This window comes from Semicossyphus pulcher, unplaced genomic scaffold (genome assembly GCF_022749685.1).
Source record: "Semicossyphus pulcher isolate SPU_LCO1_2020_fin unplaced genomic scaffold, fSemPul1.0.p SCAF_7, whole genome shotgun sequence".
NCBI lineage: Eukaryota > Metazoa > Chordata > Actinopteri > Labriformes > Labridae > Semicossyphus > Semicossyphus pulcher.
Genome location: NW_027211748.1, coordinates 13,845,249 through 13,979,136, shown reverse-complemented (window position 1 = coordinate 13,979,136; position 133,888 = coordinate 13,845,249). Strand labels below are relative to the sequence as shown.

Genomic DNA, 133,888 nt, shown 5'->3' with positions numbered 1-133,888 from the left:
AGAAATCAGCATGGTGATTGGAAAACACAAATTACAGCTGTTAAAGAGAAACTCATCCACTTTTCTTCTGTTGATGCCAGTGCCTGCTGCGAGGATTTAAAATTAGCATGGCATTCCTTTAATGGATGTTGGGGGAATGTGCTCCTCTATAATTAAAAAACCTGTTAATATCCTCGCAGGCTAAAATAAGAGGAGGTTAGTATGATTACATGACAACTCTTCAAATGGACATATTGGCCAGCTTACTGTTGAACCAAAAAAAATGCGCATGCATTTATTTTTCTGTGTTTTAACATGAGACTAATTTTGTTTTTATTGCTAAAATAGACACCTAAATAACCTAATAGTGCGTACTTAGAGTATAAGCTATTCATATCATATATTAGTAATCCTGTTTATGAGTATTATAAGAAAATGAAGTAACACTACATAATGATGTGTGACCACATGAACGAGGTGGTCAGCACTGCTGCTTCAGTGAGATCATGTGGCATATTAATGAACTTCCCTGATATACACAGGACCGTCTTTGCTGTTACAGGCTGTGTATATCTCTATGGTCAGGGCTACATTCATATTAGTCTTGACATATTCCTTGCACCTTACATTCATGGAGTAATGATGTGAGTAATAACCTGGCGATGTTAACAGCACCCTACAATAAGACCTTTATCTATGCTTCTATATGACCCGGCTGCTTGTGGTCACAACGTGTATGACCTCGCTGTGGATGTAATTTTCCCTCAAGAGCTCTTGGAAAGGGAGAGCTTATGTTGTTGAGCTCATGTCGTCGGGGCTGCTAACAGCAGCTTGCCATTGTATTAATTATTGTCAGGGAATCCAAGGGGTGTAGATAATACAGAATGCACTGGTTGGTCCCATTTGTTTCACTTGTCAGTGGAGTGAATAATTGGGAGTGCTGACCATATTAGACACAGAGAATTTCTAAAACATACGACTCAAACAGTTGCAACACAAAAGTATGGCTGGCAAATTAAAAAGCTTAATGTCTGAGAATTTCAAATCAGTATGGAATAATTTTCCGGCTTACCATTGCCAAAAGAATTCACTGGAGTTTAACTCTGACAATAGTAATTCTGATTCACACTGAAACACACAGTTTAGAATATAAAGCTAAATGAGACAAACCTTGTATATAATTGTCTCTTGCAGATTAAATAATTCAACATTATATTCCTTCTGTTCAACATAAACCTTTAAAGTTGTATTTTCCTCTCAGACAAGTGTCAGATATTTGCACCCCAACTTCTTTTTTAAGGCTTGAGAACATTGATACAGTTTTAGTAGAAGGGGTTTGCTAATACAATGGGGCTCATCTTGCAATTCTCTCAAGGAATAACTATCAGTCCTGCTACAGCAGCTTCAGCGTCCCTAGGTGACCGCGCCACTGAGCCCGTGCTCGCTCCATCGCACCCCACTCCACGCCTGCTGCCACCCTGAAGGTAGATGCATCACGCTGGGGAGACTGCGCAACAGCAGCCCCCTCTCCCTCCAGCCCCCAAACCTCCTCCCCGGCACCGTGGCCTCCTGCGGCCCCTACACATCTCCGGGTAGCCACTACAGCCCTGGTCCCCTCTGCCCAGACTCTCCCTCAGGTGAGTCTCCACAACACCTTCATGTCTCCTCCCACCTGAACTGCACAACTGGTATCCTTCTGTCATTTGAGAAATGCCACACACACACATACTGTACACACACACACGCTCCTGTGCTCACTCTAAAGGGGACACCGCCTGTTCCTTTCTGCTCACCTCCCGGCTGCCGGCTGACTCTCTGAGCCGTGTCTGTGGTGGCTACGCCATGTGTGGGGATCTAGGGGTTTAAAACAGCAGGCCTCCCATACTCCCTGAATGGCAAATATAAGTGCTTCCAATTTATTACACAGCGGACGTTTTATGAATCATCTCTGACTAACTTTCATTTAAAATGACAAGCACGCGCTAATCAGTCCCAGAATCAAAATCTATCGAACATAAATAAACAATCAAGTAAACAAGTGAGTACATCTGTTCAAATGTCCAAATTTCATTCGATAAAACGAAAGCTGCACTTTGACTGACCCTTTCTCCTCCTCTTTTTTATTGTACTGCTTCAGGTGAACTCATTTGTTCTTTTTATGAGGGAGCTCCTCTCCAGAGATGACAAACTGGTACATCCACTGCCACTAACAGTTAAAGTTACAGTTTGCTGGGACTCTGGAAGACATGCCCCCAATCAAAAGCCCTAAAATATCATTTAATACAACTGTGCACTCTTCTAACGTCATATAAAACAAATGTGAAATAAAAGCCCTGCCTGTGTATAGACATATAGTTAACAGGAATTTAGAGGGTTCTTTAATTATAATCTAACAGCTAAAAGCTTTATAATTTAGTATGTACTGTAACCTGCCTTTAAATGTGCCTCCCTTAATTCTTTATTTAGCAGCTGCCTGCAGCATTTAATGTTCCCCCTTTAATATTTTTATCAGACAAAAACCTTTAAACTACAACAGTTTCAGTAACACATAAATTACAACTTTCACTTTATAGGATAGCATAGCACAGCACACTTAGTTAACAAAATATTTTACAAACAAGATGATATCACCCTCTCCATGATATTAATATGATATGTTCTCTGATCTGTAAACAGCTGGTTATCTTGCTTTTCCACGATAAGAGAAAGTGCTGAGGATTTACGCTTGGTGAGCACATTTGGGCTGAATCTTTCACACGTCACAAATTGCAGATGGGAAGCAGTGATCTTGAACAGCCGATCACATTTCCGTGACCATCTGACACCTTCCATTTAGGAAAATAATACTTTCTATCTTAGCATACCCCTCTGCAGCAGCCAGCAAAAGGAATTATGCCTGGTAGACTTTTGCTATTCACAAGTTTGGAGCTTCTCATTCTGTTTTGTTCCATTGCACTGATTAGATTAAACGTTCACTCTTTAATCAGTCATTCAAGGCGACGAAAATGTCTACAGTTTGTGTTGTTTAGTTATATTTTATGTATTTAAACAGTGGTACATCATGCTATAATGTTAGCGTTACATGGAAAATACAGGAGGGTAAATAAGGAGCGTTAAATGTATTATAAAGAAGATTAGCTGCTCGATCTATGTGCACCATTTCTAGCAGCTGTCTCTTTTCAAACTCATCACTGAAGTATTTAATTCTTGTGTAACTGTTTTTATTTACTCAAATATGCTCAATAACATTGCAGACAAAACAAGTTTTTACCCACAGAGGTAGATATAGTATCTGAGTAATATGACAGATAAATATGAGTTGAGTTAACTGGTACAGAGAGTTGTAAATCACTGTGGTGTGATTCTTTGTCTCAAAGGGTTTAATTAGTCTAGAAATTCTTCTCTTATCTGATGACCCCCCCCCCCCCCCCCCTCCTCCGTTCTCTGCACACTGCAACAACTTACAACCATAAACGCCCTGCAATCTGAAGACCAGTGGCCTCAGGAGACTGAGTTGCTACAAAGAGCTGAAAGAGTTGGAAATGGTCATTTTATTGCGTTAGAATAGCACGCTCGAGACCTGGGTAATGTAGTGCTAACTGAGCGCTAGTACAGATAACAGTATGTTGACTCCGAAGTGAAATACAGTACTTTAGCTTTGCGGTGTCAAGAGCTTTGGGAATGAGGCAACACAAGACGAGTGGTAAACAACAAAACAAACTGCTTTCTTAGCGCTTTCAAACCACTAATTTATACGACAGTGTTTTTTTTCCAGGTGATATTTGAGATGCAAACTCTAATCAGTCATCTCACAGAGTTCATATAAAATAAGTGTGCTCACGTTAACTACAAGTGGCGGACATGCAGCCTGCGCGCTTGTCAAACACTCAAAAATCAAACTATGTTGTGGTTCCATCTATTATTAAAGCTACTTATATGTGGCCTGTTATTGCTTGACGGTAGCATGGTGTTGCTCTATTTCATAGTACATGAACAAACCCATTTATCCCTATCTGTCATTTCACAACTTGTGAGGTATCTGTCACTTCTGCTCCCCTGGGAATCCTGTATGTAAGTTTTTTTTTTCAACTCTAATTGAGCTCTTTATTTAATTGACAGTTTATTCTGTCCTAATAAGTCATTTCTAAAAGCTTTTGATTGGATTTGCAAGAATGTTGTTTTACTTATTTTTAACCTGCAGCTATTCGGTGTCGACCTGCTAATGATTAGGATTACACTTGCTGATTACTCCTGTACAGGGTCATAGGAAGGATGCACTCCTGATTCAGATAATAAGATTAGATGGCTTGTTTACACGTTTTTTAAAATGTTGGTGTAAGACCTCTGGTGTCTGGTCTGAGCTGGGGAGAATGAGGGGAGTTTGTATAATGTGGGTGAAGGTTCCTTTAAGTGTAATGATGGTAAGTAGTTTTATACAACACAACAAGGAGTCTTACTTTCCTTGTGTGATGCATCAGTCACCTTGTTTTTACGGATAAAGCCCGGACTGGTTGGCTTTGTGGGTCTGCGGAGGTGAAAATGTGTGTGGAATCTGCTTCAGGTTTTGGACATACAACACACTACTGTGCACTGATGGATGTTGTATTAGGTTTCAACCCTTTGTGTTTTCAGGCCTGCAGCTAGACCCCAGGTTGTGACACAATGCACTCATCAGATAATAGTACACGTTATGTTTGACTTTATTTTCCTGCTTGTTCTTGTATAACTTTACATCACTTTTGTGCTCACGTTGTGTTTCATTGTGTAGGATGCTTTTGTCACATGATTTTTTGAATGCTTTAATTAAACATAATAAACAATGTGGGGACACTATAGTGCATATTATATTCATGATACAGATGCAAAAACTTGTGTGTGTTGTGTAAAGCACCTTCTTTTGAAGGACTAGCAGGAGCAGAATGAGATGAGGGGTTATTTTGGCGATGGAGATTAAGGCAGGGGCTTTTTGTCATTTGTGCGAGACAAGCCATTCATCCATCCAGTTCACAGCCAAAAAAAGGCTGGTCCCAGAAATTAGCAGTTTCAGCTCAGCAGCAAAGTCGTCGGGCTGTGAAGGCAGAGAGAAATTGACTAATTAGCAATGCGCACTAAAACTTGACGGTTCTCTCTATAACAGCGAGGGAAAGACTCGGTTTTTCTCCCCCTTTCTCTTTTCTTTCTTCCATAGATGTTTGAAATCGCAGTCATTTACGCTCGACAGTTTTTACAATAGCCTTGAGCCATAATTTTGCGAGTCTCTCCAGCATCCATACCCCTGCATGGTCTCTCTCCACCGGCCATGCACGACCGTTTCTCTCCCCAACCGTGGATTTCCTATTACTCTCGTTACGACTCACTGAGCCCCAGGCCCAAGGATAATGATGTGTTGTTTCTTGGTAGCATAATTTGTCACACGTATATTTCTTCTTCTTCTTCTCTTGCAGAAAGCACAGCTCCCTCTCACACACTCACACACTTCTTGTTAATTCAGAAGAACAAATGATCAACGTCAACAAATAACCTGAAATAGTGACTTTCTGAGTTGGAATCAATGGTTATTTTGAGACACCACCGACCATAGACTTTAAAGGAAAAGGACGTTTCTTTAAAAAAGGAAGAACAAAGGAAAATTCAAGTGAGATTATTGGGAACCTGAAGCTTTACTTTCTTTTTTTGTCAAGAGCTGAAGTCAGGTAAGTTTGGCTCCTTCTCAGGCGAGCTGCTCACATCATTTAGTTGTGACAGGCGCTTTTAGTGAATCTGGCGACAACGTTACTGCACGCTTGTGTCAAGTTTACACACATTACGCACGTTGAAATCGCTTTTGTACTGCTTAGTAAAACAATAGATATGCATATTACATTTAACTTTACCGAAAGCTGTATTTCAGTGAATATTTTCCGATACTCACGTCCGCTTAACTCAGGTAGGCTGAAAAAGCGAAACGCATCCGTAGTGCTGCTGACGGCTCGGAGACAAACTAATTGCTTTTGTATGAGTCCGTAAATCTGTGCGATGTGTAATGTCCTCGTTGTGGGGGAGTGCAGCAAGATAGGAGAGGGGAGAAGTGTTGTCTGAATGCTGCATGTTCTCCGTCCATCGCAGCGGCTGTTTGCTTTTTCCTCATCCGACAACTTCAGCCGCGTTACCGAGGGGGGAAAGCGCTGCAGCACCTCCGTGTCCGCGTTTTATTCTGACAGCGCCCTTCAAAAACCTCAGCCTCCATTTAAATCATCTCGCTCTTGAGTTAAGAATGAATAAGAGTGGCACGCTGTGGGAACTACTGCGTTTTTGTTTGTTGCTTTACGACCAGAGCTCAAAGTTGAAAGCGACTGAAGCCGTGTCGGACGTAGATTCTCGCCGGCAGGCATGGCATGATGCTTATTCCCCGCTGGACGGACGGGAGATCTGCTCAATAACTTACTCGACAAATCGTTTTCTTTTGTAAAAGCTGACTGAAAGCAGCTATAGGCTGCGTGTGTTGTGCAAATAAATGACCTGAGGTAAATGGCTTGCATGCTTTATTTGTTGCCTAGGTGGCGTTCACAGTCAGGAAGTCATGTCCAGATCGGGTGATAGAACATCCACCTTTGACCCAACACACAGTGACACCCTGCTGCACGGGCTCAATCTCTTATGGAGGAAACAGCTTTTCTGTGATGTGACTCTCACTGCCCAGGGACAGCAGTTCCACTGCCACAAAGCTGTGCTGGCGTCCTGCTCCCAGTATTTCAGATCTCTCTTCTCTTCCCACAATGTGATAAACAATGAGGGGAGCAAAGGGGACCAGGGCAGCAGTGGGACCCCCTCATCCTCTCCCGATGACAAGCTGGTGACCCCCAGCGCCAGGCCCATCAATAACCTGGTTCTCCAGGGGTGCTCCTCCATTGGACTACGATTAGTGCTGGAGTACCTGTACACTGCCAACGTGACTCTTTCTCTGGACACAGTGGAAGAGGTGCTGTCAGTCAGCAAGATCCTCAACATCCCCCAGATCACCAAGCTCAGCGTGCAGTTCCTCAACGACCAGATCTCTGTTCAGAACTACAAGCAGATCTGCAAGATTGCTGCACTCCATGGACTGGATGAGACCAAGAAGCTGGCCAACAAGTACCTGGTGGAGGATGTGCTGCTGCTGAACTTTGAGGAGATGTGTGCCATGCTGGATGCTCTGCCACCTCCAGTGGAGTCAGAGCTGGCTCTGTTCCAGATGTCAGTCCTGTGGCTGGAGCATGACCGGGAGACTCGCATGCACTATGCCCCGGACCTTATGAAGAGGCTGCGTTTCGCCCTCATACCTGCTCCAGAGCTGGTGGAGAGGGTGCAGTCTGTTGACTTCATGAGGAGTGACCCCGTGTGCCAGAAGCTGCTCCTGGATGCCATGAACTACCACCTCATGCCCTTCAGGCAGCACTGCAGGCAGACCGTGGCCAGCAGGTGAGGAAAAGAGACAAACATACACAGATACAAAAAGAGAGAGTTCTCACACACTCACACACGCAGTAATGAGCTGTTTGAGAGTGGACGGAAGGCGATTAAATGCCTCCCACTTGTTAAATTTAAACAAATTGCCGACTCAAGTATTGCCCACTTGCTGAAGTATATTGGTCCCACCGCCTGCGTAGTCTAGACCATGTAGGTGGTCAATCAGAGGTGTGAGGTGTGAGGCCCACTTAATCAGGATTGTGGTGTTTTTTCCTGTACAAGAATGCCAGCTGTCAGGGGGCTTGATCTACTCAATGCTACACTGTATCCATAATAACAAGGTTACCTTGTGTTTTAGTGGAGAAAAAACAACTCCTTATTTCCTCACACATCTGTGTAATTGCTCTCTAATCTGTGTAGACAAGATGCAGCAAACTAGATAAAAGGGTTATGTTTGATGTGGAGTAACTCTCATGAATACAATTTTAAATGCTGTAATTGAATTGTTCCCACAATTACATGGTTCTTACGTAACAATCCTAGGTTAGGTTTGAGGATGCTCCACGACTGAGGTTACAAATATAATCAGAAGGGATTAAATATACCTGGGTGTGTGTTTTAATTTGAGATAATGCAGCATTGATCAAATAAGGCACAATGTGGCAATGCTCCCAACAGTCAGGTTAGATAGACGAGTCTTCCTCACACAAAAAATAGGCCAAGCTGCGTGTCTTACCTCCATGTTTGTCCTGATCAGCACTTTAAGGAGCTGGTGAGTAGACAGGCGTTGTCAGTGAGTTGATTGATTGACGGGGCTGTTGTCAGGTTTTGTTTACAGGGCTGACTGTACAGTCAAGCCTGAAATTTCTTTTGAGTAGTGATGGCATCACTACTCAGAATTTAAATTTAACGCATAAATCTTTAAAGAGCAGAAAATTAGAGCTATGGCAGATAGAATCTCTAAAATGTTGCTCTAAAATAGAATCATTTCACGTGTATCTTTACCCACATTATCCCAATTACATATCTATTCCCACATACGGACCCAAATGAGCAAAGAATAAGGAATCCTCATAATTAGTTTCACATGCCACTGTTTCTCTCCTCTCTCAATTAATCACCATTATCTATGTCCAGGGGCTCATTTGCATATGAATAACCCCAAAACACTTCATAGTGGGCCAGTAGCAGGGAGAATGTACCGAGACGACGGGGATTTTCTCAAGCATAAAAAAGTGAAAAGGGATAAAAGGTGGATGTGGCTGAATATAAAGGCCAGCTACTCTTAATATTTTCTCCTGCATATTGTGATTAATTGGTAGATTTGTTATGAAATCCATTAGGAGCCAGATAATGGTCATTAATGTACAGTAAAGAGCTCGGCTTTTGGGGTTATATATCATATACAAACAGTTGGAAATATCTTACAACTGGCACAGAGATGTCACATGAATCACCGCAGCCAATGAAATGGAGACGCTGCATAGGCAGGTTTATGTACTCAATTGCGCTTTTGGCCTCCAGCATGGCACCCTGCACGACCCTTGTCGCTTCACAGCTAATTGAAAAGATATCTTTGGAGTGCAATAACCACTCAATAACGCATCAAAAGAACAAGTATGCAGTTTAGTATTCTTTGGTTAATCATGATAAATGCAGCCACATATTGCCCGATAAGTAGAGTGATGAAGTTAGATGTATACCCAGACAAGGAGCAGGTATTTGTATATCCCATTCACTGCTTATTTCATTCATAAAGTGAGAATTTTCACAGTGGAAAACTAAAACATGCAGAGGAATTGCAGTTTATAATATCAAAGCTATTATGTAAATTAAGAAATTAAAGGTGTCCAGGTTAAGGCTGTACTTATTTTGCCTTATGGATGTTTTTTTCCTCAAGTCTTAATACCTGTTTTGTTCTCTGTTTCCTAACACTTGTCCACACACCCACACTTTTGACATTACAGAATCCGTTCCAATAAGAGAATGCTGTTACTGGTGGGTGGTTTGCCTCCTGGACCTGATCGTCTCCCAAGCAATTTGGTCCAGTACTATGACGACGAGAAAAAGACATGGAAGATCCTCACAAGTGAGTAGCAAAAGCTCTGCTGCTGTTTTTTTTTTTTCACCTGAGGCATCTTGTGTTAGTGGCTTTTTATGATGAGAGAAAGTTGTTCCTATGGATGACTTTAACACAGGTTAATTTCCACAGAAAATGAGGGGAAGGAGTTCCCTAAATCCTTTAGGTAATAATGTATCACTATCACTTTTAATATAAGTTTTTAATCAGAGCGTGACTTCACAGCACTGTGGAGCTTCATGCCCGGTTTCCCTTGTTTTTGCTGAAATATGCTGGCAGGATGCATGATGAGATTTACTTGAATCTAATGATCTATTGTGGCAGAGATGGAACAATAATGAATGCCTTCTTTCCTCAATAGCGTTTAAATGCAGCTTGATTATTCACTCACGTTGATCACTACATTACCCCATACATACTAAAAGATACATACTAAAAATCAGTATGGAATAAGCTTGCTGACCCAAGAGTTAACAAAGAGATGGAACAAAGCAGCTGCAATAATGATGATTTTAATTGACTAAATAGAAAAAATAAAGGATATAAGGCTATATCTTATAACCTGCAGGGATTTATACCAGGGTACAGTTTCATCATATTGAAAGCGTCGTCGTCATAATTCCTATTGGAAAAGAAGATAGCGTGCCTATAGACAACATATCTGAAGCACTAAGACATCACAGCTCTCACCTCTGTAAAGTGCACTATGCTCTCTTTCCTCTCTGTCTTCCTTGACCTTTCCATGCTCACCACTATATTGTTGCCATATTGCAAAGGTCAAACAAGAGCTAATGGGAGACCTTTTTTGTGCTTTGCATCATCATCGCCGGACATATTGAGTTTTTTGTCCTTTTGTTTTGGTTGGAGCCATATCTCAGCTCAGGTCTCTTCATTCGTACATATTAGCCATAGGTCTGTTTCATGTCAGCTCGGCACTGTGCAGTTTATGCTCTCTCTTTACGGTGTGACTTTTTGTTTTTTGTGTATGGCGTCTTATAGTCAGAGAAAGTTTTAGACCTTTTTTTCCTTCCTCTGCTCAAGTTATATAATTCCTAAGTGGTTGTTTTTGATTTTCTAGCTCATATTTGTTCACATTTTACCAAAGCAGTCCTGCATGCACAGCAGCCCGAGACTCTGGAGTCTATATTGTCATTTTCTAATTTAACTCACACTCCTGGGTATAAACTGCAACAAGCAAAAGGTCAACAGGGAATTCCATCACTCAAAACTAAAAAGTTAACACTCAAATGGTCCGTGTCCAAGTGGAAGGACAAAACTGCAAAATCATCCCCTTAACACATCAGTGACCATCTGATGTAGCCTCCACACAATGGATGTGGAATGAAGATTATTAACATTCAATCATAACTTTTCAATGAGGCGAAACCTGAGAGGGACAGCCTTTGATTAAGACATTCATCAACACAATTTGGGAAGAATCTGATCCCTCTCTCGCTGTGTCAGATATATCTGCTGCTGCCCGGTGATTCCAGTGTAAAGTTTGCCATCTAGTGTACCCACAGCAGCGTGGACAAACACAAGACAAAGGCGGGCACAGGCTCAGCCACAAAGCTCCACTGTACTCTTCCTGTTCTTCTGTAAACCAACCTGATATTACAATCTCCCTCTCGGAAATGGACCTCATCTGCGCAGCATGGCATAGAACAAAGGAATTCAGCTCAGTGGGATGCAATTGTAATGGTGTTAAAGGCACGTCACAGCTCCAGCAGCAGTGGTGCATTAGCTGTGGAGTCATTCAACCAACCCCGACTGTGCCTCTATGCAGAGGTTTCTGACTCCCTCTAGTGAGCCCTAGAGCTCACTGTAGACTGGAGTGATGGCGTCCATCTCGCAGAGGACGTGCTCATCCTGCCCTCCTCAGGCCGTTCACCTCCGGGGTTAGTAGGAGATTAAAGCAGGGGAGGAGTGGATAGGTAGATTAATTTAGCGTCCTTTCCAGGTGATAATTCCTGTAAAGTCTTACATATAGCAAAAATAATTTTCAGTGGTTAAATCATTATAACCTGCCACTTATCCCACAGTTCACTGTAACACCTGTAGAGGTGAAATGTCCCGCAAATGTCTTAAATCCTCCCACAGCACTCCTCACGCTGTATTCTGTGACTTACTGTAAAGCAATAATCTCCTTTCAAACGGGTACAAGATGATTTTTAGTACGAGTACAAGTCGCTAGACATCAAATATAAAGCCGCCCATCCATGTCCTATATACTGCTGACTGAATGATAATGTAAATAGCATGTAAGGGAATTTGGCAGTCATATGGCACTCGTCTTTGAGGTGCACTGGAGGCAGGCAGCCTAATCCCCTCGTTCGAGATAAAGCTGTGTTTAGTGTATGTAGTATTAGTTCCTATCTGAGACTCCCCTCCCATAGAGGACCGGCACATGTCAGCCAGCCAGAGTGAGATTGCAGGGAGAGGCCAATTGGAAAGAAATGAGATTCAAGGCTGTCTAATTTTGCAGCAACTGTGATCCATCAGGCGTTGGGGAGGTGACAGTGGAAATGACTGATGGAGACAGACAGGTGGGCTTTAACATTCCACTGATTTGTGCTCAAAAAGCACCGGGCCTGAGATTTATTGAGTGAACACGATCATGTTCATTATGACTGTCACCTAAGACCATTTCTCTACATCTCAATGGGGTCACTTCAGCAAGAAGAGGTGGAGGAGAGGAGGGGAGCACGACAACATACACAAGGGGAAATCCTTCACAATGGGCCCTGCTGCAGCGGAGGGCTTGTAGCCGTTATGCTAACTTATGCTAACACATAATGAGGAGTATTATACAGTAAAGATGATATTTATTGGATGTAAAGGTAGATGAAAAGTTGCTGTGGAATATTTTAATGCTAGCTATATACTGTATATCGAGAGATAGATAGATAGATAGATAGATAGATAGATAGTATTGTGGTAACAAACAGCAGCGTGTTTACTCTGCCTTGTATTTTTCATTTGTTCCAGTTTGAGAGTCAACAGGCTTGATTCCCCTCAAGAAATCACTTCCTGTCGATGGATGAATGGAAGGTTGCAAAACAAAAGCAATAAGAAGGAGAATTAAATCCTACCACATTGCCTCACACTGATTGTTGTAAAATAGACGTTTGTCGGTGTCACTGTAACAAGGATGTTGTCCTGTTGTGAGGAGGACAACACATGGTACAATTGAATCAATCTTGACATTGTCTTGTTGAACAATAGATCACTTAGCACTACAGAATGAAAATACTCACTGAATGAGAAACACTGCCAGTATTGCTTATAACGTACATTTTATTTGATTAACAGTGGCCCTGTTCAGTGGGTTGCAAGTGAGGATCAACCAGGACCTTTATTTGTTAAAAAATCTCTTTGGTGATGGTCAATGTAGTTTTAAAGGTGCAGTTGAGACTCAGGATTCATGTTTGTAATCGTACAACGTAAGAGTATTATTTATGTAATTTGCTAGTGCGAAGGGCTTACAGAGTTATTAGCCTTACACTGCCGGACCAAATGTGAATTAGTCCGGAGCTTCTCATTTCATTCTTGATTTTCAATGGGCGTTAAAACATACACAGACAGAATGTCTCTGAATGCTACAACCAATCACAGCTACAGCTTGTGAGTTATAGCAGTAAGAATAAGAAAACCTTTACTGATCCCACCATGGGGACATTTCAGGTGTTAGACAGCAGCAAAGAAACAGCAAAGAACACAGTGCACAATCATCATAATCAAACAGCTAAACTTGTTTCATTTGTTGTATTGTCTGAGAAGTCATTGCATATGTTGTATTTTACATTTAACAGAAAAGTACAGTGCATTGCAAGTGTTTATATTTTCTAACGGGAGCAGGCTTCATTGAACAAAAGGAAAAAGACAGTAGACTGCTAGGCTAGGTATCTTATCCCAACCTCCAATTCATATGCCTTCTAGCTGACATGATAGAAGTTATTGTAGGTTACTTGGCCGGGATACAGAGTTGCAACATTTTAGGTTCCTGAAACAGTGTCTTTATTATTATTTAATTATTTGTTCTTTGTCATTCATGGGTGAAAATGAATGCCCTCGCAGACAATGTTATCAGCACGCCATTTATTATGTTTGGGAGAGCCACCAAGTATGGCCTAAATACCTATAAACCCCGGTTTACATGACACACAATGTTTAATGAGGATTACATTAGCCTTGTATTTATAAAAGTATGTACATTTATGAGAAATCATATTATTGAAGTTTTAAGTCAAACTTTAAAAGTAAGGGATACATCTGATTATCATGTTTTGTTTTTGATGTCCTTTGATTTTTGTGTCTCGTGCAGTAATGCCTTACAACAGCGCCCATCACTGCGTGGTGGAGGTGGAGAACTTCCTGCTGCTGCTGGGCGGAGAGGACCAGTGGAACCCTAACGGTACAGTGACAACTTCAGGGACTGGACGTCTTTCTTTTCAATGATTTTAAAACAGCACATTTGTCACATTTACATGGTAGTGAGAGCGCTTTGAGCCACAGTTGATGCAAGTTCAAACCCATCAGAGTTAATGTAACACTTTCAGATAGTTTCAAACACTCACGCTAGAGCCAGATCAGCTCTGAGTGGACAAACAACACTCCAATCAACACTTGTCCATAATTGGCCCAGAAAAATAACTGTTATTAACACTGAAACATTTGTGGAAGTGTTAAGAGTGCTTTTTGTGAAATAGTGGCATCTCACCGCTGTAATTACAAACAAAGACTGTAAATGACCTAAAAGTCGGATGCTGTCCTTTTGTTTGTAATCAACCGACCATAATAACAATACAGTGCTGCACTTAGCGAAACCAGTCGTGTTTATTTACCTCTGAGAGTAAAAATCATTATGAGAGATCATGCAAACAAGTCTTTATTCAACACCTATTAACTTTTTTTGGCGGTTAAAAGCAGAATACTGTGTGTGTATTGTGCATTTCATTTGTAGTGTATGCTAACAAAACTTAGCGTTCGATCTGAGTGCTGTATGCTCTGCCTTAATTGTATCGTCCTATAAAGAATCCATCCACTCAACTAAGTCATTTGAGTAATCCGTGTCATTTGTCTTGATCTGTTTGCAGGAAAGCACAGCACTCATTTTGTCAGCCGTTATGATCCCAGATTCAACAGTTGGATACAGTTGCCTCCTATGCAGGAGAGGTAAGTCAGTTTGTGGTCCAACGGATAATTGTTCCTTTATGGTTGTGAAAGGAAAACACAGACACAGTACATCTGATGAGGCACAAGTAGACTGAGAGATTTTTCAGGGGTCTCTACCCCTCAAGGACAGCATTCATGGCTGGCTCTGAGTCATCTATAAAGATAACAAACATTGAAATAAAAGCATGCATACAAACATTGTATCATGTCCTCTATTACTCTAAATGTGTTTTCTTCACGTATTTTTTTTTTACTGTCATATTAAATTTTTAAAAATGGTATGAGTATGAGTAAGTGCACAACATTGGCATAAAGCAGCTGCTCACAGTATAAGCTAGACATAAGCAGCTAACATATTTCAAATCCATCCTTTCAACCTTTCACACAAACTGAGTAAAATCCTCCAATAAATCCTGTCATCGCTGGTTTAATGATGTTGTCTGGTTGACACCTCCTTACCTCAGGAGAGCCAGTTTCTTTGCCTGCCGCCTGGATAAGCACCTGTACGTGATTGGTGGTAGGAACGAGAGCGGCTACCTCTCCAGCGTGGAGTCCTACAACCTGGAGACTAACGAGTGGAACTATTTGTCGTCTCTGCCTCAGCCCCTGGCCGCCCATGCAGGAGCGGTGCACAACGGCAAGATCTACATATCAGGTCAGGAGAGAACCTGTCACTCTCATGATCCTGTCCTCTTTTGTCATCTATCTGCAAATAATGAATCATCACTATGGTACTCTGTACATAAAATATACAGAATGTTTCTGTCTTTCTTTTTAAATGTACCGACCACTCAAAGCGCTTTTACACTACCTGTCACAAATACATTCATGCACTGATGGCAGAGGCTGCTATGCAGTCTGCCCATCAGGATCTTACTAACCGTTCACCCTGCATTCTGGAGCAATTTGGGGTTGCAGGAGCTGGGAATCAAACTGCCAACCATCCGAGTGAGAAGTGACCCACTCTACCAATGCGCCACATAGCCCCAAAAAATAAAAAAAAATCTTTAAAACATTACTAAATAAATTTGCACAAAAAAACAATGTTAATCAGTCATATTCGTTATCACAGCTGGAACATCTGTCATTTTAAAACATGGATTACTTAATCCTTAAGCTAATCCATTACACGTTAGCTATAACAGAGAGCAAAACAAAAGAGACCATGCCAAAAACTGTGAAGATAGCAAAAATATCACAAGCTGCGTTCAGATACAGTCCAAAAGCTTCAAAGACAATTAAGCGATATCACACTTGAGGTCGTGATGTTGTACTGAATATTATCACGGCTGTGGCTCGGTCGTAGGCACGAGGCCGCAGATAATCACAGCTGTGATGGTATTAACCAGTAAAATAAGAGTCTGTTGTGTGATTCAGAGGTACCAGCTTGATCAATGTAGGCATACACCGTCTGCTGTATTGTTAATTAACAGTACTCAGAACTACTGGCTGAGGCAGAGATATATCAGCACTCATGGAATGCCTCTTATCCAATCAGATTACTTGGTCAGAACTAACTGCTGTATAATACATTAATATTCTGCACTCCACATATGAACTGTTGTACTTTTATAACATGTTCAGATTCATGATTAAACAAGAAAAGATCAAAATCGATGCAGAGGAACTAGAGTTTTGTTCCACACATACTTATTAATTGTCAAAACCTTGCGCATGCATTACCCACAATGCAACTTGAAATCACACTGTACACTTGGGGAATTAAGTGTATTAAGCAGCTAATGTAGCCTTGAGTGGCTAACCTCGAGCAAAAATGAGGAGCAGGCCACAGAGGTGTGATAAAATGAACCGTTTTTAACTTCATGCTTCACTCTCATAGAACATAATTTAAACATGTAAATTCAGAATAGAATAATTTTATTTATTTAATTACTTAAACATAATCATACATGTAAACACCTTGTGCCTTTTTTAAACTTGTTTTTGGGGGGAATTTAAACATCTACAATAAGTTAGAAAGTGTGATATATATTATCGTCTGCATCTAAACACTTTAAGACTCGGCATCTGGGAAACATTGAACATCTCAGAACACCGAGCATCATCTATGTTCACACAGATACTGTCTCCCACTGATCTCGAACACAGTTTACCTGTCCAGTTTGATCCAGGATGTCATGACCTGTAAACAGACTCTGATGTGTAGAGTTAGTCGAGTTTAACGTTGCATCCCTTCAGCCTGTGACCAGCCACCCTGAAGCCTGAGACCCTTTATCTATGTTTTAATAATACAGCACTTCGTCCTTAAACATAATAAAATCTTTTGTGTTTTTCACATTTAAATCAAAGACTCATCACACCAACACATAATAAAACAGATTTCTCCTCCTCCAATAGCTGACTGAATCACTGAATCATCAGTGAACTTTGTGACGTGACTATTGTACTGTGCCAGCCATTACAATTTAAAACCAAGAGAAAGGAACAAAGGCACCAGCCTTGAGTAGAACCTATCTTTGAATAAAGCCGGTTGGAGAAGCTGCCATTAACTTTGACGCACTACATTTTATTGATTAAAGCCATCAGTGATAGAAAGAAAGAGTCAACAAGGTTTTCTATAAGAACAGGCAGCTGGATTATATTCAAGGTGAAGCCATTAAATCAGTGATGTAGAATATTTAATCACATGTTGAGTGATCTATATTATTGCAATATAGTGTGTGGCTACAGAAATATGAACTTCTACACAGCATTAAAGGCATAGTTCTGTGTTTACCTGTTGCAGGAGGAGTGCACAATGGAGAGTATGTGTCCTGGCTCTACTGTTATGACCCGATAATGGATGTGTGGGCGAGGAAACAGGATATGAACACAAAGCGTGCCATTCATGCCCTGGCTGGGATGAACGACCGCCTATATGCCATTGGTGGAAACCATTTGAAAGGTAAGTACTTGAGCATTTCAGGAAATAAGCAGAGAAAGGTCAAGATTTTCCTTTTTCCTCCCCCGAACTGTGTGTGAAAGAGACGCTGCCATTAGGCGACAATGACCTTTTTTTACCTGAGCATGTCTGCCTCTTTCACACTTCATCATTCAAGGTAGAAAATTAAAAAAAAACTAACAAGCAACTGATTTGCTGTTATGTGTGGCGTTTTTGTGTTTGATCAGCAAAAGGGAGTAGTGCCATTTAAAGGGGAAGCATGAAAACAAGAACTTGTATGTGACTAATTTCAAAGACTGACAGTACATTGACTGTATATGGTTTATGATTTGCTAACTGCTAACTGGCCTTTCACTGCCACATCGAGATGGGAGGTTCGACTCTTTTTACTTACTCAAGTTAGTGTGAGTCACTCACTAAAGAGAGTGCTGTTTTCGAGTCACTTGAGTCAGGCCCAAGCGCCCATAGAGCATGTGTACTAGAGACTTCTGTCACCTGGTCAGGCTAACTTCCAGTTTAGCACTCCGCTAACATTAATGGAGATTAAATGTAATTGTGCAGCTCTTCTAGACCTTCTGAATGCTTATGGACCTAATTAATCAATTTCTGATAGTAATATTAAATTTGCGGGGTTTGTGGTGCCCGTTTTCCAATGATTGTGTGCGAAAATAATGCTTTTCATGCCCTGCCATGTTGGGAGAGCGGGAACTGAGTGAGTGATTGCTGTAACTCGAGTCAGACATGCAGCTCAGGTCAGGGAGCGAGTACTGAGTTGCAAGAGGCAAAGTGGTTGTTTTTCTCACAGGGCGAGGCTTATACGGTGGTCCCGCCCCAAAATTTGCAGTTTGCAGTGGCTAGTAGCAGGTAGGAGGGGTGAGTCAGTGAACGAGTTAGTGACGATGAGGAATCGTCACTCCCGAGTCAGTAAAAAGAGTCATTCGTTTTGAACGATTGACTCATGACTCGCACATCGCTACTGCCACAGTTTCAGACTCATCTCATGAAAACATTCAGTATAGATTTCCTCAACTGTAAATCTACCTTCAAAAGCAACATTTTTCTGTTTTCTCAGGCATATTATTTGTTATTACATGTGTGTGTTTGTATCCCTTTGTCTGTGGTTTATTTTTGAGGGTTCTTTACTGTCTCTACTGGGTAGGTGGGTGTTTGTACATTCATTTTAAAGTAAAACACAGTGTGTTTACTTGTACTGAAATCTGTTACATTTACTAAAACACCAAGCCTTCAGGTTCTAGCAATGTGCATGTACTTGGAAAAGGAAGGCGCTTATAGATATAATGAAACGGGATCTAAGGTCCTGGGAGGAATGAGGAAAGAAAAACATATACTCCTGACTGATCCAGATATCAACATTTCATCTGTTACTCCCCTCCTTTATTTACCTACATATATAGTGGCTATTAAGTCACTATCAATATACTGACTGATTATGCCAATACCTCTCTTTATCTGTGTAGCTTTTACTCACTGAATAGTGCTGAAAGAAGAGAAGGGGTAAACACATAGCCAGTGTCTGTGTTTGTAATTACTGTCATTGCCATTGAAGGCAGATTTAGATATTCATGACTACAATCAAACGGGTCAAGAACACAAAACATTATAGGAGAAATACATCCTTGGGTTTATTTCAAGTTAAACCCTTGAAATTTCAGCATATTTCCATCAGGACTGTGGGTGCAGTTTGATCAGATTGTACTTTCAGTGGCCTAGCAACATAAGCAAACAACCCAACAACGGTCCTCAGATTTGGATAAACACGTCCCACCCACTCAAAAAACAAGTAAAAAGAGCACAGAGAAACTGCACACGCAGAAATAACAAAAACCGGTGCAAGTTTGGGAGAAAATGTTGTGTTCACGTAGGAACAAAGTAACACACTGATTGCAAAAAACTTTAAATTGGATGTTTAATTACGGTCCATAATAATTGCATGTGATGCATCAAAGTTCTGTAGTTATTTTAAGATACTTTTCTCTCTCTCCCACAAAGGCTTCTCCCATCTAGACGTAATGTTGGTGGAGTGTTACGACCCGAAAGCCGACCAGTGGAACATCCTGCAGACGCCCATCCTGGAGGGCCGCAGCGGCCCGGGCTGTGCTGTTTTGGATGACAGCATCTTCCTGGTGGGGGGCTACAGCTGGAGCATGGTATGTTCTTACTCATCAGATTATTCTATAACACAGGAATAGGCTGGCAAAATTCTATATTTTTATTAACCAAAAACAAAACAAATCAACAATTAAATTATGACCTAACCTTCTACTGTTAGTGCAGAGTAAAGCTTTGGTGAGCAGACATATGAGTAACAGAGATGCAGGGTGTCAGAGACGGCAAACTTTACACAAAGGATTTAAAATCGCCGTTACTTGTGCGTATTAATGAGCCTAAGCGGGCAGACATCCGGCTCTGGAGATTATTTTCCTGACATTCTAGTTCTTATTGTAAGTGAGCTGAAATCAGCTTGGAAAAATAACAATCGTAGATCATCCCTTCAGTCATTGAAACGCGATCCTGATCGCCAGTCATCATAATCCTACTGGGCACTTTAGTTTTTGGCAAATGTCACTCAAACAGGAAAAAAATAGTGGATTTGTCTAGGACTATTTTCAGCTGCAGATTTATACACATTTGGCGCAGCAGCTCGTATTTCTGGCAGCCGGATACACGTACGCGTGGGACGGCCTCAAAATAAACTATAGTTGATGGTAATAAGTGTCAGCCAGTGTGATATCGGGGCTCATTGACGTGTTTCTGAGGAACGCTGGAGCTGCATTGCACAGACGAATAATCTGTACCCGCCTTGGCTACACAGGCAGTGCTTATTAGTTAATCAGTTTATTGCAGGTTTCTGGCTTTTCATGGAATTCTTTGACAAAGGAAAACATTTAGAAAATCACCAAAATGTTGTGACTACGTACATACTTTTCTCTTCCACAGTAATAATCCAAACAGCAGTGAGAGGAACGAGGAGAGTGACTTGATTTTCTCTTTTCCTCAGGGGGCCTATAAGTCTTCTACCATCTGCTACAGCCCTGAGAAAGGAACATGGACAGAGTTGGAGGGTGAGGTGGCAGAGCCTTTAGCAGGCCCAGCCTGTTCCACCGTCATACTGCCTGTCTGCCTCCCCTTTAACAAATGACAACTAATCCTACCGACGGGCGGTGATGGAGGCAAGGAGAAGCGCAGTGAATGGCAGGAGGACCATCAATAAGCAAAACAGTTGTCAACAATTTTGTGACTAACCCCTCAGTCAGACGACGGGGGTGTGTATAAATTATTTTTTTACAGGATTGACCAGAGCACTTTCGTTATTCCTTCCTGAAGGTTTGAAAAAAAAAGAATTGTGTAAGTCATGTATTTAAACTCATCTGTGTTCTGAGAAATGGTCAGTTTCATACTTGATTTAATTTAAACTGATAGTAAGTGTTTTTGGCTTCTCTTATAGCACGCATAGTGTTGAACTGAATTATAGCTTTCAAATCCATTGTATCTTGTATCAGTAGAGGCATTATTCCAGCAAAATGCAGAGATGTTTAACTGACACTGGGAGAAGAGGAGATCATTCTCACATGGTCATGGAGTTTAACTAGGGCTGGGTGAGTAACAGAAACAGTGATGATCAAAGTGTATAAATATTCCATCACCCATGTTTTAACCCTGCTGCATCACTTGGTCGGATCATTATGAAACTTGTTTTCTTGCTTCATATTTATGTGTCTAAAACAGGTGAATTTCCGGAAACTTTCCCTAAGTGCAGGTGTCATTATGTAACCGACATGGTATGAACAGAACGACACTGTAATGACTACACCTGAAAGCAGGTATACTGGGCCAAACTCAGTAAAAAAAAACAAAGTAACACAGTGATCTTAAAGTGATAATCTCGAAGATTTTCATTTAAATAAATGTCTGTGAAGTCACTATCCATCGCCGGATGAGGTAACACAATGATGAAAGCCTTTGCATTTGCAGTATTACGTACTGGCTGTTGGTGGAGACTGTCGCAGACAAAATCACAAGTGACGCCCAGTTAGTGACACGTTTTCCATCACCCAGCAGTGGTTGGTCTGCCAGAGAGGGTAGGAGGAGCTTTTCCGCTCTCTGCAAATGTTGCGAGTAAACAGTAATCTCCTATGTCTGAACAAACAAAGAAAAGATCGATGACTCGAGATACAACAAATTTGACGCTCAGATGAAGACAAACAGTCTAAAAAGGAAAGCGACCATCAGTGAGGAAAATCGAGAGTTACAACCGGAGCCAACCGTGGACGTCACACATGCAACACTGTTTGGATATCTGGGAAGTGTGCTCCCGCAATTGCCATTTATCGCCATAGGTGCCGCCAAAGAGAACTAAACTGAGATCTTCGAGATTACCACTTTAATGAGGATGTGTTCATAACACCCATCCCTAATTTGTCACAAATTATCTTAACAATTCAGCCAGACTGAAGTTGTGTTTCTGTGTAACTTGTTAAACACAGAATTCCTTACAGGTTTTCTGCTTGAGGAAAAAAATCTCGCCAAATGTTTGTGGCCACTTTTCTTCCTGCTGCAAGCAAAATAATGTAAAGTCGACCACTGATTCCGGATATTCACAGAAGCACTGATGTTCACATTAATTATACGATGAAAGTACAATCAAATTGTAACTGCTGGCCCTTGTATTTATGGTTAGCTTGTTTTGGAGACAGAGAGGACTTTAGTCTATGCTAACAGGCCTGTTTGTGAGGTCACATAGCATCACATAAATGGGACTTTAATCTTTAATGTATAAAAAACAAACACACATACAGTGGTCCTTAATGCACTAATAGTGAACTTTTAATTCAGCACTTTTAATTCTCTAAAATGTAAATGAGTTCACGTGCTGTGTTTAAAAAAAGATCTCCTGTACAAATGAATCTAAGTCCAGTTTAGTCTTCATCATTAGGCTCAAGAAGTTGACTCTAAATATCGATGCAGTACCTGTTGAATTCTGTAAAGATTTGTTGATTTCATTCTTGTACATAATCGCTTGCAGTGAAACATTTTTGTGCACTCAACATTGGATTTATTCTCAAATCCTGTTATGTCCTTTGCATTTTAGAAAATGAAAATAAATTGACTCTTGATGATTAAAATAGCTTTTGCAGATTTTTGACATTTTAGAGAGAGCAAGCATGATAATACAGCAAATTTAAATATAAGTTGTACTTTATTATACACATGCATATATTGCGCTAAAACTGGCTTACAGTACATTCAGTAAGTCTACCACCATAATTATGACATTACTTCCATTCAAATTGTACTACAGGAAATGACCCAGAAAGATATTTTCACTTCACACATTAACAGAATGAAGCCCAGACACACAATAAACGCCAAATGTTCACAACTAATAAGCACATAAAATACTTTACTCTCCCTTTCTGCGAGCATAGTACTTATCCTGTAGTCTTGTGTCAGGGTAAAGCTAGCTCTCAACACTTATCCTGAGACTCCACTGTAGTTGCCTTGGCTGGTCTGCAGATTAATTAATGTCAATATGAGTTAAAGAGAGATTAATTTAATTCACACTTCACCTTTGCAGCCCTTAATACCTCTCATAGATGGATAAAGACTCGTCTCTGTAGTCTTGAATCTACTGATTATTAATAAACCTGACCTTGAAACACCTTTAGATTAAAAAAGAAACCACAGCATTACATCATGCAGGAGCCTGTAAAATGTGAACCAGCAAGCATACAAAGCGAGCCTGATGTTTACCCTCAGGGCAGCCTCTCATGCCAGACCGCATTTGATTTTCCAACCATTTACTACCAACTGTCTCATGCACCAAACAGCATGCTCGTCCTGCTACACACACACACACACACACACACACACCTGATGGTTTAATGTCTCCTTGGTTTGTTTCTTTCTTCTTTCCATGGCAGCAGTTTCTCTGCTTTGCAGCTCCACTTCATGCATCCACTTGGCCATGCGCCTAGAGGATAAGATGGCAATTATTTCCGCACAGAGATGATTCCGCTAGATTACATAGATCCATATCTAATTCACACAATATGGCATCAGGGCGTTAGAAAACACTGTGTTCTTCTTCTTACAAAATGCTCAGAGACAACAATAACACTGAGATACAGCAAACGCTTCCTCTGGTCAGCAGTAACTATCACTATACACACACTTTATTTGATGACATTATGTAGATTAAGAGATTTTTAATTCCGTCCCAGGAAATCAGAGGTTTAGACAGAAAAACGGAGCTTGTAGCGTTTGTGGATTTGAAGTCTTCATTTACCCTTCAGTGTAGGTGGCGGCAGATGGTTTCTGCACTGCTCTCAGTCCCACTCGTCCTCAGCTGAGGGAATAACAGGATTGCTTAAAATGAACACGCCTGACCTTTTAATTAAGTACATGGACCATCGTGGCTCTGTTTTAATCACAGACAAAACTATTCTCTGTCCTTGGCTTTTTGTAAAGCAGCCTAAGTATATATTTACAGTAGTTTGTTACTGTTATAGTGAGCCATCATTTTGCACTAGTAGCCTAATATTGAGCTGTCCAAATTATTTTGAACCGTCTACGGACCACATGCTCTTTCTGTAGAGAGAAAGTAACTAAGTTTCTTTTTATCTATTCAGTGCTGGGATAAATAGTTTGCGACTTGCAGTATCCTCAAACATTTGACTGTTGGATCTATTGCTGTAAGGAATACAAAAAAAGGTGTTGCAGTCAGTTTCTTTATGTCTACTAGCACCAGATGTCCTCTCTTGTTTCAACTGCAAGTGCAAATGAGCAACTTACAAAGTTATAAGCGTTCTTTTTTGATGCTTGGGTTCTTTACCTGCTCCAAGATCTTATTTTTAGCATTAATTTGTACGTTTTCTGCTCTATATCCATAGCACCGCTCCCCCTCTGTGTCAGTGTATTCATACTGTGGGCGTGGGAATCCCTCCCTCACTCTCCTGGCTCCTGGGTCCCTGCTAATCATGCACACCTGCAGAACCTGCTCACCTGCTGTCTATCTACTCATCAACCCAGCAGCAGTTCTACCCCCTCTCTTCGCCCACACTATAGTGTTAGAGACGTTCCTCAGGCTTCTGAAGTTTATTGATTTCTTCAAGTTTAGTTCCTGTATTGTTCTGTCTTTCTTTGTGCTGAGGACCATTTCTCGTCTGTCTGTTCACCCGCCCGTTGAGCTGCTTTCCTGCTCATCCTCAAGCAATTCCAGCCTGCCATTCCCACCTGTTATGCTTTCACTATCATTACTCTACCCCCAGCCATCCTGCGTCAGATATTACCCGCTGACAACCCGCCTGAACCCCAGTGGTGGTACCGCCTTCTCTGCAAGCCCCAGAGATGTCTCTGACCTCATGTTTGACCTCCAGAGCGCTAACACATGTCTGGTTCACCTTCTGCCTGTATGGTTCCAGCTTTGCCTCTGTCCTGCCACTTCTGACTGCCCACAGCCTGTCCACTTGAGGGCACCTGGTTCCGCCACTGCACTGCCCTAGACCGTCCTTCTAAAGTCTCCTGTGTTGTTGGTGCACTGCCCCAGGCCGTCCGGCTGAGGTTTTATGTTCCGCCCCTGTCCAGTCCTTCAGCTCTCATGCTGCTTTCCCCTGAAGCTTGCCTGCTAATCTTCCTGCTAATCTCTATTTACAGATTCTGCATGAAAATGCATAATTTCTAGGCGTGGAACCAGATTAAAAAACAGTTCACCTGGAGAGCAAAATCTGCTGTGATGCCATGCCAGCTCCATCTGACGACGATTTAGCTTTTCATTTATCTCTATAAACAGACACCTGCATTCAGGTGAAGCTAACAATCTGTTCTTAGATGTGTCTCAACTCCAACTCCAGTCTCGCTTCTAAAGTTACTAGTCGGACTGTAAACAATGCAGCACACGAAAAAGAAAGTCTTGGCTGGAAGTCCTTTATCACTAACCCCAGGCTACACTGGAAGCCCCGAAATGTTGCCTGTCGCTCCCAGAGGTTTTATTGTCGGCAGACGATAGCTGATTAGTTCCAAGATTGACCCTCCTGCTCACCCTCTTGCCTGCTCATCCACTCCTCTACTCCCAGCCATCCTCAGATAATAAACTTTAATCCTTTGCATGTGTGTCTGCATCTTGTGTTACAAAAGTTTAACAAAAAATATGACATCTATGCTCATTAACAAATTCACTTAAAAAAAAAAAAAATTTTAACCTTCATATCTTTTGCATTCTTTAAAGAAAGAAAAGGCTGAATATATGTAAACATGCACTCCACTTAACGTAAAAAGATATAAAACAGAACTCATGTTATCATCTGTTCTAGATTACACGACCCAACAGTATGAACAGCTAATGCATTAGAAATAAAAGTACCCATTTTGCTGCACTTAACTGAAGTAATGCTTTGTTTAAATTACTTTGTAACTCTCACTTTACTCATTTAGTCTATTCTGTGTTATTACTTATTTTAAATTAGTAAATAACCTGAATAGTTCCTCTATCACTGCTACTTATTCAGGGGGTTTTGAGGGTAAACTCCCTCTTTCTATGGGAGCCTATGTCTGCCAGTAAAAGAAAAGAAACTAGATGAAAAGTTAACCTTGAAAACGGAAAACACTCTTATGGTACGTCATGATAATAAGATTAAAAGTGATAGTTTTTAGATAGAAAGTCGAAATTATGAAATAAAAAGTCATAATTATCGGATAAAAAGTTTAAATATGAGCTTACGCATACATCATTTTCTTATCTCATAATTTGATTTTGTCTCATGTTGTTTTTATGTCATAAGTGCTACTTTTACTTCTTAAAATAATGACTTTTTATCACGTAGGTTTGACTCTTTATCTCCAACCTACTCTTTTTAATCTCATAATTCAGGTTTTTCCCACATTATTCTGACTAATAATCTCATAAATATGACTTTTATCTCATTATCCTGACTAACCATATGGCAATATCAAGGCAAAGTTTTAATTTGATTTATTTCTTTTAGTGGCAGAAATGGGCTTCCATATTTCAGATGTTGATGAACCTTTAAACAAAGAGTAATAGTGGGAGTAAAATGTTCTCTGATGTCAGCACAATGGCTGATCCACTGAGCCTGCCGTGTGTCAGGTATGTGGCTTTAGTCCACCATCTAGTGGTAAACACACTGGACTCCATTATTAGTGCTCACAGCAGACCACCGTTTCAAATGAACAGACCTGTTGCATTTATATCTGCTATCCGGGCAGGTAAATAACTCGCAGTCGTTGAGGATTCAATTAACTCTATAAATGAAGTTTGAGGGACACAGCCATTCATGGTGACCTACTTAAAGTGACTCATTTCATCGCAGCCAGCCATGGAATATGATTGGGATTATTTCCATGCCTGCTCGCTCCTGTCCCCATGCCTGTTTACGTTCATGTGAGCCACACTCCCCTGGCTGCCAGCCACCCCGCGGTATTTATAGACAAACAGCGGCAATCAGCACTCAAGGAATCCTCGCGAAATCCTCCTCAAACCTCTAAACTTGGACTCTGTGAGAGGGAGAGAGTGGCTGGGTTTGGAATCTACACCTGAACGAGGCTCTCTCGAGGACGATGAAGGAGCGCGCGGCACCTCAAGGTAAAGCTGTCAAATTCACTAATCATTTCATCAGTTAATTGAGATTTTTTCCTTGTTTCTTGTCGCGCGCGCTGCTTAAGCCCCTTCCCCCTGTGAACAATTTTAGCATCATATTCATATATTTCTACTTATTATGGCTGTTCAAGCTGCTCCGTGTGCTTTTCCCCCCTTTACTAACCTGTTTGTGCTTCAAACCCCTAACTCTAAAAAAACAGAAGCATGCTAATTAGCAATACCTGTTAAAAGGCTAGTTGATGTATTTCCTGAACGATGTCAGACCCAAAGCTAATACTGTTGTTCCTGTAGGCTTTACAGTCGTTGCACTAATTAAAGCCATGAGCTTAAAATTGAATTTAAAATTAAAGAGCATCTCCACAAGTGTTTAACTTTAATGACTCAACAGATGATGTGCATGCAGTCATTTTTCTCTGTAGTATCTTCTCTATAATGCATTTCACGCCTTCTATGATTTATTGTGAACCCAAGTGTCGTAAATCCACCCTGTATATCCGCCCAGACTCTTGCCCTTGTTACTCTTTTATACAGGCACCTTGACATGTAATTTCCCCAGCAGCTCTGACTGAAAAACTGGCCATTAATACACTCTATCGCATATCTTTTTGAACTTGCAAGGCTGTGGTAAAATCAGAAGCATCCCAGCCATCAGCTGCACAAAGCTGCGATCGAGCCGCCTGTGTAGATGGTTGCGCTGACCTTGTAGCCTCTCCAGGCTTTCAGACGAGCGCTGTGCTGGGTTTGAGGCCAGAGCTCAACTCAAAGCGTGTCCAGTTCATGTCTGAGGAGCCCTGCTGCTGATGAGTGAGTCACTGTGCCTTTTGCTTCAGCTCTCCCACACTCAGTCATCTTCCTTTTAGCTCTGGCTCAGTGGAAACAGCCTTGTTTCGTCTGTCTCTGACTGCCTCACCTCAAACTTGCTGTTTTTCAGCCTTGACACCTCATCTCATCACATATTTCTCTGTGTCAGCGTACACATGCACGCTTTACTGGACAGTGGAGGCAACAACAACAGGATAATGGTATAATGTGTTGTGTTCAGGATAGTGGAAACGAAACATGAGACAAGACTGAAGCAAGAAAGTCCAGACTGTGGTCAGTGGTTTTTAGAAACAGAAAAATCTCACCTCTCTGAATGTGTCATCACTGCTTTTACTAGAGCCACTTTCTGTGCAGTCTTATACTGCTCACCAGTACAATTACAGCTTCTATTTTTGAATGGCTGCTGGTTCAAAGCTTTTGTTCACGCTGTCATATGCTCTGCTAGCATTGAAGATCCCACTGAGGATGTGGTGATCATTTAGTACGGTAATATGGTGGCTTTCATTCCTGATTTAAGCTCTATTGTTTTATTGCAAAATGCAGCTTTTGTTCCACAAAATACACCTACTGCTTGTTTTTCATCCGTGTACTACATCCTTATAATGGTTGAGATAACAAGACAAAGAGTTTAGAGCCGTGCAAGGGTTTTTGTGAAGCTCTGCTTTGGCATGGGGCTGCATGGTGGTGCAGCGGTTAGCTAGCCTCACAGCTAGAGGGTTCCTAGTTTGAATCCCGGTTCTGACGGAGCGGGCCTTTCTGTGTGGAGTTTGCATGTTCTCCTTATGCATGCGTGGGTTCTCTCTGTGTACTCCAGCTTCCTCCCACAGTCCAAAGACATGCTCGTTAAACTAATTGGTGACTCTGGCTGTCAACCCTGTGATTGACTGGTGATCAGTCCAGGGTGTACCCCGCCTCTCGCCCAATGACTCCAGCCCCCCCTGCGACCCTTATAAGCGTTACAGATAATGGCTGGATGGATGGATCTTAGTTTAGCTCATTGGCATGCCAATGTTTAACGATTAGCAGTAATAACAAAGTACAGCTGAGGCAGATAGGATTGTCATTTGTTTGGGTATTTGGTCTTAACCACAATATTTAACAAAGAGACATTTTGGCTTCATGATGAAACTGGATAAAAAGGATGTAAAATGTAGCAATAAAGTTTTTACAATTCATGCAAACGGTTTTTAAGATATTTCACCCAAAGACAAAAGCGTCACCACCTTGTGGCACTAGTGAAATAGTCTTTAAATCAAGTTGTAAGGATATAACATCTTGGAACAATGAATGTCTGCACCAAATTCTGTGACAATCCATCCAGTAGATGTTAAGATTTTTCAGTGGATGTGTAATTTTTGTGTCGTAGGATTCATCCCCCAGGGACCATGAATATCCATGCAAAATCGTTTAAAGTCCATCCAATAGTTGTTGAGATTTTTCAGTCTGGATCAAAGTGGCAGACGAACAAACATTGTGCTCCCTTGAGCCGTGCTGCTATTGTTGCTAAAAATAGACAATCAGAGCGACAGACAAGATGTGAAAGATGTACGATTTCTCCGAGCTGTGTTTGATGAATGTGTGTAACCACCTTTCATAGTTTTCTGCCTCTCTCTTGTTTTTTTTTGTAGCATTATGGTGAAACAAACAACCACCGTCTTCTGTAGAGATGCACACCAGTTCAGACCAGTCCCTCACCCGCTCCCTCACACCCAACCTCTACTCTCCATCCAGCTGTGGACCAGGAGGACAGACGCACGTCCATTCCTCCCTGTCCCTCCCCGAGCCTGAGGCCTGGAGGAAGCCGAGCCCAGCTGCCCGTCACGGTTTGGCACAAGGGGCCCGCTCCTGCTCCCTGCAGGTCCCTCATGCCGCCCCGGAGTACCTGGGCCTGCCCCCTCGAGCCGCCAGCTTTGACGTGCCTTGCAGTCAGGATGAGGCCTCATCTGATCAGGGTTCAGGGTCTTTGAGCCCACATGGCATGCTGCGGCGGCGAGGAGGGCTCGTCGAGCAGAAGGACATCATCATGGCTCACCAGGCTCACAAAATCCAGAGCACACCGCAGGCCCGCAGGAAGGAGTGGGAGTAAGTATAAAGGAGAGATTCAGAGGCAAAGGGTTCTTTAATTATATGTGTAAAGATGATAAGGCTCCATGGAGGAGGATAAAAGTGTCAGAGTAAAAGAAAAACCATCTGTAAGTGCGTTCTAACTTCTCAACCTGTTGAACCTCTTTGGTGGGTCATCACGGCAAATATACTGTGAAGCCAATGTACTTTATTTTAAATGTTACAGTTCTCAAGGCTGGTAAAGATTTTACATATGTTCAGCTGACTTTGAAGTTTGAGGATAATGATGCAAAAAGGATGTCCGATCTTTATTTGGAGGTGGTGATGGAGAAGTTAGATCTTTGATTTAAATATGTCAGGCAATAAACCCTTTAATGGTGCTCATCAATGATTGGTCCGTTACATCCAGCCTTCGTTCGGTCAGATAACTACTGCATGTTTAAGAGAAAAGTTATAACTTGTATCGCTGAAGCCAAAAGAAAATGAACACCCACCGACTCTGCAGCACCTCTCAGCTCGCTGAAACCTTTTAACATCTTTCTGCTAATTGTTTTGGTTCATGGCCAAAAACGTTACTGATTTGATTCCCTCTTTAAGTCCTATCCAACATCCAGCAGACAGACAAGTCAGTGACTACCTGGTGAAAAAAGCTGAGCATTTAGTTGCTAAATAGGAAATATTTCCCTCATGAATTGGTGGAGAACAAAACAGCTCGAAGGACTGTTACATTTTTAACTCCATTCTTTTAGTGGCCAGAAAATGACTCAAAAGGATGTATGAATGGTGTCCCATGTCGGCTGAGAAGTAAGCCACCGTTGGCGAAGATGTTCGCCAAATCAACTTTATGGGTGATAATATGTCAATGTTGGTTTTTTCAGCTTTTTAAACCTCCCCCAAGTGGCCAAAAATGAATACATTGATTAATGTTTAAAGGGAGGCTATTATGCTAATTTCAAGGTTCATATTTCACTGTGTGATTCACCTGTGGAGTAGCTTAGCATAATTTACAGTTAAAAAACATATTTTTCTCACACTGGTGCTCTGTGGAGGCATACACAAACCACTCAATCTGTGCTGTCCCTTTAAGAAACCCCGCCCATACAAGCCCACTTTCTTCTGATTGGCCGGCTCTCCGAAGCCTGCTGAGCTGCACTTTGTGTAGAAAAACTGTGTGAAACCTGGCGTTCACAGCAGCCTGCAGACTGAGCTGAGAAGCCTGGGGATTACTCCAACAAACTTTATACCTACAGATTTGAAACTTCACCCACGTTTAGTCTGGACATCCAACATTGTAACATTATATATATGTCTTAAAATGTGAAACAGCATAATACCCCCTCTTTAAAACTTTGCTGTCAAATTCGAATCCATATCTTTTCACGGTCTGCTAGCAGTTTATTCTACATCTATGCTAAAAAAAAGAATCAGGTGTTTGTATTCAGCCCTGGTTCTTTAAATGAGAACAAACAAGTAAGCTTGGAACAAGCCACCTAATGCTACCTCCTCAATGAGCAACAGGTAGCATTAATGAATTGCACGACTCTCCCTCTTTGTGTCTCATTCAGGTTTAACAGAGCTTCACCATGTTTGCGATACAAACTGTTTATTAAAGCTAACTTGCCCTTGGGAAGGAGACCATCTTGATTCCTCCGTGTTGCTTATTGTCTGATAGTTGTTTAGAGTCCTTTTACTGGAAATACACGTCCATGAAATTGGGGAGTGTAGCGGTGAAGGGAAGGGCAGATCTGTTTGGTTATGTTCCATTAAAGTAATAGTATATCAGGCTTGGTCTTTAATCCCCCTAGTGGTCCAAACATGCATCGCATCTTAAGGTGGAGTTTGAAGTTTTTTGTTCAGTTTGTTTACATCTCACCTAAAAACACTTTTCTCATCCTTTGGGGCTCCATGAGGTTCTGATTGTGTTTACCTTCCTCATAAAACATCTGCAGTTTTAAAAGTCTGTAGAATCATAAGCCTGTGTTGTTTATATGTACGGATGCTTGCCAGCAGCCGTGTTTTTCCCTTGCATTTGTTCCCATTATTCCACTGCTATCAGCGCTCAATTGTTGGAAAAATGTGAAGCTATTGGCAGGACTGTGTACCACAATATGCATCCTTGTGCACGTAGCCCACTCTAACCCACTCTTTGTTCCATAGTGCTGCAAGTGGTCAAAGAACTCCAGGGGGTTCAAGGGTTTAAATGATCAGCCATTGTTGTATCAAGTATAACACTTATTATTGTTGTGTTGTTGCTTAGCTACAGTGTGCGTATTGCAAAGTGTGCGCCATAGTGAAACACATATGCTGAATCCGTCGTTTCCAGCATTGTTATAGTTACAATCCCAAAATCAGCGCTTTGATCAGCTGATGTTTTTTTAATGCCTGAGTCACCCTGTTGGCCGTGGTTTAATGTAATCAGATCCTGGATAGCGTTATTAATGGCGGAGCTGAGGGTGCTTGCTGGTGAACTTTTGCACTCTGGAGCCATATCGCTCTGATTATCTGCTTCCCACCACTCGAACGTGGAGTGGTACTCCATCAGCGTAACCCCAACCCACGAACAAGCTCCGTCCCTCCTCCTCGTCCTCTTCCTCCTCCTTCTCCATCCTCTGATTTCTCTTTACTTTACCTCCACCACCCACTCCCCATCCACTTCACTGGTGTGCTGTCATTCTCTCTCCATCTCCACCATTGCTGTCTATCATTTTCTCTCAATTAGAACATGGGACTTAAATCAGTTTTTATTCATATTTTTTATATTTTCAACCTGGAAGTGTTCACAGATCGCACATAAAGTAGAAAATATTAAATGAGGAACTGAAGAATAAGAGTTTAACACTGAGGGCTACGTGTGTATTGTGGTTATTTGTCCATTAGGGGATGCTAGGGAATCAAAGTAGAGGAGCAGCAGGGAGGAGGTACATGATGTGATGCGAGCTGAGCAGTAGAGTTTGGACTTTTACAGCACATCTATATAACTAAGACTGATAATATTCTGTCAAATTGTAGGTTTAAATGTGGAAAAAGGTCAAAATTAACAACTGATATTTTAATCCCTGCTTAATATGACTTTAGAGACAGAGCAAAGCTTTTTCCAGCATCAAAGTTTTCAAGCTCCTCTGAAGAATTTGCAACATTTAGAGCTTGTATTGTCTTAACCTGCAGGATTGTGAGCCTGCTCTAAAACCACAACCGTAATATAAACGTGCTCCAAGGTAAACTTGCAACGTGTCAGACCAATCTGCGATGATATACACTAAGCGGCAGTTATTGGTCGAATCAAACTGACATAACTCAGTACTCGAGGATGTCTGTTGCTAGGGAACAGAGAGAAAAATAAAATGCTAAAGCCACTCCAGTCAATGTTGGATGAAAGCCTGTCTGCAATTATATAAATGCTCTTCAGAGTTCTGCCACAAAGTAAGTCCATTAGCGTTTAAACGCGCAGTGCATGTCACCTGCAGAGCTTCATCTGTCTCCCCCAGTCGGGTTTTTCTTATGATGTTTCTTTGCTGGATTATAGCGTAAAAATGCATCACAATTGATCTGTTTGTCCTAAAATATCTATATCCCTGTATTAAGGTGCTAATTTAACCCCTAATTGGCTAAATTTCCTCCTTTCTTACAACTTCCTATTATCCAAAGTTTAGTAAGGCCCGAGCAAATAGATACAAGCTTTTCTGCAGTTTACAGCTATTTTTAGCCGCCTTTGAGTAGGCAGTGCTGGAGAGCAGAACAACAGCAGACTACATGTGGTCAATCTAAACAGCACAGGAGGATCATCAGAGTAGAGACGGGGGCCGTGCTGTAATTCTGTCCGCTTCCTGAAGACGCCCAGTGACCCTGATCTGAGTGTGTCTAAGTGTGCGCGTTGGGTGAAGCAGATTTCTGTAGGAAGAGGTTGCTCTATTGTGCATCGTGGCTTTTGTTGGCAGAAATGAAAAGACCGAAGCAGGAATTCAAGAGAGCTATGTCGCTATGGAAACAACAGCAAAGCGAGCGATAGAGACACAGAGATAGAAAGAGGGAGATGTTTGCTGTTTGCAGAGATGGACAAATATTTTTGTTGGGCGGCTTACAAGTAGATTAAGTTTTTTTTAATTCTAATGAGCGCTTATGTAAGACAGTAGAAAGTGGAGAGATATGCAGATATTTGTGGTGCGTTTACAGTCATCAGATTGTATGTGCTGATTATTCTGCTATTTTTACACTCTGCGCTCAATAGGTCAGCGTCGCCTTTGTTTCACATGATGTGGCATGCTCGCCTGCTCCATGCAGATGAGGAAGAGGTGGTAAAAAAGTCATGAGACTTATTCATAGATCCTGTTAAATCAATGTTTTTTTATCCTCCTCTCCCCCAGATCTCGACATGTTTTCCCCAGCATACATTTGCCACTCTCTCTTGGCTCCCTTTCAGGACCCCGACCCCCCCCCCCCCCCCCCCCCACCTTCTGCCTGAGCCCTGCCTGTCTGCACCCTGACATACCTGCTTTGTCATATGTTATGTCAGGATCTTTGTGGGGCTGATACTGTGGTTGACTTTATTCAAACAGCATCAAACGAACCCCCATTTGAATAATCTGATGACTGTGGGGGCTGAAGTGGTCATCTTGAGGAAACAGTGGGGAAGGGAGCAGAGCAGCAGATGGAGCGAGAGAGCCCAGTTGCCTAATGAGGTCTCACTTGTGGCACCGAGTGTGAAAAAGACCCTGCTTCTCTTCTCCTCACCCTCAAAAAGGGAGCAGCCCTAAGATCTATTTCATGCTCTATTTTTACTCCTCACTTTTACTCCAATATTAGCACAATGGCCTACTTTTTAAATGTTTTAATAGTGCGAGTCTGTCTCCATTAATGAAAATATGACAATGCTGCCTGATTATCAAATGGAGAAAGCGTTTACATAGGGGGAAATGAGTCACACACCTGTTCTATAAATCAGCTTTAAGGTTGTTTTTCTTTTACTTGCCCACTTGTTGACTTTTTTCTGTGCATTGTTTCTCCTTGTTTTAGTGTTAAATGTATTTTCACACCAATTTCTCTTGCTGCTGCACCCACTAACATCTTTACATAATTGTTTTTGAGCCACATACCCACACAGCCTGCTGTATATAGGCTACTTCTTTGGTTTTTTTAGGGAAATGTTTTGTCCACCCTCAGCAAACTCTAATTTCTATGGTAACAAAATAGATGTACCTCCTCTCCAGCTTTCATTCAGATGGATTTGGAAATCGCCATCATGAGATGTTGCTGTGGGAGGAGGAGGGCTCATGCGCTCCTGGCTGCGTGATAATTTTCCAGCAGGTGATAACATTGTAAGATACGTCTGATCCGGCGAGTCCAGCAGCTCTGTTGCAACATTTTTGACTGATTTAGACAATAACTTCACGTGCAGTTTAGTGAATCTGGTTCAGACGCGTACACGGGCTTCCTTCCGCAGGAGATCTTCCTTTTTTGTTAAGTTTACCGGGTCGAGAAGATGCGTAAAGTTTGCGAAGACTTGCCTCGGATCTCTCCTTCCAGTGAGCGCAGAGAGGTTTTTGGTTTTTCCGATCAAAACGAGCCTGGATGTTGATAGAAATCTGCGAGGTTCAGACTCGGTGGATCTTTTTTCCCTCAGCTGCTTGACTTTAGAGACGCGCGCGTATTAAAAGTTGTTCAGAGCTGATTGTAACGCGCTGTTAAACAGATGGGATAACAGGGATGCTGAGGGTTTACAGTCCGCATTAAGTTTTTAAGGATTTTTTGCCCTAAAATTGAAGCCAGCTGAATAATATAACCCATTTTTTCTCGTGGATATGGAGTGAAAAGAATCTGCAACTTTTGGGGGGATTTTTGGCGCTTGAAAAGCTGTCATTGGATTGAAGGTGCATCCTTTTTTCTTTTAGCTCCACTTCACATTTTTCTTTACTAGAAGTCGTCCTGTAGTGAAACGCTTTAAGCCGGCGGTCTCCTCATCTCTTTGTAGAATGGCTCGCTTTGGAGACGAGTCGGCTCCCACCACGGTGGACTCCGGGGATGGGGACGAGGAGCGCGCCGGGGACGCACAGGACGCGGCGGCGACACTGACTGCCTCCATGAAACAAGCCAAGGCGCAGCGGGCCCGGACCATGGCTCTGTACAACCCCGTCCCCCACCGGCAGAACTGTCTCACCGTCAACAGGTCGCTCTTCATATTCGCAGAGAACAACATCATAAGGAAATACGCGCGAAAAATAATTGAGTGGCCATATCCTTCCATACAAAACCCTGAAAGTTAAGTTGTTTTTGCTGTTGTTGGAGTTTGTTATAGAGAGAATACATGGTAGGTTGGTGTCCGTTCAGTACCTTGGAGAGCTACAGGCAGCATGGTAACAGCTGCAGCATAAAAATACAACTCCAGTCCTCTGCTTGTGTCTAAAAAGTACCATTTAGAGTGCTGTCTCTAAGGTATAATGTCATTATTTGCATATTTGTTATGGTTTCTAACATACAGAATAATCTGCAGAACAAACTCCATCAAACCAGCTGTGAGTTGAATCAGATTGCAGCCATCTCTTGTATTATTCCTCTGCTACAGCTGAATTTAACCTTCACATCATTCTGCTTACTGTAACCTGCCCTGATTAGATTCATCTGTGGGCTCCATGTGCTGGCAGCAAACACAAAGTTAGCATGTGGTGATCATTAGAAGCGGCTCTGCTCACTGTGGGGGTGGCATGTAGGCACATCTCTTGCTTGCCTTAGTGCTCATTGGAATATGAACCTGGCCATGAGTAGGTGTCAGTTCAAATCCAACAGGCAGCGCTTTTCTGCTTCCTGCTGCAGCATCGGCCAACACTTTCTTTCTCCTGAACTTCTGCAGATCTAACAAAGATTATCAGACACGTTATTTTTCCTGTAACTGCAGCAAAGTCGTGTAAAGTGAACAGACAGTGCAGGCAATATGTATACACAATCATATTCAGTATTTAGAGGCCAGAGATAAGAGTCCATTACATGTCATTTTCACTTAAATGTATTTATTTTTATTTACGTTAATCATGTTTGAAGTCATGAATAATGTACATATCAAGACAATCCCTTAAACAACATTACTCAGTTGCCATATCTACCCACTGCTCCTCCTGTCTTACACCCCCTACAGTGCAGCGTGCCAGTCTCCCACTGTTATCTAACCACAGGCTCTGTGTTGCTGTGTGGGAGTGGGGCTAGTGGTCAAGACTAGCTGGCCACTGGCAGCTCGGTAATGTGACTGTCGGTATCACAGAGGCAGAGGTATGTGGGAGAGAGCTGGCCAGTAGTACTGTGGTGGATCGTGGGCTGTAAAAGCAGCACATGTCAGAGTATTGACTGGATGAGACCCAGATATTTGCGCATGGTGTCCAAGTTTTTAGCGAAAACAGATATGAATTCCCAGCAGTGGCGTTTCTTTGATGGTATGTTGCTGCATGAAAACATTGGAGTGCTACAGTGAAACAGCTCTTATAAGTTTCCTGGGACTTTTACGTCCCTATGAATGTTAAATTCCCAGCAGCATAGAGTTAGGAACAATGTTGCTGCAAGTTATGTACATGGTAGGCCGAGGTCAGTTCAGCACCATGGAGAGCGACAGTCAGCTTGTGAACAGCTGCAGCATAAATATACAAAGTCCCATCCACTTCTGTGAACAGCTGCAGTACTTGTGTGATGGAAATTATGAATCCCTTTGTTGGCTGACGGAAAATTAATTAAATTAATAGCCTTTCTGTCATATTGAAATAGAAAAAACAAAATTATTTTGTTGATATTTCTCTAAATTGAGGAGTTGCTGCATTTCTCGTTTGATATCCTGGTCAATTTAATATCTTTTTGAGTTTTAGACTGTATGTCAGGCAAAAAAAATTTTTTTAAATGAATCTGTGAAGTCTGGCAAACTAAAACAGATGCTTTTTAACAGATTTAAAGTAGATTCATTGACAGATAAAGGATTACATCAGTGCTGATTTGTAAATGTAAACTGGTCAGATTCTAATTTCCCGAGAGCCGATGGTTTTCAGTCATTTGCATACAAAGTGAAGACCACCTAAAGCTTTATGTAGTTATGTAATCCATCACACTCCAATAATAAGAGTTACATGAAGAATACAACTTTGATAAAATACATGTTGACGTCATGTGTTGGATCGCACATCTCAGGAGCGTTTTAAACATTAAATCTGCATGTATTTTTTATCAAGCAGAAGCTTACTTCACACACAGATTCAATTAGTATCGATCCGTTAATAGAAAGATAATTCATCTGCAATCGTTTCAAGTTGTTGTCTTATCTTATCTTCAGAGATTGCAGCTGAATCTCTCTGTGTTTTGGACTGTTTTTAAGATGTCACGATTGGCTGTAGGACATTGAGTTCGCTATTTTAAACACATTATATAGACCAGTCAATTAATGTGTCGAGAGCTCAAATGGCAGATTAATTAGTTAGGACATTAATTGTCAGCTGCAGCCTGCTTTGATTCAGTTGGTGCTCAGTTTTACATCATATAAAAGGATGTGTTACAAATGTATTCACTGTCCTTCAATAAGCAATTGAAAGACATAGAAACAATAGAAATGAACCCGCCCTTTTCCAGGGTTAAATAGCGAATCAATATAATTTTATACTGTATTTGAGACATGCAGCAAGGGACAGAAAATGGTTAACTGTGTGCGATTAGTCCTAAACGGTCTTAACATGAGCAGTCCTTGGTTTGCATTGTAACAGGTAACAGGTAGTGAGTGACAGAGTGGGCGAGATTTATTAAGTGTTTCCCACTTTAGCTATTTTCGACTGCTTTCAGTGGCAACAATGTGGACTTGTCAATGTGAGTCAGTGTGGCTCCCCGAGGCCCCCCATCACAGCTCTCCTCTGTGAGTCAGTGACCCCATTTCTCTCAAGGCAGGAAAATTAATAACAAGAAGCAGCTGCCTCATGGGAACTCCGAGCCACGGAAAGTCACAGGCACATACAAGTGTCGGGGCACATATAGTCAGTCCCAATGCATGCTGGGTCACGCATTTGCACATATGGTATCCATGCAGAGGGCCGAGGTAGATTTAGAGAAATTATAAAAAAATATGCAAGAGAAAATGTCAGGTTTGAAGCTTATGTTTTACTTTTTGTTGTTGTTGATAATTGTGAACAATCCCCATCACAACAAGCCCAAGGTGATGTCATCAGGTTGCCGGTTTTGTCTGACTAACAGTCCAAAGATAATCAGTTTATTAGAACCAGAGACAAAGACAACTAGCAAAGCCGAACCTGTGAGAAGCTTTGACTTTTAATTTTTGATCTTTTTGCTCCCTCTAATGATTAATCAACTACTCAAATACTATTTTATTGAAAGATTGCGACTTTTATTGCAATCTTTTATGAGATATCGATGAGATTGCAAATCCATACTTTCTTAATGAAGTGTCATATTTAGAGCACATATAAGAATGTGTCAACCTCCAATTCTCTGCAGATTGTGTTTGATACAAAGGCTGCTACTAGTTGAGTCTATAAAATGTTAGAAAACTGTGCAAAATGGTCACAGTTTCCCAAATCCAAAGGTGTCATCTGCTCATTACTAAAAGCTTTGTCTGACCAGAAGTCCCAAACTGACTTAACAGCAATCTTAAGCAACAAAGAAGCAGGAAAAATAATGTGTTACCAAACTTTTTAGCATTACATCATACATACAGCCTTGTATCTGTCGTTTATATTCTAACTCCTGTTTTAATATAAGTATACACAACTGTCTGGTTTATGAAAACCTCACTATCTAAAACTATTTGAGATCAAACAGTTCAAGATGAAACCTTGGCTTCTTTTCTTCATCAGAAAGAGACTTAAATGTGTGAGTTTGTGGTGCGCTTATGTTGTGTCAGCTGTGTGCGGGGAGAGGAGTTATAAGGATTGTTTGCTGTACTTTGTGTAGTTAATCCAGTCAGGCCAAGGTGACTTCACAGCGCTCTCTCTCTCTCTCTCTCTCTCTCTCCCTGACTTGCTCTTTTTCTCTTCATGAAAAGCACTTTTAAAAGCAGGTTGCCATGGATACTGCAATCTCTCTAACAGATTGCTTCCAATACCAGAGAATATGAAGCATGCCATAATTCATCTGTCATTTAATCATCCACCCATCAATGCTTTTTTCCCCCCTGTTTCCACTGAACCACGGTCACATGTGTTTTTAAGTATTTCAGGAATTTACAGAAACAATGTTTATATAGACAAAGAATGAGGCTAATAGTTTCTGTTGTTACTACTCTGATTTTTGACCTGCTTGTGTAATGATGCACAGTTTATTGTCATATACCTGTAGTGCTGTTCCAGTATATGTTCCAGATGATCATTCTCCTGCTCAGCATCATTCAATTGTGTTTTATGTGTTAGTTTGTCCTCATGTTGTGTTAAAAGTACCTTCCTTAACTTTGCGGCCTTTACACCATTTGAGTACATGATCCTGGCCACCATCACCGCCAACTGTGTTGTCCTGGCCTTGGAGCAGCACCTCCCTGGAGAGGATAAGACCCCCATGGCAAAGAGACTGGTGAGGACAAACTCTGTTTATATCCTCAACACATACACAGAGGTTGTGAGTGGGGTACAGAATGACTGAGAGTTTACATCAACATAAAGTTGATTTTGTTCCTTAAACTGCAGTAATTCACATACAGAAGCTCTAAATCCCTAAAGACAAACCTTAATTTCAGTTGAGGGTGTATCCTTTGCTATTAGCATGTTCTGATGGGCTCAGAGCCCTGGGTTTTAAGAAGGTGGAGGATAGTTTTGCACAGAAATGACAGACCTGACAAGACCTGTGTTAGAATAACATAAGCTCATACTGCTACTATGCTACTACGTTTTTGAAATATGAGGATACATAAAAATTAACCTCCACTGTTGGAAAGAAACTGCTACTCCAGTGCTATAGTTAAAGGACCAGTGTGTAAGATTAGGTGGGCCTATTGGCAAAAACCACCATGTTTGTACAGTAGCCTAGAAAGGACAAACCCAACACTGGATCTAGAGGTTTGTAGGCATTGTAGGTTGTCCTCCCCCTCCCCCTTTTTTAAAGCACGATGGTCCTTTAAGTATACCTTTGAGGTGGAGAGGTCAGTGGCGGTATCGTTCCAGCGCTTGATATGTAATAGCAGGGTCACCAGTTCGACTACTGTCGGTGACCTATGTTGCATGTCATGCCTGTCTCTCCCCCAAATTTCCTGTCTGTCTCTTCTCTCTCACTCTGTTGAATTAACGTGAATAACATTGTGGTAGCAGAGCATTTGATTTAATGATACAGGTTCTACTCTACTGTATTTATTTCACTCTTAGAGTTAATAGCTTCTACTGTCCAGACCATTTATGAGGTATTATGGAAATATAGCAGTGTCTCAATTTTGGGATAAAAAAATATTAAATTGCTTCACAAAAAAAGCCTTGCAGGTTATAATTTGGACATTCGTTCATTTCGTTTTCACTTAGCTGACCTGTTTCTTGTGTATTATCTCCACAGGAAAAGACAGAGCCATACTTCATTGGGATCTTCTGCTTCGAGGCGGGGATCAAGCTGGTGGCGCTCGGCTTTGTTTTCCATAAAGGCTCGTACCTGAGGAACGGCTGGAACGTCATGGACTTCATAGTCGTGCTCAGCGGGTGAGTTACATCCCTCGGCCTCCATTAGAACCTGATTTCTTTTTGCAGAGAGGGAGGTATTATCTTCTCAATGTTCGTTTTTAACATTGTGAACAGATTCCTAAACTACTATTTGCCAAGCATACTGGTAAAATCTGCTGCTTTTGGAGGAAGAACAAATATCAGTTCAAAGAAAGTGCTCTCAGACTTTGACTTGGAAGTAGAGTGTAAACTTCTTGTAAAGCGTTCCTCCTGTTCCTCTTCTATCTGGATGCTTCATAGATCCTCCTCCGAGTAGTCGTCGCTGAAAAAAAAGCACAGGTGTGACTAATCACATTAACGATGGCTCTGTTCCATCAAGCATTCGTTACAGTGTGCCAGTATGCACAATACCAGGACCCCAGAGCTGGCTCACCTAAATGGAACACAGCCATTGTTAGGATTATTAATTACATCTGTACTTTTCTTATTATAGCTCGCGATAATGTCTGCTGTGTGAAAGGGTCTATTGGGCTTCTGTTAAACGTGGATTCAAGTGTTATGTTGCTATTATTGAGAATGTTACAAATTATGGACGTCTTTGATTTATAGACCCCAATAGTAACAGAGGCTCAATGCACTGCATATTGCCTGCCTTATTACATGTTCAGCTATAGTGAGATTGCAAAGCATGACTAGCATGGTGTTACTTTGTAGTTGTCTGAACTTGAGCAAACTCATGCACGTATTGCTATAGTGAGACAAAGTGGTGCTGGTACAGTTAATGTACAACAGAAAAGTCATGGTTTGAAGTGGATTAGCTTACAGCAGCTCAACAAGCTAACGTTAGCTATTGTACCTTTAGCTACATAACAGTTGCTATCATACCCGAAAAAACTGCAAATTACACTTTTGGTTTCAGTGTTGGTTTTGAGAAAAAAATGTCCATTAGACCCAGTAGTCTTTTAATATGAAAAAACCTATAATAGAAAATCAGTACTGAAGCTAGAGACACCAACAGTTCCCTTGGAGATGCAACCTAATAGGTCTACTTAGCTAGTTTTATACTTGACTCTGAAAAGAACATACAAAACATAATTCTTGGCATTTTCCTTCATACTCTAAGTTACACAGCAGCGCTGATAACACAGCCCCTCATTATTTTGATAATTACTATCATTTGATTAGCCTATTTTTCTCCTGTCAAACAACAAGCCCCATTAGACAAAAGCTTTAAGTGGAACAGATGCTAACTTTAGCACTGAAGTGGAGTTTGGCTTTCGGTACTAGAGCAGATGACTACTGAGTAAGTGTCTCGCTAATGTATTACTGTGTTTGCATATGACCAGTAATGTATTGCCACATGGTGTGGTTAGCTAGCATGTGTCATATATGTGTGGCTAATGTATGTCTGGCTGAAGACAGCAGGTGGTTAGCAGTGCAACAAATTATGTAGAGGTCCTTTACTGTGACTGCGTCTTCCACTTTTCCCAAGGAGTGTTTATTGCTGAATTTGATTTCAACAGTAGCTTTACAGTACATCATTAAAGTCATGTTTTGTGCTTCAGTCTTTAGGGAATATATTTTTATAGCTCTGACTGCTTAACAAGCTAACAAGAAAACAAGTTTGTCACCTAACATCAACACTCCCTGTTAGCTAACAAGCTAACAAGAGAAGGTTGAGTTCCTCTGAAGCATATTACAATGAAATATGTAGTTTCTGTTCCTAAAAATATGTCGTATCTAACTTTATACATTACTGTCGTCATTTTTATCAAGAGGGATACATAGTGTGTTTCATTGGCAGTGTTCGCAGTCGTGTATTAATAGATTTGGTGCTCTAGTGAGTGTTGCCAGCAGATGGATGGTGTTTGTGGGGTCGACACTAAATAAACTAAAGTGCCCGTGTCCCTCATTCATAATGCAGAACATGTTACCCAATGCAACAATGTGGGTTCATTATCTGATACTGGACAACAATGGAGCCCGGTAGCACAAAGGAAAAAGATAAGGCTTTGGCTTCACAGAAAACACTTAAAATATAGTATAATTTGTTATTCATGTTGGTCCTTTTACAGGGTAATTTATAAGAAAACTATAGAATATTTCTGGCCTTGTCCAAACTACCCCACACTGCCCACATTTGAAATGCAGAGTTTGTTTGTGTATCTGTATCTGTGTGTTTGGATATGCCTCCAACTCCATGATGAATTACAAACTTCACTGATTGTACGAGACGGTTAAAAAAGGTTTCAAATTAATGCGCAGCAACTGATTGTGCAATTAATTTTCACGCGATTCATTTTTACTTTACTAAGCTGTGGTTGGTGAACCAAAAGATTAATTTCAAGACACTGATTGTCAAGTTATGTAGATGCATTCATGCTTGTTAATGCTGCTTGTTATCAATATTGTTGCTTTGCATGCTTGTGCTGCATTTTAAAGCCTTTCTAATGCCCTGCCTCATGTCTGACACATGGTTTTTTACGGTTGACCCTAAAGGCAGGTCTTTAATTATTGTTGATCTGTTGATGTAAGCATATACATTTACTCACCACATACAGGAAACACAACACAGAAATGCATGAAAATGTGTGTTTCCATGGTACACTCCGGCTCTGCAGCCAGCAATAGGTGGGTGGATAAGTGGATTGGCAGTTGTGTCTAAAACCTGCTTCGGTTCGCCCCCAGGACCTCTGTGAATTAAATGTGAATGCAGCGCTGGATATATTATGCAAAAATGTAGAAAGAATGGACGCGTGGTAGAAAGAAAGAAAGAAAGAAAGAAAGAGAGAAGAAAAGAGAAGGAAAACAAGGGGGAGGAAGGAAGATGGAGAGTTAGACCCAAGAAAAACAAAATGAACAAATGTTCCCATTAAGGCTGGGAGTCAGCAAATTAATTTGCGCAGGAGTTTAACATTGTTACCACTCTTGTTCTGCTGTTTATGGCCAAGTGTACAGTATTCAGCATTCAGGGAAGATTGCTGCTGGCGAGTTGACATCTCATTCCAACCTGACACCCACATCCTCCTTTTTTTCAGTATTTCTTATTTCTCTGTCTGTCTTTCCATCTCGCAGTCTCTCTGCCTCTTACATAAAAGGCACATATCAGCATCACGTTTGCACACCATCTGAATGCCGAGCAGCTGTGTCGTTGACAGATTTCCGCAGAATATTCTGGTGTAAAGTGTTCAGACAGTTTCAATGATTTGTTCAGAAGCTTTACAGTGCTGGTTGCTTTTGTTGGATGCTTTGAAATTCTCTCATTAGACATTCGGCAAAGTTTGCAACAAAATATTTTGCTTTCAGCTTCTCAATAAATGTCTCGTTAGCCAAAAGAAACAGACAGGAAATGAAAAGAAGCAGTGTTTGGTACAAGAAACGGCTCATTATTCACAAGCTTTGGACTATTTGTGGAAATAAAACCATTTTTTTGTAGGAATATGCAACACTGTTGGCCATGCATGTCTGGAGAAAAAGGAAGGTGGTATTTTAAGTTTTGACAGGTATTCAGGACAACCTTGGACTACTAAACTCCTTCAATGAAATGAAATAAAAAACACACACAGGATTGATTATGAATTGTTTAAAAGAAAATGGCATCAGAGGTCACCTTGAATCAATTTAAGTTACGATTAATTTCAGGTTTTCATGATGGAAAAAAAAAAAAAAATCATCTACCAGAAACAAACCTCACCTTCAGCATAATCCACTTCTACTTTTCTGCCCGTATTCTGATCCAGTAATTGTTTCAACAAGGTATGCTGCCTGTATGTTAATAATACAGTAACATTAGTCTTTCACCAGCAAACCATCAAGCCTACAAACAGTGAGTGCTGCCAAAAAAAGAGATTTGGCGTAGGATGTCACTTGAAGGCCAGTGGTGGAAGTTGTGTAACCGTTTAATGGTGTTATGAGCGAGCGGTGGTGTTGACTGATCCATTTCGATTTTTAAAGATTATCCTCTCAATAAATGATTAATCGTTTGGTCTATAAAAACAGTGAAATGTGGCAAAAGAAATTCCCAAAGCCCGTGTTGACATATTTTTGTAACTCAGTGTCTATTGATTTTGTTAAAGAACGTCCAATCCTTACTTACACACCGTCCCTACAAGTACAGGATCTGCCCAAGTTATTGGAAGTTTTCTGTTTTGGTTTGCTCTCACCGCCTTCACAGTTGTGTTTTTGGCCGCAGGAGGCAGGCACTAAAACCTACTGTACTCTCCCTGCTCAGCACCAAACAGCAGGAAGACACAGTAAGCGACTAGCTGGGCGTACAGGAGCATTTAGATATTCTTACGTTGGTGTTAAGATCTATTCATGAACTGGAATGTAACTTACAGTATAAAATGGTCTATAAAAAGTCGTCATGTACGCTCTGCAGCTCACAGACCATCTTACCCAATTCCAGCCACAGCTGGTTGGTAACTGGCGACCTGGTTTCCTGCCACCTATCTGACACATTTTCTGGTAGCACATATGCTTCCCTCCGCTCTCTCTCTCCCTCTCAAAGACACACACACACAACCACACACACCCTGGGACTGTCTCACACACTTGTGGCACAGCACAAGTAAGTCAGACTTAAAAGAAAACACACATGTGTCATGGAGGCCGGTTGGGAATAAAAACGAGGCCACTGGGCCAGCGCCGGCGGCATTCATTCCATTTCGTATTAATGAATTGCCAGAAGCGAATCTGCTGGGACATTGAGCTCAATTAAAATCCCTAATCTGAGTGAGGAGTGTGTAGCAAAAACGACCGCCGCAAGAACAACTTACCCACAAACCAATTTAATTCAATGGGATTCCTAAAATGGTCAATTATATCCTGCGGCAGACGGATAGACGCAGGTGGATTTGATGCTTTGATTAGCAATAAAATGTCTCCCAAATGACTCGCGAACCTGTTGCCCTCATCTTGTTATATCAGTTAAATCAGTTCTAAAGACTCCCTCCTCTCACCTAAATGATATTTATCCCCATCTGTGCCTGCACACACACCCCTGTATGCCTGTGTGTGTGTGTGTGTCACTGTCAGCATCCCATCATGCTGCATGAAGGATATCAGCTTTCCTTGCCCCAGTGCGCTGTCCCTCTTGCTGTGTGACACTTTGCTAAAATTGATGCTCTTTAGACAGGATGAATAATACAACTGGGTGGGAGTTGGGAGTGATTCATTAGCCATCTGGCTCAAAGACAGACACACAGGAGCAGTGAGAAAAGTCTTTCTCTTGTGAGTCTGTCCTTTTATTGCGGTTTGCATCTGTATCCTTTAATGTGGATGTGCAAAAAATGGACTGATAAACCGACGAGGGGACCCTGGCTAACATTTGCTGACCCCGCCATAGCACCCATCCTCTGTGCATTGTGCATGTATTCTGTCGCCTCCAAGATTACATCAAGTAAAGTGCACATCTGAGTACAATAAAAAACACAAGACTGATTAAATTCTGCATTGAATCAAAGCTTCAAACACAGTGTCCTCTGTGGTTTTAGTGTGATGCTATTAAGAGGACCAACAGCTGTCGTTGCGGCATGTTGTTACATTTCTATGGAGGTGCATTTCAGGCCACGTCAAAGGCTTCAGCATAAGCTTGGGTGTAGAGAGCCACCTACACATCATCCTCTGATTTCATATGATTGATTTGAGCACAAATTACTTGGTGATTATTTTCTAATAAATATTTACACCCAGTACAGCAGCTGATATCGTAACCAGGCTCAGTTGCGCTTCACTGTAACTGTAACTTGCAGGTTCATGAAATGTGTTTGATAGATTGGTGGGTTGTTTTTGTGTTTTCGTGCCACCATTTGTTCTCTGAATGGGAACAGGAATGTGCACAAGAAACTCTGTTACACCAGCTGCAACAGCATAACTAGCTAAATTAAACAACAAAGCTAATGTTAGCTTTCTAATATAGCCTGTGGTAAACACTGCAGGCTATCAGTAAGGTTAGCATTACCACACTGAAACACCTATTTCTCCATGTATGCTGGTAGGTTTTCTTGATATATTGTTTGACCTGTTTTACACATGACTAAAATCCCAACTAGCTAAGATATTAATGTAGTTTTAATGGTGCAACTCGGTTTAGTGAATGGCTAGTTTTCTGCCTTGTGTCTTCCTGTAAACGTTAATATATTAGTGTGACTAACTGTATCTGGCCCATGCTTCCACTGCACATCAGTAACCTCAAATCTTTGAGTCAAATTGCAGCCAAAATGGTTTCCAACCACGTCAGTGACTACTGAAATTAATTCAGGCTAGACTTTAAGATCTCGTCAACAATATGCATGTTATGCCAGGCGTTTAAAAGGACAGCCGCAGTGGTCTCAGCTCTAATTTTGCTCTCATAATTGAACTGAACAAACAATAGCTTACAGTCCCAGGTGGGTTTTCTTTGGGAAAACATACACCCAGACATTTATTCTATGACTAATAGTGAATAAATGTCTCTTTTTAATGCAATCCCAATTCAACACAGCAGTATTAATGTTGCCATTAGCTGGTTTATGTTTCTCACAGATTTAATTCGAAGGTATTAATTTGTTTGTGCATTATGTTGATTTTGACTCAACTGCACATTACATATGCAGAGCTGTGCTTAAATGGTGAACAACGTGATGCTGCTGATTACTGTAGTTTTTTTGTGCTGTTCTTAGTGTAGGTGGAGGTGTGTGGGAGAGGCTGCATTTTGTGCATGTAATGAATTCATCCTCTCCAGAGCCAGTTTGGTACAATACTGTGCTACAGTGCTTCACTTAAAGAGCAAATGAGGAAGAGATTAGCCTCTTGGTATGAACATTAACTCGCTGCTGGGTTTTGACAGCGTTGAATTGAGAGGCACGTGTGTTTGTTGCTCTCCAATGTGTTTTAGTTCGTTTTTTCTCTCCTGAAAGCCCTGATAAAGTGATGATGTTTGAGTGTTTGAACTGTAAGTTTTGACATTTTTGCTACAAATTCTTTATGACAAGCTGGACTGTCCTGAAGATACCTGTACACATCTCTCAAGATGAAATTCAAGATGTTGACCAAAACAAATGTGAAATTCCTTCCTAAAAGTAAACAAAGGGACAGCTACATGAATGCATTTGAGTGACCCCCGTACACATCTATGTGTGAGCCCAGAGAAGTGCAATTCCAGTATTACAGACACTGGTGCGTTGAGCTAAATGCTAACATCATCAAGCTAACAGGCCAACAATGGAGACAATGCCAAAATACTGATATTTAGCAGATATAATATTTACTGTGCTCTCCATCTAAATAAGAATGTTTGAGTACCAAAAACTATTTTTTCCCCTCTTTTTAGTTAGAGAGAATTATTGGATATTCAGTCATTAATCAGGTCAGTGCATTTAATCTTGATAAAGTCATCAGTGGAAGCTGAGATGTTACCTTGAATATCTTCTAAGTATGCTAGGAAACAACTTATGTAGCCATGTACAGATAAAACAAAACAGGACCTATAATTGAACCCTGTGGAACTCCAAATGAAGTCATTTAAACCAGGTTAGGACTGCTTTATCCAACAATATTTTGTGCTTCACGAGGAGTTATGTGTAAATCGGTAGTTTCTAAAATAAGCTGACTAAATATACGTATGATATTGTAAGCCGAAAGGCTACAAAAATGTTGGTTTGGACGACTATTGATTGTGTCCGTGAATTTTGTTCCTGCAGTAAAACAATTTCAAAACTCAACAAAAGAAAATGGCCTCTGTGTGTGTGTAGGGATGATTCATAAGCTACCACAAGCAGACAGAATATTTGCTTTAATTTTGAGGGAGCCTCCACTGAATTGTTGTGCTCAAAGTGCATCCTTGAAGGAGCTGTGCTGCTGCCTTCCTTTGTTCAGGGTGTTTGGTTTGAAGGCTATTTCTACAGACTCCTACTCCTCTGCTCCCGCTCCCTGTCTCAGTGTCTCTCGCTGTGTCATCTCTTTGTCTGACTCACTCACTCATTTGCTCATTCGTTCACTCACTCAGTACATTTACCTGCACACTAGCACAGTATTACTGCTAATAACCAAGGTGAAGTTATACTGATTGTTCGGTGTCCTAGAAGAAGTGCCAAAAATAAGAGAAAGGCAAAAGGAAAGACTTTCTTTGTGTTGTTGTGTTTAATCATAGCTAGCTGTGTGGTTAATTGTCGTTACAACACTTTGTACACATGCACTGAATTCAAACATATAAAACTAATCCTCAGGTCTAAGTTTTTTTTAATAGGATTCATTAAACTTTAATACAATTAATACAAATCTGCATAAAAGTTTTTGAGGCATTATCTTAATTCTGACTAATGCTTATGTCTTACTTAAATTTGCTTGAATAGTGTGCCAGTAAACACTGAATCTTATTTTGATGCTTTATATCACAGGACATTAAAGGCATCTTTGTATGTAAATCTACATTAGACGCCACATTTTACATGCCAAGTTCAGCTTTCTTTCCATGAGGAGAACACTCAGCCTGTGAAAACAGTTGTAATGTTGTGTTATGTCCTCTGTGGATCTGGAGGAGCTTTGTCAAGTCTAAGACAACACTTAGAGTCTGTGTTAGAGCTGTGCCACAAAGCTACATTCTAACATTGGCATGCTAACATTCTCACAACAGCAATGCTAACATGCTAATGTTTAGCAGGTGCAATGTAGGCGTGATTATATCAATTTTCCCAGCTTTCTTTTTTCAATATCTTCTTAAAATAACACATAAATGAAACATTTTGAAAGGTTTTATGTTCTCAGGAGTGTTTTTTTCCTGCTTTTTTCTGGGTCAGTGTTGATATGACTCACTTACAGCTCACAGATTTTTTCCTTGAACCTAAGCCCTCAAATTTGTGGGCAAGAAAGTTTTGCTGTCTTTGTACATTGAAATCACGACAGTGGCTGAACAGATTTTTTATCATTCAATCTGCATCGGAAACATAATTCTCATTTAATTATTTTGGAATTTGAACTATAGAGATCAGACACAGGGACCATAGAGATGATACCATGTTAGCCAACTGGGTTTAGCATGTTAGCATGCTAATGTAAGCACAAAACAGGAACATGCAAAAAGTAACATTGTCTGCCCTCATATTTGGTGTGTTTTTATTTTTGTGAAATCATTCTCAAATGTTATTTGCTAATATTTTAACAGCTAGCTAGTGTGGAAGAATAATATACTCATTTAAATCATGGCAATCTTTTATTAGGCTGCATTTTCTCACTGTGTAACCACAGCATCGACACAGCTGCTCTCTCAGTTGTGATCTTTTAGCAGAAGGTCCAGAACCGGGTGGCATGGACATCGAGCTCACACCACTTTAAACATCAATTTCATGTTTAGTGTGAACACGGCATCACTCATTCACTTGCTCATTCGGCCTCTCTCCCCTCCCACTGCTTTCAGGAGAGATTCTGCGTGGGCTTACACTTGAGTTTCTGCCATGTGCTTTCTACCCCCTGCACACACACACACACACACACACACATATACCCTCCCCCACACTTCCTCTCACTGGCCAAAGATTTTATGAGTTTGTATATTTGTATCAGTGTGAAACATGCAGAGACAGAAATCTAGAAAATTGTTATCATTTGTAGGATCATTTCCACAATTTAATTAGAAATTTTACTGTGCAAATTAGCGGTGAATATTGACCCTTTCATATGGGAAAGCGTCAATGGTTACCAGCCACCGAATTGGGTTGGTTCCAAAATGCAGCCTTAAGGACAATGATACATTTCCTGGCAGGGATTTTGCAGCACTTCTCTATTGTTTGTCATAACAGTATATTTTCCTAATTAAATAAATAACACAAATGCTGCTTTCAGATGCGATTTCTGGTGCACGTTGGTGAGCGATTGCCTCTCAGTTGCTCCTGATGCTGTTTTTCAGTGTTTGTGTGTAGGTGGAGGGACATCAATGTGTGCGTGGGCAGATGTGAGTAGAGATGCCTGCCAGGTGTATGTGGCTGTGCATTCTTAGTCTCTCACCATACAAGTCTGGTACACTAAGTGGATTTACTGTACTCCTGTGTGACATCAAATCGGTTTATTATTTGCAAATTTCCCTTTGAAATGACTCATCTTGAAAACTGTCCTTGAGTTACATCCATTCGTTGCCTTTTACCTATTTTTGTATCTGAATTTGTCAGACACCGCAGACAAAAACATTCATCTCATGATAGGAAAGAGACACTTTGTACCACATTTAGCTGCTAATATGTCCCTGTTGCATTTTCTCTATCTTAACCCAGATGTATTTTTCATTTTCAGGCCATCAGAAGTAATAGCTATTAATTCAAATAACAAAAGTTATATACCAATGTAGCCTACTTTATGCCTAACAGTACTACCATCACATATATTTCAAGGATAGTCACTGCATTAAGTATGTGTATGTGTGTTGTCCACAGCATCCTGGCCACCGCTGGTGCTCACATGAACATCCCGGTCGACCTTCGGACCCTGAGGGCCGTGCGAGTGCTGAGACCTCTCAAACTCGTCTCTGGGATCCCCAGTGAGTAAAATACTGACCTCTGGTCCTGCACTGTTACGTCAAACTAACTAATGATTATTCTTTGCCCTTTCAGTAAACAAATCCAGTTGTTTCAAAACATGAATGTTAGTATATAACCCATCGGCTATAATCTGGTGATGATATAGGCTCTGGGAGCAACGGTGAACATGTTGGGTATAAGCCAAGACTTTCTTTTCCGTGCCCTGCATTGTTTACAGTCCAGTTAGCAACTTGAGAAGTGACCATGTGTTCATATCAAATGTGAAGCAAATTTCTCCCCTCTAGATATGTCAGCAAAATGAAGCAGCCTTTTTTGGTTCATTAAATCCCCTGGAGAACTCGTTTATCTGTTTCTGGTGAGTCTCAGCTTCACTGTAAATACGTAAGTTACACAGGCGGTATGAACCCGAAAAACAGCGAAGCGAAATGAAGCGAAATTACAACTGAATGATGCAGATTATAAAAAGTAAAAATGTAAGCTTTGTCAGGTCTGTCCTCGAGAGGAGATAAAAACAACTTTTTAAATGCTCGTTTGTTGAATGGAGGTCGAATCGACCATTGATGCATTCGAGGAAGTCAGGAAATCTAAACACTGAATGAATTTCAAGACACAGCGTCACGCAATTTGTAATCTAGAACGGATGGTTAGCTGTTAGTATGCAGGTGTCTGTTCATAGAGATTAAGTAGAAGCTAAATCATCGTCATATGATCTATGATGAGCGCATTACCTTCTGCCTGCTTTTGCTCTCCACACGAACAGTTTTTCCTGCACACGTCGCAGCCTGCTGATACGTGATTGGTTGATAATACTCGGACTACAAGGGTCGTGCACGGGGAAAACAGAACACTTCCTGTACTGAAATCTGGTCGCGAGAGAGAAACGTATTTTATAAAATCCCTGTATTCTTTGAAGCAACGTCCGTGAAACATTCAGATAAATAAATAATAATTTACTTTTTTCTGTTCAAGGTAGAGGATCCACACAGTTATGCTTGTACTTATTAGTCCACATATTTTAATTTTGAGTCCCTTTTGAGCTTAAAGCCTATAAATGAATACCAGAGTGATTTTCCTCACCATCGTATTCTCCACATTGAGAATCTACTGTGTGCTGCAAATCATTGTCACCTTTGTTTAATGAGAAACTGTGAAAAACACCTTAAAGATGAAAACAAATGTTAAATGACAGATTGAAAGTACGTGTATTGCACTATTGTTGCAATTGACACCTAATTTCTGCAGTTTATAGTAGCTAGTATGGAAATCTGTTTTGTTCATTCTGAGGCAGTGAAGTGGAAATGTATTTGCTTTTCTTTAATCTTTTATATTGATCTTAGTTTTACAAAAAGTTGATCATAATATTTCTGACAAACACTGATACATTTTGTGAATTCTCTAAGGCCTGCAGATTGTGCTGAAGTCCATCATGAAGGCCATGATCCCGCTGCTCCAGATCGGCCTTCTCTTGTTCTTCGCCATCCTCATGTTCGCCATCATCGGCCTGGAGTTCTACAGCGGGAAGCTCCACCAAACCTGCCTGCCATCCTTCGACATCCTCGGTACAAAAACACACACACTGCTTAGTCCCTCTCTGTTGTAAAGCTAAGAGGGCAGTCCACACACCTCATGTTTTTGTGTTTTAGAATATTTTTTGTTTAAAACGTGTGAAGCAAACAGTCCGACACGAGAGAGCAAATTTGGATTCGTTCCTCAGTCAGTGTGGAAACAGAAACCGCACGTGACTTAAAACACCTCCTGAAATACTTTTACACTTCGTTGTTTTGGTCCTTACATTTCTGCAGCATTATAACAGCTCTCACCCTCTTGTTTTATCTAAGTGAAGGCATTATGATACTTAACAGTTTGAGTGTATAAGTATGGATTCTGGCTTGACCACTTCACCATCTGTGGCTTTATCATAACACCAGTGCCTTTAGGAGATGATTGTCATGTTTCGTTTTCGGCTGGTTTATGACTGGTTTGGACCGGCTCACGAGCAGGAACGTGCAGTTTAATCATTGTTCTCACACAGAGGCTGGTCTGTGTGAATACAGTAGCAGCAATAAGAATAATCGGAGATGCTGCTGGCTGGTTTAGCTACTGCTTAATTAGGCAACTACTACTCTGTAATCAGACGCCACACCATAGCACTTACTGTCATCCCTGCTAAACAACTCAACAATGGATTGAGAAAACGGAGATAAGTTCACAGTTTTTAAAATATGTACAGTATAAATATCCCTTATTCCTCCCTTAAATATCCGCCATACCACCTCTGTTCTAGATATAAGAAAATATGCTCCATCCACTCTTTGTTCCTCACTGACAAATAGGCAATTATTGTTTATCCATCCATCCATTATCTTCCGCTTATCCGAGGCTGGGTCGTGATGGCAGCAGGCTAAGCAAGGCGTCCCTCTCCCCAGCAACGTTTTCCAGCTCCTCCTGGGGGATGTTAAAGTGTTCCCCAGCCAGACGCCATATATAATCTCTACAGTGAGTCCAGGGTCTGCCCTGGGGTCTCCTCCCAGCTGGACGTGCCCTGAAAACCCCCGAGGTGATGCACCCAGGAGGCATCCCAATCAGATGCCCGAACCACCCCAACTGGCTCCCTTCGATGTGAAGGAGCAGCGGCTCCACTCCGAGCTCCGTCCGGATGTCTGAGCCCATCATTCTATCTCTAAGGTCCAGACACCCTTCGGAGGAAACTCATCTCAGCCGCCTGTGTCTGCGATCTCATTCTTTTGGGATCTCATTCTTTATACCCAAAGCTCATGACCATAGGTGACGGTTGGAACTAGTATATTGAAAGCTTTGCCTTCAGGCTCAGCTCCCTCTTCACCATGTACAACGCCCCCACCGATCCGTCAATCTCACGATCCATTTTACCCCGAGATACTTAAACCCCTTCACTTGAGGCTGACTCACTCACCCACAATTATTGTTTATTTCAAATCAATTTCTACCGTATAAAAGACAAGTTTCTGCATCACACTTGTTTAAGATGCATACTGGACCAATGACTGGCTGTGGTGCTGCAAATCCTGCTCGTAAATTGGTGCTTTTATCTCTGATTTAAGGTAAGCACAGAACAACAAGTCAAACCAGTCTTCTAGTTTTAAACAATTAGAAAACGACATGAATGGAAGCTGTAAAATGTGGTTGCCCTCTTCACAGAAAGCATAATGTGAAGTTAAGTGCTCATTAACTTGTTTAGCTAAAAGCATGAACAACATATTCAAGGGTAAGAGATGCAGTGTGGTGCAGAATGCGATTAACACGCTTTATGTAGTTTACTTGATATGATCAAACGTGTAATAGGATAGTTGTGGTTTTACATAGAGGAAATATTACAGATGGTTTAAATAAGGAGCACATTAATGTGTGAGTGTTTTATTCACATGTAATCCAAATGCATCCTGACAGCTTGTTGTACAGATTTTGTGTAGGGAATCAAGTGAATTAAGGTTTCTTTTTCCCTGCTGCACAGACGAAACAATATCTATTAGTGTGGACCATAATGGTCACAGTATGCTTCTTTTTTTTGCAGACAATGAGACTGTTGACTCGTCAGAGTTGGCGTTTGCCTGCGGGGTGAGGAAGTGTCCGGAGAGTTACGACTGCAACGACACCTGGATCGGACCCAACGATGGCATCACGCAGTTCGACAACATCCTGTTTGCTGTTCTCACCGTCTTCCAGTGTATTACCATGGAGGGATGGACAGCTGTTCTGTATAATGTGAGCTCAGTTGAATCACAAAACATCACGCTGTTGTTGTATTTGTGTTATAATTAATGAATCTTCTGGATTTCAGACCAACGATGCCTTGGGCTCCATGTGGAACTGGATATACTTCATTCCTCTCATCATTATCGGCTCCTTCTTCGTGCTGAACCTGGTTTTGGGTGTCCTGTCTGGGTGAGTTTGACTCCTCCTGTGTGTTTAGCATTGGTATTTCTCAGTCAGTGTTTTGCATCATGACAGCAATTTTTAATGCTTCCCTCTTCAGAGAATTTGCCAAGGAGAGGGAGCGGGTGGAGAACAGGCGGGCCTTCATGAAGCTCCGCCGGCAGCAGCAGGTGGAACGAGAACTGAACGGATACAGAGCCTGGATAGACAGGGCAGGTACTGGGCAGCCGAACAACCTCACATCTGCAGACAAACACTTTGATTTAGATACGTGGAGGAATGCAGCTATGAGTTTAATATTTCCCACCTTTTGAAGGACAGTGAATCAGCATGCGGCTGATTGACACACACATTTACTGATGATTCATTCTGTTATCTTTTGGTTATTGGAGGGTTGCTCTAATCACTCACCTAAACTTCCTCTAAATTATACTAATTCATTTGGATCCAGGTGTTTTTCTGTTAATATCTTTAAGGGCCTGTGTCCACTAACGGCATTTCTTGCCTCAATTTCAGAGCGCTTCTCACCGTTGCATACTGTTGCTAGGCTACAAATGTTGTCTGCCGGCACTTCTGCTTCCATCGGTAGTGACCGATAAGTTACTCTGATAAGTTAATCTGTTTTAAATTGCACTGTATGCTTAATATTTGCTTTTATACACGGAAATTTAATAAAGTAAATGTAAACAAATGTAAAGGAGTTGTGTTCTGGCATTAGCAGAAGCATTAGACATGGAAATTGTACCCTCGAAAAAACAGAAGGTTTAGCTTCTCCTCCGTGATTGTTGTTGACAAAGATGATGTTGTAAGTCCCGCCCCTTCTTGATTTAGGTTGATTGATGAGGGAGCAGTGACACTGACGAACGTGGCGGTGTTCCAAAAGTTGAGCTATTTTCAACCGAGAGCGTTGGCGTTTTTGCACTCAGGAAGCTGAGTCCTGAAAACACTGAATTGCTTTGGTTTAGGGGCTGTCATCGCAAAAAAACGCTGTTAATGGACACAGGCCCTAAAGGGTTTTATTGACAGATAAACAGATAAAACCTAGTATGTAAAAGCCATCTGATCAGCAGAGCAAGTTTAGATGATGCAGAAGTAATCAAAAATGTATATTTTTTTGTTTCACTTTTCCCACCTTTCCTTTCGACAACAGATTGTCCATTGCATTGACAAAAGGTGTAAAAATCTTTCACAAAATAATTTAATTGAATAGTTGTTTTATTTTGAATAAAATGCTTTTTTGTAGAGAGTTAGACTGGAAGCAAAGGTGTCAGTTACTGCATCCTGTCAACAAGTAGTCTGGCACATAACCCCCTCTTTAAAGCTAAAACATTAAGTTGTTTTTGTACAGATAAAAAAACAAGATTTATCAGTGAGCTTTTAAATTGGTGGTCGGCAGATTAGGTTACTTTTTGGACAGAGCCAGGTAGCAATTTACACCTGTTTTCATGCTATGCTAAGCTAACCAGCACCTTCATGCTAAACTAGGTTAAGTAGCAGCCTGCTGTAGCTTCATGTTTGACAAGGCGACGAGAAAGAGTGTAATTCCAAACATGTCAAACTGTCCCTTTAAAGTCTAAATGTTTTAATGTTTTATTGCTGCATGATTACGATCATTTAACAGCTAAATGGGCAGCCTTTTTTCTAACCCATTTTGTAAAGCGATCGCTCTGCTGCAGACACTTTCAGAGTTTTTTGGACATACAGTAGAGTGGCTCTCACACACACACACACACACACACACACACACACACTGCTGTAATGGCAATCTACATCGCTAGTCTCCCACGCAAGTAGAGGGTGAGGAAAAGGTGATCCTGACTCACTGACTTAAATTTGTGTGCATGTACATATCTGCGCACACGCATTTTCGCGTGTGTGTGTGTGTACATACTTGTGGATGTGAGAGCGCTGCAGTGTGTTTATGTGTGCACGGATGTGGGAGAGTGTGGGAAGAGGAAGAGAGGAAAGGGAGAGATATTGGGAGAGTAAGAGAGAATAAGAGCTCTTCTCTGAGGAAGGTCACGCTGGCCTCTCAAAGCACTCGTTTACATCAGTTTGGCCTCAGTTCCTACAAATGTTTGCAGACATCCTAAAGAATTCAAGCCTGCAATGTGTAATATTTCCATGTCGGATGATTTAAATTGAAACGCAAATGAGTCTGTGTATAACCTCCCGTTTCATTGTATTACAGAGGAGGTGATGCTGGCGGAGGAGAATAAAAACTCAGGGAGATCGCCGTTAGACGGTGAGTTCACGGAACATGTTGGAATAACTGGTGTCTATTTCTGTGTGTGGAAACATGTCCAACATTGTTCCGGTCAACAGTTTAACCACCTCTGTACTGTAAGTGATTGTGCAAGCAGCAGGTAACCATGGCAACAATACTAATGCTTGATTTAATATTACCAATTCAGTCTCACAGGGGAAACTGAAGCCCCCTATCAGACAAGCACCTCGTTACATAAACATGTTTGCAATTTAACATGTTGGTCTCATGAGTCACTTTTACATAAAAATCACATCACCACTCTGACGAGGTCGGATGCACGTCGTGCTCGGCTTTATTAATAGCGCTGTTATACATTTTTTTGTTCGATTCATTAGTTTGATGGTAATTTCAATGAGTTCATTTTAAATGGATGAGGAGTTTCCTTTTTAAGTAAAATCTGTCTGTAACAACTGTTTTAATCCTCCTGCAGTCGAGAGTAAGAACCAAACACAACATGAACAAGCACAATTATCACCAAACCAGCCATCTCTCTCTTTATACTTCCAAATTTAAGTTATGTTAACTGGGGGTGGGACAAAATATCGATACAGCAATATATCATCATCCTGACTTGTGCGATACAAATATATCGATATTTTAATTTTATAACAAGACTAGGTCAAAACCTAGTATGTGTCTGACCGCATCAGGTCAATGTGCGCTTTTGTGGGCAATGTTTTACAAGGACCGTCCTTATGAGGCCGATGACAACGTGTTTAGGTGCGCGCTGCAGGCGTAGGTGAGGACAGCAGACGAGCAGCGGAGGAGCAGCCCCGCCTACTCCCCGAACAAAGTATCCAGAGCCGTATAGACAGAGAGTCGCGTCAGTGGATGTCCAATATGCTCCATGATCCCCCATTGCGATGTCGCAACTCTCTCTCTCTACAGCTGTGAAAGTACTCACTTAGTCAGTCAGTCAGTCTCATACAGACCCATGTGTAGGGCCGACCAAAATACATTGCTCTAAACAGATTTTCATGCCAATTTGACTCACCGCATCATTGTTTCATTGCAATTTATGTCAAAGTTTGTGAAACTGACACCAAATTGCAGTGAATAAATACATTAATCCTGAAATGAACCTTTTTACGGGGCATTTTGTAGTCTTTAGTTAATCAGGTATCTTTATGTATAATTATATGATTCTCTTGCAATTTATCAATTATCGCAGAATCGCTGTATCGTGATATTATCATTATAGTGGGCCACGTATCGTATTGTATCTTAGTGAATGTATCGTATTTTGAGTTAGCCTGCGATTCACACCCCTAATGTTAACTGCATCCTGCTTCACATTCAGCATGTGAACAAACAAGGCTCCCAACATCTACCATCTGTGCACTGTTATAAGAGGCCCTGAAATGAAACTTACAGACTGAAATAATAAAAATGAAATGAATGAGTGAGAAGCAGGCATGCAAGCATAAATTCTGACATTAGCAACTAAATAAGTTTTAAAGTCCTTCACTGACGCATCCTGTGAGAGAAATGAGAACACCCGACCTCCTTCATATCATTAAACTTAGCAGTTCACCTCTGTAGCTCGGTGCCACCGCCTCCCCTCAATGGCCAAATATCTTGTAAGGTTTGTAGAGCCTTCCTTACGTCTCCGGGATCTCTGACATCACTGTAACTGACACCAGCAATTTTACATACTTAACTATGGCTTCAAGTGACCACAAACAATAATTTAGATTCAGTGTGTTTACACTATTACACTACGTTAATTTGCGTCAACAGATGAAGGCATCCTAGTTGAATGATAATCACAGGTCCTGTTTCCTGGTGTTGTTATGCATCCTAGAAAAATAAGAACAATACAATAACTAATAGTTCAGTAGTTAAAAACACACTGCATTGAATTAAACAGGACACACAATACAATAGAACATTAAAATGAGCAATCTGTTAAAGAGACATTCATCGAAGAAGAATGATCCTTTCCTCTTTTGTTTTCCTTTACATTTGATGTTTCAAACTTGAGTCATTGAAAGTGTGAATAACCTGAAGTTTTCTTTGGAACATTTTTAGTGCTGAAGAGAGCGAGTAAGAAGACCGGAGCGCGGAGAGGAGCACCGGGGGACGAAAAGTTTACAGACACATCTACCGCCAGTGAGTGAAACCTTTACCTTTTCAGTCTGTTCTGTTACTCATCCCTTTAAGGCAGGCTTTTAAGTTTCTCACATTCTGTATATTTCACCTAAATTTCACCTCTTCCTCACCCTCCTTCCTTCTGTCTCTCTCCGCTCATTCTCTCTTTTTATCTCTCAGGCATGTCGCGATCCAGGATGAACTTCCGAAGCGGCAGACGTGGCCCCGCCGCCTACCTGCGGCGTAAAGAGCGCATGTTGCGCATCTCCATCCGCCGCATGGTGAAGACAGACACTTTCTACCTAATGGTGCTCAGTCTCGTGGCTCTAAACACCATCTGTGTGGCCATCGTCCACCACAACCAGCCCGACTGGCTGACCATCTTCCTCTGTGGGTTTTGAATCCCTCTTTGATTTTGTACTTTGAAAGCAATTCAGGTCACGTCTGATGGAGGCGCTGCTTCTTGGCAGACAGCTGCCTTCTTATCCTTTTGTTTAATTGCTTTTTTTGTTTTCTCATCCCCAGACTATGCAGAGTTTGTTTTCCTGGGGCTGTTTTTGGCTGAGATGTTTTTGAAAATGTATGGTCTGGGTTTCCGGCTCTACTTTCACTCATCCTTCAACTGCTTCGACTGTGGGGTGAGGTCCTTCGTCTCTTATTCTCTCAAAAACATGACTCAAAGCAATTCAGTTTTTTATCACAGAGGAAAAACTGTTTCAAAATGAGAAAACTGGTTCATCTTAGTTCACTGATAAAGCCATAAAATCATATCACATAAAGCATTCCCACAAATGTATTAATCATTTCAAAACCAGCCTGTTGTCTCCACAAAGGTAAATACTGTACCTCTTAATATTATGGAAAAGTATGGAAGCCCTAAGTGGACATGCATCCATACATTTTATTTACTCAATTTTCCCTTGATGACAAGTCATTTCCGGTTGTTTTCTCGCAATCTCGACTTATTTATCTCGTTATCTCGAGATAACAACGCTGCACCACCATAACGTCAGATGCTCATACCTCTTATCCCCTCATTAGTGTGGGCAACGTTAGCATGGCGTGTCCTGGTCTGTAATATCACAGTTACCAGCCTGTTGTTTTATTTTCCAGATCGCCAGAAAATGATCCCGTTATCACAAGAAAACACCTGAAATTATCTCATTACCGCGGGAAAACAGAGCAAATATAAAGTATGGATGCATTATCGTTTAGGGCAGTGGTTCTTAACTGGTCTAGCCTCAGCACCCACCACCACCTCCTTCATGACAAATCGCACTTTTTCAAACCACTCAAGCTTATTAAATGAAAAATGGTGCAGCTTCTACCTGAGATAGAACAAAACATCATGTCACAAAACACAACAGTATCATAGCCATCCAAATTACCAGCAGGTGGCAGTTCATTAGAGTCAGAGTCAGTGAATATATGGACTGTGAATAAACTACAATACTACTGCACTCACGTCATAGGAAACCCTTCAAAATAAAAGCGCAGTATAGACAGTATTTTTAAGCACACATCTGTGACCCACTGACAACTGCTCTGGACCCACCAGTTGAGAACCACTTGTTTAGGGCTTCTGTAGAAAAGTAAAGGATCATTTTATTATGTTGAACAAGTGAGTTCTAATGGGACTGATAAAGTTCCCAGAACCCAATAAAACTTGAGTAGCTGTATTACATTGAGGTGCACATCCTCCAAACAGGGGTTTAAATGGTAGTAGTGTATTTTTCACTTGAAGATGCAGTGCACACAAGAACACAACAGCAGCTTGGTAAACTGTCCTGCAGCACCCTGAACATTGGGCATCAATGGGAACAGTAATAGTGACATGTAGATTTCAGAGTGTATTACACATCCAAACCTCTGTGATCATTTAGTCTAGAGGAAATAATTTTATTGTTTGGGTTTGACATGTTTTGCAGGTCATTGTCGGCAGCATCTTCGAGGTGGTTTGGGGCTTCTTCAGGCCTGGCATGTCGTTTGGGATCAGCGTATTGAGGGCGCTGAGACTCCTGAGGATTTTCAAGATCACCAAGTAAGTCACACAACAAGACAAGGTCTGGGTTCAATGTATAATTGTGTATCTATATTTTAAAGAGCTGTGATTTCTTCCTGTCAGATACTGGGCGTCTCTCAGGAACCTGGTTGTGTCCCTCATGAGCTCCATGAAGTCCATCATCAGCCTGCTGTTTCTTCTCTTTCTCTTCATTGTGGTGTTCGCTCTGCTGGGGATGCAGCTCTTTGGAGGAAGGTGAGTAGAGCCTACATAACGTACAAACTCAAATCCTTCCTGCTCAGCTCTCTTTTGATATTCATATATCTTTTTAACCTACATATCCGATCAAACTGCAGCTTTTCAAATGCCTACTACAACCTGCAAACGGAACTGCAGTTTCTTCAATGGCGTCTATGATGAAGAGGAGAGGAAATGATATGTCCGGATGAAAATAGCTCTGCATCCTCCTCCTCCTCTGCTTCCTCCCCCTCTTCCTATTCTTCCCTGGTCATATCTGACCCTGCTTTCTATCTGCCTTCCCTCTAGGTTCATCTTTGAAGATTACACTCCCACCAACTTTGACACATTTCCAGCTGCCATCATGACAGTGTTTCAGGTTTGGCTCCCACAGATCCCCTCGTTCTGCCTGCTCTCCATGACACATTGCACCCTGGGATATTTCTCACCCCAGGCGCAGATTAAACAACTCTACTCACTCGCTCTCTACCCCCTGCCTCCGCTATCATCCCACACATCCGTGCACACATATGCGCACATGAATATCAGACAAGTGAAACGTGAACAAATCCACATCAGATCTGCTACAAAAGCAGCCGCTCTGTGCCGGAGTGTTTTGATCAGCACACATAGTAATGACTTATCTTACTGACAGTTCTAATAGCAATGGTTTGCATGCAGGGAATATATCATATTTAACGTTTTGTAAGGCAAATATTCTATTAAATTAATTAGGAGTACTGTAATAATTTCTGCTTTATATTCTCTGCTTTTGCCTTCAGATTTTGACTGGTGAGGACTGGAACGAGGTGATGTATAACGGGATCCGCTCTCAGGGAGGAGTGCAGTACGGCATGTGGTCATCCATCTACTTCATAGTGCTCACCCTGTTTGGAAATTGTATCCTTTAACTGTGGTCAGAGAGCTGTTTTATAGCGTCTTAACCTGGACAGGTTCTGTGTTGTATTCAGATCCTTCATTGGAGTAACTGTGGTAGAATGACAGTGGAGGAATACTACATCTTAATTAACAGCGGGGTATTCAAAATTGTACTTTAGTGAAGCTATAGAGCCACTAACAGCAAAACATGTCAGAAGTTAGAGTCCTCAAAATGACAGTAGCATTGCTCCTGTGTAAAATCTGCCAATCATCCAGAATGTACTTGATTATTGTTGCTGCTGCATACGTTTAATGTTGTGGCTCATTTTAAATCTTTAAAGGAGCAAGTCTCCCCTGGAAAAAGCCACTGTCAGTCAAAGCTGGTGTTCTCTGTAATCGATAGGAGCAATAATATTTGAAATTGGCGCCATAGCTGTGGAGAAAGTTGTACAAGCGGCTCGTGGTTTCGTCCATTCTACATTCCTACAACACCCAGCATGCATTGCGCCCCTCCCTCTGAAAGGAACGGCCCAGTGAGAGACGCTGGAGTGAAATACTACCGTTTTCACTGCAGGCAACGGCTCAGAGCGGGACAGAATACGAAATACGACGAGAATATACCGGTGGATCCTCTAAAAAATCTTGGGGTCTGCATCCACATCTCTAACCTGACGATTTTGAACGAGACATGACATCGGAGGCGGGCATCCTAGATTGAGGAAGTGTAGTTTAGCGAGCTCCCTGGCCTCTGCCTGATGACACGTTTTACGTAGTCTGGTGGAGGTTTTCCAGGGCCCACTGGAGAAGCAGATAGCGTCCTCCAAAGGCACAGAGTGAATTATTTTTTCTACCACAATGGCATTAGCTCCCCGTTATAGCATGATAGGACTGAGGTTGAAAATCGGCGAACTGGCCCTTTAACTTCTAAGCTAAGCCTTTGTGCTTAACGTAGCTAAGCAGTTACTACATTTAGCTTCATATATAACAACTGTATATTACAGTGGTATCTATCTGTCTTAATCTTACTAGTGCCTATATTTATAGATATACAATAAATATGTGATCATGTAGAAATCCAGAAAGGCCTAATTTAAAACAGCAGAAAAAAGAGATATTGTACAACATACCTGTATATACCTTCCACTATATTTATAAAGAATAAAATAAGGGTCAGATGCACCGTAAAATCTGTGTTTATTGAAATAAAAAGCAATAAACACGATCATAATCAGATATAATTAGACAGTCACATCCAACGCCAACCGCCCCCAAATATTCCCATGTTATCATTAAATTGACGTTCCATGTTCAGATCCCACGATGACACTTGAACCATCTCTATTCACTGATAAAGACCATAAGAATGGGTTTAAAAGTGGGGCTTAAATTTAGATTATTTTTGTCATACAAGCTGAAATTGCATAATGAGAGGGAGAGGGGGAGTACAGACCCTGATAGGTTCCCATTGTTTGTTTTGTTTGTTCTTAACCGTCTTCATGACAGACACTCTGCTGAACGTCTTCTTGGCCATCGCTGTGGATAATCTCGCCAACGCACAGGAACTGACAAAGGTACGCACTATTTTTACCCCCGTGTTGGCAGTGCACCAATCTTTTTATTTATACCCAGCACACCTTCAGGGATGTATGTTACAAGGGTAATATATAACACATTTGTGCATTTCTAGTGTTACAATAAAAAATCATTCATGTGTATATTGATATTCATTCTTGTACAGGATGAAGAGGAGGAAGAGGAGTTCTTCAACCAGAGATACGCCAGAGGCAGAGACGGCCTGATATCCGAGTAAGTCATTGCAGCTAACCGCTAACGACATTACTGTTATAGGGTGAAATGCCCAAAGCATTCACAGCTGCTCAGTAGCTCTCAATCTTTAGTCTGCGACTGATTCTCAGAACAAACCTCCTGTTGCGAAAATGGAAAATTCAGATTTGACTGACTGACGAATGTTTGACGCGTCTCTGTGTGAGAACTGGTGTTAATCATCAGTCTACTTCTGCTATTGGAGACAATATGCTAAGAGGGTTTAGCCTACTGGATCAATATTTCCACAACGGCATTGAGTGTCGACTCTCTGAGAACCAGTTCTTTCAGTTGCATGGTGAATGCAGAGTTATAAAGGCATGTTTAAGGCACTGATTCTGAATGTTTAGTGAATGTGCCTGATCAGAAAGCATGACCTCGTACAGATGAAGATCCTATAACTGTGTATAGTAATTGGCAGATTCCCTGATTCCCTGCTCCTTCCATTGACCTGGTGGCTTTCCTGCAGGTAACAAAGATCGCGTAAGTCAGCAGGAGTAAGGCAGGGCATACTTTTCATAGATTGTTGGGATTGTCTACTTAGCATGACTCAGTTTGATCACTGTGACGATGGAGTTGTCGAAGAGGCGATAAAACTCCAACAGTACATGACCCATCAGTGGAATTACTTACCAGATTCCTCAAACAGCTATTGTTAAGGGTACTTTACATATGTACATTATTTTGCATGTTTTACACCATTAACTACAAACTACTTTGAGTATTTCTATCACAAGCTAGCTTCACCAAATGCACATAGATGATGAATTTGTTGTCCTGCTCACCAGGTGGATCTGTACTTCACGATTGGACAATATGTAGATCAAGTTGCTGAAACATAATTGACAAATATAATTAGGCTCATTGATGATTTTGACAAAATAATTAGTAGAAGTAAAGTATATGGTATATAGTAGTATGGAGGTAACAGCACTGACTCTTTGTATCATTTGTATGTCACATATTTGAATGTTAGTCCTGTTTGTGTTGCAGCCATCAAGATACTGTTTAATGTGTACTACAGTGTTTTGCTGGTTCCATCACATCGTCTTGTTTTTATTCCTGTTATGTGACACTGAACAAAATGTAATGTGACATTATGTCACCTTTGGAAACAAATTTAACCCTTAAAGCTCCTGTGAGGAACTTACAGTTTGTGTTGATTTTGGCGCCCCCTTTGGACAAAGCCGTACCTCTTATCTCTTTGCTGATTTTGCCCTGCACATGTTTTTAACAAAAAATCTTATCCTGCTTTCTTTATCAGTCATATGCATCACTTTAAATTTGTGCCCTGGAAAATGTAAACAAAGGCAGCGTGCTGTTAATCACTTCGTCTGACACCTACCCCCCGCCAGCAGTTTCAGGCATTAAAAATAACTGTATAGAAATAATCAATCTTGCTGCTGATGGTCTGGTTTGCTTTTGTAGCTCATAGAGAGTAATCAGAATTAATTTCAGTCTGTTTCATAACCAGCGAAAAACTCCTCACAGCAGCTTTAATGTTAGTGGCCATAAAATTGAGCTCTTCTCAGGATTAAATATCCACATAACGCATCTTTCAAAACCTGGAGAATCTTTTATCTTCAGTTTGCGTCCCCTTTACATATTTTGTTCTGTGTCGCGACAAATGTTCTGTGTATGTTGTAAAACACTAATGTCTTGTTTTCAAAAATCACTCATTGATTACATGGACAACAAAAGAGTCTGAACACCAGTGAGTATAAATGTATGCATCCCTGTCTCACAGAATTCCTTCCTTTAGTTTTCTTGCTCAATTATTGTGATAATTTCTTCAATGTTACACTCTGTTCGTACTTGAATCCTTGCACCTTGCCCTTTTTTGTTCTTGTGGTTTTCTCTTATTCTTTTAAACCGTCCTTACCTAGGTAACTTTTTTTATTTTTGTTTTTTTGGATGCATTTGTGTTTATTAGCTTGAAGTATTTTTGCACATTTTTCCATGGGATTTTTTTGTGTTACTAATCAACTAATATTATAAACTCACAGAAAAGGTCTGTCCTTTTCTAGCAACTTTTATTTCTTTGTTTGAATATTATTTTACACACCTGGTATGCTAAATTGACACTAGTCTTGATGTATCTTGTCACCAATTCCTTACATTTTAACCTGATAATGCTCGATATTGATATGAAACATGTTGTGGTCCGTAGTGGGAGGAGAAGACCGTACCTATACAGGAAACGAGCCATCCACCGAGGCCGGCCAAACTTCCCAGGAGAGGAGCCCGATGGGGGTCCGGGGGCCGCAGACGAACAGCCCCTCAAGAGCGTCAGACCTTTCTCCAACCGTCGCGAGAGGAGGAGGAAGGTCAACATGTCGGTGTGGGAGCAGAGAGCAAACCAGCTGCGCAAACGTCGCCAGATGGCAAGCAGAGAGGAGCTGTTTAGCAGCCCTACGGAGGACACCATGGAGACTCCCACCAACGCCCATCACACCTCCCCGGGGGCCAGCCCGGCTCACCTGCCAGAGTCCCCCATGTCTGTGGGGATGCCCCTCCCCGAGCCCCCGATGTCCGTCTCCATTCCCATGCCGGAGCCTCCTACGGCTGAGCCTCTGGTGAATCTGAGCGAATCAGGAGGAGGTAACCACCGGGCTGCAGGCGGGGGCAGGCACAGGATGGCCCGCAAGTTCAGACCCAGTCAGGGGCCGGAGGAAGGGGCCCGACACAGACGGCACCGTCACAGAGAAGCTCGCCCTGAAGCCAAGAGTCTGGACTGTAGCCAGACACCACACGAGGCGCTGCAAGTGAGACGGTCACTCAGCCAGGAGAAGAAGATACTGGATGAGAGGGAGGAGAAGGAGGACAGGGAGGAGAAAGGAGAGGTGGAAGGAGGGTCAGTCCAGGATGACTGTGGAACAACCATCGTGAACCCATATGCAGAGGTCGGAGAAGACTGTAGAAGGTGAGGCTCTTCTTATGTTTACCTTAACGAAGAGAGTTTCAAAGAGAGATTATAAAGTTCTCATGAACTGGAGCATATTTTTACCTCCATGTCTTTACCCTGATATTTAATCCCCTTTCTTGTTGTATGTTATTATCTGGTGAAGGCCATTTCAGCTGAAATGTCACTGGATGTTTTCTCTTTGGGAGAGAATAGCACCGTGTCATCTCACTATTGTTTACTTTAACAGAATAGGATCGCATTGTTCTCATGACCATATGTACTTTTAAACAGTTATTAGCTGCTATTTCTACCTGTCCATCCTGGTCGAGAAGAGATCCTTTCAATGGTGTTGATGTGGACAACATTCAGAGTCCACTTTTGAATTACCAGAATTTAAAAGATAAGACTATTTAAGTGTGTATCTTTATTTACTTTAACTATAAGGACTGTAGACTTTGTTCCATTTCTCTTTTGGTTTAGAAAATTGGAACATGTGCGGGATCTCTTCATGGCCTAAAAGAAATATGGCTCACAGCCATGCTAGCGACCCTGTAAGGCTATATTGTGGTACTTAGAGCTCAGTGCTAGTAAAAAATGCTAACATACTAGTTATAACGCTAACATGCTGATGGTTAGCTGATTTTTTCACGCGTTTACACTAGGGGTTTTCAAACTTACAGGGAGAATATTTTCCAAGGACCCCCTCATAATCTTAACACCGATTAAGCATATGATTACGACCATTTGCACCTTAAGATGCCATTGGAACTATTTGTATTGTGAAACTTATCAACCTTAATACTTCAGACCTGTTTCATAGTGATTAACAGAAAAACATTTCAACTTGAATCATGTTAATACCACTTGTATACTTTAAAACAGAGGCTCATCTTATTCAAATTGCTTGTGGACTCAACTTGACAGCATTTATACTTTTCAAGTAATTGATCTTAAAAGCTTTCAGGAAATGAACAGTAGCGAGACAGGAACAGGAATGGCTTGTTGAGACCTGAGTGAGCTCAGTGATTCATGACAGATTGACTTGATGTGTCACAATCATGTCAGTTTCTATTGGTCCAAAGCTAACGTGGGCGGGAGTGATGGACACAATATGTTTGTTTCATTGGCACAAATGGTCCTCATCTGTAGACATGCAGTTTTTAATGAAACAGCACAATGTTATAATTTATTATAGATTTATTACAATTATTTCACGGACCCCCAGGCTATGGTTCGCAGACCCCAAAGGGTCCTAGGACCCCACTTTGAGAACCACTGTTTTGCACTGTTACATAAGTGTGTTAGCATGCTAAAATCTGTGAATTAGCACTAAATACAATATAAAGTAAAGCTGAGGCTGTGGAGAATGTCATTAGTTTGCATTCATTTTGAGCTGTTGGGGTGAAAAGTCAGGAATCACCAAAGCTATCATCATGAAGGGGACATTCACATCTGTACCACATTTCATGGCAATGGTTGCTGAGACACTTGCTAAAAACATAGAGAGAATATATAATCCCCTCTTAAAGGGAAATATCCAATAGCATCAGATTTCACAACAAGAAAAGAATGATATAGATATAAAGGAGTCCAGTATACCTTAGCTTCTGCAAGGTCTTGCTACAGAAATGTTTCCCATCTAATAACATGTCGATGAATTGTTGCACTAAGCTTTTCTTCCTCGTTTCAGAACCGCTCTGCCCGGTTCCGACATTCCCGACCCTCCTCAGTGTGAGCAGCTGCTGGACTGGTCCGAGCAGGGTGACGGCGGGCACGTGGAGTCCGCCTTAGAGGCCACAGAGTTCAGTGTGAGATCCGGCGAGTCAGAGAGCCGCCCGGTCTCCATCAAACGTAACAAGTCCAACCTGGAGGGAAGCGTGGCCATTGAAATGTCTGCACAGCCGCTGCTGGAGCTCACGCCCATGACAGGTAACACTGTGATCACTTCCCACTGCAGTCACACTGCTTTACTGTGCATCATCAAGTGGGATTAAGCATCAGTATCACTCCTGCTCACCGTGTGTAGGTGTTCCTGACATCTGATAACAGTGCCACACTCAAAGGCTTTTTTTTTTTGATGAATCCATTGTGCTGGTGACTCACATTGTTCTTTCTTTGTCACAGCAGTCCATGTACAGCTTAAACATTTACTTCTCTTCCCTCACATCTCTGTCTGGGTTTTAGTGAACAATAAAGACTTGGAGGCGTACAGCTCGGACCAGAGAGACGATGAAACTGAGGAGGAGGAGGAGGAACCTCCGATTCCTCCTAAACGCGTAGCTCCAGACAGCATGTTTATCTTCAAGGCCTCCAACCCGTAAGAGGCTGCAAAATCCACAAGATCAATAAATATTAAAGGAAATGCAGCATATTTTCTTGGTTTCCGCCTCAGTTAACATCTTCCCCTTTGTTCATGTGCAGTATCAGGAGGATCTGTCACTACGTGGTCACTATGCGCTACTTTGAGATGACCATCCTCCTTGTGATCGTGGCGAGCAGCATCGCGCTGGCTGCTGAGGACCCAGTGTGCACCAATTCAGACAGAAACAAGGTGAGATCAAAGCTCCCCCTGCAGAGTTTGACTCATGACATAAATTCAGATGTGTAGGATGAATCAGTTCGAGGTCAACTTTTATCTGCTGCAGAATGAATGTACAGCAGTGCATTGTGGGTGTGATAGAGATAACTGATAGACTTATAGGCCAGGGTGAGCTCAAAACAAAAAGGAAGTACAGCATTAACTGTGTTCAGCATCAGATTTTTCGAGTATGAACAAGAATAAGAATAAATAATATGAACCCAACTGTGTGAGCTGTAGTTGACATATCACTATGTCAACAACAATGTGTCGTGACACATTTGGTTTCACGCACATCCAAGGTGACAATCAGCAGCTTTGCCTGAGACAGAAGTGTGCAAATTGTTTTTCACAGTTTTTCACGATTCAGCATCATGAAAAGTGTCAAGCGTGACCAAATAATCACAAAGTAGTACATCTGCAGTGTATGCTGCTTCAGTGTGACAGAGAGAGTGAAGATCCACACACAAAGTCACATTTGAAATGCCACTCATTTCCTGTCATTGTTTGGCATCCCCACAGACCCTGAATAGACATCCCTTCATCTGGTCGTCGTTCAGCTGTTGAAGTGGAACAGTAGAACTAAGAGAGACACGTCAGTGCTCGTACAAAATCTTGTCTTTAACCTTTAATCCAGTGATTAAACTTCTCACTTTGCTGCAGTGATGTAAGCTGTGACATGACTGTTGGGTGTGGTTAGGGGTGGTCAAAGCGCGAAACATGCTCATAACGTTCAACCAGAGAAATTAGTATAACAGTCTTTCAGCTTTGCGTTATGTTAAAGGGAAACTCTAAAAATACAGGGAAATTTGAGCGCCAGATACTATCAAGTTGCATCATGGGAAACGATTTTGAAGCTTGATCCCTATAATACCCCTTTCCCACCTGAATTAACGCGTCAACGCAGGTTTTTCAGATCCGTGAAGACCCACTAATAGATCCCTATTGTCTCTTTTCCCATTGCCAGTGAAGTATACTCCTGTCAGTCTCTTTTCTGCTACGTCACAAATGCTAACCATGAAACAGGGTTAGTAAAGAGTGATGTTACGGTGGTTAGGTCTTTATTGTATCTATGACTCATTCAGTCTGTTTATCAAACTCGGCGCCGACAAATTTGTAACGCTGTTCGAGCACTGCTCAGACGGAGATGAGCAGAATTTGTAGCTGAGTACTGCAGAGTCATTAGACCCGGGTCTGAATGCCGATTGAAGCCATTCCCACTAAGCAAAAAAGCCTGTTGTTTTTTACCAGTGGGAAAGGGGCTTGAGGGACCAAAAGCTCTCCTGCAACTCTAGTTTAAATCCTGCAACTTAAGTTAAGTTTGTTCTGGGGGTTTGTTACAGCACATTTGCTGGATGTTTCAAGGGATGCAGAGCAAGACAGAAACAAAAACATCCTTGTAGATTACTACATCTGTAACAATGTTGCTTACCTAGAGCTACTGTTTGACACTGCTTACAAACACTCTGATTCACCCTCCAAAGGAAGTGGGATCCCTAAATAAAGGGGCCAACAGCAGGAGGACTTTGTGTGCTTGTTGTTATTGTTGTTGGTGAAAGCTCAACAAAAAAGGCATTATATTGTGAAAAAGACGTCTAATTTCTCTTTATAAAGTTTAATACTCACAGACAGACAAGGTTGCAATTTGAAAGCAGTCTGGTGTCATTTTTATATCTATTCATGCAGTATATTGTATCATTTCCTGTACAGATTTTTTAGTCTATGGCACCAAAAAATCAGCATCCATACAGAATGTGAGCCTTTATTTATATGTCTTTTATGTTTCTAAATGAACCAGGTCCTGCGTTATTTTGATTATGTCTTCACCGGAGTGTTCACCTTTGAAATGATCATCAAGGTAGGTAACTGAGACACATCTTCTCATCAATCACACTCTACATTTACTCGGAGGTGTTTTGGTTCCAGTGTATACGGTCTATTTACGTGTCTGTGTGCGTATGTGTTTGTCCTTCAGATGATAGACCAGGGTCTCATTCTGCACGACGGCTCTTATTTCCGAGACATGTGGAACATCCTGGACTTCATCGTGGTGGTGGGAGCTCTGATTGCCTTTGCTCTAACGTGAGTCACTGTATAGTGCCGCCTGCTGATGAGTAATGACTGATTCACTGCGGCAAATCGTTTTCTGAACATACAGTATTGTTATAAACGACCTTCCCTTAAAGACAATTTTCGCAAAAAGGCTGTCTGCTTCAATGACAAAGGTGAAGCGGAAACACAGCAGATACGGGGGCATGAATGGTCCTGTGCATTGTGTAACTCAGATTTAACCGTTAGATGGATTCCTTTATAATTTTGGGGTATTCTCTCGGGTGAGATGTGTCATGACTGCTGTTAAAAAGCCTCTACTGTATTTGTTTCTGTTGTCGTTCAGAGTGTGAGTGTGACTGATAACTGACTAAACCTTTTTCCGCCTTCTGTTGTACTGTACAGGACTGTACTGTTGTTCTTTTCCCTGTTGTGAATATAACTGTGATCCTTTGAGCTTTGCTCACTGTGTATCTCTTTTTATGCCGCAATTTTTTCTCTGTTGTTCCTGTGGATTTTATCACTGTTGGGGCCTACAGGAATGTGATGGGGTAAAAATTTCTGTCACACTAAATGTAAACGTCTCCCATAAGCTTCATATATGCATCTTGAATTTTCATGTATGAGAATTTTTTTTTATTTTAAATTAATTATGTTTTTGTTTGTTTTTTTGTTGCCTCTGTTAAATCTGACCAACAGGTGTCAGAGTTAAACGATTTGATGATTCGGCCAATCACCCAAAATATAAATAATTTGTGCAGTAATTCATAGCAAATAATCCATTATTGCTGAAAATTGATCAATAAAAGGTAAAGCATTGCAAAAATCAAAACTTCCCTCCATCCATTCATTATCTATACCTCTTATCCTGTTCAGGGTAGCAGGTCATTAGCTGTCATTAGGTGAAGAGGCAGAGTACACCCAGGACTGATCGCCAGTCAATCACAGGGCTGACACACAGAGGGGACATTTACACTCACACTCACCTACAGGCAATTTAGAGTGACCAATTAAGCGAATGAGCATGTCTTTGGACTGTGGGAGGAAGCTGGAGGGTACCTACGCAGACACGGGGAGAACATACAAACCCCACACAGAAAGGCCCCTACGTCTGAACCGGGACACAAACTAGGAACCTTCTAGCTGTGAGGTGACAGCACTAACAGCTGCACCGCTGTGCAGCCTGGGTTAAATGCAAGAAAAGAAAAAAAATAATAAACATAATGATTTATTAAAGTTATGGCCTTGATGGAGAGATTCAGTTTGCAGCGATACACTCAAATGATTTGAGGACACTAATTATGAAAGGAGGTGAACGTATTCAATTAATCTGAAACCTTAAGTTTCCCTCATTTGCAATCATTTTGAGATTCAAAGAATACACAGTAAAACTAAGTGTTTTATTTGATATTTTATTAGTGTATCCACAAGTACTGAAATAACTGCACAAATTATCAACACATTTACCTGTGACACCTGCTGGGCTCTGCACAAACAAACTCACGTTCCTTATTTTATTCTATCTTTTTGATATGCACGTGTGTTACCATTTTCAAATGTGTGTTTTTTCTTTTTCACTGTTATAAATGTGTCCGAGCCATGTGTCCTTGTGCGTTTGTTTGAGCCTACAACTATGCTACTAAGTGCTATATTTCAATGCCAACAGAAACAACAAAGGCAGAGACATCAAAACAATAAAGTCTCTCCGAGTTCTCAGAGTCCTGCGGCCTCTAAAAACCATCAAGAGGCTTCCTAAACTCAAGGTATGATGTAAACATCTGCAAACACTACCCAGTATTCTGTTATGTCACAGGTCTCTGACAGATTGTGCTTGCTTTCGTCTCTACAGGCTGTATTTGACTGTGTGGTGACATCTCTGAAGAACGTCTTCAACATCCTCATCGTGTACCAGCTCTTCATGTTCATCTTCGCTGTCATCGCGGTGCAGCTCTTTAAGGGGAAGTTCTTCTACTGCACCGACAGCTCCATGAACTCAGAGAAGGAGTGCCAGTAAGTGGACAGACCTAAAGTAACTAAAACATTCAACTCTTACATGTAGTTGAGTTAAAAGGACAATATTTCTCTCTGAATTGTTGTAAAGTAAAAGTTTAACATAAGCCTAGTAAAGTACCTCATAATGGTACTTCAGTACACTACTTTAGTAAATGTAATTAGTTACTTTCCACCACTGATCTAAACCAATCTCTCACTGCTACATTAGTGTAATAAATACATAACTAAAAATTCTCCATGGATCCAACATAACATGCCCTGCACATAGACTGTATGAAAGAAGTTAACGAGGTCAGCGTGATGTCACACACTTGCTTTATAGCCTTGACTTTTGCATTTTAGCTGTTACCATCTTAGTATTTTTGGAGCCACAAGAGACAATATATGGACATCTGTATCCTGACTGAGAGGTTACTTTAACACAGACCATAATTTACTAAATGAACATCACGCTGTGTTCAGTTAGATTTCAAACTAGAGCTTGAAACCACAGCCACTCATTACAGTAAATGTTCAAGTGAGAAGTGAAGTCATTGTCTAGACTTCTATAGAATAGAACTTCTTTATGCATCCAGTGGACTCGCCCCCTGCTGGTCATAACAAAGATTGCAGGTTTGAGGGACTACAGTCAATGTTACTGCCACACTACCTGACAGTTAAGTTGTTACATCTCATTTTCCTGTTGCAGACTTGAGCATGACTAAACACAATTTAAAGAGTTCAATTTTAGTTTGCATAAATGAAAACTTAAAGACATTATATGACATGAAATACGCTCATTCCCGTTCTTGCTGAGGGTTAGATAAAAACATGCAGACCACTCTTTCATGTGTCCGGCAAACATGAAGGTAAAGCCAGCAGTTGGTTAGCCTAGCTTAGCATAAAGACTGGAAACAAGGGCAAACAGTTAGCCTGTTTCTGTAACAAAATCAGTTAACATACACAACAACTCCTTGTATACGTACTCTACAAAAAAGCCCTCAAATGAATCGCTCACAATATAAAAACTCAGGATTAAGGCATGGAAAGGCAGCTTTATTTATAGGCCACATTTAAAACACAGAGGCAATTCGATGTATTTTACATTGCCAAAGAAATGACAGAGAAAACCATCATAAAAAGACAATACATCCACCAGATGGCCTGTGATTGTCTGCAGATCCTCAGATTTACAGGTTACAATTAAATAGCGCATGGGTAGTGTAGTATCTCTCCCTTCTTTGAAAGGGCTGGTTCAATCAGTGAACTAAGTGAATCAATGACCTGTGGGCCGCTCTGCTCCCTACAGAGGTTACTACATTGACTACACCAGAGACAAGAAGGAGGTGAAGAGAAGAGAGTGGAGGAGACACGAGTTTCACTACGACAACGTCTGCTGGGCGCTGCTCACACTCTTCACCGTCTCCACTGGAGAGGGGTGGCCTCAGTAAGTAGATTTTCAGTCAGACACACAAGTTTAATCCTCAAAATGTGTCGATTACTTGCTTAAAATGTATGCAAATTTAAACAATAAAACTTTTAAGTATTAAATGCCTTAAAAAAGATAATATAACTCTCTTTTCTCCTGCTAGGGTCCTGCAGCACTCCACCGACGTCACAGAGGAGAATATGGGGCCGAGTCGAGGGAACCGCATGGAGATGTCCGTTTTCTACGTGGTCTACTTTGTCGTCTTCCCGTTCTTCTTTGTCAACATCTTTGTAGCTTTGATCATCATCACCTTCCAAGAGCAGGGCGACAAGATGATTCAGGAGTGCAGTCTGGAGAAGAACGAGGTGTGGAGCGGCCTAACAAACATGTGCAGACAGACAGATACATGTACACGTATTCATTTGATGACTCTGTGTCTGTTTTTGTTAAATTTGTCTCCTTCAGAGGGCTTGCATCGACTTTGCGATCAGTGCCAAGCCGATGACGCGCTACATGCCCCAGAACAGACAGACGTTCCAGTACAGACTGTGGCACTTTGTGGCCTCGCCCTCTTTTGAGTACACGGTGCTCGTCATGATCGCTCTCAACACTGTGGTCCTCATGATGAAGGTAAAAAGCAATCATTTAACAGCAGTGGAACAGTATATATTCTTTAAACGCCATCTTCGGTGTCACATCCGGGCTTCAGAAATGCTATTTGGAGTACTAAACAAGGTGACTAATGAGGATAGGAATTGGGACACATTTCATGTTGCATGTAAACATCATATATGAAAAAACAGGAAAAGACCAGGATGCTATTTGCATAAAGGTTTTCCCTCCAAATAAAGCCATGTAGATACTCTGGCTAAGCTATCTGCTTGTTTACAACATGTCTGAACTGATTTCTCGCGCCATTGGACTTATTTTTAGCTCTGTGTTCCCAGATTTCAGTATTTACTTTGGATGTTTTTCTTTGAAGATTTAATCAACATTGGCGTTCTTCACCAAGAACAAGCCCTGTTTGAAAATAAAGTTTGTTGAGTTTATAGAAGGCACCTTATTTGAGGCTTTGAGCTCTTATTTACCATTTACATAAATGACAAAGACAAAACATTTCAATGAAAAGAAAAAAATTATTTTCACAATATTAAAGGAGCAATTTGCCCCTGGAAAAGCCACTGTCAGTCAAAGCTGGTATTCTCTGTAATCGATAGAAGCAATAATATTTGAAATTAGCGCCATAGCTGTGGAGAAAGTTGTACAAACAGCTCGTGGTTTCGCCCATTCTACATTCCTACAACACCCAGCATGCATTGCGCCCCTCCCTCTGAAATGAAAGGCCCAGCGAGAGACGCAGGAGTGAAATAGTACCGTTTTCCAGTCAAGGACATTGATCGCTGCAGGCGAAGGCTCAGAGCGGTACAGAATCTGAAATACGTTGAGCATATACCGGTGGATTGTCTAAAAAATCTTCAGGTCTGCAGTCTACATTTCAAACCTGACGATTTTGAACGAGACATGACATCGGAGGCGGGCATCCTAGATTGAGGAAGTGTAGTTTAGCAAGCTCCCTGGCCTCCACCAGTTGACTTTGTGACGTCACAAAGTGCAGCGTGTAGTTAAAATAGTGTGAAACCTGGCGTTCACAGCAGCCTGCAGACTGAGCTGAGAAGCCTGGGGATTACTCCAACATACATTCACCTACAGATTTGAAACTTCACCCACGTTTAGTCTGGACATCCATTGTAACATTATATATATGTCTTAAAATGTGAAACAGCATAATACCCCCTCTTTAAGATAACAACATAAGACAACAAGAAAGAAATACGAATAAAAGAAATGCTCACTGTCATTATTAATTTCAAACAGGTTTTTAAGTCTACTTTATACCGTGCCGACATTAACTGAAACCAACTGCAAAATTTATGGGTGGAAATGTGCAAATCCGTCATTGTGAAGAGTGAAAGTGGTAGTTTTAGATGTCAGCCAAAATTAAGTGAACTGTATTTTAAATGATTTCTTTTCCTCCAGTACTACTCGGCCCCGACAGCCTACGACACCGTCCTGAAACACCTCAACACGGCCTTCACTGTGCTCTTCTCCTTGGAGTGTATCCTAAAAATCTTGGCGTTTGGTTTAGTGGTGAGTATTTACTTAAGAAGAGAGAAAGAAGAGATATCAATCGTGTCTCTGCTCATAAAGCATTCGTCTTTATTAGTCAGACCACTTAAGACATTTTTCTTTTGCCGCAGAACTACTTCCGAGATACTTGGAATATTTTTGATTTCATCACTGTTCTTGGCAGCATCACTGAGATAATTGTGGATTTACAGGTAAGTTCCTGCCAAGACACCATTTCATTTTCACAATGTTGCAACCTCAAAGAAAAATGACACAAATAGCCAGCTCTGAACGCAGCCTCTTTTCCGTTCCAAGTTTCCTGGTGTGCTGTGATCCCTGCCTCCAGACACAACTTAAGTCATGTTGTGATGAATTTCGCCATCTGTGTTTTTACATCCTGTCTCTCCCGTCTGTCTGCCACTCTCCCTCTCTCCCTCCCTCCTTCTTGTGTCACCCGCTCTCCAACCATCCGTGCGTCTGTCCCAGTCGGTGAACACCAACATCAACATGAGTTTCCTGAAGCTTTTCCGAGCAGCCAGGTTGATCAAGCTGCTGCGACAGGGCTACACCATCCGTATTCTGCTGTGGACGTTTGTACAATCTTTCAAGGTCGGACATGTTTCAGACAGATTCTTCTTTGATTTCACTTAAATTCCTCACACAAGGATGAATATTATATTTGTCAAGCAAAATAACATTTAAATTCTGGCCTCCAATAATAAATATTTCTCTCTCTTTCCAACAGGCTCTACCTTACGTCTGTCTTCTTATTGCTATGCTTTTCTTCATTTACGCCATCATTGGAATGCAGGTAAACTCACCAACATATCTCGATTCACATAACAAACTGTCTGACTTTTAAAACATACAGATCGTTCATTTTGAGGATGAATGTGTGCTTTAATTAAGCTGCATTGTTTTAATTGTTATGACCTTTTTAGGCGTGTTCTTTGCGTTTATTTGCTTAAATTGTAACTGGCTGTTGTGTTGTATTACACTTAACCTTGATTGTGATATTGCTTTTATACAACAGTTATACTAGCTGCAAATAGTAGTTAAAAGTTATAATCAACAACACCACTAACTCCACCAACTCAACTAGTGCCACTAATTAAAGCCACAGCAACATTATTTAATTACAGTTGCGTTAAAATAACAGATTGAGTATTGTATGTCACTAACAATATTAAATCAAATTGATGTCTGATGTCTGATCTGTGTCTGTGAGCACCCGCCCCTTTGTATTTAGTTTTTTAATAACTCATCCGGGCTGAATCAAACAACCAATCATGGTTAGCTTGTACGTAACTCGCCAATCACATCAACGCTTAAAAAACTCTGCCTCCTACGTGACTTTTGTCAGCAGAAGCACGTGAGTTAGAAGGATTTTTGGAACAACATATTTATAGTTATCTTTCTTGCTATTGATGTCAGTTAGCAGCGCAAACTAATGCCCTGGAACAGAGCTAGTACAAAGCTACATAGCTTCTGGATGCTAATGTTTTGCTTCCATAGCAACGGTTGGGAGGGGCTTAGCGGAGTGACACGAGACAGCAGAGGGAGAGGTGGAAGGTTTTTTTCCATTGGAATGTTCGTGTTGCCTACTGCCACTTTAACTGAAACTGGACTTCTGTTGCCAAGCAACCCAAACATTCTCCTGCTGTCTGTGTCTACAGGTTACAACAGATCAACTGTTTTTATATTGTGAATATATCTGTATGTTTTAATCTATCATCAACCAGTGAATTAAGAGTCTGCTGTATGATTCAGAGGTACCAGCTTGATTAATGTAGACGGACACAATCTGCTGTAATGTTAATTAACAGTATTCAGAACACCTGGCTGAGGCGGAGTGATACACAAAGTCCCAGTGCTGTTGTTCTCTGTATGAGCACTAATAGAACGCCTCTTATCCAATCAGATTGCTTGGTCGATGTAACTGTTGCATAATGAAACACACATGACTAATAATCGTGCTGTTTTGTGCAGGTGTTTGGAAACATCAAGCTGAATGATGAGAGTCACATCAACCAACACAACAATTTTAAGACCTTTTTCAGCGCACTGATGCTGCTCTTCAGGTGGGCTTATCTGATATTATTCCCCAAGGCTGATGCCTTCTGTTTCACTTCAATTCGGTTTCTTCATTTTTAGACTTTTGCAGAATTTAATTTGATCATTTGATTGAGTGTTTGTGTTTGAACCATCAGGAGCGCGACGGGGGAGTCGTGGCAGGAGATCATGCTTTCCTGTCTGTCGGGTCAGGAGTGTGAACCCGACCCCTCCATCGCCCCCCTCACCATGTCTCCAGACCACGAGGGAGGCTGCGGGACTGACTTTGCTTACTGCTACTTCGTCTCATTCATCTTCTTCAGCTCCTTCCTGGTCAGCGTTCAAGCAAAATAACATTCTGTTGATATCTTTCCCAGATTTTCTGTCTGTCTTGCACACTACTACTTCTCTGTTTTTGATGTCCCTTTTAGATGCTTAACTTGTTTGTGGCTGTGATCATGGATAACTTTGAGTACCTGACCAGAGACTCGTCAATCCTGGGCCCCCATCACCTGGATGAGTTTGTTCGCATCTGGGGGGAGTATGATCGCCTGGCCTGGTGAGATCTTATTAACTCTGTGTTCTATTTTTATCCAGCAGAGGGCCGTGAAATGTTGAAAATGTCAATGCAAAAGCAATATGCTGATAAAATCAAAGTCCAAAAGAGCATCTAAAGTTCACTGTGTTAAAGTTTTAAACATTGTTCTAAAACTTTCACGTCACATATAAAGTACAAGAACAGGAAGTTTTAACCTCTTCACCTTCTGCTTCTCTGTGCCTCCTCTCACTCATCACCCCTGTGTTGCCCCTGAAGTGGTCGTATCCACTACACGGCCATGTATGAGATGTTAACACACATGTCGCCACCGCTGGGCCTGGGCAAAAAGTGTCCTGCTAAGATCGCCTATAAGGTACTGAAACATTAACACCTCTGAGTTTGATAAAAAGAAACTTAAGTAAATTCTATGCATTATAAACCCATTATATACAGTATATTTATCACTCTGGAGACATACCAACAGAGTGATCAAGTCAGGGGGAATACAACAGACATATTTAGTTAAACTTGAAACAACACATTAGTTATTCATAATCAGGTATTGTGTTTTTAGCTTATGTTCAGTGTGGAATATTGTGCTGAAAGTTTACCCTAAAAAATATATTATTATTTACTACTTTTTTATTCTTTCCATTCCTTGTTTGCTTCTCAGAGGTTGGTGTTAATGAACATGCCCGTGGACGAGGACATGACCGTCCACTTCACCTCCACCCTGATGTCGCTCATCCGCACAGCTTTGGAAATCAAGATAGCGAGAGGTCAGGGTCAATAACAAGCATGTATGATATGACATAGGGCTGCAACAAAGTTATTTTTTATCATAGTTTATATTTCAGTTAAGTCGCTTAATCAATAAAATGTCAAGTATAGTGAGAATCTCAATCTCAAAATCTCAGGTGACTGTATTGACCGTACGTGTCTGAATGTGGGTGTTTGCCACAGGCGGTGAGGACCGTATCGCTCTGGATGCTGAACTGCAGAAGGAGATCAGCATCATTTGGCCTTATCTGCCCCAGAAGACTTTGGATCTACTGGTGCCCATCAACAAAGGTCTGCCTCTAACTGTAGAGTAAATACTCTCTGTAATGTCACTAGATGAGCAGTCACAGTTAATGTAGTGGCTCTGGCGTTACAGATACGGACATGACGGTGGGGAAGATCTACGCTTCGATGATGATCATGGACTACTTCAAACAGAACAAAGCCAAGAAGCTCCGGCAACAACTTGAAGCGCAGGTCAGATGATGATGTTTTTTACTACTTTATTACTACTTCTTTATTATTACTTATACCTTGTATTGCAATTAAACATATAAATAGAAGCGTACATAAATACAAGGCATGTCCATCCCTGTCCTCTTTTTATGACCATTTAAAGGGCTATGGCACACATAGATCTAATTTGGTTAGTTGCATGTGATAGCTATCCCAGCTAGAAATGTTTTGTTCTCAAAACGTTCTGAGAATGTTACGTGTGATGTTTGAGCGGGATGTTTTTATTTGGTTCCCAGAAGGTTCCTTTTAATAGCAGGAGAAGAGTTCTCTGAAAACATTTTCAGAAAGTTGCAGTGAGAATGTTCAAATCACATTTCAGGAACGTTTTATGAATCACGTCCTGATAGTTCAGGCCTGACTAACATCCTGAAAAGATCCTCATAATGTTGCAGTGAGCATGTTTTTATGTAACATTGAGCAAATGTTTTATAAAAGGCGTTCTGACATCACAGGCCTCAATAACATCCTGAAAATATCTTCAAAATGTTGCAGTTAAAACTCTTAGTTTAAGTTTTAACGTTACAAGAACTTTATTTGAAACGATAAACATCCGTAAAATGTTATTTGAGTATTAGATTAAAACGTTTTCTTTTAAACGCAATTAGAACTTGTAGGTAAAGTTAGCCTATGTTATGGGAACGTTCCCTGCTAGCTGGGATGACTGCTTTGATGGCTATATTGCTCTCTGACCTTGAAGCCTGAAGATTTATCTGTATTGTTGTAAATACGCTTGTGCAAGCAGGGTAACGAGAATATAGGGGATAGGACCCAAACGCAGACTACAGAGCTGAAGTTTACCTATTATAAAAGGTTATAAACAAATTACTCATGGTTATGGTGACGCAGGAAAGTTCAAAGCCACAGAAGGCAGTCCGAACAGGCAAAAAATTTGTCAAGAAGTAGGCATGGTACAAAAGTAAAAAAAAAAAACAAGCAAAGCCCAGAAAAAAAAAGATCCCAAAACACCCGAAAAAAAAGACAAGGGCTGGAAGGTTTGGCACATGGTACACAGACAAACTGATACAGACAGAAGGTTCCACACAAACAAAATAAACCAGGGAGGGAAAGCCAACAAATAAAAGTGGCAGGGAAGCAACAAAAGGGCAGGAAGGAAAGCAGCTAAAACATACAGTATGTGACATTAACCAAAAAACAGACCCTTGGAACAGAGCAAGGATAACAGTAGTATTTGTCTCTCTCATTTCAGAAGAGTAACTTAATGTTCAAGCGTCTGGATGCGTCGACCCTCCCGGAGGACATTCTGTCCAACACCCAGACGCTGCCGATGATGGCCCACAGTGCCGGCTCAGCCCTGTGAGTCTGTGCACACGCTGCAGATTTGTTATATATTTGTCCTCTCCTTTTTTATCTATCTGTTTGTTTACTGCTTACCTCTGTCCCAACGCAGGACCAGAGGAGGCTTTGTGGCTTTGAGCCCCATCTCACCCCAGGAACTATTTATGCAGCCCATCAGCTCCGACGCGGATGTCAGTCAACAGCAGAACGTGGTAAGAAGACAAGTACGAATATCAGAGCCTTTTCTTAGAGCAGTGGTACTCTGTTGGCTTGCCACAGGCTGCCTGTCTCAGTGTAGTTTTTAACAGTATTTTTAACAGAATTAATTAAATCATGTCAACAGAATTTTGAATAGTAGAACCACTTTCTTAAGCTGCAAGTGCAACACACATCAGTGGCTTGTCAATTTGCCCAAATAACACACACTTGGAGCAAGATACAGACAGAAAAAGTAGTCCTGCTATAGTGAGGGTATGAGCCAGGTACGAACTGAACAACCAGCACACATTCACACATGCTACATAAACGTTGGTAGCCCGGCTTTGAGAATAAAACGGCATTCAGTGCAACAAAAACTGTTCCCATATCAGCCGAACCATCCCGGTGAAGAATCCACGATCGAGGATAATAGTAGATGAGGGCTCAGTTGAGTGAATCCACTTCTGATATGGAGTGCAGCTTGCACCAGGCATTAGTTAGCCTACGTCACACACTCAAAGACATAATCTCTAAACTTCTGCCCTCTGATATAACACAGCATGCCACAGTCAGAGCAATAAAACAACAGCAGGTGCATAAAAAAGCAAACATTTCTCCTTCTCCGTAAAGTATTTTTAGAGGCAGGGTACGGCACTAGTACAGTAGCAGAGATGTGTCAAGGCTGCCAGTGAAAACAGTAGATGTGTGTGTCATATGCTGCTAATGTGTGTTGCACTTTAAGTTATAAGAAGAAGTCCCAACAACCAGGTTTAAGCCACTAGGTTTTTCAAATGTACACATTTTTTACTTGATTAACGCCACACAAACAGTATGTTGTTTAATTTGTATATCAATTCTGTTTTAATGGATGACATTGCTGTGACTTTTCTCACTGCGTTGCAGAGCTCGGCACTGCTGCTCTCTGTGCTCCCGTCTTTTATTCCTGTGGAGGTTGGATTATCAAAGGCAGATTGTAAAACAGTTGTCGTTTTGCTGTGTCCACCCTGTCTGGTTTTACCGGTCTACATTGCCTGCGAGATAAATGACATGAACTTAGTCTGACACTACCACATATTAGTGTGTCTGTTCTTGCATAGGAATGTGTTCGGACCCCAGACGGATGTTGTGTGACCCTCTTTGTGTAGCTGTTAGGACCTGAACCTGCATGATGGAATGAACTTCCAGGCTGAAATATGGACTCCATCTTTCCCTGTGAATTGTTTTGTTTCTCGTCTCTTCTCGCTCTTCTTGTCCACTGTTTGCTCCTCTTACCCAACCTCACACTGTTTCTACTCCTCCTCGAAGTCAGTTGTCTGCTGCTAGTTAATTTGTCCGTTTTTGGCTGCAATGGCTTCTGATTGGATGGCTCTGATAGATGACCCTCAGTGATGAAATGGCTTGTATGCCCTCCTTTCTCCCGGAACCTTCGTGTAGAGGCAGTCCTGGCTGGGGCGAGCCTGATTGGTGCTCTGTCTCTCCTTGCCCTCCTCACGTGTTTCTGTACTCACCTAGGTGGGCGAGTGCAGTTTGGGGATTGAATCCCCCGTGGAGCCTACATTAGGGAGGGGCCTGTGTGTGCGGGCCTCTTCCATGCCCCGTCTGGCTGTAGATTTGCAGGTACACACATCTTTCATGACACGGCCCTTTGAGCTGGATCTTGAGGACGTCCGTGACTGCATGGGCTCGAACGCCAAGTGCCTTGTTCCTTACATGCACGAGATTCTGAGAAGTTTAAATCTGGGTTTGCCTTGTCTTTTGCTCTGTAGGGAGTCTGATTAGGGTTCAAAGATCAAATACAGAGTGATGTTTGAATGCTGATGCCTTGCCTTCTTACCTTGATCTCTTCCATTTCCACAGTATAGGACGCTAAACCTAAAAGTCTATTTGGATGCTTGTTTGTTTGCACCGATGAAAGCATGATTTTCTGTTTAAAAGCCTCTGAATGGTCCACGTGTTTAGTCTGAATGTAATTCCAGCATGTTTAATGGATCTTTTTTGGTATGTGCCTTGTGCTTGCGTGTTTGTCTGTTTCGTGTGTGCGCGTGTGTTTCAACGTACAAAAGCAGACAGAGGTAGCAGGTGGCTCCATGAAGCGTTCAGTCTCCACGGTTGCGGATCAGCGAGTGAACGGCCTCTGGCAGGAGGAGAAGAGCCCTGAGCGACTTTATCGACCTCGTCACAAAAGCTACAAGGCTGCTGGTTAGTCCTGTCACGTGTTGTTATCATCACATGTCTTCTTTTTTTCCCCAACATTTACAAACACAAACAGGTGTTAAAATGGGAGTAAGGTCCAATACAGATTATTGTTATGCGGTAAATGTAGGAAGCATTGAGTAAAATTTTGAGGAACAACTTATTTTATTTAGTCTCTTATGTCATGTTGTCTCCTCTTCTGGATATCTGCCCTCTAGTTTCTCGGTCTGAGCACTGGCAGAAGGGCGACAGGGAGCGCGGCCGGTCAAAGGAGCGCTGTCACCTCCTCTCTCCGGGCGAGTCTCGCTGTAACTCTGAGGAAAGGAGCTTGCAGCCCTCAAGATCCTCTAGTACAGAGAGAGCACAGCCCCAAGATAAACAGGTGGGTTCAACTGCCCGATTGAGGGACAGCAACAAAGCACGGTCACAACAAGAGCTTTGGCCAAGGACAGTAACTTGAAGTACAGTTTCAGATTGGCCCTTTAAATTTTGTATGTTTTTTCAGAGATGTCCATCAAGTCATTGTTTGTTATAGTTCTTTTTTTTCTTGTCTCCAGGGCAACAGCTCAGACAGTCCAGTGCCCTCCACCTCAGAGTCCAGCACCCCCAGCGGCCGACGACCTTTATCCCAGACCCCAACCCGCTCGCGCCCCCACATCTCCTACTCCCCGCTCGTGTGTCGTACGAACCCCTCCGTGGGCGAGGACGAGGATGAACAGGGCAGCCCAGACACCATGAGGCGGGGCAAGCTCACCTGGGAGACCGAGGAGGGGGTCGCAGACGAGATGCAGAGCGAGGCGGGCCTCAACCCTTCCCCACCTCGCCGCTATCCCTCCGAGCCTTTCCTGGCCTCTCAGGACGACGACCACAGCCCTGACCCCTCCGGCCCCATGGAGACGTTGACCTTCGAGGCTGCCGTGGCCTGCAGCCTGGGACGATCAAACACCGTCAGCTCGGCCCGCCCGCGCTTGCGGACAGGCTGGCAGGTCCCCAATGGACATTTCCGGAAGCGTCTGGCGCAAACAACCTCGGTTCCTGGTTGTGATCCTCTCAGCGACACAGAGGAGGACGACAGGTGCTAGGGACAGGAGGCTCAGCATGACGGGGAATCCCCCAGAGGTGTTAGAGGACTCTGTGCCACAGTGTGCAGAGTCAAGCTTAATGTGACTCTTTCTGCATCCGTGCTTTGAGGCCATGAGCCCTCTGGATGTTTTGGTAAAATGTGAACCCAAAATAAATGAACAGAAACGAACAATACTTCCTGAAACTGTAGTTGCCAATTCACACAGAACACTGACAATAAATAAGGTCTATTTCCTGACTTGTACTTGATGATAGAGAGTAATAACACATCTCAAATAGTTGTGAGATGCAGAAAATCAATGAATGGATCAAACTGTCATTTGTGTCAATAGGTATTATCATTTCTGAACATGTTTCTAAATGATTCAGTGTTGCTCTAAACAGTATTTATCTGTGGGGTGTGTGAATATGTAACTACATTTTCTTATAAATTAATCGTTTTGTAAATACATTGTGATCATCAAAACCATTGCCATTGATTAGACCAGATCACTACAACAAGCCATCGAGAAGAGGCGATCTGATACTTTACCAGACAATGTGGATACTAATAAGTAACACTCAATAATGCTGGATTTTTTTACTGTATGAATGAATGTTCAGGGGAAAAAAATGCCTGATTTTCTCCGTCATTTTCCTTTTTGGTATTGAACATAATAAGTTGTGAGATATGAATACAGTTATAGACTTGCATAGAAAAGATGCTTATTTGTTATTTCACCCTACATCACTGTTAAATCATGCCTACAACAAGACATTTCTTAATTATACTTCAATACAGTGTCTTTATTTAATTTATTCCAGTCTGCACCCTTTAAATCAGAATTTTCAAATAATTATATTTACCATTTGATTTTGAGAAATAGTGGGCGTGTAATTTCACCATGAGCTGATATGAAAAGAAAATGATCTCATCTATTTTCATCTTTTCTTCCTTGTGAATATTATACAACACTGCAGACGATGACTGTAGAAACACTGTAGACACACCATGACCCATTTTGCTTCACAAATTATCATCACTCTATTACTTACTAATAATGTACAGAGAATTTATGCTGTTTGTAACATTTAGAAGAAAAAAAATCAACAGTATCAGCTGATGAGCTTTAAAGGTAAAGGAATCTTTGGAAATGTTCATTTTAAGGTATGTGTTTTGTTTTATTTGCCTGAAGAAGGCCGATTCTGTGAAACTCACTTAACCAAAAAAACATGGAGATTTGTATCATAAGTTCCTGGAATGCAAATACTTTGTGGGTTTTTATGTGTACAATAGCTGTATATAAAAAAATAAAGGTGTCCTCAAGTTGCCACTCTTATTAGATGCCTTTTTATTTTAGTTCATATAAAGGCTGGGAAAACATCCGAAACCTTGATATATCAGACCTTGAAACCTTGAGCATTGCAATAACGGCTCCCACAGAAAGACTTCAAGAGCATTAGGATACTCTGAGGTTCATGCTTTAACACAACTGCACTGTCAAAACAAGCCTCTGTGATAATGGCTTTTCTTGTAGATGGTCTCTTTATATATCTTGCTGATTACCTGATGCACATGTTGTCTGTACATTTAGTCTGAGTAGTACGACTGCTCGGGTACTTACAGAGAAGATTGAAGCTACTTTCACAGCTTCTATGAAATTATAAAATAAGTAAAAAGACATTGAAAAAGCAAGCAAGAAAAAGAGTTTTAAATCTACACACCTATTAGTTCACCCACACTTTTTGTTCCTGATTACACCTCTATAACTGTGTGGGAGAGTAGCTTATGTGCTTGAAAGCCTTTGTTACAGCAGACATTTTTAGAGCAGGAAAAGTACAAATGTCACTAAAAACACTGACAATGATTGTACACCTGTCACATTCTGACAGTGGGACAGTGAACAAAAATACCAGGACCCCTGAAACTGATTCAGCTAAATGTATTGCATCATCAAATAAAGTCTATTATTATCTTGCTGGCCGTTTGTTTAGTTTTGTTGGACCTTTGCTGTTGTTACTGATTTATTTAGTTTGTTGGCACCACCTTATTCCAGTGTAGCTCCACAAACTTCAACCTGAGAAAAGCTCTAATCAGCCAGACTAAGTGAAAACACCTGTGTGGGTGTCTAAGGCCTTTGATGTGGTTAGAAAGAGTTTAGCAAAATGGAAAGGTCTCAGGGGAATAGTGAACATGTTTGTGTGTTCTTTGGTAAAATAAACATTTGTGACTAAAAAATTTGCCAATGAAGATTATTACATTTACAGTAAGATCAATATTTGGATTGCATTGATACTAATTTGGACTCTTGGACAAATAGATTCAGTTTTCACTTGCAATGGTAAAAAAAAAAAAGAATCAACATAACTAATGAAAACATGAGTGAAAGATCTTTGGGTGATTAAAATAATAATAATACTAAAAAGGTAAGAATAATATTTGTAAACTTAAAATTTTTTTTTTAAATTAATGCAGAAATGGATACCGTATACAGTGTAATTAAGTGTAATTCACCTATTACACAACAGCATAAACGAGAGGCTAAAAGGAAAGGGAAATTATATGGACTTGTTACATGGTTGAATAAAACAAAACATATGTTGTAGTATTATTATTATATAACGTAATAATTATAAATTACTTGAGGGTTATTTTTTTGCAGTGTTTATTTCATTGTAACACAGCAGATCATTTACTGGTTGGCTATTACATTTTTTATCATATTATTACATCTTTGACATTAATAATGTCCTTACTTTTTTAAAGATGTATTTAAAGTGTGGAATCTAAGCAAATCATTTTCTTCTTTGTCATTATTTTTAGTTTATTTTTATCACCGAAAGGGGAGGGTCTTTAGTTCCGTCATTGAGCGACGTCAAAGAAATCATCCAATCAGCGCGCAGAATCACATGCATACGTCATATCCAAAGGACCGATAACATGTCCTCCGGTTGAAGAAAGAGCTAGCAAGGAAGCGAACTGTTAATTCTTACTCACGAAGTTAAAAGGCGGAAATGTCGCTTCAGTCCAACACTAAGATCGCTCAGTGTGAAAATCACAGTTGCTGCTGAAGTAGATATTTTGTAGAAATTGTCATTCTTACAAAGGAATGAGCGATACTCATCAAGGAAGTCGCCCAGCTGGCTAGCGAAAAAGTAGCTAGCTCGGCTGCTAGCTGACGTTAGCAAGGGAGTTCTTTGTTTTGTTTTTCAGGAGGAGGTCCGTGTAAACATGAAGATAAACTAGTATTGACATTTGCTTTGAAATTTTACGTTTACATAGGAGTTTTATAATCATGAACATTGCATTTTTAGTAGCAAGAATTCGAACTGTAATTTAATGGTTTGTAGAGTGTTAAAAAGACAAAACTAACATTAGCCACCCAGAGCAACTTTAGCAACAAAGACCGGATTTTTAACGTCGGCTAGGACAGGATTGGAGACACGGAAGATATGGGCAACTGTCTCAAGTCTCCGACATCAGACGACATTTCTCTGCTTCATGAATCCCAGTCAGACAGGGCGAGTTTCGGTGATGGGACAGATCCAGACCTGGAGCCACCTCCGCCGTATCAGGTTAGAGTTGCTAACACTGAAATCAACAAAGGTTTCATTTCAAGAAATAAAAAGTTTCGTGCACACAAAGAACAAATGGTCGTAGGAATAATGTTAGTTAGATACGTTAATGTAAATACAGATGGTATGCCTGTGTTTTTTTTCTCTATGTGGCCTTTATATAAGGTTGCCTCCAGTCCCGTGTTGCCAAAACTACACCTGAGTAAACAAACTGGTTTTGGGTTCATTCTAACTAACTGGCCTGTAAACAGCATCCAGATAAGACAGCTGCTTTGTTTCAGTTTATCCTAGCACAGAGCCCGACCTGTCAAACCACGGTGTGTGGAGTAAAACTAAGCTACCTATAATTGTTTCTTTCATTTTGGTGTTTCTGTGTCTTTACCCAGGAGCAGGCTCACATGCCCATGTACCATCCCACGCCTAGTCAGGCCCGTCTGGCCACCCAGCTGACAGAGGAGGAGCAGATCCGCATAGCTCAGCGCATTGGCCTCATCCAGCACCTCCCTAAGGGTGTTTATGATGGAGGGCAAGACGGCTCCGAGAAAAAGATCAGAGAGTGAGGATTTTGCTTTTTTTTTTAGCATGTGATGTCTGAGACGATGGTTGCAGGCCATTAGGTTTCAGCTAATTAGTGTGTTTGAATAGGCTAATATTAGCTAATATTATCAGACACAATGTTTACTCCTGATCTCAATATACATATTATGACATTTATTAAATGTGACTTACTGTTATTGTTTCAGTTAGAGTGAAATATAAGCAATCCTAATTGTGATCATTATTAATATATTTATCATCATTAGTAGTCTCAATTAAGGGGGTCTTGTATTGTGCAGCTATATTCCTCTGAAGCTAATTTGTGATTTGTGCTAATATATAGTTGAGTTGACTTATAATTCAATAATCAAACTGAAATTTGCTGACTTTAACCTCTAAATATTAGGATTGCTGCTCTTTCGGTTTTGAATATATTAAGGTAAATATTTTTGGGTTTAGATCAAACAAAAGAAGCCATTTACAGAAATCAGAAATGGTGGTGATAACTTTTCTACCTTTGGCTAAATAAAAAAATATCAGTAGAGCAATTAACAATCAACATAGTTGCACAACAACCCAATAATAAAAATTACTTGATCATAATGTGTCAACATTAGGTTCTGGCTTCATTCATTTGGCACGACCAATCAAATTAGATCAGATACTTGTAGTGCTGCTGCAACTGATGGTTATTTGAACCATTATTCACTCAACTACAATATTTGATTATTCCAATTCTGCTTACCACTAATGCACCCTTTAAAATAAAACTTACCTTAAAGATGGTAGTCGACTCAACAATGAGGTATTACTGTTATTTCATCCGTTTCAGGTGTGTGATCTGTATGCTGGACTTTGTATACGGAGACCCCATCCGGTTCCTTCCATGTATGCACATCTACCACATGGACTGTATAGACGACTGGCTGATGAGATCCTTCACCTGCCCCTCCTGCATGGAGCCCGTCGATGCTGCCCTGCTCTCCACATATGAGACCAACTGATTATTCCACCCCCCCTCCACCACGCTTAGATCAAACTCGACCCCCTCCAGACCCAAAACACACACACAAACCCACAACTGCCCTCTTGTAGAGTGAGGGGTGCTAAAATAATGTGTTGGCTGTTTTTCTTGCACTTTTAAACAACTGAAATTTAGTCCGCTCATATTGGCCTTCCACCCCTCTCCCAGGTCTAGTTAAGCCGGTCTTAAACATTACTTACACAAATCCAGACTACCCTGCATGACTGCGTTTGTGTGCGTTTGTTGTGCTGAAGCGGCGTCCTGTGCTGCTGCTACCGGTGAGCATGAGCGTTGTGTATGTGAGCTGTTTGGGCTGTTTGATGACTGTGCATTTCCACTTGAGCCGGCCTCAGTGGTTTTTCACCTCATTATCAGATTGTCCTTGTTATCAAAACGGATAATTGGGCTAACAGATTATTGACCAAAATGCCACAAGGTGTTACTAAAAGAAAATGATTACATTTGAGGTGTTCTGTGGCAACAGTAAACAAAGACTTCCTCAGCATATTGATCTCCTCTACATGCTCTCACAATGGAATGGCTCCACACTTTGGAGATATGGGAACACACAGCCTAGTTTACACTGTTGGTGTTAGATAATACGGAAGGTATTCCTCTTCAGTTACTGAGGATTACAGAAAAATGATGCACACTTGACAGAAATCACCCAAAGTTTAAAAGTACACAAAGTTCACCTGAAGGAGATCAAGGCTACATGATATTTGCCCGCTCCAAATGGCCAGACTGCTTCGAGCTGAAGGGAAAATTATGTTGTGTATCGTGAATGTGTCACCTGATGGTGTGTAAAGAAGCTGGCAGCCAATGTAAAGGGCTCATTTGTGCATGGGCAGGTGGATCAGTCAGACCGAAATTAGAATCGCTTGCACACACTTTTCATCTGATCCAGAGATTTGCACTTTACTTATAGGACAGTATCTAAACAATATATTAATATATGTACCTTATAACCTTGCACTATCAATACTTCATCCTCCTTTGTTCTCTGAGATGCAAAAGTTATATAGCTGATAAAGACATTTTCAAAGCTGTCGGTAGTCACTTATCACGTTAAAGTAAGCCTGAAGATGTATTTCATGAAATCTGTGATTCAGTAGTGTGAGCCTCCGCTTTGTCCTGCTTGATTTTTCGATTCTTGTGTGTAAATGAAGGGACAGAGGCTTGCTCCAGTTTAAAGAACAAGCTTGGGAAATACACGTACTGCTTTGTTGTCAAGAGTTACATGAGAAGATTGATGTTGGTCTGATTCAGTAAAAAGCTGCTGCGAGGGGGTGAATAGCTTAGCTTAGCTTAAATACTGTAAGCAGGGGGGAAAAAGCTAGCATCCATAGCACGCTCAAAATATGCCTACCAGCATCTCTGAAGCTAATCTTTGTGGTTGTGTGGGAAGTGCTCTTTGGCAGCGTGGAACTAAACAATTAGACGCAACATGTTGATTAATGAACTATAAAAGTGCTGGTAGGTCATTTTTTGAACTTTACACAAAGCCAGGCTTGTTGTTCCCTCTTGCTTATAGTCTTTATGCCAAGCTAAGCTAATCCCCTCCCTTCTTTAGCTTCATACTTGGCATACAAACATGAGAGCAGTATCCATCTTCTCATATGATGGTGAGAAAGCAAACAAGTATATTTCTGAAAGTACTCAACTGCATCTTTTAAGAAAGAAAAGAGGCTAAATTTGAGGTAAATGTTGATTCCACATCAGTACAAAGTCACTTTCTTTCTCACTTTTTTGTGTGATTGTACTTTAATTATGTTTTGTTTTTGTTTTATTTGCATTCACTGTAATCATAATTGGTTTCTTTTTGATTCGTGGCATTGTTTGGTGAAAGTCTGACTGTCCTTTTTTCTGTTACCTGTCTTTTCTCTTTACCTTCCCATATTTCTGTTACATGACTGTAAAACCCAGAGCGTATTGAGTACAGTAACTATCCTACTTTGACACTGGTGTCAGCCTGACTTTGCAAACCTCTGTCCCAAACGACTTTCAGGGTGTGAGAGACTTCTTTTTATGGTGTGATAGTTACAACTGAGATTTTCCATTGAGCTTTTCCTTTGCTGTGTTTTTTCGGCTTCTGTTGATTCTTCTGAAAATTAATATTTCGTGTAACCTTGTTTTATTTCTTTTCGTTTTGAAAGGCTAGAAAGCCCTCATGTAAAAAAAAAAAATAAACAGGAAAAAAAAGAACATCTTTTTAATGGATTAATTAAGAACAGGAAGTGTCTTCACTCCATCTAGAAAATCTTCTGGAATCCGTCAGACCAATTAGACTAAATGCATGTGTGAGAGATTACTGAACACACCATTGCAAACATTTTCCTTTCAGCCTTTAATTAATGCAATCCTCAAATCTGGCAGTGGAATGGAAACGTGACAACGGTACGAAGCAATGGAGCCCAAGCCATATTAGTAATGTGTGAAGCTTTGTTTCATCTGCCTACATCAGCTGTGGAGGAAACATGTGAGTCAAATTAAGTGTTTTATTCGTGACGCACAAACAGAGGAATTGTAATTCAAAAAACAGAAGTAAATCCTCTCCTGAATGTGGCCACACACGATCCATTAGCACCACACGGATGCTTTGTTTCTGCATATGAATGTCATGTGCAGTGAAAATGGTTTATGGGGTTGTGACATTCGTGTTAATGCACTTATAGAGAATCATTGATTGCAACATGCCCTTCCTTTCTTTCTTCACATGAAGCATTGACAGTTAAGCAGCTTTGCAGTGGTGCAAGACTTCAGAGCAGACTCCGAACACTTTGAGCAACAGACCCAGAACACACATGGAAAGGTTATTTGTTCAAATGCGACCATAATAAGATTTTGTGTGGCAACGTGTAAAATCTCCACTAATATCTCAAGAATTTAGAATCAGGCTGATGGATTGTTGCCACTAACTGTTTACGGGTCAACTGACCTTTGACATATCAGGAGAAATGCTCAAATTTAACCCCTTAAAACATCAAATGGCCTAATTAAAAGAGGGTGATCGGAACACAGAGTTGTATTTAAGCCAGTAAATTAGCAGTTTTATTGATCCCCACTTCATTGACTGTCTCTTTGTGCAGTTTGCCACCACGCCAAGCTAATGAACATGCTAAGTAACAGAAGGAAACAGAACGATTCATTTTGATTGATTTTATTTTTCAAACCATGAAATATTCAGCATGTGAACCATGACATTTTTTATTAAACCAATGACGACTATTAAGGGTTAGAAATTCTGGTACATTCAAGCTGAGACGTAGCGACTTTGCCAAAAAGCCACATCAGTCCATATTCTTATTCGTTTAACTGCAAAATTAAAACATAGAACCATTTTGGCTGAAAAAGCTTTATTTTTCTTGCCATTGATACATTAAGTCTTTGTGGCGGTTAAAGCATGTCTAGGCTTTGTACATCCCGTGGAAGGTGACTGGGATGCCACACTCCACTTCTGCCCTGGCGATCTCAGACAGATCCTTGGCGTTGAGGATGAGGAGGTAAGCTGGTCTCTGGGAGCCAGGAGCTGCCACGATGGTCAGCAGCACACCTGAGGGCAAGACAGAACATTATAAGGAAAGAGTTCTTATCACAGTAGGTGTTGTATTACCTACATCCTGCTGTTGACATACCGTCATCCTCATCTACCCCTTCAGGAGTCTGAACAAACAGGGGCTCTGAGGGGTAGGAATCAGGTTCTTGCCATACCCAGGTCTCCTTGGTCTTCACGTTCAGCTTGCAGATCTACAAACAAAAGCAAAACCAGGTAATGAAAAAGCTTGTTCCACACTCTATGAATCACTTTCAACAGATGTTTTTTTTTGTTTAACTCACCCTGTCTGGAATGAAATGGTTGAGACCCAAGGCGTAGGCGTATGTGTAATTCTTCCCCGCGAACCTCCCGTAGTTGATCTGAGGGAACTCAAAAGCTACAAAAACAACATCAATATGATTACTAATCAAAATATTATATCAACTATGATTTAAGAATTAATGTGTCAACCTACCATCGGAACAAGACAAGTTTTATTTGGTGTGGTAGATGTGTCTGGTCCTGCACCAGACAGATTTCTATCTGACCTGATTCATGTCGGGCCAATCACAACCGTTTATCTAATATGGGGCGAGTTTAAGGGCTGTTTCCTGAACAACAAAGATGGCTGCCGCTGATATGAAACTTTCTGAACCCACTATTGTGCCAGTATTAAACTTAATGGGGGCGGTAGAGCACAAACGGTATGGATTGGTTTCTTAATGATGTAATGACAAATGTCTGTGTACTATGTTGAACTGGAAGCCGTATGAATTGGCTGTTGTAACTAGCTACCTAGCCTAGCATAGTACCACAACAATGGATGTTTTTTCTTCTGATTGGTTGCATCGTCCAGAGATAATGCATCTTAAAAATATAAGATAAAGTGAGTTTCCAGACTAATTTCCATTTGAATTGGTCTGTCAATGCCAGGCTAATGTCTACCATGACATGACCATGATGTTCGCACCTTGTCGAGGCCCGGAGAACAGCACCTCAGGCTCCAGCCAGATTGTCCCATCAGCGTGCATCGTGGCTGTGGCTGTGGTGTACGGCAGGCTGACCAGGTTCTTCCCCTGCTCCTCCTACATCGAGTCCACAATGATATAAGAGCAAATAACATGAGATTTAAAAACTGCATATATTATTGTGTCCTCTTAACGAGTGAAACGGGTAACTCACCTTGTGAACATCCAGGGGAATGACATATCTGCGGACCTCTGGCTGAGGCGCCATCATGGCTGCCTTCTTCACCTCCTCCCAGTTGGCTCTCAGGTTGGCCAACCAGAGGTAGTTGTAAACAAACTCAAACCTGCAGGAATCAACAACAATGTCTTCGCATTAATCTAATCTGCTGAACATATACAGGTTTAAATATAAAACATTTAGCTGCTCTGTTACCCTTTCCATCCACAGAGGTCAACAACAATGAAGCCTTGGTCCTCAAAGGTGTTGATGTGATGGAACATGCCGATGGCTGCACCTTTGAACTTGAGATCGATGTACTCTCCCGGCTCTTTCTTGGCAATGTGAAACAAGGTCTAGAAAACAAACATTGGAATAGATATCAGGAGGTTTCAGAGGCAGATCATGTGATGATATCAAAGGTTAGTATACATCAAATAACCAAAGACGACCAAATCTCTTACTCCTTGGCTCTCATTGGACTCGAAACAGTCCATGTAGTTGGAGCCCCGGATGCTCCAAGCACTCAGGAACTTCAGCAGGTTGATCTTCACAGGGGTCTCCACAAAGACAAAGTAGTTCTCTGACATGCCGAAGCTGAAATTATTGAAGAGAGAATGTCAAAAAATGTGACTTTCCCGCGACAACATTGACAATGTATCAAATGGATTACTGACAATAATCCGGTGGGCCAGACTCAGACTAAAGCGGAGCGTATTAATGCTCCCAGGGTTCTGTGCAACCCGTCTTACAATCCTCTTAATAGGATATATTTAGGAGACCTTTCAAAAGGTTTAATCTTCTCAGTCATGTTTTTTTTTTTTCTAAATCAAATCCAAAAACCACCTTTAGCCTGCTGATGTTATACCACCTGTAACCAACACCTTCAAATTTGCAGACACATAAGACATCAAGATATCTCCACAGCTGCCAAACAGATTTTCCCTTTGTTTGTTTGTAAAACAGCCCTCCCCAATCTCTGACTGATTTGAAAAAAGCATCCAGGGAACATAGCGGTGACCCTGTCTATACGCACCTGTGCACGTAAGATGGCTTGAATCTCTCAGCACTGGGGATCTGCACCACCACCTTAGACTTCTCGATGGGGTCAGACTTATCTAAGAAAGAAAGCAAAGGTTGTAATATTACAAACTGGTGTAAAGTTGTTTTTTACTGCCATTTCTAATGATGACAATGACATTAATGCTGAATAAACTGCTTATTTATTCTTAATATATTCCTAAAAGCGAGTTTGGTTCAGTAATTATTTCAAGAAAGAACTGATTGTTCCCAATTTAATGATGTGGTTGAAACTATTTCAATTAAGCCTTCTCCTGAGGCCCGACCCTGAGAGAGAAAACATGTTTTATACAACATTTTGCTCGGCTTTTGAAAGGGGTCACCGTGTTTTATTTAACCCTGAATTACCATTCAGATGAATGTTTTGGTTAAAACATGAGTGTAAGGTCGCCGCTGTGTTTGTTTTTCTTCGTATGTGTGCTGATCAAACCTTTCTGTGTGGGGGGAGTCCTGACAATGTTATAGGCCAGCGATGCTCCTTTCCCCATGCAGTTGCCGATGTTAAACACCGTACCATCTTTCTCAATATGAGGGTGGGCTGTCACTCCGTTAATGTTGATATAGTTGCATATATCAACCTGGAGAGAAAATAAATAAAGTTTAATAATGGTAAGATGAGTTTTTTTCACCTCATATTTTATAAGAAGCGTATATATCGATGTACCTTCTTCAGTGTCTCCAAGGTGTCAGTGTTCACTTTAGTCAGGTAGTTGGTTTCTGTCACGGCGTAATAATCCTCGCCAACAGGGTAAACGTTCACCAGGCAGTTGTCTGTGACCTCAACGCCTTTGAAGTAAGAGAAGAACCTGCAAACAAAAGAAGATCCCGTGCCTTATAAAGCTGTTGCATTAATCTTTTCATGATAGTATAGAGCCAAAGAAGACCTGTGTTTGCATATTCGGTGCTACCAACCTGGAGAAGATATTTTTGCAGGGGTCAGGGTAAGCGAAGGTGCCGAACTCAGTGATCACCACACGCTTCTCTGTGATGGCTCTCACGTAGGCGTCTGTTCTGACGAACCTTAATGGAGCAAAGAGTGAACGATGATTTAACCTTAAACATTTACTAATATTGAATACAGGCGTGTGTCTGCAGCAGACCATTCACTCTGCACGAGCATGAGAAAGTATTTCTGCAGAGAACTATTATGTGCTTTTAATGGAATTTCATGGTGTTAGTGCAGGTGTATGTGGATCTTTATTAGGGATAAGTCTGCACAATAATTATATGACATAATAAGACTTTATGTGCATATAATTGAACAAAACACTTCTGTTGTTCTCCAGGTCTTACTTTCTGAAGTAGGTGACTTGGCCGTTCTTGAAGTCGAATTTGTGCATGAGCGCCTGGCCGTCAAAGAGGTGATAAAAAGGTTCATCTCCAACTTCAAAGAGCCCAGGTCCCAAACGGAGAAGACTGCCCTTCAGGAATGAAGGAATCCTACCTGTAGGACAAACACAAATCAGAGAGTGCTTTGGTATGCATGGGTTTGATTAAGCGCCTACTGTTCTGGTGTACTCTCAGAGGAAAGAAATACTAGTGCATTTTCTGATGGTGAAATCAGTACATGACTGTCTAAGAATTATTTGCCTATTTGTGTCTGAAAGATTCAAACAAACCTGTGACTGTTGCTGGAATAGGCTCAGCCAGCTCCTCACATGTCTCAAAGATCTTCTTGTAGCCACCAGCCGGGTGTTCAAATCTGTTATCGAAAAGTGAAGACCAACACGATCAACATTGCAGCCAAGTAAAATAAACTGAATGAAAATTCCAGCAAGTAAAATGAATGAATGTTGTCACTGAAAGCTGTATTTCTGTCAGGTCATGCAGTTCAGAGTGTAGCATGAGCTTTTAAATCCTCCAGAAGCTTAAGCAGCTGCAGACACACTGACCATTTAAACCATGTAAAAGTCACAAGATCGACTGAAAGAAATGTCGATGCAAAAGTGAAATTGTGAAAAAGCAGAACTCGTCACTGACTAACTTTCCACATATGCTGTAAATCAATATAAGCTAAAGATTTAATTAAAGAATAGTTTCAATTGATCAGAAACTCACCGGCTGACCATGTCTCCGTCTCGTCGTGGCACCAAGCAAAGCAAACTGCTAAAGAAACCTCTGGTCACTTTGAACCTGCAGCTTCTGGCCTCCCAGAAGATTTGGGGTATTTATTCACCCAGTCCCCCTGAGCATGTGTTACAATCTACCCCGTAAACCTCTCTCCTGGCCAATCATGTCGCACCATGAACAAGAATCCCATTGTGCTTATATCCTCTGTTCGATGACTCATGGCCACCCCTCTGAAACCGGATTTATCAGGGAGAATATTAATTGCAGAGAACTGGCACATGTGTGGCAATAGTACATGTGATTGTTTTTTTTTTTTAAATGTGTCAGTTGTTCAGGTTTTTTACTTTAAGATATAGTTAAGCTGAGTCATACTAGGTGCAGTATATTTCACTGTGTAGGGCCACAAATCTGCATTGAGCAAGTCAACAGAAGTGAATGTGGGTTTATTTTCAGTAATCATATGAGCTCCACATGTCTCGCCAGTATAAATTCTACCACACAGGGTTGTATTAAAGCTTTAATACCTTTATGTCACGCACAAAACAAAACAACAAAACTATTATGTATAGTGCATACTTTACTCTTAGAATTTTAAAGGTTAGAATTATTCAAAAAAAGAGGATTATGACTGAATTGGCCAGAGATCAAATCTCTTTGTAATGCACGACAGTTATAAAATAATGTTCTTCTAATAATAGAATAAGTATAAGAGCTATTGCGAAACAACAACAACAGGGAGCCATCACTGCTGTTTAAGCGATCTTGTACAACATGAACCCATTGCTAATTGGAGGAAACATGGCCAGTTGTTCTTTGGTGTGATTACAAAAAGCCTTAACTTGCTTGTCTCCATGCAACTATAATCTAGATGTAGGGATTATGTCAACGTAGCCACAGGACAACCGCTGCTTTGTTTCTCCTGGGAAAAAACACAATTAGTAGGCAGAGTTTCACCAGAAGCAGTTTTGTCAGACGTAGGGCTGTGATGTAGCTCCACCAGCCAACACATGTGGACTGACTTAAATTAGAGTTATAAAACATTTTAATGAATATCTATTGGTCAAGAGAAACATGTTGCTGACAAGTCTTTTTTCTTACTTTTTGCTCAGGGTTAGTTGCTCAGTTGTCATGCAACAACAATTGCAAGTGTGCAGATGTAAGGTAACATATTCTTAGCTGAGAAATTTGGGCATGCTATTTAAAATTCAAAGGCTCTATTTTTTCAAAGGATTTTCCTTTTACAATAACAGGTTATGGCTGGGGTTTGATCCCCTGAGATAAAATATAAACAATTTAAAGGCAAAAGAGTCAAGCCAAAACTAACTGTGATGGGAGAAGAGAGGTCCATAGAGGGGAAGCATCATGCAAGTTATCTTGTTGTAACAATGGCAAAGATACAAACACTCTACTTTTAATCAATACTTTTTGGGCCTCACTGGCCACTTTCTTGTGTGCAACATCTATAAAAGCGAAAGGGAGACCTCTGGTGGTTACTGATTGCAAATGTTCCCATATCATAGCCCGTGTGTCGCAGGCGCTGGTTTTGCAATAATAATTGTATTTATTTATCAGATTTGGCAAAGACAAATTAATAAGCCTTTCAAATGTATCATTTTATAACTTTACTGACATTATTGGCACAGAAAACGAAGATCCACTACACGCATGCGCACTTCGTTCTGGAATACAACATGGCGACGATTAGCTAGAGTCTGTTGATGTAGTCGTTAACTTACTCCTAGCCCGCTGATACCCACGAACAAGCTGTTTTTTTTCACCAGTCGTTAAAGTTACTTTAATTTAAAGTTTCGCAGTTAACTGTAGTTTTGTTGTTTAAACGGGAAAATGAGTTACACCACGAAGGTGGTCCAGGTGACGAACGTGTCGCCGAGCACGACGTCAGAACAGATGAGAACACTGTTCGGGTTTCTGGGAACCATCGAAGAACTAAAGTTATTTCCACCAGAGTGAGTATATTAATACAGCCAGATATTAAATAGTTCTCTTTAATGTTAAAGTTGTCACATATTAGCTGTAAGTTGTTGTGTTTTTGTCTTTAAATACAAGCACCCTTTGTACAACAGAAATGTAGGCCTAATTTGCTAACCAGCTAACTGTAACTTTATACACCTAACATGGCTAACAACAACTGATGCTACATTCATATTACTACTTTGACTTGTCTTACACACGTAAAATTACACCAACGTTTCTTTGAATTGTTTTATAACAAATATATAATAAAGGCTCGAGTAAAAGTCGTTGCTAAAATTGGGTTTAAGAAATCATTTCAGTTCATTTAAGTTGTAACGTTAACTAGGTATTTCATTTTTACCTTCTTAAATATATATACAAGCTTCTTCCCAGCATCATAAAGAAGTCCAGGAAATTGATTATAGTTAGTTGAATCATAATTTATAAAGTAAATATACTGTTATGGATTTAGAGCTTGGAAGTAGTCCTGGAACATTTTGTGTTTTTAGGGGGTCATTGTCACAACCCAGCCGAATGTCCTGGGACATACTTGTTATAGATTTGGCAGTATTGCGTATGGATATCTTCCTTTACAGGTCAATGCATAATAAAGCATATGGATATAAATGAACCACATTATTTTATAAAAAGGCAGAAAAATATCTTTCATCTTTTAGTTAATACTTCAGAAGATTTAAGAAAAAAGCTAAAGACCCAGCTCCTTCATGAACACCTCTGCACTTAATGATATTGATGATGATGACATTGAGGATGTTGTTGTTGATGATGATATTAATCCAATCGCACTTGAAGCTATTTTCTGACCCTTACTGACTTTGTTACCTCCTGTCTTGATCCTTGCCTGTGAAGTACTAACTCTCAGATGTATGTCGCTTTTGGACAAAAGCGTCTGCTAAATGAAATTGTAACACTGTATTTGTTTTTATTTGTTTCCTTCCTCATCAGTGACTCTCCGATGCCGGTGACTTCGCGGGTGTGCTTTGTGAAGTTCCAGGAGCCCGAGTCTGTTGGAGTGTCTCAACATCTGACTAACACTGTGTTTGTGGACAGAGCATTGATCGTGGTCCCGTTTGCAGAAGGTTTGTCCTCTTATTTTTCTCTTGTATGAGTGGCTCTTGTTGATTGAATGGCATGATTCTTGAATAGTTTATAATGTAAAAAAGTAAAAAGGATGTCATCTGTCCTATTTGTGAATTGCACAAGTCAACTCGCCTTGGTCTTATTACATGACCTTTTTAAGATCATTTAAACAATATTTCCTCCCATTGTCTTTAAGAGTTGCTATTATGACTGTGCCTAAAAACATAAATTCTTGTTCTGTATGTAAGTGCAGTCTACCAGGATCTGCTTTACAGACCAGGAGGTAAACAAACCCGCCTGTGGCATCACATGCGCCTCAATATTTACAAGACAACTTATATAAACTTTTAACCATATGCATTTTATTTCCCCCCATATCTCTGTTATTTGTGTGTGTGTGTGTGTATGTGTGTGTGATTTTTGTAGTGAAGAAGGGAAAAGCAGCCCCCTCGTTGATGGCTGAAAGTGGTCCTCTGCCTGCCAACAGGGGATTATAGACATATGCAAAGGCCAGCAAGCATTCAAGTCCCACCCCACTTTTTTGTGTCCCATTTTTCCCCCTACCTTGTCTTTCTCTCTTCTTCTGTCTAAATTATCTTTTGTAGGAGGTTAAGCTAAGAGTTAAATGATCGGATTTCAGGGACATACCATAAAAGAGTGGAATATTTTTAATGCTGCTTAGCCGTCCAATCTAAGGTTAAAGTATTGTTTTTTTATTGGATAAGGCTGGTAATATTCTTCACTCAGAGGTGTCAACAAATCGAAAGAGCTTTGTTGTCCAAAAACAATTAAAATCACATCAGTGAGAGCCACATAGAGGATACAGAAGTCACACATTATTGAGAGATGGTCTTTGCTAACAATAACATGAAAACTGAATATTGCCAGCGTTATACCACGTAACAAAAGAGACTCTAGTCAGCGACTGGTTATCTTTGTGAGTTTACTAAGATGCTCACTGGACATGTTGGTCAAATATATTCTCTTTAACAGTGGTCTTCTTTTGTTGTTGTGTTTTACAGTTCTTTTTCCTGGCTCAGCCAGTCCTGTATACCAGGCCCTGCTGAAAATACCATCCAACAGTTTTGTCTCCTGCAGCAATTTCTCTCTTCAGTGTGCTCTTTTATTTATGTGTTGTCATTGTTGTGTGTCTGTATTAAGGGCATGTTCTTTTGTGAAAAAGCTGTTTGGGGGTGGATTTACTGTGAGATGATTGTTTTAAACATTCAGGGCATATTACTAATAATGATGAAATTAATATTTAATTGGATTGTGGTAACACAGATTAGTTAAACCAGTTAATCCGCCTACGTTTGGTTAATTGATGCAATGGCAGGTAAGGATACTGGAAAAATTATGTACAGCAGCCACACTACCCACCCTAAGTTCTGCTACTTTATATGTAGTATATCTGTGTTTTTGGTAAGTAGACACTGATAGCTTGTATAGTGTTCTTGCCAAATTCCTAAATTCTCTCTGTTGTGTGTATCTCGATTTTTCTCTGTGCTTTTAGTAGCGAAGCCGCCAACGTGAGTCGCTTGTTTCAGTAAACGTCTAAATGAAAATTGAGGGCACATCCAACTGGAGAAGCAGCTGTGCTTGCTAACGTTTGGTTCATGACTTAAAAAACACGTTCAGGTGATACATTCTTGGCAGTGTTCATTGGAGTAGTGTGAAATATTCCAGCAATAGTTATGTCACTGCAATGATTATGTTGACTTAAGGGAACTCTTCTGTGATCTGTAAGGTAACTATTTTGTTGAATATAATAAAGTGTGAAGACTTTTTTTCTGTGTTTTTTCCAACGTGTCTTCTTTGTAGTTTGTGTTTGTAAAAATATTGTTCCGTCCTAATGCTTGTGTTATTTTCCTGCAGGATCTATCCCAGATGAGGCCAAAGCTTTGTCACTGTTGGCGCCAGCTAATGCTGTTGCAGGAATTCTGCCAGGAGGAGGACTTCTTCCCACGCCCAATCCCATGCCCAATCCAGCTGTAAGACTACATACAACATTTTAAAAATGTGATTACAGTACAGGGGTTTGCCACCGGCCACATCAAAATATAATCCATTGATGAACTGGCATTAAGTTGACCTTACCCTCACTTAAAAGTCTATTTGATTTGTTGGAATTGGAAACCAGTTGACAAAACAGTTTCACCTCTAAATTGTTTCCCCTTTTTAGAAATGAGGGGAAGGAATATTTCATTAAGTAGATAAAAAAAATGGAGGTCAATAGTTAGAAAAGAGTGGTAATTTGTTTAGTTTTACCATTTGAGAATTGACATCAATTATATGCAAGTGATGTGTGAAAGGTGATACATGACCTCATCTGTCAATGTAAAATGTATTAATTAATTTATTAATTTTTAAATGTATTTATTTATTAATTATTATCAAGACCTCCTTCTCATACTTGTGTGTGTTTGTTTTTATGACAGCTGGGAGGGAACCCGTTTGGCGCTCCAAACATGGATGCCATGGCTGCATTTGGATTTGGGGGACCAAACATGAATCCCCAGGTGTGAGCTTTTACTATTAAATCTGTAACAAAGCTTTTAAAATGTAATTTGTCGCTTATTTAATAGACAAACTTGACAAACCTTTACCCTTCCTCCCGCTGTTTCTTACAGGCTGCTGATCAGCTGTTGAAGCTCATGACGGATCCAAAGTAAGTCAGCATAAAGACGCTCTGTTGACTTCTGAAATTGGTGCCTGTTTGGGTGTGTTTGTAGAAATGAGTCAACTAATTAATGTTCATTTGTTTAGACTGAATCCTTTGGCTGCAGGCTTAAACCTGAGTGCAAGCCTGAAGGCTGACGCGTCTAATAAAGAAATTGAAGAGGCCATGAAGAGAGTCAGAGAGGCCCAGTCGCTCATTTCTGCTGCTATTGAACCAGGAAGTGAGTACACAAACCGTCTGTCTGTTTTGTGTTTATTGCAGTATTTTTTCCCAGTTTGTAGCGCATAAAATGCCCTTTATAATTTTGACCTTGACACTTCTAAGCTTTTTTTTCTGTCTGCAGATAAGGAGAGCAAAAAGAAGCACTCTGACTCCCGGACTAGGTCCAGGTCCAGGAGAAGAAGGTCCAGATCGCGCTCACGACACAGGTAATAACCAATCTTCAGTTATCTTAAAATGAAGAAGCCTTTTTTGTATTTCTGAGAATAAATTTAAAGGGTCTACGTGTCGTCTTGCAGGCGATCCAGGAGCAGATCACGGCGACGTTCAAACTCCAGAAGCAGGCGCCGCTCCAAAAGCCCACGCAGGAAACACACCCACTCCAGAGACCAGGGCAAGAGATCTCGAAGCAGATCCAGGTGGGTTGACTTTCAGTTTGTTTTATGCCAAAAAGATGTCATTGAGTCAGTCTAAGGTCTTACATCAATTATACCTACAGAGATAGAAAGAAGGATGACTCAGGGAGAAGACGATCCAAAACACCACCTAAAAGCTACAGCACAGCCAGGAGGTCACGCAGCGGGAGCCGGTGAGTGCAGCAAATGTTTTTGTGTCCTCAGGCAGAAGACAATCGAGCATGTATTTCGAAACTTTTGTTTTTCTGCGGGTCCAGTGTCTTTTTTGTTTTCAAGTTGCAGAATGAAGTTCTCAACTTCTTGTCCTGTTCTGCCACACAGGAGACGCAGGAAAAGTCGAAGTGTGAGCCGAACTCCTAAAAAGTCTCCTAAAAGAAGAACCTCCAGGTCTCCATCTCCTCGCAGGTCGGTGCATTGATGTGAAATGTTTACCAACAGTGCACCACTGCATGTGTATTTTGAATTTCTATCAAGTAAGTGTCCTTTTTGTGGGTACATCCATATAATGTCATTAAACTGACTCTTCCTCTTCCCCCTCTTCAGGCAAAAGAAGGAGAAGAAAAGAGATAAGGAAAGAGACAGGGATCGCAGGAGTGATAAAGACCGCAATCGTGAAGACCGTGAACGCTCCGCCAGCAAGAAAAAGAAAAGTAAAGACAAAGAAAGGGACAGAAAATCAGACGGAGAGAAAGGAGACGTCAAGGTTTGTGTAATTTATTGAAAAAAAAAAGTCTTCATTATTACACACCAAGATGTTTGTGCTTTAAAATGTCATATCCATTGGTTTTCTTCCACAGATCACCAGGGATTACGATGAGGAAGAACAAGGCTATGACAGTGAGAAGGAGCGGGAGGAGAGGAAGGATTCAGACGACTCTGCTCTGTCTCCTCAGTCTGTAGAAGGTAACGGGACATCGCGGCCCGTGAAGCTGGCCAAAGTGAACGGAGCTGACGACCACCATGAAGAGGACATGGATGTCAGCGATTGAGTAATCCCTCCTGCTTGTTCCCACATGATCCCTCTGTTTTGGTTGTGAACATGTTCTGACTTTTTCACCCACTGGGGTTAAGCTTAAATGTGAAGTGAGTCAAATGTATTCTACTCTTTTTGTAAAAGTTTAATGCAGAATTGTTTTTGCCTCGAGTTTTCCCAAAGACGTCACATTGCTTTAAAATACCAATTTGCTTGTTGCCTCTACAATCGTAGTCGGTAAAAACTGGAAGAAGCCTTGCTTTGCTTTAGACTTGTGTTGTCGGTTTTTCCACATATTGTAGCTTTTATATCTTTGTTTTGTGTTGTGGTGCATCCTCAGGCCTCTTTCCAATCTTTGACAATTGCATTGACTTCTTGTTATTTGAAAGTGTTGTTTTACTAAGGATTTCTTTTATAATAAAGACTATTTGGAGAACAAAGACTTTGAATTATGCTTAATGGGCGGATGTCTTTATCTCAGGGGTGGACAGTTTGGCTAAACACCACCATAAGAGTATACCAGAATGCAATTTTACATTGTGGGATGTTATGATTATGTGCTTTAAAAATCTAATGAGAACTTTATTGTAAAAATAAGCAGACCATAATTTCTGTTTTCAGCAAATGCAGTGCATTAAACGCTTCACAACACTACCTAATTAATTGTACTGATGCAAGAATCATAACCATCTAGTATTGCAATAAAGCAGGCCTGCTTATTGAGCTGCAACATTGCCTACAATGGCCTAATGCACCCAACGATGATGAAGGAATACACGCACAAGTATGAAGTACACTTGGCCAACCGACAGGCATTTGGATGGAGGCAAAAACTGTTGAGAAACAGTGAGTGCAATATTCAGTCTAGGACTGGAACCATCTTTGATTTATTGTGAGTAAATAGACAAAATTAGCAACTATAATTATTTGGTTTATTGCTAATTTCTGAGCAGAATTTAAATTTGTTTCAGCTTAGTTAAAAAATACAAAACAGCTTTTTCTTATCTTTAAAAGACCAGTTTCAGTCATGTTTTAAGTCATATAAAATGCTCTGCTTGAATAAATTGTCTGAGAAGTTTTTTGTCTGAGAAGAATTTGTAAAAATCCCCCAAATGTATCTCCACCTTTTCCCTCATTAAAAATGAACACATTTGCATAGTCCCCGCCCACTATGCAATTTTTCAACCGTCCCCTCTGTCTCGAAAACAAGAGACGTCTCTGCCATCGTTTAGTGGCAAATGGTTGAAATTTAGCTAGCTTGAAATGTAGTTATTAGTAGTAGTTACGTTAACGTTAGTAGTCAGTACTGAGTTTGCAAAACTCACGATGGCGGTTACAGCTGGCTCACGCATCGCCGAAGTGGTTGCCATAGGTTACACATAATGATACACATAGCGTCACCCCGTCCATTAACACGTAATTGAAAATTAAAGAAAACGTTAGCTGAATCCCCCAAAGCTGATACAAATATATTTTTGACTTACCTGATACCTTGATAGTGAAAGTTCCTCGACACATTGATGTGAAAATGCTACAATGTAATTAAATAGTCGTGGTTTTTTTCCACTAATAAAAGTGAAAGTTTTCCCAGTATAGCAAATTATCCAGTGGCTGAAAAATTAATCTCTCACACTTGCACAAACTCAGTTGAAACATGATGCTGGTGCTTTATTTAAAGGGATGTGAAGTAGGTATGGTTGCAGTACATATTAGCTGAAGCCAGAGACAACTCAATGGATCAGGTCATTTCCCTTCTGGACAGTTTTGGGATATCCAGCAATAGCAACTTCACAGCTTAGTTTACTCTCCTTGGATTGACAAAAAGAGGAAAAATATGCGCAGACTACGATCAAGGAGAGATTTAATAAGCACTAAAAGGTGTTTCAAAGTGTTAGTGTTACAATTTTCAGTTTTTCCTTAATCTAAATACCAATAAGTCTGCATGTAATATAACAAACGCTCAGAGAATATATCTTAACAATGCATGTGATCCAGTAGGCCAACTCAGCCATAGCATGCCTTAAATATACTTAATATCAGTGCAGTATTAAACTCATTACAGTTTACCTGATATCCCATCTGGGTTCTCCCACATACAAACGGACATACAACAACCCTTTATACAGTACAATTACTCACTCACACTGAGCACAGAGTCCATACTAGCACGACAAACATGGAGACAGCAGAGAGGTAACATGAGTGAACCTGAAAACACAGGAGACTGCGTCCTGCACAGGGGAAAAGGCTGAGGGACTGAACTGTTAAGAATGTGTTTTTATGCTAAACCTTCTCGCAGCTGGTTAAAAACATTCTTAAGTACTGGAAATGTATTGCTACACAGTGTTACTCCTTTGAGTATATATTTATATATATATATAGTACATAATTTATAAATGAATATTAAGCTCAGTTTGAGGATATAGTTATACTTGTGATTCTTTTTATGAATTACAAATGAGACGTGAATTATTTACAGATGGTGGTGTCAGTGCAGTTCAGAGGATGATACATCTGTCATCAGTCCTTAAAAAGGAGATATTAACATAATGAGTTCAGAATGAGTCTTCTAACAGCAGCTCAGAGCGGCGGGTTCAACCGCTCAGGTGGTGCAGAGCAGGTACAATGAAAGCTCTCCCTCATTTCAGAAAAAAGAATGCAGATACGCATCCAATACCGCTTTGCCAAACACAAGAGCAGTGGCCCTTCTTGACTCTACCTGCTTGGAACTGGTACTAGTACTTTCTGTACTGTCAACAGATAGTACCTGCCCCCTGTAGTCTGGTTTCACAAGCAGGGGCTTAATGTAACGTAATTTATTCAATGAACTCAAGTGCTGTACGTAAAAAATCTACATACTTTAGTTATTAAAAATTGAATACTGTGAACGTGCATTTCAAATCTTGTGTGTTCACTGTTTGCAAAGTCACTGCTACCAACCATCCAATCAAAAGACCAGGATGGAGGGTGGTCTGTAATGTATCTCCACTTTTATTATCCACTCAGGTCACTTGGGACCTCTATTAATAACAACTGTTGTCAATGAAAAGAGTCAAATCTAGCGTACCATGCAGTGGAAATGAGGCATACATGTGAGATAGCGCTCTGTAACATCTTTTTGCATTGATTTGCTTTGGATCCATCAGCGAAATGAACAATAACTGATCAGTGAGACCAGTTCCCTTTGAAATAAAAGGACAGGATAATACATATATGAATAAAAGGATTCCTCATTTCCCTCTCCCACCTCCCACACATTTCAGCTTTCTGGTCATTTCCTGTCTGTGTCAGTTGTATTCGCAGGTCAGAGGTCGGGGAAGCGACTGGGATCTTCTTTGTATTCAGCAGGGATGAAGAAAATAGACTCTTCAAAATCGTCGTAGCGGAATTCCTGAAAGGTGACAGTTGCTGTGATGGTGGGGAAGACGGGGATGTCTACAGGGGAGGAAACACAACAGAATCAAAACATGTTATTTTGTGATAGTTACCCTCAAGCTCGCTCATTCTCGGGAACACAAGAGGTAAGGAGACACACATACCGAGTTTGACTGGAAACCCGGGAGGAAGTTTCATCTGAACGAACTCCCGGAGTTTGTTGAAGTGCTTGAACGGGGCTATGACCTCCAACACGTTGAGTAACCTGAGGGCAGAGAAAATGAGTTAGCGTTTTTTTTTTTAGTCTTTTCTTTGCCATCACTTTCCACCAGGTACAGAAAACATCCTGAAATCTGAACAAGAACGAAGGGACATAAAGTCAAACTGCAGTTGAGAGAATGAGGAATCTGTGCACAGGTTTTCAGCTAGTTTTACCACTTAAACGGGACCATATACATTCATGAGTATGTCTAAGAGCAACATGCACTTCCACAAAGACTGTCATTTGCACAGATTTAAGTGTCACAGCACACAATGAAATACTAACATGTTTATGTGACACAGGCACAACATTTACAGTCTTAGTTGTACTGTGTTAGCATGCTAACATTTGCTAATAAGCACTTCATACAAAGTTCAGTCAAGGCTGTTGGTAATGTCATTAGTTATTCCTGATATTTGGTCATAAACCAAAGTCCTGAACAAATTAAAACGCCCCGATGATTGCACCAGAGAATTCCCAGTACCATCAGTGTATATAGATGGGTAAATTATTTGTTGGAATATTCAACTCAAAATTACAAATGTACAAAAGAAACTTCTGCCAATCCATGTAGTGGACACTGTGACCTCTGGGAACCAGGATTGTCATTAACACGATTTAATGATGCCGAAAAAATTGTGTAGCAGAAGACTGAATTGTCATTCAGTTATATCACATGACGGCGTGTTGGGTGTCAACTTTCAGGTTGGAAACCACTGCATAATTGAATCATATGTATCCTGGTAGATTACATGGAGGTTTTCCTCAGGGTCAAGACGAACATGGATTCATTTTAAGTAGCGAATTACACTCACTCTACATCCAAGTTGCAAAAGATTTTGTAATCAAATTGTTTGGAAGAAAACTGGTGGGAAAGACACGTAAAACCATCAGGCTACACTGCAGGGAGATAGATCCTTTCAAGACTTAAAGGGCCAGTTCGACGATTTTCAACCTCAGTCCTATCATGCTATTACGGGAAGCTAATGCCATTATGGTAGAGAAAAAAATGCTATTTTGCTCTGTGCCTTTGGAGGACGATATCCTCTTCTCTAATGGGCCCTGGAAAACCTCCGCCAGACTACGTAAAACACGTCACCTGGTGGAGGGCAGGGAGCTTGCTAAACTACACTTCCTCAATCTAGGACGCCCGCCTCCGATGTCATGTGTCATTCAAAATCATCAGGTTTGAAATGTAGACTGCAGACCTGAAGAGTTTTTAAATGATTCTCCGGTATATTCTCGTTGTAATTCGGAGTCTGTACGCGCTCTGAGCCGTTGCCTGCAGCGAAAACGGTAGTATTGCACTCCAGCGTCTCTCGCTGGGCCGTTCCTTTCAGAGGGAGGGGCGCAATGCACTCTGGGTGTTGTAGGAAACTAGAATGGGCGAATTACGAGCTGTTTATACGACTTTCTCCACTTTCCTCGCCAATTTCAAATATTATTGCTTCTATCGACTACAGAGGACACCAGCTTTTGGCAAATTGCTCCTTTAATATAATGAGCTGCTTCTAAACAAAATAATTTCTCTACAATCACTGCTCTCTTCTTGGTGATTAATGACTAATAAATTTAACATTTCAAGAGCATATAGAACAATATATTTTAACATTACAAATCATAGAATAAGAAGAAGGGAGAAATCCCATCCCATCAAGACACCATTAGCTATTGTAAAGGGTGGGGTTTTATTGCTGGATCCATTAAGGTTTATTCAGGAGAGGAGATAAAGCAATTTACTACATTAGGTCCTGGTGATTTTTTTACAGCAATGCCTATAACCCATTACAGGCAAAAACAAAACCACATCCTTTTCTTAGCCTACCCCCGAATTCAACCTTTAGAATTTTGTATTAATTTCTCAAATTTAAACCCAATCAATGTTCATTAAAGCTTAACCCTGTATAGGTCAGGCCACATTTCCTAATTAAACCTTAAACAGGAAGCACAAGCTGGCAGGCTTATGACCTCAGGCTAAGTAAAGAGAAATGAGCAGGTTTAGTCCTTTGAACAGCCCAAGCACAGCTAACAAGGTGGCTTTTCCAAGTAAGAAAAAAAATAATCACATGGTGGAGCAGTTGATTTTGAAATCTTACCCTTACCTAGTCCAATTATCTTCTCCGAATTATTTCATCTCCACTCTAGCCTTTTCTAAAATCCCACAGGTATCCAAGCGTACTCGCCCGGGATCAATCTGCGCAGAGAGCTTTGTAAATAGATCTGAGGAGGAATGGATGTACTTACGACTCGATGCCTAGAGGGAAATCCTGGCTCATGGCTACGGTAGCTTTGAAGTTCTTCTTGCTCTCCTTGCACACGAGCTCTCTCCCAAGATGAGGAGGCCTGAAGGTTAAAGAGAAAAACATAGAAAGGTGTTCTTTTTTTATAACCTATGACGGTTCACGTTTCAAACTCAACAACCCTGATTAAATTCCTAATTACGACAAAGGCTGATGAACCAGTAGAAAAGATGCTTACTTTCCGTGCTCTGCGGTGATGTACTCTTCCCAAGAAATTGTGTTGGGTGCTGGAGCTGTGAGGGACTGCCTCCTCACAGGCTGAGGAGAAGAACATGTCAGTTAGTGACACTCCTCAGGGTATCATTACTACTCATCATTTTTAGATTCTTTCTCTCTAACCTCAAAGTTTTGTTCACTGATGCTGCCTCCTTTACTCAGGCTCTCCATGATGGCTTTGTTCCTCAAGATGTCCTCCTCGCTTAGGTGTTCTCGCCGTTTCCGGGACTCGAGCATCAGCCCGTTCACTGCATAGAAGTCAGCCAGGAAGTTTCCGACCCGTTCCTGTGCGGAAAAACAAAAAGATGTTGGTGTTTCATCGCAACTCGCTTTGATTTCTTAAAATGTAGCAAGCCTGCAGCCTGAGGGCAGGACTGTACTAACTTTTCAGGACACTGTTGTTTTTTAATTCCCTTATTCTCTCATCTCCATAGCAGCTCTGTAGAAGTTTATAAAAGGTTGAACTGAATACAAACACAAGGTCTTTTATATTCACAGTAGATCAAAAACACTCAAACTGTGCTGTCAAGGCCATAAGGAGCATTGTGATGAATATTTTATATGCACTGGGGAGCCTTAAACTTGTTTATGGCCATCCAGGTGGTGGGGATCCATCAAAGGCAAACCTGAGGCTCTTGAGATTATTTACAGGACAGGAAATAAGATAAAGCATACATAACATATTTTTGATCTCATAAAGACCTTGATACTTTCACCTCTTCAGGACTGAAATTAGTCAAATGAAACAATCTTTACGGCATAGATTTGCAGAGGTGAGTTTCTGCTGTACTCATTTTAAACTCACCGTTTTATCCTCTCTGAACAGCCAGCCGATCTGACTGCGAGAGAAACTTATGGACTTGGTGGACAGAGTCGCAGAGTACACGTCACTGCTCATCAGAATATCCACCTCTTCTTCGGTCTCCATCTCGGACTCCTTTGGGGGGCACGACAATAACAGTCAGGCTTTGTAATTCATGTTTAAACAGCTGATGACTCATTGTGAAAGAAGAGGTTTGGTCGCACCGCTCCCTCACCTCGTGGTGTATTCTTTGGTACACTTTTGCTTCGTTGTCCAGGACCACAAAGGACTGGGAGGGCTCCGCGTCGCCGTTAAAAATGAAGCTCAGATCTCCGCGCTGACACTTCATATCAGTGAAGTCTATGAGAGTTGTGTCAAGTCTAAATCAAGAGAGCAGAGAGGGAGTGTGTGAAGCTTCTTATGTCCTACTTTTTTGATCTAAAAGAAGTCCTCGACCTGGATATCGACCAGTTGCTGCATGAAACACTCACTGAATTAGACTCTCTCTTCCGTACAGCAACAGCTTAATCGTATCAGAACAGTCTATAATGTTTTACCTGATATTTATTCCCTGCTTGTAGATTTTACAAGCATCAGAAGGAAGCATCCGGGACAACAAAGGAACTGAAATGTAGAAGAGGGTATGAATCAATTCAACTGTGGCTGATGAACAAATATTTTGAACTCTAGCCTCAGGCAACAGAAAAACTGCTTATTTACTTTGAAGAACGAAAGGATTCCAAATTAAAACCGATCCTAATCAATTATCTTGCTGCAATATTGTTTGAGAACAACTTTTCCTCCAAAATATGAACTCACCCCAGCTCTGAAAGTCCCAGTGCAGCTCCAGATAAAAGTCACCGAGCTACAGAAGAGATACAAACATGTGTCACTAAAGGATTCAGTTTATGAATTATAACTTCAAGTGCGGCTCACTGAAGATATCACATCAAGTATTTCTCCAATTAAAAAGGCATCCTCAAGGACAGGCAATAGTCATTAAAGCAAAGCCTGCAGCGATTAGAGTCAAAGTTCAGTGAAGCCTGGGTGACGCTCACCTCTCTGAGAGCTTTCAGTAGTTTTGGCCTCTTATCCTCCACGCTCTCCCTGGACTGCTGCTTTAACTTCCGCAGTATTGCTGTGACTGAAGAGACAAGGGTGAGAGAGAAAACAGTCAGTTACAAGTTAGAAAATGAGCACCTGGACAACACTTGTATTACATCCAATATCATAGACTGCCTTTGAAACAGTTATTGCAGTGGGAAGACAAGAAAGAAGGGCGCGGTTCTCCGACTGCTTAGAACTAGAACTGTTTTTTGCCAGTCCAAAGCGCTGAACCAGATACCTCTCAGTCACCTGTCAAACCTTTATTCCTCTCCTGCACCAGTGTTTGTGAGATATACAGTAGGGCTGCAAATAACAATTTCATTATCAGTTCTTTAGAGGCTTATTACACTGCGGTACTGCCTCAGTGCCGTAACGAAGTTCTGCCGTCATGCAGCTTTTGCCATTTTACATTGAACTAAACTCTGGCGTAAAGCCGCCCCAGAGTGTCTTTTTACAGCGTTCCTGCGTTGCGGAAGCAAAACGTGCACTAGGTATAAACAAATACGCGTGCTTCAAATACACACACACACGGCGCTGTTCCGCCCTGCCGGCTCCACTGTTTACGCAGATGCCGTTTCACCTCTGTTGCACCTCTGTTACTACCTCCGATGCCAGCTCACAGGCGGAATGACTGTAATGACTCCACCATTACGCCTCTGTGCGTTTTACATAGAAGACAGAACGTAACAGAGGTGTAATAATCCTGTCTTGAACTGGCAGTGTATAAGGGGCTCGTGTTTCACCTACACGATGTAATATATTATTAAAGAACTGCCTGAGATTCCACTTCAGTGCTCAGTCAGATTTGGTTCTTCTGTTGCACATGAGGAAGCATCACTTCTCTGCTACTATTTCCTGCACACATGTATCATTGTTCATACTACATGCATCATTACCCGTTATTATGTTATCTGATTCAACTCACTGAGGTGCCGCCCTCAAACTCTCACGAAACAACTTACTAATAGGGTTACGGGCTACGACAAAGTAGCACACCTCAGATGCATCCTAGGTATCTTGACCAGGGGAAAACACTGGACCGAGAAGAGAAGTGCTGACGAGGCCCTCGCTGCACTGGGGCAGCTCGTCGTGCCCTCAAAGACAACCAGTGAGCGAGCTGCTGACGCAATGTGCACACGTGTAAAAGCGAAAGGTGATGACTGATGACAAGACTGCAGTGTTTTATGAAAAGCTGTAAAACTGTGAACCCCCCCCCCCCTCTGTATAATAAACCCCCACTCAGTTTCCTCTATTTGTCCCTGAGTGATAGCCAGCGGTGTGCTTCTGCATGTCATTTAACCAAAGATCTAAATCTGACTATCACCAGGCCTCTCTTTGCATGTCCTTGCTGATGATGTGTGAATGTACCCAGCCCCCCTCGCTGCCTCCCCTTCACCCTTGTGAATTATGTGACCTTCTCAAAGCTAAACTCCTGGTCCCAGTCCCCAGCCAGCCTGCCACAGCAGGCACTGAGATCTGAGACGCATACTAACAAGGTTGAGGGTCATTTCACTAACGACTGGGCCTCACAGGCTCCATCAGACGCTTTATAAGAAGAGGATGATGATCATTTACAGCTGGCAAATTTCTATTATTGCCACAGTTATGTCTCTTAAAACTGTGATAAATCATTCAGTATGTAGTCGCTTTACTAGACATGTAGCCTGGCCTTAATCTTATCTTAAGTTAAGATTTACACCTAAAAAGGAAGAGCAGAGCTTTCATCCAAAAGGTATAAGCTGGTGCCTGCCACATGTCATCTGTGACTCTTTTGGACTGGATGTCAGATGTGAAAGCAGCAGTAGCATCATTAAGCAGGGGGAGTGACCAGCCTGTAAGCTCAGGACTTCCTCGCACTAAGCCATCATTCAGGCTGCCTTCCAGCCCATCTGGATAACAAGCGCTCAGAGAAAATCCCAGACATTAGCTTTTGAGCTGGACTGACCAGACAGCAGTTGCAGTTTTTAAACAATTTAATTACTCATAACAAACTCACACATGCTGTGAGATCCAACAGTATTTGGCCCCATTTCCCTTTTGTCCACAATTTGCACCCCAAAACAATCATCACCAATCAAAAAAATAATACAATTCTTTCTTTTTCCATTTTAATATTTTCTCTGCAACTACAGGTTCAACTTCAGCCAATACAACTTATTGCGTCTCCCATATGAGAGCTGAAATTTTAGGAATAATGTAAAAAACAAGATGCTAAGCGTCCTCACTGTACTCACCGCCAAGAAATGTTTATACAAGTTGACTCTAGAGATGGAATACACAATGAGATTTTGTAACATATTTCATAAACTATGACAAAGATTAAAATCTGAATTTTCTATTCATTGGGAAAATATATTCTATAATTCTGTGTAACATAAGAGAGCAGAGCAGTCTGCAAACATCAAGCTGACATTTACCCAAACTGCCACAACATTAGCATTCATACAGAAAGCTACCCCAGGTGCAGCATGATTGACTTTCAAACAAATGGTGACTAAGGCTGACATCATGAAGCCCTCATAAATCTATAGAACCGTTAAGACAGGCAGCACTCAACTGTAATGTTCACTCAGTGAGTGAATGATTGCAGGTGTGATTACAATAAACACATTCACATACAAAAGCCCCAGGACAGAAGACGGCTATTCAGGGAAGCGTCGATGACATCACTTACTCATTTGCCTGTCACCGTAGCTGATGGCTTCTGCTAGAGGGCTCCATCCCTGTGCGTTCTTTATCTTTACAGGAGCGTTATGGGCCAGAAGTAAGAGAGCACACTCTGAAAGAAAAACACAGAAAATGACCATCGAGAAAAATTATGTCTGTTTATTTAGTGCTTATGTCTAAATTATTCATCTTCTCATTGTTTGAGCAGCCATACCAAATACAATGGGTACATTTTAAGAATTTTATATTTACTTTGTTACCGAGTCTAGATAAAATATGTTCATGTGTAATCCAACAACTGATCTCTGTGTAATGACAACTTAGAGTCACATCACTCTGATGCACTTGTGTGTTGCACTTTGTGTGCAACAGAGGAGGGAACAGCCTAGAAACAGATAGTGTAGAGGATGCCATGTGTTGTACAAATCGTAAAGGTTTTAAAGGCAAATCCGTAGGATTGAATAGAATTCTGTACCGCAAAAATTCAAGAATCTCTGTCCTTACAAATTGACTGCAATGCATGCAATAAATCTTACAACTCTGTTTTACCAACAGTATGTTATCCTGACACTGCAGAGGTCAAATGAGACATGCTGAGTGCAGCAGGAGTACAGAGTATGGAGGGTGCTCCAAAAAACAGGAGGGAGAAGTGAAGTGCTTTAAAGGAGGCCTTTAATGAGGCTAAAAAAGCCATATTATGAGGGATTCAAGGCGATGCAGCACACCAGAGTTAGTGTCATTTTCAGGGCTCAAACTAGGAATGAGAGAGTAGCTCCTGTGAAGCATTTTTGTTCACTTCGGTTAATTCAGTTTCTGACAATAGGGTTTTAAGGTAACAAACCCCAATACATTTTATTACTTCATCAGCCTTACCTTTGTGGCCCATCATCACGGCCAGGTGAAGAGGTGTGTTCCCTGAAAGAGAGTAATGTTAGATTTTCTCTTAAATACAAATAAATGTTAACTACAACAATTGCCATATGGTCAAAAATATCTCTTAAATAATGCATTTGAACAAATCACTTAAAAAAACAATCAGGTAATGGCAAAAGGCTTACCGTGTACATCTTTCTGAGAGATGCTGTGGGTCCTAATGAGGGAGGAGAGTCGACGCACGTCTCCCTTGAACACGCACTCGTGAACAGGGAACTCTAAGTCCTCACTGGTCAGGATGATCGGGTTCTTGTTGTCATCATTGACAATGGTACCGATTGACGATGAATTGCCGTTAATGTTGTTCGCATTGAGCTGCTGTTGCTGCAGCAGAGCAGAGGATTTGACTGATTTCTGAAAAGCCTTGTTGGATTTAAAATGGTTACTGGTGCCGTTAGGAATAGTCCCGTTTGAAGTCTCATCGTACGTGTCCATAATCTCTTCATTTTTGTTCGGTTTGTTGTGGTCCTTTCGCATGGTGCGTATCTTCTCACCTGTCATGATGACTATCGTACGTTACCAGGCGAAGTAAGTTAAAAATTGGGCTACAACTTGGTGAAGATGTGGAATAAATCTAGTAGCAATATTAAGATTTTAAAACGGCTTCTTAGCTATTTAAGCCAACAGCGATAATTTTCCGTAGCTGCCTGCTTCCTGTTATTCAAATAACGTTACACCTGCTGCCCAGGTCCAAAGCCAGCATTAGCGTTAGCTCCCAGCAAACGTTAGCTAGCTTGCCCACAATTAAACTGAATATGGTGGGTGCGGCGATGAAACCAGAAAATAATGCTAAACATAACAGAACATACACGCACTAAATCAACACACATCTAAAAATAAAAACGAAAATCTAACGACTACATAGTTGTCTCTTCTACCGCTCGTTAGATATGCGTTTTAAAATGGTATCGACTCTTTCCTTTGCGGCAAAATTCAGGCGGACGGCAAGGTACATACAAGCCAGCTGAGCTAACATTCCTGCTAGCTTGCTGCGAACGAAAACCTCGCGAGATGTTCTATAACTAACACGAGATTATGCAGTTTACGTCATCTTCAAGAGACGCACTACTACTGCATCGCAAGCACGTAGCCAGCTAGCTATCAAGTAAGCTGCGTTGTTTTCAAATATGGCAACATCTAAGAAGGGGAAGAAAGTTGTGAATCAAGAGGAGCTCCGGCGCTTGATGAGGGAAAAACAACGGCAAACAACAGATAAGAAGCGTGTAGAGTCTCCTTTTGCTAAATACAATAGTCTCGGGCACCTCAGTTGCGTACTGTGCAATGTGCAGGTGAAGTCTGAACTTCTGTGGCCAGCTCACGTTCTGGGAAAACAACATAAAGACAAAGTTGCCGAGCTGAAGGGAGGAAAAAGTCAGCCTGTGACACCGCAGAGTCAACCAGTGAAGAGGAAAACACAGGGCAACGACGCCTTTGTCGGGAAAAAGGCGAAACCATTGTCGGATGCAGGCCAATCTTCGTCAGGGCTACCAGGAGACTTCTTTGAGAAACCAAGCGAAAAGGAAGCTGCTACTACTAAAAAGTCTACAGGTCTGAGTTTGTTGGCTGGAGTTTATGATGAGGACGATGATAATGTGGATGCTGAAGAGGCAGGTAAGGGAGGAATCACAGACCCCCCTTCTGCAGGACTCCCATCTGATTTCTTTGACAGCTCCATCCCATCAACACCTGCGATCTCCCATTCAGGATCTATCCTAAAAGCAGATGTGCAGGAGAAATACACAGAAAAGAAAGATAACACAGCCGAGGCCCTGCCGGAAGGCTTCTTCGACGATCCGGTTAGAGATGCTAAAGTCCGCAACGTTGACGCACCAAAGGATCAAATGGACAAAGAGTGGGAAGAGTTTCAGAAGGAGATTCGGCAGGTGAACACAAAATCAGACGCCATCGTGGCGGAGGACGACGAAGAGGGCCGCCTTGAACGCCAGATCGACGAAATCGATGAACAAATTGAGTGTTACAAGAGAGTTGAAGTGCTGAGAGACAAAAGGGATGTGGTGAAGAGAAAGTCTCTGACAAGAAAGGAAGAACAGATGGAGATAGATGCCAGTAATGAGGAAGAAGAGGAGGATGAAGAGGAGCTGCTGGGGCTTTTGTCCCGAGACTGGAGGGCTAAAGGGGCGCTGGCCTAAATGTGACTGTCAATTTGGCCCAGAATGCTGATAAAACAAGTCTTTGAGAGGGATTATGTCAGAAATTCAAACATTGTAAATATGTTTGTTAAAAGATGTTCAACGCCGCTTTTTGTATGTTAAGGACTGGATTCAATTTGGTGCAGAGATGTGAAACATTCTTGTAAAATATTGTTTGTCACTGGAATATGTAATACACCAGACAGTCCACAAATGAAACCTTTTGACTGTTTATTCATTGGTGCTCACACAAAAACACATTCATAAAACCTCCCATGTACAGTAGCAGCATGGATCAAAAAAATCTATTTCATGATGGCCAAAGCTGTTACATTTTGAGCTCAACTAACCATTGTCCTGCAAAAAGAAGTAGTCGACTATGTTAAGTTCATAAATAATTTGTTCATGTTACATTATGCGCAACATGCAAAGCACAACATAATTATTTAAAAAAATGTACAATGTTGAGATTAAGACCGTAAAGCAAGTTTAACCAACCTGGCGCCCTGCACAAGATAATTTGTTGTGAATACGTTTAAACCATTTTTACAGAGTACAATATTTGAGAATAATTTGTTAATACACCATTATTAGGCCCAAAAAAATGGAATAAAATGAATCAAGTAAAGAGTGATGGTCAGTGCTTCTTATACTACCTGTTACACATTGTGAGCTAGGTGCGATTTCTGTCTACTGCAACTTTAAACAAGCAATGTGAGTCATTTTGTTATTGCTACATTTGCCTCATGAGTGACCACTTCAAAATTCATTCTGAATGATTGAAAGTGTTCATAGCCCTTCAACACTTGTAAAACCAAAAACAGCAAAAAATAACAAGCAAAAAATACAGATAATTGTACTACTGGACTTAACACACGATCCCGACCAAAGTGTAGTAACCGACTAAGAACGAATGAGGGAAAAAATACACACTGAACAGAAAGAAATCTCAAACTTTGTTTAGCTAAGAAAGAGCATACATAAGTCCACTCTGTTTTAGTTACGTTAGGAATCTGTCTATAAACAAAAGAAAAGACTCACAAAAATTCTGCTTCTAGTAGTCATTTGTAAACATTCATAAAATTCTATTTCTGTCTATAAATTAGGTTCAGGCGAGTTGTACCAGGTGTTTTTGTTGATGGTTAGGGAATCTGTGGTAAACTGTCAATTACAGACTAAAGAAAGCTGAATGAACAAAACTGTTACATGAGGATGAGACAAACTGGGTGTGAAAATATACAAAAACAAAAAACAGGTGCACGAAAACATCAAGTTCAAGAATTGAAGGTAGAAAACGGGATTCATAATAAATCACAACATTTATCCCCACGGTTTACTACATATAAACCATGGAATATGCTAAAATAGGAGCTGAATATTCTGCATACAGATACTCATATTATCATATGGGTTAATTTTAAAATTAAAGCATAGGTTATGAGGTTGCTGAAATGGACTGAAGAGAAGGAGTGAGTAGGGGGCATGCCAGCGCCACTGTTCAACAATCAGTATGATAAATACTCAAGTTCACAAAAGTGCAGCAATTACAGAAAAGGGTCGGGATCTCCGAGCCTACGCACCCCGCTGGGTGTTCAATACTGTTCACTGCTGTCAGTGATAATGTGCTCACAAACCTACGGCAGCTCTCAGCTCCTTCAGGGAGTATTTCTGGTCCATGTCATTGTCAAAACACTGCATGCTGCGAGCACTGGGAATAGATGATCCAAACAAATTTCTCAGTCCGTGATAGGTAAATCCGGGCGAATAACGTCCAATGCCTGCCTGCTGGAAGATGTCCTCCAAGTCTGTAAAAAGATACGTTTTAATTGGAAACATACAAAAACATGTGCATTGATGAAGGCGATGCACTATTGAAATTCCACTTTGCAAAAATATTAATTATTCTTACAATACTTAGGAAGTACTAATACATAAAACAAATGTATGAAAACTACACGTTATGGTTTTACAGGCTATTAAATGGCAGGTGTTTCTTGGCAGTGACTTCTTTTAGTCTAGACTTTGCTTTCAGGCTGCAAGGCAACTATTCAAGACTTCATAATTCATAGATTTATATCTTCTTGACATACAGGAGAGTGGTCTTGATTTATAAATACATGCATTTCCTTTAATGAATGCTGTTATTCTCATGTACCTTTCAGAGAACCGACACCAGGCAGGAGCACGCTCTCTGGGCATGTTGTTTCAGCATTTCTCTTAGAGCGCTTTGGAGTTAAGAAGCGTGGATGTCTGCTCGTCTGAGGCTCTGTAAGTGGTGTGGAAATCGCTGTAAAAACAAAGGAGAAAAAAATACTATAATGTATAGGGCTGCACAGTATGGGAAAAAACATTTATTGCGACATCTTTTTACTCTGCGATATTAATTGTGAATTTTAAAAAATACAGGAAATGAATCCAGATAAAGAACCTCAGGCAGTGTGTGTGCTGCAGGTGTCGCCGCTGAAAGTAAACGGCACGTCCACTCCAAGAACTATCCGTTTATGTAGCCACAGTGTTAACCAGTACAGGACCGAGGTGACGCTGTTAACGGTAATACTCTCACTTATAAGCCACCTCGCGTAACAGAGCTGCTGACATCACAGATAATGTAGGCGGGATGATCATGGCTCCGTTAAGCGGGGTGGCTTATAAGTGAGGGTATTTCCTTTAACGGCGGCACCTTGTCCCAGTGCTGGTTAACACTGTGGTTACATAAACGGACAGTTCAAGTAGCGGACATGCCACAAGTGTTTACTTTTAGCGGCTTCACCTGCAGCACACATACGGTGTGAGGTTGTGTGTGCCGACAGGAAGCAGGAGACGTGAGTATGTCGTGCCAAGTGGATACTGCACATGCGCACATCGCATTTGCGGTTGTCGAACGATATACTGTGCAGCCCTTATAATTTAACATAAGGCAAAGAAAACAACTAACACCATGAGCAGCTTTATCCTTTAGTGTACCTTGATTATCCCCAGGAGTCGCTTTGGTTGTTGTAGGTTCGTTCACTTCCTGGGTTTCTGGACTTTGACTGTTGATTGCCGGTTTAGCTGCTGAGTCATGATACTCTGACTGTAAAGCAGATGGAAGATGGAATGTACTTAAAATCCATTAATTTGTTTATACTCCCTAGGCCAGTGATTCCCATACATGCACCTAAAGGGGTACATCTGCAGTTGCAAGGGGGTATGTGGAAAGACTGTGGAGTAGCATACCAATAATGACTGTATAGACTGTAACACAAGAACATTGCATGTACAGTGGCTTTGAAATCAGTAAGCAAGCAAGCTGAGACTTTAAAATGGTTTGCTAGTTAAGGTCAGCCAAAGGTAATAAATAATGTTAAAATAATGTGGTGGTTGAACTTTAAAAATTCAAGTGCAAAAGTTCATATTACTCACACTTTGCTTTGACCCGTTCTCTAATGACGACACTCTCTGGCGTAGATCTGCAACCGTAGAGAGGAGGATGTGGATCTGCTCATTAGTCTGAGTACGGTGCTGCTCCTCCGTCTTGTTTGCCTCACTCACTGCAGTTTTAAGGTCGGTTATGTCCTATGAAGACAAAAAAAAGAAAAAGAAATATGTTTAATTTGTTTGCACTTTGCTTTGGCATCCAGTTTCTAACAGAAAAAGCACATGAAGGGAAATCAGTCGTGTTTTAAAAGATAAGAGGTTTACATGTGTGATCAGGACAAGTGCCCCGGGAGGTAAGGCTTGTAGCTTGACATCAAGAGTGTACCTCAATATGCAAAGCTATCAGACTTCTTCGCCAGCTAGCAATTAATCACTGACCACATTATAAATGAGGTCACTGTATAAGAAATATGTAAAAGTGTGTGCATATTTGCTGATCCTCTTTTCCCATCCGATTTAGCTTAGAAAATAATAAAATAAAGTACAGACAGAATTCTGCAGTTGTCTCAGATATATGACCTAGTTTTACTCCGCAGCTAAAGCGTCTAAGCTCCCAAAATAGATTGGCACTTGTTTCATGTATTATGAATGACAACCCGATGCATGGATCCAAGAAAATGACAGGGCCTTCTAAACTCGGCGACTCTTTCAATGTAGGTCTTGCAGGGACTGCAAAAACATTTATGCGTGCGCGGGTAAACAAAAAACAAATTAATCTTGCGGAGGCAAAGTTCGCCACAGATTTTAGTCTGGATTCATGCCACTGTTAAGCAGATCAACTGGCATTTCATCAGCAGAATCATCTTGGCCATATGCAAGTAGATTTGCCTCAAATCTGATTGAGACAAATATGCAAAAGCTCCACTGCAGATAGGAGCTGAGAGGTAGTGTATTAGACACTGGCTCACTAAGGCATCTCCTTTACCAAAGCACAATGCGCTGTCAGCTAGTTTTATACAAACACTCCATACATCCATACTAAAATAAGAATGTAGTCTGCAGCAACTCTGCAGCAAGCGTAAAGAGGTTGTTAAAAAAACAAGCTGTCACATAAAGTAAGTGAAATCCAACTTTAACTTTGACTCATGAAAAATCCATTGGCTTTGCTCGTGTGAATAACTAGAGCCTGCAGCCCGATACTATTTACATTACATATTTACGAAGGAACACAGCTTCAGATTCTTCTGTAATGTTTGTCAGCTGCTGCCCGGGACACTGTGTTGACATTAAAAAATAATTTGGACGGCTGATTATTGTTTGCCTCTCATTGCTATCAACTTTTATTATCATGGCTCTAAACACTAGTCACAAGTGTGTAGGATTGTGTGGGTGATTGAATGTACACAAACTAGATGAAAAAAATGCTTTGCATGCAACAGTTACTCTGCAAGACCAGATTATATAAAACATTTAAATGAGGCCAACCGTTACAATTAGTATGGAAATTGCATGAAAATGTGTATTTGGAACTGTGGATGAGATGTTAATCATGGCACGTTATCAACCATAAAATAAGAACTATTTAATATGCGTTTACCATCGTCTTTTTCAAGTCGTCATCTTTCTTCTGATTCTCAAGAGCAGACTGCATGGTCTGCACATCATGCTGTACGCTTGTTAGTGTGCTGCCAATTTTAGCAACACTCTGGAAAACAACAAATACACCTGCAGTTAGTTATGAAAATCATTGCAATCTTTATGTATAGATTTTACACCACATTTCTTTGTTTCTTCCAATTTGCTCCGCCCTTACCTTTTGAAGCTCTTCCACTGTATTGGGAAGGCTGACTAAATCAGCAGCTGATTTCAAGTTGGCCTTTAAATGGTTCACAGCAGAGTCCAGCAAACTGATCTGCAGGAGGAAATGACACAAACCAACTGTTACACATCTAAGACAGAATCACATATTGAGTCATTTATTCTTTTCATTTAATAAACCCAAATTTTACTCAAGTGTAAGCAAACTTAAAACCAGTATGACACTTTCTCTAATGCTAGAATGCGATATGAACATTGTTGTATTACCAGCTCTGACTCTCTTTTCAGAGTGAAACTCTGAAAAGAGAGTCAGAGCAAAATGATTCCAGTCTCAATACCTTTACTAGAGAAACAAGTTGTGGTATCAACACAGAAAAATTACAAACTCTCTCAGCTAGTACTCGACTAGGATCAGGTAAGAAGACTGGGGGTGACAGCCTTTATAATACACTTTAACTGCAGCAGGGGAAAAATGTTCTCAACTTTCACTTTTGAATCTTAGTTTGCACAAACCAATGAAGAGTAAAATTGCACTGTATTGTACTTTCAAGTTATTGTCAAAAAAATTGTCCATTCACCTTTACTGTTGACTCTATTTATATTATTTCTTTCACTTTATAGTGTTGTATAATTGACTGGGATTCTTAGCTGCAATATCTCCAAAATGTATGTCCTGTATTCAACTTGCCAGGCTAACCCTTTGTCAAGAGCTCATGAGCTTAGTTTGTGACAGTGAAAAAGTGATGGTGGCTTTAAACCTTTAAACGCTCGGAGTAATAACAAGAACAACTGACCTTTCTGTTCATTTCTGTTAGGTTGGACCAGAGCTTGCTCAATCCCTTGTCCCCAGTTTCAATGTCATCAAGCTTCTTTTCTTTGTTTTTCAAGTCCTCACTTAGTTTTGGTATTTCACTTGATGATGCCTTCTGGCTGGATTCCACTGTTATAAAAACATTACAATATGTTAATTACCCTGCAGGCAAAGGAAGGATTGCTACATAACTGAAACAGGTTTATAAACAGGTTTAAGTTTCCAAGTATAAATGAGATTTTTATGACAATCACGAGGAATATGTGTTTATAACAGTGAGTCTTACTGCTATGCAGCTTTTCCTTCAGTGCATCTAGATCTTCTTTCAAAGCAATCTGCATCCATATAAGCCCAGCACACGCCATCACGCAGGCAGCTAGTATGATGAACAGAAACAAGGGGTAGCACACATTGCAGCACTGTGTGTAGCTTCTCCTGTAAAGAGAAGGAACGTGGAAATGTAAGACATGGCAATTGCGAGGCATCTTCAATTATTAATGAAGGAGATATTTTCAGAGGACTGCATGCAGTGTCATGGGAATTATGAAGATTACCGACTAATTCTGGGCATAGCATATGGGCCACTACATACTGTCATCATACCCATGCTGAATGTACTTTACTGTAGTACATTATTTCTAATTGAAGCCTGAGAAGTCATTTCCTTTTTGTGCAAGATGTGGCAAGCCTTGCTGCAATCTTAACCCAGAAAAGAAGCAGGTGGATTGATCTTGCAATAATGGTATTTTCATGTTCTGCAATGACTAGAATATGGGTGGTGTGCTGCAGGGTAAAAGAAAATGGGGCTCTTTGATTCAATAAAAGATTGATGATTTTTCATTGTTATTCAGCAGCACATTTGAGCAAAGGAGAATGAAGCTGTTTACTGTTTCAAAGTGTGCTGGTAACCTAATGATCTACCAAGTTAAAATATATATCAATAAAATATAAAGACAATACCTACAATTAAATTTTGTGTTTAATAGGAACACATACATCACAAAATTGAAATAGTTAATGTGAAATGGCTGATTCTTTTTATACCATTTAAAAAAAAAAATCATTTTTCAACCTGTTGTTGATATCGAGCACTTATTTTGATCTAAATTTAAATATAATTTTTTTGTTTTGTGTCTTATGCAGCAACTGAATAATGATTATGGCTTAGCAAAATACACCTATATCTTACAATGCGATAAAACCAAATGAAATGAATCACTCACTTCCCAAAGTTAGCTCCGCTGCTCAGGTTGTTGAACTCATCGTCGTCCGAGCTGGAGTCGGACTCAGAGTCCGGCGGCTCGGTTCGGAGCAGCCGGTGACCGGACCCCTTTTTGGTCTTCTTTCTCTTGCTGTCCCCGAGTCCGATCAAAGCATTTAGCTCCTTCCTCTTCTTCATTTTCTTCTGAGGGGTCAGCGAACCCGCCGAGCCCGATTTATACCCGACTAAATCCAAAGTTTTGTCCAGTTTGGTGGATGTTGACGTTTACGTAGCAGCTAAGCTTACTTTATGCTTTCTTGCTAGCTTGAATTTCAACCACACAAGGTTGCTAACGGATACAAACACATTGGACTTTGCCAGTTGGTAGCCTCGTAGACTAACGCTTTACACACACACAAATATCCAAAAGCTGATCGGCAAAACGTTCCTCACCCAAAAAAGCTTCTCTTAAACAACTTCTATTTCTATATTCTGCCTGATATCCTCATATGTTAGCTAACGTTACACAGCTAGCGCCTGACACCTTGCTAACCGTTGCTAACAAGGATTCGTTATCGTTACTGTGATATCACATCGTCTAAATGAGGTTTAAAATTACCTGTCCCGATGTCACTTATTTCTCAAAAACACTGCAAAAGGTGTTTAAATCGATAAACCGAATAAAAGCTATCTATCATAAAATCAAAATATGCAGTACTGTATTTCCAGCGATCTGTCCTGCTGCCTGTATTGTTTCGGCAGGGCGTCCGAGTAATCTCACAGCTGATTGGTGCGATGAGCAGCTACAACTTCCGGTGCTCTGTTCTGCCAGGGAGCGACACAGAACAGTACACCGTCCGTCCCCGACAGTCTGGTTTACATCAGTGCACCCCGAAGCCAAGAGCAATTTAAGTGAGTAAAATTAACAGAAGCACAACATGGGAATGAGATACCAAGGAAAACATGTTAAATCGTTCTAGCTAAAGACAACGAGAAGGGCTCCCGGCGTACAACCAGGCGTGTTTTTATTTATACAGTCTATGGTTTGAAGAAGTAGCTTGAAGCAATGCGAAAAATAGCTGGAATATGTTTGTACCAAGCTAAACTTGACTGTGCTACAGAAAAACTGCCTTGAAAGTTGACCAATTGCTAGTTCCACCCCAGGCAGACCCATTGTCAGTTCCTATATCAGTTGTGTTTTATTTCACCCTTTTAAAGTAACTCGCAGTTCTTTTTAGGACACCTCAACTGAGTGTGTTTAGTGTTTTATATTAGCTAAGCTTTTATTGTGCTCATTAAAAAAGCCAGGGGAAATGTTTTATTCTTTTTGCATTTTGTTTTCAATCATGAGGCTAATTTCAAGGTCCAATGGTATTGCAGGAGAAAAGGAGGTCATCATTTTTTTTTACACTTAATTTTTCTCGTCTTTAATTAGCAGAATTGTTTTTCCAGGTTTGGGTTATGGTTTGCTAGCTGAACACTATTGGCATAACGTTTGTCATATTATTCTTATACAAATTTCTGTTCACATTGGAGATTTTGTTTGAAAAAAAACCCATACCTTATAGTGTTTGTGTTGAATGTTGCTAATTTTGTATGGAATTTGGCATGTGTTCATCTTATTGTGACTTATAGGCCTATTGATATCGGAAAATATCCATTCCAGTATAATACGATCCCCACCAGTCTGCAGGCCTTAATAAAAAACATTTAAACAAGGTCTGAGACAACTGATCATTATTATTATTATTATTATTATTATTATTGATCAATCTGTGAATTACTTGGCATTACTTTTTAACATCTGAATAGAAATCAGCGTAAAGCAGCCAATTTGAGAGCATTTGAGATTCTGGAACCAGGAATGTAAAAACATTGTCTGCAGATTTACTGATCACTGTATGACTAATGGTTGCAGCTCTTATTTGTACATTTGTAGCTTGCAAATTGTTATATCTACAGATTGTCCCTCATGTCTCTGTCTTTTTCTTGTGTTCTGGTGTTGACATAATATTTTCAGTAAAGCACCACATTCTATGAAACAGGATTTACTTTTTTGTCTCAATCGGCCTCTTCCAGCAGGGGTCCTCCAGAAATCCAGCTGACCTGGAGCGCTATTGGGATGACCCAGCAAGACACATGAGCTGCGTGGAAGCGGGGTTGCTGCAGACTGGCCTTTAGCTCTTTTTCATTGAAAACGGACTCCCACTGGCCTGCTTTTGGCTTTGAAAATATGTCCCTTTATGTCCCTGGACCCCCATACTTTCGCAGTATAATACTAATAATAACGACACTGAATGAAACTCTCCACACCGGACCAATTTACAAACACACAAAGGGATTGAGATGCTCCCCACCATCTCAGTATGAGATTGGTTATTGAGTTGCAAGAGATGAGGCCTACTGCTGATGCTTTATTATCCTCAGAAAAGAATTTCTCAAGGCAATGCTTGTCAGTCCACAATAATGGCATGATGCCACCCACACGAATACACAGCTACTATCACTGCTGCTTAGCCAGACTGATATGCCTGCTTTATTATTTAAGTGCATTAAACTGTGAGGCGTCTACTGCATTGTTTTGATCCAGCTGTGTCATGTAGGTAGCAGAATAAAATTCAATCAGTGTCTCGTCTCCACTCAGAACACCTGGCGAGGGGACAAGCATCACGCTGAGGGCCTGCGCAGACCCCCGCCAGCATGAGGCTGCAAATCAAAGCATCAGAGGTGTTTCATCTTCTCACTGGAGTCTCAATATTTCATCCGGGGTTAAGACTGAGAGGATGACACTTCAACTTATGTCTCCTTACATCTGCAGCCACGAGGTAGGGAGCATCAGGCATTAGAAGCCCACGACTCTGATTACAACAAAACACTTGTTTTCTCACTTTGTTCACAGCAGGGTTTCTCATATTCTCACCAGGAGTGATTCCTGCAGCCGTGGGGCAGGGAGCTGCCTCGGGTGCTGACAGAGAATGTAAATAATGGTGGCATGATAGGAAACGGTGAATAGAATTGACTGCTAATTGAAGGCTTTCATCTGACATGGCAGACTGTGTGAATACAGATTATCATCAGTTGGAAGCAGGGATGCTGTTTGAATACTAATTTCTCTCAACAGGCGTTTTCACCGATTATTTTGAATCTTTCAACCATTTTCTTGGATGACTCAACTTGTACATGAAAATGTTATCATGAAAAATAAGCACATGACACATTAAATGGGAAATTCCCCCATGGTATTAAGATGTGTGTCACAATGATGTGAACTCATGAACTTTTATGTCTGACTGCTGCTCTCAGGTGCTCTTTTGGGAAACAAACAAGAAAGCACAGGCTTTGTTTTCTATCTCCGCAGCTTTTATTTTGTACTCTTTATCCCTTTTTTTATGTGATGAAAGGCATCAAAACATACCTTTAATCCTCCTCATACGGGAAGAGATGGAAACCTACACACAAAGTTATTCAAAGTTGGATTTGTTTTGGTTTAATGTATTTCAAATCAGAGGGTTTTGTTTTTGCTGTTTTGTCTGGAGTGTTGTTGCAGATCTGTGGACTGCAGCTCTCTGATTTGTTTAGAGATTCAAAAAGGTCTTTTATCGTGAGCCAAAGTCATGATGTCATCAGTCTTTCTGAAAAAGTGAAGCATGGTCTCAGGGTTTACTTTCCATAATCTACATCAAAGCTGCGTTGACTACAGCAGTTTCCAAAAGGAATTAAAACCTATGAATAAGACTAACTACTGCTCTCATAGAAAACTGCAGATGCAGCAGCACAAATGTCATCTTAATTTTTTTTTATGTCCTTAAACTCAACTAAGCTGTGATCCCGCATCACTTGGATGAGCCTCTTCAGTTGAGCTGTGACATATAACTCCCATCAAGAGCTCATGGGGAATGGTGCCCGTTAAAGGCAGCTGAAAACATGAATATTGTGTAAATTATATTATATAATTTATGAAAACCTACCATTTTTATCATGAACACATGAAGTGAGCCTACTGTAGAAAAGGATCTGTTTGAAAGCTGGGTTTTGAGTTATTAATGTTGTTACAAATATTGTGTCTAAAATAACTCACTACTTAGTATATAGTCCAGCGGTTCCAGAACTTTTTATGCAACGCACCCCTTTCTACATCCCGACTGGGTTGTTGTACCCCCAAACATAGCCTATTTATAGGTGCATTAAAGGATCAAGTTTAATTCTGCACTAATAATCAGGATATTCAAAATATTCAACAGATCACAGCAATGCACTCTTACATTCGAAACTGAAACTACACTGCAACAAACATACGCACAAGTCCTCACTTTTAAAGAGCAAAGAAGAGAGAAGATGGGGAAAATGCTGTCATATTTTCAGCCGCATTAAAGAGAAATAGTGAAATTACAATTACCAAACATAACATAGCAGTTACAGAAATTAGAACATCAGTAGCGTAATTTGAATCAAACGGCAGTAGAGTTACACACGATCCACCAAGCAAAGAAACATTAGACTCATGCAGAGCCTCAGAAACAGATCACACGGACAAATGGCAGATTCATTTGAGGATTTTCAAGTGAAAAATCCCACTTGGTGTAATTAATACACCATTACACCACCATGACATTCTTCCTCATACACTCCCCCTGGAGGTAGCTCACGCACCCCAAGGGTTCCCCACTTTGAGAATCCCTGATATAGTCCATTATACAGTCCAAAAAGCCATCGACTGGTTAATTAAGCTCTAACACAATAGTATGATATAGACATCTCTCCAGAACAGAAACTGGCTGACTTTCACACAGTGAATGAAAGTTGTGAATGGTAATGTTCATTCACCTTCTGAGTTTAATCTGAGTTTAAAGCATAGTTTCAGTTTGAAAAGGTGATGAGGTCACAAACTTTCGTTCACCAATCAGAACAAAGCAGGGCTTGAGTCAAAATGTGATGACAGCTGTCTATCAAATCGGACCCAACAGAACCCCCACAGTCCTGACGGAGCAGACCAGATGACTTTTTATTCTTTAGGTAGTTGTTTTCCCCAAAAGTTAAAGTTGATTATTGTTTATTTAGTCATTAAAATTTTAAGCTATGGAGAAACTTTAAAGCTGCAGTCAGAATAAGGATGCAATGCATCAATTAGTAATTTTTCATTATGTAACAAATATTTTGAATATAAGTGAATTATTTAGACCACTCAAACTTTATGTTGTTTTTCCAAACACTTCAGGTTTGGGAATCCAGTTATATGTCACCAGCATATCCACGACGCTGCCGCTGAAACCCACATAGAACAGACACTATAGTTGTGACATGAGAGCAGAGCGAACCCCCCCACCCCCCAAAAGAAGAAGCTGTCAAAGCTGAGAGTGATGGCTCTAACATTTGAATGACCCCATCCCACATGTCTGGTGTCAGT

The 133,888-nt window shown here is 41.0% G+C and overlaps 9 protein-coding genes across 16 annotated transcripts; 6 read left to right on the top strand and 3 right to left on the bottom strand.

Annotated features, from left to right (window-relative positions):
- The first annotated feature begins 6,538 nt into the window (after positions 1-6,538).
- klhl14 (kelch-like family member 14) lies at positions 6,539-22,705 on the top strand. The gene is made up of 8 exons (XM_069684964.1): positions 6,539-7,416; positions 9,372-9,493; positions 13,809-13,898; positions 14,581-14,659; positions 15,124-15,314; positions 17,406-17,564; positions 19,572-19,729; positions 20,581-22,705. Exons 1-8 carry the CDS (start codon positions 6,539-6,541, stop codon positions 20,719-20,721), a joined length of 1,818 nt encoding a protein of 605 aa, XP_069541065.1. The 3' UTR covers positions 20,722-22,705.
- Positions 22,706-27,098: 4,393 nt separating this feature from the next.
- LOC138611271 (uncharacterized) lies at positions 27,099-36,338 on the top strand. Its single transcript, XM_069684257.1, has 3 exons — positions 27,099-27,180; positions 29,646-30,099; positions 36,047-36,338. Exons 2-3 carry the CDS (start codon positions 29,684-29,686, stop codon positions 36,336-36,338), a joined length of 708 nt encoding a protein of 235 aa, XP_069540358.1. The 5' UTR covers positions 27,099-27,180; positions 29,646-29,683.
- A 4,150-nt stretch (positions 36,339-40,488) lies between these two features.
- Positions 40,489-89,094, top strand: LOC138611291 (voltage-dependent R-type calcium channel subunit alpha-1E-like). Of its 5 annotated transcripts, none has more exons than XM_069684306.1 (46): positions 40,489-40,611; positions 41,578-41,717; positions 52,082-52,185; positions 53,587-53,745; positions 55,737-55,927; positions 56,004-56,107; positions 56,199-56,314; positions 58,290-58,343; positions 60,399-60,479; positions 60,639-60,848; positions 60,984-61,096; positions 62,387-62,499; positions 62,584-62,715; positions 63,007-63,076; positions 63,480-63,597; positions 65,080-65,147; positions 65,315-65,382; positions 67,571-68,323; positions 69,996-70,234; positions 70,490-70,622; positions 70,727-70,856; positions 72,682-72,741; positions 72,859-72,965; positions 74,599-74,695; positions 74,782-74,942; positions 76,234-76,371; positions 76,517-76,718; positions 76,819-76,983; positions 78,391-78,501; positions 78,612-78,692; positions 78,967-79,089; positions 79,226-79,291; positions 80,470-80,561; positions 80,691-80,865; positions 80,964-81,091; positions 81,347-81,443; positions 81,744-81,849; positions 82,034-82,141; positions 82,227-82,327; positions 83,574-83,680; positions 83,775-83,874; positions 84,764-84,811; positions 85,373-85,477; positions 85,924-86,059; positions 86,272-86,435; positions 86,611-89,094. In XM_069684306.1, exons 1-46 carry the CDS (start codon positions 40,519-40,521, stop codon positions 87,133-87,135), a joined length of 6,492 nt encoding a protein of 2,163 aa, XP_069540407.1. In that variant the 5' UTR covers positions 40,489-40,518; the 3' UTR covers positions 87,136-89,094. The 5 variants fall into 5 exon arrangements, with proteins under 5 accessions (XP_069540407.1, XP_069540402.1, XP_069540403.1 ...); XM_069684301.1 differs by having other exon boundaries at positions 40,511-40,611; positions 85,927-86,059; XM_069684302.1 differs by lacking the exon at positions 84,764-84,811 and having other exon boundaries at positions 40,511-40,611.
- Positions 89,095-90,057: 963 nt separating this feature from the next.
- On the top strand, positions 90,058-94,447 carry LOC138612226 (RING finger protein 11-like). 2 transcript variants are annotated; one of them, XM_069685543.1, is made up of 3 exons: positions 90,058-90,691; positions 91,084-91,247; positions 92,061-94,447. In XM_069685543.1, the coding sequence occupies exons 1-3, from the start codon at positions 90,569-90,571 to the stop codon at positions 92,230-92,232; spliced, it is 459 nt and encodes a 152-aa protein (XP_069541644.1). In that variant the 5' UTR covers positions 90,058-90,568; the 3' UTR covers positions 92,233-94,447. The 2 variants fall into 2 exon arrangements, with proteins under 2 accessions (XP_069541644.1, XP_069541643.1); XM_069685542.1 differs by having other exon boundaries at positions 91,078-91,247.
- A 1,212-nt stretch (positions 94,448-95,659) lies between these two features.
- Positions 95,660-100,121, bottom strand: rpe65a (retinoid isomerohydrolase RPE65 a). The gene is made up of 14 exons (XM_069684251.1): positions 100,111-100,121; positions 99,672-99,754; positions 99,346-99,496; positions 98,965-99,072; positions 98,717-98,858; positions 98,483-98,630; positions 98,009-98,090; positions 97,437-97,569; positions 97,189-97,328; positions 96,970-97,099; positions 96,758-96,872; positions 96,090-96,184; positions 95,888-95,999; positions 95,660-95,805 (listed from the first exon to the last, which is right to left on the bottom strand). Exons 1-14 carry the CDS (start codon positions 100,119-100,121, stop codon positions 95,660-95,662), a joined length of 1,596 nt encoding a protein of 531 aa, XP_069540352.1.
- Positions 100,122-101,809: 1,688 nt separating this feature from the next.
- On the top strand, positions 101,810-107,918 carry LOC138611535 (serine/arginine-rich splicing factor 11-like). Of its 3 annotated transcripts, XM_069684700.1 has the most exons (12): positions 101,810-102,089; positions 103,063-103,196; positions 105,073-105,188; positions 105,636-105,716; positions 105,828-105,865; positions 105,964-106,097; positions 106,221-106,305; positions 106,396-106,515; positions 106,596-106,685; positions 106,834-106,917; positions 107,056-107,215; positions 107,310-107,918. In XM_069684700.1, the coding sequence occupies exons 1-12, from the start codon at positions 101,968-101,970 to the stop codon at positions 107,499-107,501; spliced, it is 1,356 nt and encodes a 451-aa protein (XP_069540801.1). In that variant the 5' UTR covers positions 101,810-101,967; the 3' UTR covers positions 107,502-107,918. The 3 variants fall into 3 exon arrangements, with proteins under 3 accessions (XP_069540801.1, XP_069540803.1, XP_069540802.1); XM_069684702.1 differs by lacking the exon at positions 101,810-102,089 and having other exon boundaries at positions 103,141-103,196; positions 104,220-105,188; XM_069684701.1 differs by lacking the exons at positions 101,810-102,089; positions 103,063-103,196 and adding an exon at positions 103,475-104,835.
- A 1,214-nt stretch (positions 107,919-109,132) lies between these two features.
- LOC138611362 (ankyrin repeat domain-containing protein 13C-like) lies at positions 109,133-120,115 on the bottom strand. The gene is made up of 13 exons (XM_069684427.1): positions 119,273-120,115; positions 119,088-119,129; positions 118,222-118,326; positions 115,499-115,584; positions 115,260-115,305; positions 114,998-115,064; positions 114,676-114,820; positions 114,444-114,575; positions 113,762-113,923; positions 113,601-113,680; positions 113,367-113,465; positions 111,025-111,125; positions 109,133-110,920 (listed from the first exon to the last, which is right to left on the bottom strand). Exons 1-13 carry the CDS (start codon positions 119,646-119,648, stop codon positions 110,790-110,792), a joined length of 1,572 nt encoding a protein of 523 aa, XP_069540528.1. The 5' UTR covers positions 119,649-120,115; the 3' UTR covers positions 109,133-110,789.
- Positions 120,116-120,179: 64 nt separating this feature from the next.
- Positions 120,180-121,906, top strand: znf830 (zinc finger protein 830). The gene has a single exon (XM_069684429.1). The coding sequence runs from the start codon at positions 120,275-120,277 to the stop codon at positions 121,295-121,297; it is 1,023 nt and encodes a 340-aa protein (XP_069540530.1). The 5' UTR covers positions 120,180-120,274; the 3' UTR covers positions 121,298-121,906.
- Positions 121,521-129,234, bottom strand: efcab14 (EF-hand calcium binding domain 14). The gene is made up of 9 exons (XM_069684428.1): positions 128,507-129,234; positions 127,570-127,718; positions 127,267-127,412; positions 126,468-126,566; positions 126,252-126,359; positions 124,700-124,852; positions 124,262-124,370; positions 123,453-123,584; positions 121,521-123,102 (listed from the first exon to the last, which is right to left on the bottom strand). The coding sequence occupies exons 1-9, from the start codon at positions 128,680-128,682 to the stop codon at positions 122,924-122,926; spliced, it is 1,251 nt and encodes a 416-aa protein (XP_069540529.1). The 5' UTR covers positions 128,683-129,234; the 3' UTR covers positions 121,521-122,923.
- Positions 129,235-133,888: the final 4,654 nt, after the last annotated feature.

What these genes read in the sequence shown, in the direction of transcription:
- rpe65a (XM_069684251.1), bottom strand. An exon ending in GACTCCCCCCACACAGAAAG is followed by an intron (nt 98,091 to 98,482) that starts GTTTGATCAGCA and finishes TTTCTTTCTTAG; the next exon opens with ATAAGTCTGACCCCATCGAG. An exon ending in AAGCCATCTTACGTGCACAG is followed by an intron (nt 97,570 to 98,008) that starts GTGCGTATAGAC and finishes CAATAATTTCAG; the next exon opens with CTTCGGCATGTCAGAGAACT.
- efcab14 (XM_069684428.1), bottom strand. Translation starts at nt 128,682, where the DNA reads ATGAAGAAGAGGAAGGAGCTAAATGCTTTGATCGGACTCGGGGACAGC. An exon ending in AGCGGAGCTAACTTTGGGAA is followed by an intron (nt 127,719 to 128,506) that starts GTGAGTGATTCA and finishes TTCTCTTTACAG; the next exon opens with GAGAAGCTACACACAGTGCT. An exon ending in GAAGGAAAAGCTGCATAGCA is followed by an intron (nt 127,413 to 127,569) that starts GTAAGACTCACT and finishes TTTTTATAACAG; the next exon opens with TGGAATCCAGCCAGAAGGCA.
- znf830 (XM_069684429.1), top strand. Translation starts at nt 120,275, where the DNA reads ATGGCAACATCTAAGAAGGGGAAGAAAGTTGTGAATCAAGAGGAGCTC.
- LOC138611362 (XM_069684427.1), bottom strand. Translation starts at nt 119,648, where the DNA reads ATGACAGGTGAGAAGATACGCACCATGCGAAAGGACCACAACAAACCG. An exon ending in TCAGTGAACAAAACTTTGAG is followed by an intron (nt 113,681 to 113,761) that starts GTTAGAGAGAAA and finishes TCTTCTCCTCAG; the next exon opens with CCTGTGAGGAGGCAGTCCCT. An exon ending in CGGGTTTCCAGTCAAACTCG is followed by an intron (nt 110,921 to 111,024) that starts GTATGTGTGTCT and finishes CCTCCCCTGTAG; the next exon opens with ACATCCCCGTCTTCCCCACC.
- LOC138611291 (XM_069684306.1), top strand. Translation starts at nt 40,519, where the DNA reads ATGATCCTGGCCACCATCACCGCCAACTGTGTTGTCCTGGCCTTGGAG. An exon ending in GCCATCCTTCGACATCCTCG is followed by an intron (nt 53,746 to 55,736) that starts GTACAAAAACAC and finishes TTTTTTTTGCAG; the next exon opens with ACAATGAGACTGTTGACTCG. An exon ending in GGAGCTCACGCCCATGACAG is followed by an intron (nt 70,235 to 70,489) that starts GTAACACTGTGA and finishes TCTGGGTTTTAG; the next exon opens with TGAACAATAAAGACTTGGAG.
- LOC138612226 (XM_069685542.1), top strand. Translation starts at nt 90,569, where the DNA reads ATGGGCAACTGTCTCAAGTCTCCGACATCAGACGACATTTCTCTGCTT. An exon ending in AGCCACCTCCGCCGTATCAG is followed by an intron (nt 90,692 to 91,077) that starts GTTAGAGTTGCT and finishes GTCTTTACCCAG; the next exon opens with GAGCAGGCTCACATGCCCAT. An exon ending in TCCGAGAAAAAGATCAGAGA is followed by an intron (nt 91,248 to 92,060) that starts GTGAGGATTTTG and finishes CATCCGTTTCAG; the next exon opens with GTGTGTGATCTGTATGCTGG.
- klhl14 (XM_069684964.1), top strand. Translation starts at nt 6,539, where the DNA reads ATGTCCAGATCGGGTGATAGAACATCCACCTTTGACCCAACACACAGT. An exon ending in AGGCAGACCGTGGCCAGCAG is followed by an intron (nt 7,417 to 9,371) that starts GTGAGGAAAAGA and finishes TTGACATTACAG; the next exon opens with AATCCGTTCCAATAAGAGAA. An exon ending in GGACCAGTGGAACCCTAACG is followed by an intron (nt 13,899 to 14,580) that starts GTACAGTGACAA and finishes ATCTGTTTGCAG; the next exon opens with GAAAGCACAGCACTCATTTT.
- LOC138611535 (XM_069684700.1), top strand. Translation starts at nt 101,968, where the DNA reads ATGAGTTACACCACGAAGGTGGTCCAGGTGACGAACGTGTCGCCGAGC. An exon ending in CTAAAGTTATTTCCACCAGA is followed by an intron (nt 102,090 to 103,062) that starts GTGAGTATATTA and finishes CTTCCTCATCAG; the next exon opens with TGACTCTCCGATGCCGGTGA. An exon ending in AGGTCACGCAGCGGGAGCCG is followed by an intron (nt 106,686 to 106,833) that starts GTGAGTGCAGCA and finishes TCTGCCACACAG; the next exon opens with GAGACGCAGGAAAAGTCGAA.
- LOC138611271 (XM_069684257.1), top strand. Translation starts at nt 29,684, where the DNA reads ATGCACACCAGTTCAGACCAGTCCCTCACCCGCTCCCTCACACCCAAC. An exon ending in GCCCGCAGGAAGGAGTGGGA is followed by an intron (nt 30,100 to 36,046) that starts GTAAGTATAAAG and finishes ATCTCTTTGTAG; the next exon opens with AATGGCTCGCTTTGGAGACG.